We start from the raw sequence: 100,965 nt of genomic DNA, 5'->3' as shown, positions 1-100,965 counted from the left end.
AGAGGGGCCCTCATTAAAGTGTATAAGTATCTATAGGATGGGTGCCAAGGAGATGGAGCTAGGCTCTTCTCAGTGGTGCCAAGAACAAGATGAGAGGCAATGGGCAGAAACTGATGCCCAGGAAGTTCCACCTAAATACGAGGAAGAATTGCTTTACTGTGCGGGTAACTGAGCACTGGTACAGGTTGCCCAGAGTGGTTGTGGAGTCTCCCTTTCTGGAGATATTCAGGAATCCTCTGAATGCAATCCCGTGCAGTGCGCTTTAGGATGGCCCTGCTTGAGCTGGGAGGTCAGACAAGCCGACCCACTGTGATCCCTTCCAACCTTACCCATCCTGTGATTCTGTGAACTGCTGTGAGCACTGTGGCTGTTGTGTCTGTCGAGGCTGAGCTCTGTGCCTATGGACAGCAGGACATAATGCACTGGGTGTCTGACTCCTGTATGTGTGCCGATCACAGAATTCTTTCCAGGGTGTCCCTGTATGCATTGTGATATATGTCTGTGGAATCACAGTACACATAGTTACTCTATAACCTCAGGAATTGCTCAAAAATATAAAGCAGATTTGTGCCATTTCTACAGTGGCTAAAACTTGGCAGCAAATGCCAAGCTTTGGAGTCTCCTGAGGTTTGGAGACACTTGTCCAGCAGAGCTCTTGTTTTCTCTGTCAGTGCTTACAGAAATGGTGGTTAAGCACTGGAACGGACTGCCCAGGGAAGTAGTGGAGTCAACATCCTTGGAGGAGATCAAGAAACAACTGGATGTGGCACTTCATGCCACGGTCCAGTTGACAGGGTGGTGATTGGTCGAAGGTTGGACTTGATGATCTCAGAGGCCTTTACCAGCCTAAATAATTCTGTGATTCTGTACAGCCTCATGTGTCGTTCTGGTCCTTGTGGTCTGAGTATGACCAGTGTAAAGGAGACAGGAAGCCTCTTCCCTTCCTTGCAGCTGCGGAAGAGACCCTAGCCACAATGCAATGAAACCTATTGCTCTTGTAGTGACCAGGAGAGTTGCACACAAAGGAGTTAGTGGACCACATGTGAATGCATACCCAGCCTGGCTTTGGGCCTGGGTTGTGCTGCACAAACCCCTTACCTGCAGGAGAACCTCAGCTCCGTGCAACAGAGCAGGCTGCCAGCAGCTCCCCCTCCATATCAACAATTACACCACCTGCGTGGCCTTGTCCTTATCTAGAAATGCAGCAAGGAGTTGTCATGTGAACATCCTTTCTGTTTGACAGTAGAAATGATGAATGGAATTTTTTTATGCAAGAAAACCCTACCACAGCTCGAAGGACCAAAATGAGATAACCCTTTCTACAGAAAGAGTCTGCATGGTGCAGTGCACTTGCAGTGGAGGCCCATTCAAGGCTTCACAACTCAAGGATACCAACTATCAAAAGGGATGTAAGATTATCTGTACTACTGTATATTTCTTTATTTTTCCATCTCCAATAAGAGATGGTACTGGAATGGCAGCAGTCCAGCACCTCCTGGTGCAAAACAACTCTAAATTGCATTTCCCTAAATACAGTAAGCACCATTTCTCTCAGGCAAGCTGTGAACGGAGCTTCAGAGAAGCAGAAGCTTCTCCGGGAGGGCAGCCACACTGCAGTGTCTTGTCAGGGTGATGTATCTGGCGCATTTCAGTGTAAAGCACCAGAGTATATTCATATTGTTTATGTGTTGCTTGTAACTGCAGTGCCAAGAAATGAACATCATTCCAGTTGAAGATGCTCTACTATTGGCATTGCTTAATCTAGTGTAATATAACTTCAGTGACTTCTCATCCCCTTCGTAAATGCCTGTTTTCATGTTTGGAATCATACACTAATTGTAAAATGTTGAAAGCAGTTTTCACTTTGCAGAAAGAAAAAAAAAGGCAACATCCTGAGAGGTATACCTTCACAAGTTCGCTTTAAATGGGCTCCCAGCCAATGGCATGAACATAGAGGCCTCAGGAGGAATGTGTAAAGCATGAAGCAAAACCATTTTTTTGTGAGTGTTAAGTACTAAATGTGTGAAGCGTAGACTGGCGGTATCTTGCTAGAAAGTGCTTTGCCTTGCAAGGACATCTTGTCCTCAGCTGTCCAGAGTGGCTGCTACAGGGTGTCACTCTGTCCATATGTACAGGTGCCTGCAGTGCCCCCAGGCATGAAAGATCTCCACAAAAGCCCCTTTTGAAGCTGACTTCAAGTTCCCCACTTGTTGACCTTGGCAAAACTACCTGGGCAGAGGCCAGCAGTCCTGCCCCCCCACCTCCCTGGTTGTGGCTTCCCAAATCTACAGGTTGCAGTGACAGCTACCTTGGCCATAGTGCACTTTTGCTTTGATTTGCCAGAAAAAATATGGGAGCTTGATACAAGCCCAGCTGTGAGCATGAGTGGGGCAGATGGCAAAAGGTTAATAGGCACAAAGAGAGGGTGACCTACTGTGCACTAACCTTGATTGTGTACTGACCTGGGAAGCACCAGGAGCATGGGGAGCACTGAGCTTCAGATCTGAGGAATCTGGCTCTGGTCCAGGATTTCAACTTAGGGGAAGAATCTGTTTTATGGTGGCCTTGGATAGTCTGCCACAAGCTTCAACCAGAGCATCTGGAGAGGGGGGCAGGAAAGCAGAAGGCATCTGCTGGATCTCGGCACTCCATCTGGGACAGAAGACATTTACTCAAACTCTCCCTTCTCTGTGCTGTTGCTGACAGCTGTTTGCGCTGTCAGTATCTGCCCTAGGCCAGCCAAGAAAATCTTCACCTTTATTCCTTGTACCTGTGTTATAGTTTGTATCATACCAATGCAGTTCATTTTAGTGGATGTTGCTTGCATGAAGCTTTAAAATTTTGTGTGGTCTGTGACAAACTCCCAGTTTCCCTGTGGAAGAGGGTGTGAAAAAGTTTGGCTGCAAAGAGCCATCAAAAGACTTTTTCATTATTTGCATCACAGCTGCTCCAACTGGAGGTCAGCCCTGCCTGTTCATACCCTGCAAGTTTTGCTCCAACACATTCCAGTTTAAACTGTCGTTTTGTGTGACAATCTGTTAAAAAAGGGAAACATCCTTAGTAACAATCGAATCGCTAAAAATACTTCATCAGAGAAGCCTGGGAGAGTTATATGTGAAATACCTCTTTGAATTTTACATTTTTAGTTTTCCTTTTTACTGATAAGGTAAAGAATGTATGAATTTGTTTTTATTAAAGCAAAGAAAAACTAAATTATCTAGTTTTCATTTAAAATAATTAAGGGAGATACAACCAGTGTATTTTGATGCCAGGGCTCAGAAGTGGTGTCAGGACAAAAGAAGTGATGAAGAATGAATGAAAAGAGCCCATTGGAATCTTAATGCTTTTTAAGATCCCAAAGAGGAAAGCTGATATATTTAGCAGTCAATGCTAAAAAATATCTGAAGGCAAGAATTAGTTTCTTAGAAACGCACAAAACTGAAATAACCCCACAGTCATTAGAGAAATGTAATGAGTTTTTACCTTAAGACATAGAGGATCATTTAAGTAAAAAAAAAAAAAAAAAGAGTTAAAATATACATAAATAATACAATGGAAGTGCTGCAATCTTACCAAAATCTTTCTCATGCCGTGAAGAGGTGACCTAAGTATCACTAAACAACATGGATTTTGAATGCTTTGATTTTTATTATGAAATCTGTTTTCTTAAATGCAAAGATCGATCTCTCTAGTTTTGCGTCTGATAATCTTAATATATTGTTTTAGATATACACACAAGTTTTATATAATGAGGGTGGTAAAACACTGGAACAGGTTGCTCGGAGAGGTGGTGGATGCCCCATCCTTGGAAACATTCAAGATCAGGTTGGATGGGACTCTGAGCAACCTGGTCTAGCTGAAGATGTCACTGCTCATTGCACAGGGGTTGGATTAGATGATCTTTAAAGGTCCCTTCCAACCCAAACTATTCTGATTCTATGAGATTGTATACAATTTTGAAGTCCTATCCACTCATTATCTGCAGCATGCACTTGCTATTCCAACTCAAATATATTAGGAAGCCCAGAAAATAGATTCTAGAGTTATCTGTAAGATGTTACTGACCCATTCAAAGTCAACATTGCTTTATTTGGTTTGAGCAATTAAAAGAGAGTATTAAGAAATAGTAAATAAGATTTAAGAAAGAATTGGTGCAGGGGATTAGAGCACAGGGGAAGCAAATAAATCCTGGTTGGCATAACACTGTCTTCTTTACAAAACTAGAACCCAAGAGTACATCCTGTAACATGAGACAAGGCTGAAAAAAGGCAGAGATCTGCTACACTGAACAAAGGACTGAAGAGGTAAAATTCGAAAAATTAAAATTATCAGAGTTTTAGACTGAGGCTCAAGCAGAATAGGAGGTTAAAAGATGAGGATTGCTTGAACAAAAAAGCCTGATCTTTTGTTTGTTTTTAAAGAGAAGCAAGTTGAGCAGCATTCCAGTATGCTACTACTTTTATAGAATTCCTTGTAAAAACAGCTTTTTTTTTTTTTATGGGTGACACTCCAGTATCTGAAAATATCTTCTCAATTGCCCTTAAATAATTTTCCTTGATGTGCATGTCAGAGAAAAACGGTATCTTTCACTCTTCTTACAGTTTTTCATTCCAAACAGCAGCAAAGTTTATGACAGTTTCTCCAAAATGTCTCCAGTTGTCTAGGAACAGATAACTGAAAGAATGCAAACAAATAACCTTGATTCACAGACCTCTGTTTCTTTTCAGCTTATCTTGACAAGCACCCAAAGTGTCCAGGCAGTTCTTTTAACCCTTAACATTGTAGAATACAGACCCACTCTTCTTGCAGTGAGTTTCATGAATCTTTAGGATGCAAAATAAAATATTAACACAAAATTTGTGTGGCAAAGGTTGGCTGTATATCAATAGCAGAAGCAATAGCACTGGCAGTACTGATGTATTACTAAACCTATTTACAGAGAAGGATCTGCTTCAACTTAATGTAGTGCCTACCTGTGCTGGTTTAAAGGTAAATCGGCAGGGGAAATGAACCCAACTCAAAAGAGAGATTATAAATCAGAATAACAATTTAATAAAATAATATAATAAGTATGATTATACAGACAAACAATTGGTTTTAACCCATAAAACCCAAATGTATAACCCAGCACCCTGGGGCATGAACAGAGTGGTGTTCGTTGGGTCCCCTGAATCCAAAGTAAAAGAAGAGGGGAAAACCTGTTGGTGAGAGTGCTCTTGCAGTCTGGTTGAGAGGTGGTGGTTGCAGTCCAGTCGAGAGTGGTGGTCTGCAGTCTGGTTGAGAGTGGTGGTCTGCAGTCTTCCTCTGGATCCCACGAGTGGTTAGAAAAGTTCCAAGACTCCAAGATTATATATCCTCCAGTTCAGGCAGGAATGCCCAGTACCTCTCTCAGGGCGGGGAGTTCCACAGTGGGTGAGGACAGGGGGCACTCTCCTATCTCACAGGCCTCTTAACACCTAGTTTATAGCCTGAGGAGTCAGGCTGCTCTGGGCAGAGGGTGTAAACAGTCTATTGATAACAGTTTCTGGGAAATGGCATGGAAGGCTATAGAGTACACAGTTTTGGGTTACACCCATACAGTGATGAACTGGTCCCAGCTGTTCTAACTAGGACACTACCTCAAAACCAACATTGCACAAGAAACCCCATCCCAAGACATTAAAAAGCATCAGACTCATATTCCACTGAAATCTAATTATCCCATATATAATTCAAGACAGTAACTGTCACAGAATCACTTGTTTAGCTATAGTAATTTTATTCTGACTTGGTCACTCATGGTCCAGAGCTTGGTAAAAATGTGCTTCTGTGAATAGAAGAGCTGCTCAAGACTACTGTCACATGGCTTTATACATAGCCTCAAGCATCTACATAAGGCAAGAAGAGTTTTTGCTAGATAATATTGCCCCAGTTAAAATTTTTTTTCACCCTAGTTTATAGTTAATTTTTATGAGTTCTGAAGGAAAGCAGGTTCTGGAAGCTCATTATGAGAAAATAACTTTGAAGTCCCTATGTTTTGTATTTATATCCCCTCATCATACCCTGTCAGGTAAACAGTTGATATTATTAAGTCCACTTGCTAGGACCCTGAAGCACCCAGATGAGCAGGATGATTTTTGCAAGGCCCTATAGGACACGCTTAACAGAATTTGGAATCAGAGCTCTTCCTTTTTTTTCATCAATATGTTAACCATAATATCCCTCCTCTACCTAGAATATGGGCAGTTATTTCTACAGACCTTAAAACATCTACAGTTGCACTTCTGAAGTGTAGGGTGATCGACCAATTGAAGGCCATGGTGACGGTTCTGATCGGTTAGGGGAAACACCTCAGCACCCGGAGGGGGCATTCTCAGAAAGCCATTGTCAGATGATAATGGGTTACACAAAAAGGGACGAAGAGACCCCAATGGCTTCATTAAAGTTCTCAACAAAATGGGGAGACTTCACATCAACAGACTGATAGGATTAATGAAGGATGGAGTGTTATGGAAATAGCATGGCCTTTCTTCGCAACATCCTACACCTGAACCGACCCTTAGGCCTATGTCATCTGTCTATCACCCCAAAAGTTAGTACTGACTATAGTCACTCAAACTGCCTAAGGAAAAAAGTATGAAAAGAGTTCGGACAGGAGCAAAAATCAGGGAGAAGTTCCATCATCCCTGCGGAGGTAACTACGAGCTGCCCTGTCTCCTTCCACTCCTTCGGACACTGCAGGGGTGAGCAACCATTTACTCTGCTTTCTTTACCTTGACCTTGCCTTATACCTTATGGATTACCATCTTTCATCTTTACCCATAGATACCTTATTTACTAATTGTACTTTGCTACTTTTCTTTATAGATACTAATTTTACCTTGCCCTACACCTTGTAACTTACCGGGTATATATCTTACTTTATATTCTTTTTTGTTGTTGTTGTCCTATATTGTACTTTATTGCTGACTCATTGTTCAGGATTTGCTTTAAGGTGGGCATTTCCTTATCTTAGTGAGTTAAAATGCGTGTTAGTGGGAAGCAGCTATATTCTTTCTTTTTTGCTTTGTGTTAACGAGTGTGTTTAGATTTTGTTCTAGTCTTTGTAAATTGGCCTGTTGTGGAGGGGGGTTCCTTGAGTTTTGTATTAAGGCTTAGGTAGTTGTGTTGTTTTGTAGAATGTGCTTCTGGTTTTTTGAGATGTTTTTTATTAGTTAAGTGCAATCGTGCAGTTAAACATTATCACCGGCAACGTGAACCCTACAGTAGTTTGTCACATACTTGTATTAATGAAAGTTATTTTGTGAGCTGCTAGAGTTAGTCCAGTTTGTTTCTGGTGCTGGCAGCATCGTAACTTGTAGGAGAACTTTGCTGAGATGGTTCTGCATTGCTATTAAGTGCCATTCCCATATCAGGGTATCAAAAGTCCTGTCCATTGCAGTGAATCTGTCTAGCGAAGGGCCTATTTAAGTGAGGTGCACACAGACTGTTTTGGGTTTTAAAGGGCTTTGATATTCTTCGGACACTGATAGCCAATGAAAAATATATTAATACAGATGGGACAAGAAATCTTTGCATTTCTGCCCCTTTTCACATGACACTAAGGAACAAAAAAATGCTCTGCTGTACCAGCTGAAGATTTGCTACACTCCAAGTCTTACAGGAAAAATGGGACACACTGTATATGTGGAGTTCCCTTAATGCAATCTGCGTATTGGAACTTGGTTCCCAATTGTTCAATTTTCTATTCTTTCTTTTATACCTGAACTGGTTTAACAAGATTATCTTCCTGTACTGACCACTGTGGTTTGTCCTCATAGCCTGGGATGTCTAACATCCCATTTTTGATTCTTGTACCTCCCATTTTGTTCTAGGACAACAGATAACACAGTCAACAAAAATAACTTCATGTTGTCACAATCACTCATAACTATCCTAAACCCAACCTGACCACTGGATAATTGCTATCACTGCTAAAATCAGCCAAAGTCAGCTTATGCCAACATAACCCAGACAAGTGATGAGACCCTGCCCTGTCAAGCTGGTGCAAATCCAGAAATTAGGCTTTCATTTGTAATAGCAAAAATGGTATTTACTTCACTACAGACTAAGTCCTGATTCTTAGGGAGGGCACTGGTGTAGGCAAGGCAGTCTGTATTTGTCCTTTGCAACCACACCAGAACATTACTTGTTATCTCTTCTTTTCACCTGACATTAAAAACTGTCACAAGCAGAATGCTTACACAAATTGTTACTGGGCAGGGTCTGGAAAAATTTTACCACTACTCTTCTCAGGTTATTTAGTTTCTTTTCAATGGACATCAAGAGTAGCAAAAGCACTATGGGTTTCAGTCAGCCAAATTTTCATTTTTGAGTTTCCCTTGAGCAGAGAGACCATGCCTCATTGACAAGAAAGCCTAAAACAAATAGTTACAAGTCCAATCAGAGAAAAATGCCTTGCTGCAATATAGGCTATATTCCATAACTGGAAGAAGACCATGACTGCAGAGTTACATAAAATTTGTGTCAGATTCTGCAGAAATTTCTGGGGATTTTAAAGTAATTCAGAATTTGTTGTCTGCTTGTGCTGTAAGGAAATAGCTTTGTAAACCCTTAGGAGTTAAAAGAGCTGTGGAAACCTTTCTGAGACATTTCAACAAGTAGTATTCAGATGTCAAATTAAAGAGATCCCTGCTACTTTTGAAGATAATCAGAGCTATATTGTCTTCCTTTAGAGTATGACAGTAAATGTGTAAACCAGATGTGCCTTTTTCAGATAAGGCTCTTTTCTTGACAAACTGGAAAGGACACATAAGCAGTGTTTTTCACCACTTCCTATGTGAGTGAGAGGGTTGGGTGTAGTCCTTGGAAAGGAGTAAGTAATTCAGGAAGAGAAAACCTGCCAGCATCTCCAGATGGCAAAAGTCTAGATACAGACCAAGTAAGCACTCCTGCAGCTGGAGGAAACATCCCGCACGGATGGAACAGGCACAGGTGCAGTGGCTGGATGCTCAGCTGTACAGGAATGGCCATGTCAACCATGCTGTACCCCTGAGATGGAGGGGATCACCCTGTCTCCGTTGGAAAGTCCTGAAGGATGGGTGGCAGAAGGTGTCCTTTTTAGTAGTCACTGTCATGATCTGGTTTTGTGAGTTTGAATCACATAAGGGGACGAGTGGAATTTGGAAAAGCTGTTTGCACCCTTGCACCCATCATGGCGGTGCCCACTGCTGTCAGTAAGAATAAATACCTTCTGCTTAAAACCTGGCAAGGACTCATTACAAAAACAAACACAGAAAACCTGCCAATCTCTCCTGGTATTCAGCCAGGAGTGTGCTGGTGCTGAAATCTAGACAGGAACATATTTGAATTAGTTGCCCTAGTAATCCTGCACAGATTCTTGACTGTTTTTCTGATGCATAAACATCTCCTGACCTTTGGACATCTCTTCCTAGGAGCATTCATCTTCCTCTCTGTCACCGAGCGTGTCACCTCCATTTCTCATGAAGTAAGGCTCAATGCCACTCTCTCTTGCTAAAATCCTGTCCAGTCCTTGGTGTTGTTGTTGGATATGTTCTTAGCTGATTAAAATCTGGCCTTCATGCTCCAAGGCACCTGATGGTCCACTGCTACTGTTATTTTCATGATTGGCTTCATGCAGTCTTAGTGATCTCAGGGTTTTTGGCATTCCTATTTCATGCTATACATAGGTGTCTTGCACCCCTATGTATATATCCAATATGTTCTAGTGAACATATTGGGATGTAAGCAACAAGGATATGGATCTAAAGTTATTAACTAAAAATTACCTGAACAAGAACCAGGGAAAATTTATGGATTTACTTCAAAACAAAAGAGTACAAAACCATGTATCTGTTTTATTGTTATTACAGGTTTCTTCCAGGATGACTCATCTCTGACCACAAGCCTGACGTTTTTGTTTGTTCTCTTGCTGCCAGCTGTTGGTTGCCCATTCTCCAGATTCCTTCAGGCACTGCTGATGGGGAGACTCACCAGTCCCAGCCTGCACCAGTGAGCCTCAAAGAGTGCCTTTCCCAAAACCTTCACCATCTTCTCCATTCTCCACCTTTCTCTTTCTTCCTTTGCCCCCCACTCATCCTTGCTCAGCTCTTTTGCCTTCCAAACACGTAGGTTGAGGTGACAGGTGCAGAAGGTGCATGTTTCTTTACCCTGGTCACACCTATTGCTGTCCCTGCCCATTCTTCATTACTCATTTGGCTCAGTTTCTGCCTCTTGTGAGACTATTTGAACTGCTCCCACAGGGGTGACTACACTTCATGTAAGCAGTCTTGAACTGGGTGGGTTATTCCAAATTGTTTAGCAGCCAGAAAAGGAGATAGCAAAGGAAGGTAACTGTGCAGTACTAAGTGAGTTTTATGCTTCTACAGCTTTAATCCTGTCTATCAATAGCTGGGTTAAAGCTTAGCTAAGAGACATCCCTCTTTCCACGCACAACAGACTATATTGCTTTCCTAACAAGATATGCAGTGGTTGCTGTCACAGGACACCAGTCCCCACTTAGGACATACTGTGCCACAACTAAGTGTGTAAAGAATAACACTGGAGAATGGCTGTGCTGGTAGCAGACACGAGAGGAACAAAAAGCTTTGTCTTGGAAAGTGCAGCAGAGACTGTGTGTGGATCACTGACAACTGCTTGTACAATGATACAGACCTCTTTATGGGGGTCAAATAGTCCTTCAGGTGGTTTACAAGTATATTGGCCTACATGATGCTGACACAGGCAAGGTTAAGCAGTCAGGCTTTACGGAAAAGGAGTAACAGGAAAGGATAATGTGCAAGAAACATTAGACAGAAGAGATGTGAAGACATTTTTCATCATGAAGAACAACTAGAAGCAAAATAATAAATTAGGCATGTATTTGCTGCTACCCTTTACTTATTATGTGCTTAATTGAAAGTTCTTTTAAAGCTATTATTCTGAAGCACCTGATTTCTCTGGGACCTGTTTCTTGACCTCAGAAATAAACTAGAGTCGACAGAAGTTCATCCCCAATATTACTACGTCAGTTTGGAGAAATGCTTTTAAAGTCAATTAAACATTCAGAAATAATCATCCTCCACAAAACCACACCTATACCACAAACTTTTGCCTTCATAGCTGTAAAAGCTGGAGATATCATTTATGGCCAGTGTATTTTTGTTAACAGCTGGTCTTGTGTTGGGTGGTTATACCAGGAAATAACATGTAAATAAAATGTACAGTATTAGGGATCAACAAAGGCCAGTTGCTCCCCAAGGGTTGGGGAGAAGTGGAGATCCCCAGGGGACCAGCCAAGCAGAGGTCTCCCCAGATAGGGTGCATCCCACTGATCTCAGTGAGGGAGCCAGGCAAGTTGTGGGGGAAGCAAGCAGAGCCCCCAGCCCAGGACATTGGGCAGCCCCACGGGGATGGGGATGCGCTGAGGCCAGGCTGGGATGTCAGCTTGCTGGCATGGATCAGCATCAGGCCTGATGAGGGGAACTAGGGTCAGACACAGCCCTGTGATTGCCAGGCCCATGGGCTGGAGGGTGTCCCAGGTGACCTTGGTCAGGACTCTTGAGGCTGGCAGATGTCCCCAGGCCCTGATGTGTGGTATAGTTTGTTTGGGTCTTCAGGGGATGTCTGTTAACCAGTTCAGGTTATGTTGGTGTCAGGTGCAAGTTACCACTACAATAGATGCAGTGTCTTTAGTTGAGAGCTGAGTCTGCATTGCACCAGATGCAGGTCTATGGTAAGATGCATGTCTGATCCAGGCTCAGTGCTGCACTCTTAGGAGCCAAGAGATGCTGACTGCTCAGGAAAGCAAGCACTGTTGATTGAGTAGCTGTTTAAAGCTCAACACAACTCAAGACTTGTGATGTGCACTGCAACTCTCTTTCCTGCATGTATTCTTCCTCTCAAAGTGAGGTTTTCCCATCATTGAAAAAGGAGCAGAGATAAAAAGTAAGATTGCTAGCATGATGCCAAGACCCATCCCTTCCATGCAATGTACGTACCTCCATCATGAGCTCTGATATACAGGTTCATGTGTGGAGTGACAAGGAAGTGGAGGGGTCTAATACTCACTCTGTCATGCAAAAGAAATGTCTCTTGGAAATGTACCCACACCAACACCTCTACTCTGTAGTTGCAACAGAAGGGGTGTAGGACCTACTTATAAAGGGCTTTATAATTTTCTGCTGCCTTGCTGGGCTTTATGAGCACCTCCTCCCAGTGTTCTTTCTCATTTATGAGCACCCCATATCAACCAGCGTGCCTAACTCCTTACTGGTCTGAGTGCCTGTGCACTCAGACATATAGTACTGCCTCCCCAAATGTGTCCACCCTTTCTAGTTTCTGTTTCTTCTCCACTCATTTAGATCAGGAAACACAATAAAATTTGCAGACTCGGTAGTTCACTGGCAATGTGTGTGCGTGGCAAGGACAAGTTGCATGAGGAGGAAACACCCCGCTGTGCTCCAGCAAAAGGCTTACAAGCTGCCAAGTTTCATTTCTACAGCTGTTATGAAAAATAGTTTCGTTTTCTGTCTTGTGACTGTTTTGACAAACACACCCATGGCATGCCAATAGATGTAGCAAAGACTGCTGCGATGGTGTTTAGGTCAGAGTCCCTTCCAAGTCAAAAAGCAGCGAGTTCCGCTTTCCATATCATAATTAAGGTGGGTTGGCCCTTGGTTTCTCTGTGCTGCAGTGAACATATCCCTAAATAACAACGGTAGGGAGTTCGGAGGTCACGTGAAATGCCAGATACTAATTAGTATACATCAGCCACTCGTTCCTCTCAACATTTATATCATGTAATTCACTAATTCACTCAAGCACTTTTACCTGAATAAGAACTGCAAAATCCCACCCACGGATTTGGATTTCTTTAAGTCACTTAGGAAAAAAGATTACACTGTACTTTTGCTGCCTCTTGTTGATACAGCTACAAAACGATTGTGGATGTACTTTTGACTGCTTTCTTTAAAAGTGGCTTTGCCCGTTATTTTGATGCACTCCACTAGGAGCCAAGCAGTATAAAACCGCCTGTGCTAAAGTTAGCATTACTTTGTTTCTCCACTCCCTAAATGGGTAGCAGGATAGTTTATGCGAATACTCAGCGCAGAAGATAGATGATTGACAGAAATTCATTTTTCTATAAGAATAGGATGAGTTCACCTTGGTTGGACACCAGGTGCTCACCAAAGCCACTCTATCAGTCATCTTCTCAGCAGGAAGGAAGGAGGGGAATATGACGGCAAAAAAACCTTATGGGTCAAGACAAAGGCACTTTATTAAAACAAAAGCAAAGGCCATGTGCAGAAGCAAAGGAAAACAAAAGATCTGTTCTCTATTCCACATCAGCAGGCAACGTCCAGCCACTTCACAGGAAGTAGGGTTTTAGTATGCATAGTGGTTGCTCTGCCTCCAATAAAGACAATTCCTGTCATACCCCTGTCACTCCAGAGATCCAGATGAACCCCTGTAGCCTTGTGGCACCAGTGTACACTGTACACTAATGTCTACCAAGGCTTTTTACTTCTGTGGGTCTGATGTGCCAGGCAACTGAATCCACACAGTCCAGTACGCCTGGTCATCCCTTTTCTCCTCCTGGTCACACAGAAAGAACCGAGTGTGCCACATGCTTCCTTTCCCTCTGATCAGGGCAGGAGAGGTACCAAGATTATCTCCAAAGTTTTGGAGAAGGCTTGACTCCAAAATTTGAGGTCGATATCTGGGCAATACATCACTGCCAAATTGTTAGAATATGAAGCTGGAGCATTTTCTCCACATTACTTGTGTGCACAGGACATCCTTTGGATCTTTGGGGACCTCATAATTGTTTAGATCACTCTATATGACTTTCATCACCAATAAATCTCTCAGAATGGATGCCTTCATCTGTGGCAGTACACTTTCCCAGTGAGTTCACAAGATCTCCCTTGAATGGATACCTTGCCCTCACACTTGAGAGGAGCTGTTTTCAGAGACTGGAAATTACTGCCTCTTTTCCAATTCCTCTCTCATCTCTCCAGTTTCTAGCAATGGATCCTAGCTGTTTGGCTTTCTTACCTTCCAACTGTTAATGGTTGAACCCATTATCCTAGCATTGGAGCAGCCAGGCAGAAATCCACTCACCTGCCTAGCAGCTGTAATCTTTCATCTTATTTCGAAGTTCAGGTGAAGTCAGGGACCAGATAGTTTCTGCTTCCTGTTTGAATCCTCTCACTCCTATTTTCAGACCTTTACTCCTCCTCCTCCCTTACTAATTGACAATATTAATCCATTCTTTTTTTTGTCCACTGTTTCTTGGTACTGGGAGAATTGCTGTAGTTCTGTTTGGGTGCCTGTTTCAACCACAGTCTTTTGAGAATACTGAACTGTGGCTCGATAGGCACAGGCCAGGCACCAGTACAGTGCTAGAAGCTGCTGGTTTTCACTGGGGTAGGCAAGGCACCTGTGCTGCATCAGTTTGTCAGGGTCACTTGCCTCTTCAGGTATGAAGTCCCAGGGTATGGGAGGTGATAACTGCCCTAGGAACCTGCCCAAATCCTTCCACACACTCTGCCACCATGAGACCAGATGCCTCAGGGCACATTTCAGTATTGGCTCATCCAAAAGTTGTCTTCTCTCACATCAGGATAACACTGGATTTCACAAACCACATATTATGCTAACAGTGTTAATTAGTAGTATTAAACAGCTCATATAAGGATGAACAAGGACCTCGGGAGCCTGCATTATAAAACCACCCACATAATTGCTGAGTATGGAGAGAGATATGTATTCTTTCATGCTCTCCACAAGATACCTCCCCCAGGACAGCAAGGCCATCAATGCCAGGGCAAAGCACAGTGCCATTGTTTTAGTAACATGTTCCCAAGCTCAACAAAATAAAGAGACAAGCAGTGCAGCCAACAACCTCCGTGACCCGCATAGGAACTTGACCCTTAATAACCACTGCTGCTACAGCATGCTTAATACAAAACTGTTGTTATCTCATGCCCCATATTGCAGGTCAAAAGGACTGTGGTGGGCAGACCTTGGCTGGAAATCAAGTGCCCACCAAGCTGCTCTGTCACTCCTGTCCTCAGTAGGATGGAGGGGGAAGGAACTAAGATGTAAAAAACCTCGTGGGTCAAAATAAAGACAGTTTAATAAAGCAAAAGTAAAAAAAAAATAGATTTTATTCTCTACTTCCCATCGGCAAGGATGTCCAGCCATGTCCTGGGAAGCAGGGCTTCAGCATGTGTAGCAGTTGGTCTGGAAGGCAACCACTGTAAATCATGAATGCTCCTGCTTCCTACTCTTTCCTCTTAGATGTTGTATCTAAGTAGGCGTCATATGGTCTGGAATACCCCTTTGGTCAGTTTGGGCCAGCTGTTCTGGCCGTGTCCCCTCCCAAGATCTCGCCCACCCCCAGCTTACTGCTGAAGGGGCAATATGGGAGAGATGAGCGGCCAAAGCAGGGGTGTGTTAACCAGCTCCCAGTGCAAAGCACAGCACGGTGGGGACTGCTTTGGGGGAAATGAACTCCACCCCAGCCAGCCCCGATACAGAGGCAGAAGTGCAGGCAGTAATACTCAATGACAGAGAAAAACTCGATTAGAAAGGTGGTTCACAGAGAAGTGAATTATTGAACGATCTCCTGTGAAGTATTCATCTTTGGCTTATTGATCCTCTCAGTGTGAAAAGACCACAAGAAACGATGAATTAGGAAACAACCGCATTAGAGGAGCAGAAGCCTTCTCTCCCCAGGTGACCTTTACGCTGTGGAAGTCCAAAGCAGCTGCAGCTTCCTCTGGGCGGGGGCTGTCGTGAGAAACCAGGGGGACAGTACGGCGCCTCAGGACGCAGGGGTGCCCGCGGCGGAGGCGAACGCTGATTTTCCAGGTATCCTGAAGACACCGCTACACCATTTTAAAAAATGGCACTTCCTTCACTCCCGCTGCGGTGGGAGCCCGGAACCATCCCGCCGCTCCCCGAACGTGCTGGCAGCAGACGGACGCCTGACACCACACCCCCCCCGCCGGAATCCCGGACACGGGTCGGAGATCGCGGGGGAGGACCTCTCCGGGGGCGGGCCGGTCTCGGTTTCGATTCCCCGAGCAGGCCCCCCACTCCCGCGCTGACGCGGGGGTCGGGGGCGGGACGCGGGGCGGAGTATTAAGGGGCGACGGCTGGAGCGCGCTCCGGGGCTTGTCTGTGCACGGCGGCGGGGAAGGCAGGCAGTTGGGCAGGTAGGTAGGTAGACAGATAGGTGGGTAGATGCGCAGATGGGTAGATGTGCGCCCGCAGCGATCCCTTCTACCTTCCCGGTAAGGGGAGTGGGGGAATCGGCCGCTCTGAGCCCGCCGGCCGCTCCGTGCGGGATGTGGGCGTGCGGCGGGAGCTGCCCGCGCTGCTCGGCCCCGCACGCGTCCGCGCCGCGGTGCTTCGCGCTCCGCAGCGCTCCGCAGCGCTCGGCGTGCGCCGCGGAGGGAGCAGCGGCTCCTTGGGTGTGGCTTCCCACCTCCGTGGAGGTGGTGTGAATTCCTGTATGTTGGACCAGCTCCGGAGGGCGTCATGCTGCTCTGATGGGACGCTCGGGTGCGGGATTTGGCGTGTGGGCAGCGGGGGAGGCTGTGCTGTTTGGGAAACCTGCCAGGGAATGTGTGGGGTGGTTGAAGGAGAGGAGTGCATTCCTGCTCCGGCCAGGGATCTGGGAGTGTGTATTGACCTGGTACCGTTTGCGCGGAGGAGCTGGGGGAGTTGAGCTGCTCTGTCCGTGCTAGAAAAGAAGAGGGAGAACTCGTTTAGCATAGCCCGGAGCGAAGCATTGTCTTCAGTGGTTTTGGATCCTTTCCCTGAAAAGCAAAACTCTTTTACAAGGTCGTGGAGTGGTCACTTAACAAAACAGGCTTTTTCAGTTGGAAAGGGGTTTAGGCACTGTGTGTGCTCCAGAAGAATGAAAGCAAAAAGATCTCTCACTGGTTTCTGTGATTTTTTCCCCTCAGTTTGCAGAAAATGAACTTCAGATTGGTAGAAGTTCATGGGTTTATTGAGAATGGGAAGACGTTTTGATTTCCCATGAAAACATGCAAGAGGGAGTGTTTCCTACCAGTGTTTTTACCAACATGCAATTAAACTTGTCAAGCATTGGCTGTGAGCTACATAAGCTTGAAAACCCTGATGTTAGAGCAATCTTAGTGTGTTTTGTTGTTGTTGATTTTTTCCCTCATTCCAGATTCAGTGCCTTCTATACGAAGGAACTATGCAGGTTGTTTGTTGCTATTGCTTTCTTACCTGGTCACAGAATCATAGAACATGCTGAGTTGGAAGGGACTCATCACGATCACCGAGTCCAATTCCTGGCCCTGCACAGGGCACCCCAAGAATCACACCGTGTGCCTGAGAGTATTGTCCACTCGCTTCTTGAACTCAGACAGGCTTAGTGCTGTGACCACTTCCCTGGGGAACCTGTTCCAGTGCCCAGCCACCCTCTGGGTGAAAAACCTTCTCCTAATATCCAACCTAAACCTTCCCTGATTCAGGTTCATGCTATTTCCTCAACTCCTGTCACTAGTCACAAGAGTGAAGAGATCAGTGTTTGCCCCTCCGCTTCCCCTTGTGAGGATGTTGAAGTTTGCAATGAGGGATCCCCTCAGTCTCTTCTTCTCCAGGCTGAACAAACCAAGTGACCTCAGCCACTCCTCATAAGGCTTCCCCTCCAGACCCTTTAACATCCTCGTGGCCCTCCTTTGGATGCTCTCTAATAGTTTAGTGTCTCTTTTATCTTTTGGTGCCTGAAACTGCACACAGTACTCAAGGCGAGGCCATACCAGTGCTGAGTAGAGCAGGACAGTCATGACAGGAACATGGCTAGGCTGAGCAAACAGCTGCAGCAGTGTAAAGATCTCCCTCTTGGACTGAGTTAGGTCTTGTATGGCTGAGCAAGACTAGGAATTTCAAGATTGTTTTTGTTTCAGAGAGAAACAGGAGGGTTGACGTTTCCCACTGTTGTGAGGTTTTGGGGTTTAATTTGTATTGTAAAACAGTAATGACACTGTGTAAGTAGAGTATTGAACATGCTTCCGCATCAGGTTTTTTGTACATAAAATGGGAGATGCAAGTCCTTTCTGAGTTTACTGGAAATCATAGGTATTTATATGTATAAACAGATGTGTTTCTTGAAAATGCAACTCCTCACAGGGCTCAACCGTATGTTCTCTTAGGTATAATTTGTTACTGGTAGGTTACACAGAGGGGAGAATCATTTGAAGCTGAAAGAAAAGAATCTTGTTTTGTTTCACTTAGCAAAACAGGATGTGCTGGGGAGCAAGGCCAGACCTGTCACTGCTGCAAGCTGTGAAGCAGTCTTCAACGAAAGCTGAGTTCAGCTTGCAAGGAAAGGAGGAAGGATGTTCCAAAAAGCCACCTATCCTGGCCGGGATAGAGTTAATTTTCTTCCTAATAGCTGATATGATGCTGTGCTTTAGATTTAGGATGAGAATAATGATAAAGCACTGCTGCTTTAGTTGTTACTAAGCAGCGCTTACCCTAAGTCAAGCTTTTTTCAGCTTACCCCACCAGCAGGGAGGCTGTGTGAAGGCACAGGAAACTGGAAGAGGACACAGCTGGGACAGCTAACCTGAACTGGTCAAAAGGATATTCCATACTCTTGAACGTTATGGTCAGTATATAAATTAGGGAGAAAGCTGGCCAGTGGCTAGTGATCAGGGACTGGCTGAGCATTGGTTGGTGGATGGTGAGCAATTGCATTGTGCATCACTTGTGTTGTTCTTGTTTTGTTCTTGTTATTATTATTATTATTTCCCCCTACCTTTTTTGTCCTATTAAACTGTCTTTACCTCAGGCCATGAATTTTACTTTTTTTGGTCCGATTTTTCTCCCCCGTCCTGCTTGGGGTGAAAGGAAGGGTGGGGAGTAAGTGAACATCTGTGTAGTGTTTAGCTGCCTGTCAGGTTAAACCATGACACCACCTTAAATCCCATGGCCTTATGTGAAGACCTTTGTCACCAAATTAATCAGCAACGCATTGAGGTCTTGCCTATAAACAGAGAGGCGTCTGAGATTTTTTGTCTTTTGGTAGTATTATTTTTCCTTGTAATTTTTCTAGGGGCCTTGCCGAGATGGATACCATTTCAGTGACGTGAAGGCACCTCAGGGACACGCTGTGACATACGAAGTGGTCTTTAGGGGCCAGTCTATCAGGTTTCTGTTGCCCTGTTCATGGATATAAAACTCTGGTTTCCTAGGGAGCAGTCAGGGTCTAAAGTAGGTACAGAGCTGGTGTCCTGGGGTGTGTGCAGCCACCTCTTGTTGTGGAAGGTGTTGTCTTGTTCCCGATAATGTGCTTCTAATTTTCATTTCCTTGCTGTGTTGCTTCTTGCCTAGTACCTTTCCTGTGTGCAAGTCAACCACAAATCCCTACTCTAAACATTTGTAACATTTCAGTGTCCATGTCTTGGGGTTTTGCATGGGTTACTGCAAGTCAGCAGGGCTGGCCCAACACTTCTGGCCAGGTTTGGGTCCTGTTTCGGTGGTCTTGTTTGTTGGTCATGCATCTGAAGAAAAACTGAGCTACCAAGCAGTGTCAGCTCTGTGAGTTTGGTATGTGACTAGCTGGAGACATCAGGCATCTAGACTTTGTTATTAGTTGTTATTGTTATTACACAAATAGAAAGCAACATTCAGTGGTAATCTGGTAAAGGAGGACCTTGGGAGGTCATTCAGGCGAGTCCTACCCAGAGCAGGGTCCTAGCCCTGAGCTTGGGTTTTCTCTTGTCTGTATTCTGCTTACTCCCCTTGTTTCATTCAGACCTTGCACACGTCTCTTCTTTATCTGGTTTGTAGTAGCATTTTAGGTGTTACCAGGCCTTTGAGATGTCTGTGATAATTGCATCCTGAAGTGCATTTGACAGTTGTTGATAAGGATGTTATGTCTTGCTTCTCACGATGTCTGTGCCCTACAATCATCTACAGTCTACTACAGAGCACGTTTCCAGGGAAAACCTTGGTACAAAATGAAGAGCAGCTTGGGATTTTCTGTTTCACTCAGTGCACCACCAGCCATTTAACATCATTTGAAAGCACAGCCAGAACTGAGAAGTCGCACAGCTGACTTTCAAAATACAGAAATAGCACTTGCATGTTAGACCCAGTTCAGGTGTGAATCCCATCTCAAGAGCGAGACGCGCTTTGTGCTGTCAAGGTGCACTGATCAGTGTGGTACTGCACTGATGGAGCTACAAAAAAGTAGTCTGGATTCCCCTAGTAGTAATTCTGGCTGAAACTTAGGAAGGAAGGGTATCTAGAAAAGCAAAACTCTGTAAGTGGTATTTAGGGTTGCTTGTGTCCAGTTATGGAGATTGTGTTCAGGTCTCCACTTCAGACTGAAACAACCCGATAAAGTTTTCTCTCAATTCACTTATCTCGGAAACCGTGTTCTTTGTCCTTTTAGAGGCAGACAGCTACAGAGATACATGCTGTCTTTGCCTTTGCAGTACTGTGATGCATAGGACACTGACCAGCTGTAGAGCACGGAAGCAATAAGGGAACTTCATTTGGTCCAATTCGTGCTAAACTCAGGGCAACATACCACTCTACTTGCCCTAATCGAAATTTGCTCTTGAATCTCATTCATAATTTTCCGAGCGGTGCTGGCTTTTACCGGGAACAAAGGGTCTTTTGGCAGTTCCAGTTTCTGGTAGAAATCTGGCAAGGTGACTTCTTACAGAATTGGTTTTTTTTGTTTGGGGTTTTTTCGTGTTATTTCATAGGGCAGAGTGAGAATCTAATGATGGCTATATCTATCTGTCTGAATATATCCCTAATGATAGGGATGTCTTACGAGAAGCTGTCTAAATGATAGGCTTTTTATTTGAGTTGACCAGCTTCTCCAGGATGAGCTGACATTTTACAATGGCTGAACACATTCTTTATGAGATAGTGGCTAAACACTCGATTAAAATGTTGTTCAGATAGTCACAAATAGCACTATGACCTTTTCCAGACTAAACAGATCCATGAGGATGTCCATGTCTAAATTTCAGCTTCTTTTTCCTCTTCTGTGAGAGATTTCCAAATGTGCTGCTTGTAGCCTGGTCGGTTATAACCTGTTCATTTTTGTCTCTACTGTTTCTCCAGGGCCTCCTCTGAAAGTACAGGTGATCTCTAGATTTTTCATTTGACTTTTCAGCATTTGATGGAAAAGCAAGACTGAAAGCAGGAAATTTTTTCCTGCTTTTCACTGCCAAGGTTATTCAAAGGTTATGTATTCAAAGGTGGCTGTGTTCTGTAACTATATCTTTGGTAGCTGTTGTTGTCAGGAAAACAGGTAAAACTGGCTAACAGTTATGGCCTGCTAGAGCCTTCCCATCCTGTATTTTTCCTCTCTTTTACTGACTCTGCCCTGGCATTCACATATGCCTTTATAAGGTTATAATGAAAGTCTTAATGAAAATGTCATTTGGAAAACTTGCATGCAGTGTCCTTTTGGTAAGTGACTGTGGGACTGCCTGGACAAGTGGTGCCAGTGGTGGGCATGTGGCTGGAGGGGTCCCTCTGATGAGCAGCAGGGTTATGTGATGGTTCCTTCTCGGTGGCACTATGCTCTTGAGTCAGCATGCTATTGTTGAACAAGAGCTAATGAGAACCCTGTGGTTTCCCGTTGAAAAAACATGAATTGTTTGAATGCTGATGAAATGTATTGGTTGTCACTCAGCCACAGTTTAGATGCATTGTTGGGGTTTTTTTCTCCCTACTTATTGCCAGTTTCTAATGTCTGCCTTTTAGGTTAATGAATAAGGAGTAATTCCTCTGCTTAATGGGATTGAGGAAAGCACCATCTTTAGAACTCATATTTCCTGAAAATATGGGGATTCTCATTTGTAACCACTGTTTTAATTCAGATGCAGAGCTTCTTAGGTTGCTGTACTTCATTTGTTGCTTGCATTGTGGAAATCTACTGTACCTCGAGAATAAAAACATAATTCTACCAGTGAGTAATGCCATAGGGATGAATCCTTAAACTTTAACTTACAGTATCAACAATAATTAAAAGCATGACTGTGTAGACCTTCTACTTTTTGTCTGTAAATTAAGCAGTGTCACACAGTTTCTTATTTAAAAATGTGTAAAGCAAATGCAGACAAAAACTGACTGCTTGCGCTCACTCTCAGATTTATAAAGTTTTTAGTATTGCCAGCTTCAGATATTCAGAAAGCACAAGCTGGCCTCTTGAGACTGATAGCTGGCGTAAGGAACACAACATTTTTCAATAATGACAAGTGGGTCTTCTGGGCAGTCTCTGTCCATGTTTTCAAGCTTATGTTCTGAAGCAAGAAGAATCAAAACTTAGCCTCGTAACTCCTCTAAAGCTGCCCTGCTTCTGACTGCAGTCCAAATGAAGCAGTTCAGTGGGACACTGACCATCACAATAACATAAGAGTTGGCAGTGTGTGAAGTAAACAGAAACTTTGACCACTGGCAGCAGTAGGGCTTGGAGCCTTTAGTTTCTGACTGAACCGTATAATCTTTCATTTTAATTCTTCGAGTAAAAATTAAAGTGCCTCTTGTTGCTGTCATTGGAGTCATAAAAGAAGTAAATGGAGTAGACCGTGTGGTCTGGGGTTTTTTTGTTGTTGTTTTTTGTTTTTGTTTTTGTTTTTTTTTTATTTTATTTTATTTTATTTTTGTTAATTCTGGTTTTATTTCTGTGATCTCAACGATGTACAGGGAAGGATTTCCCAGACCTTAGGGTGTCCCCACACCTTTATTTGTTCATAGCTTAGGAGGAATCCCTGTTTTATGAGGGGAAACTGTGTCTGACTGGGATGGAGTCAACAAGTGGGCAAATGACTCAAACTGACTGGAGGGATAGTCCATGCCATGTAGCATCATGTTCAGCAATGAAAAGGAAGAGGAGAGGGCTTAGGGAGATTAGCCATCCCTAGCTTGGGAACTGGGTGGGCATTGGTCTATGTCGGGGAGATGGTAAATTACTGCCTTTGTATCACTTATTTTGTGGAATTCTCTCTTCTCCCATGTCTCTTGCTTACTAAACAATTTTTATCTTGATCTACAACTTTTCTTGGTTTTACTCTTCCTTTCCTCTTTCCCCATCCCACTGGGGATGGGGGGAAGCAAGCACTTAGCTGCCCACTGGGGTTAACCCACAGCACTCAACCCAACAAACTCTTTCTTTCGTTATATTCAGATACAGCTGTGTAATAGACAAACATTTTTGTTTAATGCTCTCACGCTTGGTAGACTTTATGTAATAGGTCTTCAGTTAGTCATTGGTTTGAGTTAAAATTGTTTATGCTTTCAGGAAGATGTAGGCAATAGCAAGACTTGCTGTGCTAGTCAGCACAGTGATTCTTTTGGATCATTAACTTAGATGTCACATTTGCATGCCCAGTGCATCTCTTGGGTCTGCAACACTTGGGTGTAGTTGCAAAAGCCTCCAGCAGACATCCAGGTATTTAAATGATCTACAGTTTGAAGTTTTGGCTGGGAAACTCCAGTGCTGGAAAGGATGAGAATCAGGAGGAGCTGGAACTCCTGCTGCCTCTGATCTGAAACAGGGAGCTTAGTTCCAAAATTTCTCAGCACAGGGCACATTTGAAAGTCCTTTTTAAATGCATGTTGTGATTGGGGGTCTTTTGCTGTACTGTGGGAAAAATAATACTTTAAATATCTTTTAAATACCCTTTATTTGTACTTTTAGTGGATTCCAAAGAAAAGTAAGATTAAAATGTAATTCTGGGGAAAAAAAAAATCACCCGAAGTAGAAGCGTAGCTTTCTTAAAAAAAACCAAACCAAACCAAAAAAACCCTTGAAATTCAACTATAAATTAGAAAACCATTTTTCACATATACTTGTTCATGAAGAAACTGCTGTGTAGTTGAACTATTTTGGTATTATTCTTGAGGAAAATAATTTCTCAAATATTTTGATGCTAAAAAGTTGAAATCTGAAAGAATTACAAAAAATGTAATGTAGAACCTCTTAGCACTTGTTTTTTATTCTTTGTTCTGTTGGTCTGGTTTTTTCCTTTTCTTCACCTTAATAGTGCTCATACTGTGCAGTGGAAAAAAAGTCCTGCTTATGCTATGAATGCACCTGATTTGCTGTCTGGAAAAATAGCATTTTTAAAGTATATACTTTATTCACAATGCTCAGTGAAGTGATGATTTAATTTGCCTGGGCCGAATGTCAGAATTATTCCTCTTACATGACTGGTTGTCCTACCTCCACCACGTAGATGGGACCTCTTTTTCTTCAATTTAGTTTATAGCCAGGATTTCATCTGTTCTTGGTGCTTTCCTGGAATTACCGAGGTGATGTTTGGATTGTAGGCATCATCACAGAGTGTTTATTTGTTTAATAAGACGTGACTTCTGACAGGGCTTTTCCCGATCAGTCTGAAGCAGTTTGGATCTGAACTCTGTGGTTGCACCTGGTTCTTCTGCTGTTGCCTCTTCAGAGTTGTGGGCTGCTGCTCTGCTGTTTGTGCAGACAACTGCTTAGTGCAGTTGTCAGCCTGCTGAGCACTTTTTGTGCTTGGATAAATGCAGGGGCACAGTGTCAGCCATACCTCATCACACCTCTGTATTCACAATACAGTAGTGGTTCTCAGTGTTTCAGGTTCATCATGAGGAGTACTACAGAGAAAATATGCTGGGAGTGTTTCTCAGTTTGTCTGTTACTTCATATACCTAAAAATATCTAGTTTACTGTGTTGTGAAGAGATATTACAGATGTTCAGTCCTGCTTTCAGCTGGGATAATTTTCTCAATAGCTGGTGCAGTGCTGTGTTTTGAACTTAGTATGAGGATAGTATTGATAACACACTGATGTTTTAGTTGTTGCTGAGCTGTATTTACCCTAAGCCAGACTTTTCAGATTCTTATGCTGCCCTGTCAGCTGCAGTGGGGTGGGGGGTGCAAGAGGCACAGGAGGCTGGGGGGGGACACAGCCAGTACACCTGACCTGAACTGACCAAGTGGGTTTTCCATACCATAGAATGTCATACTGAGTATATAAATTAGGAGGGAAAACTGGCCATGGACCACTCTTCAGGAAATGGCTGGACATTGGTCAGTGGGTGAGCAATTGCATTGTGCATCACTTGTTTTCTATACTGTAGTTTTATTATTAGTAGTAGAATTAATATTTTCCCTTCCTTTTCTCTCTCCTGTTAAACTGTCTTTATCTCAACACACTAATTTACTTTTTTCCCCGATTATCTTCCCTGTCCCACTCGAGGAGGTGGAGAGTGAGCAAAGGTCTGCGTGTTGTGTAGCTGCCTGCCAGATTAAACCACAACATTATGTTAGCAGGTTGTGAAAGGTTACAGATTTTATGGGTTTTGTTCCAGGCCTGCTAATACCTGGATAATAAGTAAATCTGTGCGTTCCTGTAAGGTGAATTTATCTTATTTAACAGCATTGAGATTTGTGAGATTCATACACAGTTTTACAGGTAATGGAAACATCTTTTAGTCATAAAATCAATCTGCAAAGAATGATTCTACACAAGGCTTTAGCATTGGATATTCCTCTCTGTTTTTAATGTGCTGTTGTCTCAACATACCTGTAGCTGTTTCTTCTCTTGTGTTTGTTTCTATTATCTAGCTACTTAACCATGTGATTTAGTTTTATGTAATGAACCTGATTTTTACAATTTTTAATGATGAAATATTTTTCATTAACTGCAGTTGATGCTGGTTTCAACCTTTGTTTTCTTTGGACACTTTCTATATTCATTTATAACGGTTTAAGTCTGATTCAGGGTCCTCATGCACTATTAATATACTACAGTACCATATATCCATGCAGTAATAAGTTTCTAAGCAGTTTTGTATACATTGGATTACTGAATGTCTAGACAGAGGAACTGGACAAAAAGTCATAAGTAAAGAGCAAGTAAATAAATTTTGTGTTTAATAATTGAAATGCCTAGCTTCATGTATTACTTAAGCATATGAATGATGTTTGTTCTCCTGCATTTAGGTGTGTGCACACACTGAAATAATTTTGAATCTTAATTTAAAAGATACAGTTTAAGGCCTGAGGAGAAAAACTGAAAAAATGCATACCAATAGTATATCTGGTTAGCTGAGATGATTAAAAAGATGGGAAGTTGAGGAGGCATGAGGAGCAAAGGTGAGCCTATCACCTGAGCTGTATTTACTATTCCAATTGAAACAAACAAAGATGCGCTCTTTGTCTTTCTTTTCAATATGCAAAACAAAGGTGAAGATTTAGGTCGATTTTAGGGAATAGAAGTGTCTCATAAATCAATGCTTTTGTTTGATTAATTTTTTTTTTTGCTCTTCATTAGCATGAATCCCATGGAACATGCACAGAGTATGAAGCAGGCCGGAAACCAGGCTTTTAAAAATGGAAATTACTCTTTGGCCATCAGAAAGTATGATGAAGCTCTACAAACACTTCATTTTTTGATGCAATGGGTCCCGTAAGATTCTTGAATTATAACACGTAAACCATAAGACAAACCTGAAATGTGTACAGTTGTACAGTTAATTCACAACTCTATTTCTTGGCCTGACACCTGATTTTCTTGTATCTTTTGTCATACTCTTTAGCGAATCAGTTTATAGTTAAAGAGGAATTGCTGGTTCCTTGCATATATGTGGGAAATTAATTAGTGACTTTGAATACTTTTCCATCAGTTATTAGTGTAATTAAAGCTCGAATTAATTTTTTCATAAATTAGGTGACATGTTGTGGATTAATCTTCAAACCATATCAGTGATTTGCCATGTCTTGGTCATGTTTGTGGCCTGTGGTTCTGCGGGTCATCTGATATCTGTAAAATGATTCATGCAAGTTACTTTATTCTTGTTATTTGGTCTTTCTTAGTATTTTCAGGTATGTTAAAAGATAATTTTTCAGCAGAAGATTTCTTTGGGATTTCTTTCCAGATGTTAAGTGTTTTTTTAATCAGTTAACATCAGTTGCTAATATTATTAGTGGTGAAATATTTGAGTATTATGTTAACTGTTAAATATTCATTACTACCATATATTAACATTGTTGTTAACCTAATTTAACACCAGCCTTCATTTATTTTGACTGTTAACCGTTTAGACTAAGCAGTAAAGTAAGTCTGGAGCATATGTAGGGAGTGGGATGGAGCGAGGACACAGCTGAGCAGGCTCCTTCAGTGCCTGCTCCTCACTGTCAGTGTGGCTTCATCATACACAGGGATCTGGTCCTGAATATTTCTGTTACTGTTGCCCGTAACAAAGACACAAACCAACAGAGTGCCGGTTTATGCGGTGCTTTATTCGGGGCCCGGGAACCTGAGGACTAGCGTCCCAAGTCAGGATTCCAAGACCCTCATTTTTCGTACAGCTTTTATACTCTCACACAAACATGTCTACGTGCAATTTCTACATGAAAGCAGTACACTTAGTTACACACAACTCATATTTCATACTGATAACAATTGGTAAACATCTACTCTAATCATAAATCTGCTTAAGTTGTCTTACCCCTAGAAACTGTTTAACAGACCCTTACTACATCTAAGGTAACAAATCATTATATACATGCTTGACTAAATCCTTTGATTATTGTTCCTACCTCTCAGCACATTCCATTCTCACAAACAAGGTTGCTAACCTACTACTTGGAGTGTTGTTTTCTAGGCCTACTCTCCTACTAAGCCTTAGCCATTCTACTGCTAAATTTAAATGCTCTGTAACATGTCCCCCCTTTTGAGCATTCTTCAGGCTTTGCCTGCAAGGATGCTCAAATGTAGCAATCTTCAGGCTGCAGTTTCTTGATAGGCAGGAGGTGGTCCCATCTTGCGGTGAGATTACTTCTTTTCTTGTTATAGCTTTCATGATGCGTCTCGTATGTTGACCTTCTTTTACAATCATTCCTAAAAGACACTTATAAACAGTTATGGCTATGACAATAATTATTATAATCAATATTCCGTACTGGATAACAGAAGATATCCATCCTGACACATGAAGACCTAGGGAGCTGAATAATTCTCCTATCCAATTGTGTTCTGCTTCCTCTTGTAGTTCATGAGCATTCTCGTCAATTTGTTCTAATTGACTAATATCTTTCTCTACTTCCTGAGTGACATTTGGGATGTGCACACAACAATGCTCGTCTTTTGCATGCAGGTATCCACAGACTCCGTGTTCCTTTAATAGGATTAAATCTAAAGCCATTCGATTCTGTACTGTCATTCTAGTGGTGGCTTGTAATTGCAAATTTAAATCTTTAAACCCTTTCTTAGTCACAGCAGCCAATCTTTCGGTTTGGCTCGTTAATTTGAACAACATTTCCCTATTTCGACATGTTGAGATAGGCGCGAACAAAGATTCTAATACCCATCCAAATTTAACTCCTGCTGATGGTTCATGCCAATCTCCCAATCCCAAGTCATCAATATTTTTACTAATTTCTCTTTTTCCTCGTGTTGTATTTCTACTGATGTTAACTTATTCCTGCTTCCAGAATGGACAGAGAGTAGGTATCCCTAGTGTGACAGGTACACCGGACCATCTATTGGCATGTGGGTGGTCCACTGGCCATGCCCATTACCCACACCAAATTTCCTGGACTCCTAACTGTGGTGGTACGGCAATCAATGTTTTCACAGATCCCTTAATAGTATGATTATATCCTCGACATTCACATCCTAACTGCAAGAGTGTTTTGACTGGTATTAAACCTATTTCATCGTCTGGGGTATCACATGTGTATATTCGAGTACAATTCCAATTCTCCTTTGTACGTGTTTCTGTCCTCCAATTATGATTTCCTCTATTTCCTGTAGAATAAATTTGATTCTTTTTCCCTTTCCAGTGAATACACCACTGTACTTTTCCAATATAACTATAAGTCTCTAATAGGCTGGGTCCCCAAATTGTTTGCCACTCTTCCATGGTTGTAGAGCTAGTAATATTTTGACATACTTCTTCTTGTTTTTCTTGTTTTATTTGAGCTGGAACTTTAGAACATGGGTATATTACTGAATCTGTAACTAAACAGGATCCCTTTAATTTGTCAATGTTTTCGCTTGTTACCCATGTTCCAACTACTACCCATCGGAAAAATCCAGGCATCTGTTCACATTGGTTTTTAGTCATTTTGTCCCTTAATAAACATGCATCTGTCACTTCATTCCATGTTTTGGTTACAAATCTGCAATTCCATGTAGTATTCTTAAACACTTTAGGAATTTCTGGCACTGGAATTATTCCCCATGGCATTGGGTCTCCTGCAGCATGAGGCATAGGGAGACATGCAGTGATTTTTGTGACATTCTGTACTCTCCCAAAATCACGAATTAGGCCTACGACTAGGTTTTCTTGTTCTGCTTCTCTGTCTGGAATCTGCAAGTTACTTACTTGCCGGGTTATTCTTTCAGTCCTTATGTAGACGGCAGTAATTCCAGTATCCCACCAGTCATCTCTACTTATCCAGCAAGTATATTGGCCCTCATCTTCTCCTCTTCGTATTTCTTTGATTTTCAAAACTATTGCATCTGCCCTCTTTTCAATCTGATGTCTCTTCCCGACTTTCAAGTTCTGTCCCTTAAACCACCACCCATATTCAGAATACTGACCTTCTGGAATTTTGCAACTTAGAATCAGATCTCTTCCTTCCTGGGCCGGGTAAACACTGTGTTCTGGTCTGACTCTTACTCCTTGATGTGGTATGGCTACTGCTGTCCTTATCCCGTAATCTTTTTCTTCTCCACATGAGACCACACAAAGAAATGTACCTTCTGTCTTTCCTACTCTGGGATTAGAAATATTCAGCCACCCTTTACCTCCCTTACTATTTGACCACCAGCTAACTCCTTGACTTTGTGATTCCCAAGATTGATTTGCCATATTCAATCTCCACCATTTTACTTTAACTGATTTCTGACAATCATCAAATTGGAAGGTACAATTGATTTTTAAGGGAGGACCATCCCACATGTCTAATTGTTTCCTAGTGGGCATAACTCGCACTTTGGTCACTGTTTTCTGAGTCGTGTTTATTGTCCGTATTTCTATATGTCCATAATCAAAACTTTCCCAAATCCAAACTACACACACATACGTTCCTTCCATAGCTTTAGACACTTTGGGTACCTGCAGAACGGTGTAACCTTTTTGTTGTGTTGCATCCCAAACTGTTGTCACTCCTTCTGTCATGATTTGATCTTGATCTCTCCATCTCCACCTGACGTTAACATCTCTTAATTCAGCTCCCTGGTCATCAGAAAATAGACAGGTTAAATTCACATCAGTGTGCTCTGGTACAAATAAATTAGGATCCGGGGTCTCAATTCTCACGGTGGTCTCTGCTAAACTCATCAACCCCAGGAATACTACGATCCTCAATTGTTGGCTCGAAATACTATCCTTGTAGGTGAGAGAGGTTCTACCGACCACGAGACTGGAACCTTCTTAATTCGGGTGTAATGGATCCAATTGTCGATTCCCTCGACCTTCACCGCCGTGTAAGTGGTCATTATCACCTGGCGAGGACTGTCCCATGTTTCCTTTAATGGTTCCACTGACCAGTTTTTCACATAGACTTGGTCTCCTGGAGAAATGTCATGAACCGGATTCTCCAGGGGCAGAGGTCAATTCCACTGCAGTGCTCCTCTGAGGGCTGTGAGAGTTTTGTTTAAAGATAACACATAGTTAAACACTGCTTGATCCCCCACCACATGAGGATCCCCTTGATAGGTAGCTGCATGATAGGGCTTGCCATACAATATTTCGTATGGACTTACTCCTATTCTCTCCCTGGGTTTGATCCTGATTCTCAACAAGGCGAGTGGTAGTGCTTGGGGCCACTGAATTTTTGCTTCTTGACAGATTTTCTGTAATTGACCTTTCAATGTCTGATTCATCCTCTCTACTTGCCCGCTGGATTGTGGTCTCCATGGTGTATGGAGATTCCACGCTATTCCTAATGCAACGGATATTTCTTGCACTATCCCTGCGGTAAAGTGTGGCCCTCGATCAGATGATAACCCTAGAGGCATCCCAAATCTCGGAATAATTTCTCTCAGAAGAGTCTTAAATACTTCCTTTGCTTGATTAGTCCTGCATGGAAAGGCTTCTGGCCATCCTGAAAAGGTACAAACATATACTAACAAATACTTATAGGATTGGGCCTTAGGCAACTCAGAAAAATCTGTTTGCCAATAATCTCCTGGTAACTGTCCTATCTGTAACTTTCCCATTTGTACCTGTTTTCTGACCACTGGGTTATTTTTTATACACATGGGACACATTGCATTTACCCTTTTTGCTAGTGTTAACATCTGGTTTGAGAGAACCTCTTTTTTCAAAAATTTTACCATTGCTTCTGCACCCCAGTGGCACTTATTATGTTCCGTTTCGAGAACTGCTTTCATTATTCTGACAGGTAAGATTACTTGTCCTGCGGGAGAAATGTACCACCCTTTAACATTTTTCTTTGCTTCTGTCATTTGAGCTAATTTCTCATCTTCCCGTGAATAATATGGTTTTTCTTCCATATATGCTATTGCTGGATTATTCCAAACGGGTAAAAGAGCCATCTGAGTCCATACCTCTCTTGCGGCTCCTTTAGCCGCTTGGTCAGCTTGTCGATTACCTTGAAATTCTCGTCCGGGATCAGTCTGATGTCCTCTGACATGCATTATTGCCACTGCCGAGGGCTTGTGTATTGCCTCTAGCAATTGTAAAATTTCTTCTCGATGTTTAATTGATGACCCTTGAGAAGTAAGAAGTCCTCTCTCTTTCCAGAGTGCTCCATGAACATGAACTACTCCAAAAGCATATTTGGAGTCAGTCCATATATTAACTCTCCTTCCTTGACTTAGTATTAAGGCTCTTACTAATGCCCATATTTCGGCTTTTTGTGCAGACGTACCTGGGGGTAATGCTTTTGCTTCTATTATTTGTTGTAGAGTAACTACTGCATACCCAGCATACCTGGTGCCATTTTCCACAAAGCTAGATCCGTCGGTATACAGCTCCCAGTCAGGATCTGTCAATGGCTTGTCCTTCAAGTCTCTTCTACTCGCGTAGACTTGCTCAATGGTCTCTACACAGTCATGTTCCAGGATACCTTCTTCCTGTGTAGACCTAAGGAATTCTGCTGGGTTAAGATGGTTAGTAATTTTCAGTTCAACATCATCTTGCTCTCTTAACAAAGCCTGATACTGTAACATGCGGCTAGATGAGAGCCAATGCCCCCCTTTTTGTTCCAAAACTGTTATGACCGTGTGGGGCACGTACACCACCATGTGTTTCCCCAAAGTCAATTTTCGTGCTTCTTGAATTAGAATAACCGTCGCTGCCACAGCTATGAGGCACCCTGGCCATCCCCCACTTACTGCGTCTAGCCGTTTGGAGAAATACCCAACTGGTCTCTTCCAGGATCCTAACCGCTGAGTGAGTACTCCTAGAGCCATTCGTTGTCTCTCGCAGACATAGAGCTGGAATTCTTTGGTTAGGTCCGGTAGTCCCAGGGCAGGTGCTTCCTGGAGGGCTCTTTTCAGTTCCTGGAACGCTTTCTCTTGCTTCGCCTCCCAGGTCAACTTGGCCTCCTTTACTGCCTCATACAATGGTCTAGCAGTTAGTCCAAAGTTGGGAATCCACAGTCTGCACCACCCGACCATCCCTAAAAAAGATCTTAGTTCTTGATTATTTCGGGGCACAGGGATAGCACATATTGCTTGAACCCTATTTGTTCCTAGGCGTCGAATTCCTTGAGAGATTTCGCACCCCAGATAAATAACTTTCTGTTTTACTAGTTGAACCTTTTCTTTTGAAACCCGGTAGCCTGCTTGCCCCAGCATGTTTAACAGTTCAATGGTTAACTGACGACAGAGTCCCTGTTCGGTAGCCCCCAGGAAGATGTCATCTACATATTGCAGTATTATATATGAAAAAGGAGATTCCTTTACCTGAGTAGTCTTCCATTCTTCAAGTTCTTTTGCTAACTGATTACCGAATATCGTAGGTGAACATTTGAATCCTTGCGGTAATCGAGTCCAAGTAAGCTGTCGCTTTCGTCCAGTCTCTGGGTTTTCCCATTCAAAGGCAAAAATCTTCCAACTTTCTGGTGCCAGTGGTATGCAGAAGAAGGCATCTTTTAGGTCAATCACTGTAAACCACTGAAATCTCTCAGAAACAGATGTTAACAAGGTGTAAGGGTTAGCTACAACCGGGTGGATGTCTTTTGTGATGAGGTTTACTGCTCTCAAGTCTTGCACTAACCTGTACTTACCATTAGGCTTTCTTATTGGAAAAATGGGAGTATTAAACTCTGACTCACATTCTTTTAATATCCCTAAAATTAAAAACTGTGTGATCATTGGGGCTATTCCTTTCCTGGCTTCTAAACTAATTGGGTATTGTCGCACTCTAACGGGTTGTGCTCTTTCTTTTAATTCTATTCTAACTGGAGTAGCAGCTTTAGATTTTCCAGGGACCCCTGTTTCCCATACCCAAGGTACTACAGCCTGTTCTATTTCCTGCGGTATCTCTTCCTTTTCTACCTCTTTCACAATGAAAATTTTTGCTAAGTTCTCTTCCGGAATTTCCATCTTGACCCTCCCTTTTTCAAATATAATTTTAGCTTGCAAGGCTGAAATCAAATCCCTTCCTAGTAAACATTCAGGACTGTTGGGCATGTACAAAAATTGATGATCTAATTCTTTTCCTCTAAATTTGATATCTAGGGGTCGCAGAAACGTCTTTTCCTCTATCTGTCCTGAAACTCCTACCACCCATGCAGTTGAATCACTTAGTGGCCCCATCAATTTATTCATTGCCGAAAAACTAGCTCCAGTGTCTATCCTAAATTCTGTCGGCTCTCCCTCTACTTCTAAAACAACTTTTAAATCCCGGTCTAGTCAGCTTTGATTCTGATAATTCCCTAACATAAATGCTTGGGCGACACCTTGTGGCGTGCCCATATTAACAGGGTTTTGCGAATTTGCAAAGCTCTGAGGGCTCCACGGATTTATTCCATTTCCAGCATTCAGTGGGCATTCATTTTTCCAATGTCCTTGTCCTTTACAAAGAGCACATTGATTTGGTCCTATCCTACCACGTCCTCCCCCATATTGATTTCCGAATCCTGACTGATTGTTAAACCCTCTACTTATTCCTCCTCTTCCTCTATTGCCACGGCCTCTTCCTCTATGGCCACTAGTTCCATTGTTCCCTCCTGAAGCTTGCAGGAGTGCTAACAAGCTTGCCTGTTGTCTCTTAGTAGCTTCCTTTTCTTTATTATTGTACACCTTCCAAGCTACTTCTACATAATTTTTCCAATCTCTTGTCTCCTCACCTTCTAACTTCTGAAGTTTTTTCCTAATGTCTTCTTGTGATTGTCCCATAAAAATCAATGCTAATTGCAATTTTCCTGATTCAGCTTCAACATCTAAATCTGTATATTTCCGAGCTGTCTCTTTTAACCTCTCTAAAAAGGCTGAAGGAGATTCCCCCTTATCCTGTCTTACTGAGTATAACTTTGACCAGTTTAGCATTTTTGGTATCCCACTTCGTACTCCCTCTACCAATAATTCCTGGTAAATTCTTAACTTTTTATAATCTCCAGACACATCGGATCCCACTCGGGATCTTCCCGCGGCACGAAATCATTTACTGTTCCCCGCGCCACCCGGGGCAGGGTTCGAATTCTTTCTTTCGCTCTTTCCACCATCACCCTTAATACCATTTCTTTTTCTGTTGAATCCAGAATTGTATCTAACAATACCTGTAAATCATTCCAGTCCGGATTTTGAGTTTTTATAACCATTTTTATAATACGAGCCACTCGCTCCGGATTTTCTCTATATGTCCCAGCTGACTGTTTCCAAATTAATAAATCATTAGGTGAAAAAGGAACTTTTACCATGACTTTTCCCCCGTCCGCTCCAACTGCTTCCCGCAAAGGGGCCATCAGTCTAGGGGGTGAGAGCGAAACGTCTATCTCCCTTCCCCCTCCCCGTCTCTTTTCTCTACTCCTTCCCCGTTCTTTTCGCCCCTTCCGAGTCCGTTCTGCTAGCGGAGTTCTATCAAGACCACATTCTCGCCCTCTCGTTTCTTCCTCATCCGAGGACGATTCTAACGGGGGCATGGTGGGTGATTGTGCCCTCACACGTGAAGGGAGACTATCTCCCGGGGGCGCACTTGGAGTTATGCTGGGGGAGACTAACAAAGACACATCTGCCTCTGGTTCTGAAAACCGTATTTTCCGCTCTTGACATCCTATGCATTTATCATCCAGTTCTTTCAATATCAACATACCACATTCCTTTTGCCATTCAGTCTTACGTTTTAAATAATAGAACAAATCTAGATACGGTATTTCATCCCACATCTCATTCTCTCGTAAATATTGCATCAAGGGGGTTATAATTTCCGGAGTCAAGGTACCATTCCTAGGCCACTGCATTCCCTCTGTCTCATATTGAGGCCATACATGATTACAATAATCAATCAATTGTTTCTTGCTTAACTCTTGTCCGAAATTTCCTTCCTTCCAATGTTTTAACAAACAACCAAGCGGAGAATCGCTAGGGATATCATTTTCTGCACAAGATAGTGCCCTAAAGGTTTTAAATGGCATCATAGTCATACACACCGTAGTCTAAATCAAAAGTTATATTTTCAATCACACAGTAAACAGTACAATACAAACAGTATAAACCAATACCTTCCTAAACCAACTTGTCAAGTCTCACGATGAGTGACAAGTGCTGGTTCAGCACGGCTTTCGCCCCGTCTTACGACCAGCACCTAGGCTTCCTAATGAAATCTTTGCCCAACCCAGCGGGTAAACTCACGGTCCCGTCTTATAGGCAGGCTCCCAACCAACAAACCTGAAAGAATAAAGCACCTCCGGGCTTACCTGGATGGTTGTCCGTCGGGCGCGGGGTCGGGCACGGGTCGATGTCTCCCCAGAAATCACCTGGTTGCCGGCATGGAGTGGATCAGCTCGTGAGCCGCCCCAGCTACCCCCGGAGTCCCATCTCGGGTCGCCAGAAAACTGTTGCCCGTAACAAAGACACAAACCAACAGAGTGCCGGTTTATGCGGTGCTTTATTCGGGGCCTGGGAACCTGAGGACTAGCGTCCCAAGTCAGGATTCCAAAGACCCTCATTTTTCGTACAGCTTTTATACTCTCACACAAACATGTCTACGTGCAATTTCTACATGAAAGCAGTTACACTTAGTTACACACAAACTCATATTTCATACTGATAACAATTGGTAATCATCTACTCTAATCATAAATCTGCTTAAGTTGTCTTACCCCTAGAAACTGTTTAACAGACCCTTACTACATCTAAGGTAACAAATCATTATATACATGCTTGACTAAATCCTTTGATTATTGTTCCTACCTCTTCAGCACATTCCATTCTCACAAACAAGGTTGCTAACCTACTACTTTGGAGTGTTGTTTTCTAGGCCTACTCTCCTACTAAGCCTTAGCCATTCTACTGCTAAATTTAAATTGCTCTGTAACATTACCATTGGCACAGGATTGCGTCAGGATTTGCTTGCATGCAGGAGTGTGCTCTGAACACATTCAGTGTGTTGAAACAACTTATTTGAGTGTAAATTAGTAGATAGGAAGAACATGAAGGATGTAGCTCTGTGGCACATACTATTTGTTTGAGCACAGGCAAGACAGGCTTTCCAGGTTCACCAGCACCCTGTGGACTCTAGTTGGTGTGCATCTTTTTCCAGAAACTCTCTTGGATTCAGTAGATGCTTTATATACTTCAGTGTATAGAGTTCTCTTAAAATACATTTCTTTATTTCTTGGCTGATGTGGATTTTTCTGTTGACTTCATCAACTGGTGATACAGTAAAATGCACTGAAGTTGTTTTTTTGGTGACCATAATGTGTTTAGCATTCTTTCCGTCTCACATTTCATGTGTTTTCTCCCATTCTTGGCTGCTGGCTTTCACTGAGCCATATGTAGGTGAATTGAGATTGTCTGAACTCTTTCTAAATTGCCTTGTCTGAACTCTTTCTAAATTGCCATACTGCATTATTCCAGTGGGTTTGCTTTCTGCTTCAGGAGAGACCAGGTTATCACTAAGGTATCAGTTAGGATGTCTCTAAGAGACTTTATAGCCAATGTTCCAATGATCTTTATTTTCTACAACTACATTTTTTTTCCTCTAATTTTGTTAGGTGGGTGATATGTATATTTTTTTCATTTTCCCATATGGCTAACTATAAAATATGATCCTTTTTCAAGCGAATAAACAGTAATGCTAAAAACATATTTTTAGGTGTTCTCGGGACATAGCTGTGCTGATGTGCAACAAATCAACTGCCTTGTACTATCTGGGTAAATGGAATGAAGCAGCATTTTTAGCCTACCAGAGCTTACAGTTGGATCCAGAGTATGTTAAGGTATTCAGATGTTTAAACTGATGGTTTTTGCATGCCTTCCTTACTTTTTTCTTTTTTTAAAGTGTCATAGTCTTGTTTTTATTGTGTTTTGGCTTTGAGGTGTGATAGGCAAATATAACATGAAATTCCAGAATCAGCGTTTGATTCTATACATAAGCATCAGATTTACTACTGTAATAGTACTTTTAATAAAACAAAGCAGATCTTTTTGCACCAGGAGTTGCCGGTTCTCTCTGGGTCCCAACAAGTGAAGCACCAGTGCTTTCAAGGAATATAACAATTTTATCAGTATCCCAAACAACATGATAGGAAGTGATAAAAGATAATCTTATGTGGCCTTGTGATGCTTGAAACCTGGGGATGACACAGCACTAGCTGTGTGTCTGGTCAGGCCATGTGCAGACCTTGTCTGTGGTGAAGTTCACCAGCTCTGTGCTCACTTGTTGTCTTACAGAGCCTGGCTTACAGTACAGATGCATCAATCACTGACAGCACTCAGCTCTGGGATGGGGACTTAGCTTTGAAGGCTCCCTTGGGCAGTATGTGCTAATACTCTTTTATGTGTTAATAAGTCTGCAGTTCCTGGGAACAGTACGTGGTGATCAAGGTCATAGTGTATTTCCAGTGGACAGAACAATACACTGCTCTTAGCTTGTGATTAAGTACACATTGACTCAAATAGTCATCTGCTATGAATAAATAGCAGTTGTACAGTATTTATGATATGGAGGCATACTCTTGGATTGGCTTCTGTGTAAAATAAAGTCTTCTGGTCTGACTACTACGGACTCTCAGAGACTTCTGTAGAAGATATTTCATTCAGGTATGGTAAAAGAGCACAAATGCCCATTTAACTTGCACTGTATTGCAGCATGCCAATTAATGTAATTTCAGCAAATTAACTCCACTGTGACTCTGAGCTGGTACAGCGTAATTCAGTGGTGAATATAAACCATTGGCTGAAAAATATATGCATTGTGGCAAATACGGCAAAATGCAGTGATGTGGGGACATAATTATGTGTTCTGGACTTTGTGACAAAAAAAAAAATCTTGTCCAGAGGAGGTTAAAATACAGTTGCTAAAAGTATATCTTTCATCCTATAGTTATTTTCCAAGTTTTGTATTCCAGCCTTTATCGCTCTTAGTATCTGTGATGATATCAGTAGCATATTGTGAACTTCAAGGGATTAGAATAGAATAGTTTATTGCACTTTTTTGTTTGTATATGTCTATAAGAAGCTTTAGAAATAGTACAATATGTCATTTTTATAACAGAGAATTTAGAAAAAAATTGCAACATTTTGTTTTGTAGTAAAGATCTCTGAATATTTTCCCAACAATTGTCTTTTGTTCTCCTTTTTTTTCAGGCTTATTATAGAGCTGGCCAGTCATTCATCATGTTATCAAACTCTTACAAGGCAGTTCTTATGTTTCATAAAGGTTTGGTTCTCCTGAATTCTTCTGGAGATCGAACTCAAATTGCTGATTTTGTAGCAGGAATCTTCATAAGTGTCAACGGTAAGCTCAAATTAAGAGCTTAATTTTTTTAAGAACCTTTCAGTAGTGATGACAACACAAATCCTTGATAGGATGTCCTTCATGAGATCATTCCTTTGGTCTTTCGGTACCTCAGGTCTGTTTGAGGGTTACGAATATGTTGAGGATGTGCTGAACTTGGTCCAGTTTGTATACAGCAGATGCCAACAATTGCAAAACACTGTGCAGGGGGTAGCGTTGTCTCACAGGTGTGAGACTCTTAATCGGCTCTTAAAAGAAACCTCTGAGACACATTTGTGAGTTTTAGAAGCCAGCATTGTTTATTACAATGCACAGCATGCCAGGTGCCCTGGGAATCAGTTTGCTTAAAGTGCACACAGAGCTATCTTTGCTACAGCTGATAACGTTGGCATTATATGATTATTCATTTTTCATTCCCTGCCTTACTGTTATACATTCATGACATTGCCCAACACTTTCTAGCATACATACTGTAAGATCTCCAAGGGGCTTCACTGGGGGTCTCTAGTGGTTGTCTGTGTCTCAAGTCCCTAAAGTTCGAGGTGATTGCCTTATGACCTTCTCTAAGACAATACCCTTGGTTATACATCAACCCGGGGCTGCCTGTTTGGCTGCTTCAGTTCCCTTCTTCATTGTTTCCTCACCTTGCTTGATTGGTCCCTTTAAATCACTTGGCTCAATGATATGTAGTTTTTGTGGTACATTCCACTGCAAAAACTATTAGTTCTTGTTACATCTCATATCTCAGATATCACAGGAACATGTCAATTGTGAGTAGTTAGAAAAGGTCAAAATTCAGGGTCAGGGAAACAAGACAGGAAATTTGGAGCACCAGACCCCTGAGGCGTTTAGTGGGTTTTGTCCAGACCACTCTGCTTTTCTTTTAACTAGATATATTTGAAAATAATTAGAAGATATGCAGTTTAAACTTGAGTTTTCAGTACAGTGTATTCCAGTGTGGGGGACTTTTCTTCAGCTAGTAATGGACAGCAATGAAAAGAGGGAATGTGGCCTTCCTGTGGCACTGTGTGGGTTTTTTTTGAGCTATGTCCACCCTGTGTCTCCTTGCCATCTCCTCAGTCTCTCCTCCTCTGCTTGCTTTTTTGTCTGTTTAACAGGCTTTGTCTAATGGGCCTGCAAGCATGCTAGGAGATTTAGGGTTGTACCCCTACTGCCTTTCCTTGAGCTTGTAGCCATGTGTTTATGAGCTTGATTATTTTTAGCAGCATCCATAGCTCATTGACCCATAAATGGAAGAACTGCCACGAGGTTCACAAAGTCTTGGGGTTTTGAGGTGTTTCTTGAAGGCAGGGATTAATTTTTTTCTCCTTGTTTAATGAAGTCTGGCCACTGATAACATTTGGGTGATCAGGGTTATTTAATCCCCCATTTGGCATTCCCTTGGGTATTAATCAGTGCTAAAATCATCACTGTGCAACGACATAGTTTAGTTGGAGACTCCAACTTTTGAAGTGTTCTGTGTACCAAATAGTTTTCTCAATTGCTTATGCTTGCAGATGAACGAACCTTTCCACCAACTTTTCCCCCTGCATATGAATATGTTTTCAGTGCAAGATTTGATGCACTGGTTTGGCAAGCGGTGATAGAAAGGCTGGCCCAGAAAGGGAAGTGGAGGGTAAGTCTGTCACCGTGTCACCTCCCTCTGTGTGGTGGGTCCTCGTCTTACTTCTTCAACATAAGCTTATGTTACCTTTGAAAGCCAAAACAGTGAGTATATGTTGTTGCTGCCTGGTTCAAATATCTTGATTCTTATGACTTGAAAAATGCTTTTAGTGGTAAATAATTTCTGAAATTCATTTCTGGAAGAGATACAGTGGGCTTGAAATCCTGCTTGTCTGTTGCTGTTGTCTGTCCTATGATGCCATCTAGAGTCATTATTCTTGAAATTTGAGAGGGGAAAAAACCCACAAGAGTATTTGTAGTCCCTTTTACTTTTCCTTTTGGGTCACAAGCAGGATTTTTGAAATTGTCTGTGAAAGACCCATAAACAAGGAGCATCTTGGTGGAAGTACATGGTTGTTAAACAAAACCAGATCATTTAGAAAAGTCTGAAGGTGAATCATCTGAAATTATTTTAATCCTATTTTCTCTAGAGACTATGGAAAAAATTGATCATTGTCACAAATGTACCTGTATTGGATGTTGATGGTGAGGTGCTGGCAGCCCGGGCTGCAGGGCCCCGGTGAGGAGCGGCCAGGGCTGCCCTGCTTCCACCCACTCCAATGGCCCTATTCCAGGGCATGGTTGTGCCCTGCAGCCAAGGTGGAGGTGGTACAGGGAAAGTGTGTTTTAAGAAAGGCAAATACCTACCTGGCAGAGTGAGGGGGAAAGAGTGAGAGAAACAGCCCTGCAAGAACCAGAGGTGGAGAAGGAGGGGGAGGAAAACTTTCATTGGTCATAGCTTCCCACATTCCACTGTGTGTTACATTAATTCAGTTGAAAATTAGAAAGGGAGATTCAGTAGTCTCTTAAAATATTACAAAAAGATCCGAAATGTTTTTAGCCAGTGTTTGCTTCCCTGCAAGATCTGATGAGGCAGAGTTTCTAAGTGTGCTTATAAGATCACTAATGTGGGGGGTTTTTTTCAGTCTTGTCTGTTGTTGCTGTCTGAGAAGGAAAAGTTGCCCCGTAATCTCAGAGTCAACCAGGTATCTCTGAAGAATCTCTTTGAGGTAAAGTAGTATTCTCTCTTTTTTCCTTGTGTCTATATCTTTTCTTTCTATTTAGTTTAGTGAGAGCTTTTCCATCTTGTGTGCAAGAAAAATAAAATGAAAAATATATGGATGTTATATTATCATGCTAAGTATTTTGTTTCTTTTCCTTTGAAAATTTTAAAACCTCTAACTTGGTTAATTTCTGTATGTAATTTACTATTTCCTTTTATTTGATGCAAAGAAGACATTTTTCTCTCAAATACAGCAAGATATCTATGTCACACTTCTAAGCTGACAATTTAATACTGAAAGATGTCTGATATCAGTTAAGTTGGGTATGCTTTCCAATGAGAGGAACTTAGGATATGGGCTAGGATATTTTTGTACTTCGCTAGCCTGTCTCTGGACTGCTTCATGGTATTGAGTATGATCACAGGGAGTTGAGCTGGGGGCAGTGATGGAATTTTTCTTTCCCTCAACACACATTTTTGGTAGGATGCTTTACATCTACGCAGCAACTGCTAAACTTTCTCTCTAAAGGCTTTGACACTTCTCAGATTATTTAAAGGATTTTGACAAGGTGGGAGCATGTAGTCATAGACCAAGTAGCCACAACTCCTGATGCCTTTCACAGAGATGATGGCATCTGCAGACAGCAGAACTTGATCTCTCTGATGCTCTCTGGAAACTTGCTCTTTTCTTTATATTGTGATTCCTCATGTTCTGCAGCATTTGGGAACCTCTAAGCTTTCTGTGCTGGCAGGATAAAATAAAATCTTCAGCTGTCAGAAACTGCCATGCTCACACAGACTTGCTGCTGGATGACTGTGCCTGCCTGGTGTCTGTGCCACTGGTACACCCCAGAGGCTCTGCCCACCTTGCTGTGTGACTAGGTGGCCTTGGAGGGCTTGCTGCTGCTCACCCCTGCCTTTGTGCACAGGTATTCCACCAAAACGCTTTGAGTGCACTAAGGAGTGAGCAGCCATGGCTTTTGGCACCTTGGGAACCAAGGTGTGGCTGGAGGCTGACTGTGAGCCAGGAGCTGCTGGGAGTTCACCAGCTCTGCAACTCAGGAACAGCCAGTGTCCATAGCAGTGACATATCAGCTTTCTAAAGGCATCTCACAAAGCATGTATCTCTTACCACACAGTGGTTGCCCAGCCTATTTCAGTTGCAGTTAAGTAAAATATTTCTTACAGACTACTAAAAAATTCTTCTCTGTATAAGCATTTTTTGGGTTTATTCTTTCATTTCTTTGTGTGTATGTTAATTAAGTATAGTTCTGTTGTAAGTAACCTACTTTTAAAAGATATGGTTGCACATTCATTGAGGAATTCCATTAGGCTTTATCATGGAATCATAGAATGATTTGGGTTGGAAGGGTCATTAAAGATCATCTGGTTCCAACCTGCCATGGTCAGGGTCACCTTCCAGTAGACCAGTTTGCTCAAAGTCGTGTCCAATCTGGCTTTGAACACTACCAGGAATGGGACATCCACAGCTTCTCTGGGCAGCCTGTTCCAGCGCCTCACTGCATCACAGTAAAGAATTTCTAGATTTCTTACAGCACTGTGATTTTCCTGACAGAAACTTTAGGTGTTAGCTGTAGGCTACTCAGTACCTTTGCTTGGCATTTACTGATTGGCAAATTAAGGTTTAAAGCATATTGATGGAATATGCCAGAATTTGCTGTTTGGCTGTTACGGTGCTGGTGGTTCTTTTGTCATAATAATTTCAAATTGGGGCTATTTCAGTTAGGTGCCTGACAGAGTGAGCAGAAGCAATTCTGAAAAATAAGGGCAATGCAAAGGATATAAATCAACATCTCTCATAGGCTTATTTTTAGTGATAGCAGAAGAGTTAGTGGATGGATATATGCAAGTATGTCTTAGGTATCATTAGCCAGAGGTGTGCTGTGTTAGTGCCAACAGAGTAACTCCTCACACTGGCAATAAAGCATGGCAACACAATAGAAGACGCATGTAGAGTGTCTTAGTAAAATATTTTCCTTCCTAGGCAAGCAAAGCAAAATACTTCTTTGAGAGAGGAGGAGAAAGTGGGTTGCCTTTACAAAATAGCATGTCCTTTGTTGTTGAATTGACCCCACAAGTCTTACCTATTCTAGTGGGTTTGTTGTACACATGGAAGACTGAAAGAATTGAGATGAAAAATCCCTAAGCAGTGCTTCTCTTTTGTGAAAATTAGAAAATGTGGCTTTCTGAGAACTCAGACTTCCCCTGCTGCCACTACAATCTCCCTGTGCTTTGTTGTATTTTGATTTTTTTTTAAACTGTTCACAAACAGTAATTCTTGCCAGTGAAAATTTGGCATGAGGTCTGAAAAAAAAAAAAGATTTATTTGTGGATGGTGAAAGCATGTGTGAAGACTACTATTTAAAAAGATGACAGGCACAAATGGAGAAATTATGTCTGAACACTGTTTCCCAACACCTCTTCATGTCCTGATCCTTCTGGCATATTGTCTCAATTTCCATCTGACCCTCCTCTGGACACCTCCAGAGTACCCTATATTGCTGTGCCCCTTGTAGACTATGCTTTATGTTCATTAAGTCCTTGCTAGAACATCTGTTTTCAGTTCAGCTGTCTTCTGCTCAGGCTGTGTGCTTTCACAGAATCGTAGAATCCTCAAGGTTGGAAGAGACCTTCAAGATCAACCCAGCACAACCAGAATCACCCCTAAACCCTTTCCCAAGTGCCTCACCCAGATGCCTCTTGAACACTTCCATCTCCCTGGGCAACTTATTCCAATGCCTGACCACTCTTTCAGTGAAATTTTTTTTTTTCCTAGTATCTAGTCTGAACCTCCCTTGGTGCAACTTAAGGCTATTTTCTCTCCTTCTTTCACTTGGGACATGGCAGAAGAGACCAACCTCCATCTCGCTACGACCTCCCTTCAGATGGTTGTAGAGAGCAATGAGGTCCCTCGTGAGCCTTGTTTTCTCCAGGCTAAACAACCCCAGCTCCTTCAGCTGCTCCTCATCACACTTGTGCTCCAGATGCTGCCCCAGCTCCATTGCCCTTCTCTGGATACACTCCTGCAGCTCAGTGTTCTTCTTGTAGTGAGAGTTCTAAAACTGAACACAGGATTCAAGGTGCAGCCCTCACCAGTGCCAAGTACAGTGGGACAATCACTTCCCTAGTCCTGCTGGCCACACTATTTCTGGCATCAACCTGTTGGAGTGAGTCCAGAAGAGGGCCACCCAAAATGATTAGAGGAATGGAGCACCTCTCCTATGAGGAAAGGCTGAGAGAATTGAGATTGTTCAGCCTGGAAAAGAGAAGACTTTGGGTTGACCTGATTGCAGCCTTCCAATACCTGAAGGGAGCCTACAGGAGAGATGGAGAGAGGCTTTTGCAAGAGCATGTAGTGACAGGACAAGGGGGAATGGCTGCAGACTGAAAAGGAGTAGGTTTACATTAGATACCAGGAAGAAATTCTTTCCTCAGAGGGTGGTCAAGCACTGGAACAGGTTGCCAGGAGGAGTTGTGGATGCCCCATCCCTGGAGGCATTCAAGGCAAGGTTGAATGGAACTGTGAGCAACCTGGTCTAGTGAAAGGTGACCCTTCCTATAGGGGGTTGGAACTAGATGATCTTTATTGTCCCTTCTGACCCAAGCTAGGCTATGAAAGTCTATGAAATAGTTTCATTTTACAATGGATATAGCTTGCTATTGTTCCACTGAATCTTGTCATAAAAACATGGAAATAGGATTAAAAAGGAAATGCCTTTTGTGTATGTAAAAATAACGTGTTGTAATTGTTCTCTTTGTTGTCAGACTTCTGAGTTGTATGGTCATGGCAAGAAGGTGCAAGGACTAGTGGAGTTAGTCAAGTGGCTAATTTCCATTGGGGCAAAAGCTGAATCCATTGGAGTGTATCCACTGCATGCTGTTATCAGACTGTGTATCAAAGCAAGTGAGTGACATCTGCAACTAAAATAAACCATTGGTGGCTTTCCTTAGAGAACTGACACTTAGAGCTTTTTTAAATTAAAAAAAAATTCACAACAACTCAGGTCAGATTATTAAGTATAATCTTGCATGTGCCAGCAAAGCACTATTTTAGAAATGTTTTAAACACTCTCTTTGATCATCTGTGCCTGATAGTGGTGGAAACTTATTGTAGTTGTTCTCTTCTGTGATTTGAAGCAAAAGTGTAGTTTGATATGGGTCTTTTGTAACCAGAATATATCAACTTTGACAAAAGAACAGTATTTCGTCCTGCCATCTCAGTGTGGAGCAGCAGTTTCTATGTCTGTGAAAGGGTCATGAGTCAACCTTAGATTTGCATCTTGCCATTTCATAGGAGAAAAAAACCACTAATCTATTTATGTACGTTTTTCTGTCATTTCAGCAAATAACCATCTCTTCAGGTGGTTACTGACTCAGAGGCCAGACTTGAAGGATGGGATCAACCAGCAAGACAGAGATGGACATACCCTCCTGCATATTGTGGCCTCTTCCAATGAATATTCCCAGAAAAGCAGTAAGTACAATTTTTTTGTTTGTGTGCGTGTGTTGCTTTGTTTTCATATTAAATAATCAATAATGGAAGAAAGTTTCAGACCTTGGTGTTTACTGTTTCTTGCGAAGGAAGAAAATGAGAAAGTATCTGAAGGTAGACTTTGTAATAACAAGTAATATTTAAACATTTCAATAATTCCTTTTCAAAATTGTGTACCTGATGTCTGACAATTTCCTTTGGTTTGACTGATTGGGATTTTCCCACAAGTATGCTGCAGTTTTTAGAATCTTAGAAGTTACCTTTTAAAGTTTGATGCGTCCTTAAAATAGGTGAAAATTTAAGACCGAAGTAGTAGTGTACATTGTCAGAGGAGGAAAACAGGATGCTTTCCTTCACATTTTCTGTGGGATTTCTTTTATGTTAACTTGGCTTTTTTCCGTGTATTTTTTACTCTGCTCACTAGGTGGCAATGGGAAACAAGCATCAATGCCAAGATAACACCAGACTTGTGGGTCATTGCAAGCAGTGACATTCTGGTGGTTTGCTTCAATAGTGTGAATGAAATGTGCACAACCTATATCTAAAGAATTTCATTTTCTGGAAAGATGTAAAACATCTTTTGCAGCAGTTCCATCTGCTGCTAAATGACTTACACATTTGTAGAAGAGACTGTATATGTGTATAAATTTATTTTTCCCTTAAATTAAGGTTTATTTAATAATATTCATATAGTGTTTCTTATAGAGAGATTATATATGTTAATATGTATTTATTAAAGTTTATTTCTTTTTAACTATTCATTCTGAACATTATATATCATAGAATCACTGAGGTCGAAAAAGACCTCCAAGATCTTCATGTCCTGTGGTGCTGTGCCAGGGGTGGCGGTCTAACACTTATTTGCTCACTGTTGCTCAGTTTTCTCCTGCATGATTTGGTGATTTGGTGCTCCTGTGCTCTCCCAGCTGTTCTGAGGGCATGACTACTAGCAAATGTGCCTCTTTGAGGCAAGAGAAGTACAGGCAGCTGTAAAGCTTCCCCTAGTAGTACAGTGTGGCATACTAAGAAGTGAGCATGTAGTCTTCCAGAAAATTAGGTATGATGTCAAGGCTTTAAATCACCATCATATTTATTGTGCTTATGTGTAATCTGTAATACTTACAGTGAAATGCTACAGAGGATAGCAGTTTCTGTTGAAGACAATTATACTTTTAGTCAAAGTAGACATCTTAGTTATAAGGTTTATTTCCAAGAAAATCATGTGGTTTATGTTTCACAGGAAAGAAACTCAGTGCCTACCTGTGTATATTTATGCCTGAATGTGTGAAATATTCTGGTTTATCAAGTCACCTTCCAAACCTTGTGGGAAAATACCTAACAATGCCTCATTCTTACGGCACTGGAAGAATTTAAATCTTTTAAATTAAAAATAGGCTAGAAATTGTGCCAGGAAATTAAAAATAAAAAGGAAAACAGAACAAGACCCCTGAACGATGTGAATTATTCTTCCTCTAATTTTTATTCATGTGTTTTCTTAGGCCAAACAGAAGATGTGATCATGCTCCTGAATTTTGGGGTTGATCCCACTTTTCCAGATGCACGGTCAAGATATGTCATAGATATCTTGAAAAAGAACAAAAACTTTGATGCTGTAAGACAAGTCAGCAAGCACATTGAGAAACACACTTCCTCTGAGAAACAGACAGGTACTACAGGCAGTGTGTGCTTTTCCTGTTTTAAAATTATATCCTTTAGGTACAAAATTGTTTTATTTTGAATTGGTAATAGTGGGTGGGTTTTATGTAACTTCTCCTATGAGTTGTCACCGTGATCTCCTACCAGTCAAAAGTGAATATTTTGTCCTTGCCTGAAGGCAGCTGCTGTCTAACTGTTCAGATCAAACTTGGCATAAAGCAAAGTTTTTAGGTTCCATCTCAGTTTTCATGTGTGTGTTGCACACACACATGTTTTTTACTGGAAAACTGGGTTTCATTGTGCTTGCATCTTAGGGCTCCTGGCAGACAAATTCCTACAGTTTCTTTTTCTTTACTGTGGAGAAGTCTGCTCTGGAGAAGGTTTTAGCGTAGTGGTTCTCGGTTAGGGGTTAACACCAGTACCCATGTGGCAGTAATCACTTTGGTTGGTGTTTCAGGTTGCTCAGCCTGTCTTTTGTGGCCAGATTTTGGGTGGGTTTTTCTTGCAATGCACAACTTGCAGGAGTTTTCCATGCTTACTGCAAATGAGAGGCTGGAGAATAAGCCCCACCTTTATAGCTAATAGTCTGAGGTTAGTCTCTTTTGCTAAAAAGATGACTAACCTTGTCTGTCTCTTTTGTCCTATGGGGTAAAGCTACTGTTTTGTGTGGTCTTTGATGTAGCTAAATTCCTCAAAGCTTTTAGGAAATCCAGGCCAAGTCTTTCAGTGTTTATTTAAGGGCATTTATTGGGACATCATTTAAAATCTGCTATTGCCCATTACATAAGTATCTCTTAATCTTCTAGATATCATTTTGGTCTGATGGATTTTTTTGGTTTTGTTTTTTTCTTCTAAGAGGACAAATTATTTTATGGCTGTATTTTGTAAATGGTGCTGAGGAATCAGACAGGCTCAGGTCATCTGACTAAAACTGTATACTGAAAACATTACTGGGTTTAGTCATCTACTCTAAATTCTGAACAGTGATATAATTGTGAGGCAGCATTTTCCTGCTTTTATACAGATCAACTTTAAAACTTATTACAGTTTCCAGTCTAGGGTATTGTGGTAAAGAGTGTCATAGTTTTACCTCAGCTGGCAACTAAGTACCATTCAGCCGCTTGTTCACTTCCCCCTCTCTCCCATGGTGCATTGAGATAAGACCAGTTCAATAACTGAAAGAAAGTAAATTAGTAGTAGTAGTATTAAAAATGATGACAAGGAGAAAGGAATAAAACCCAAGAAACACAAGTGTTGCACAGTACAATTGCTCACACCCCGCTAACTGATGCCCAGCCTGTCCCCAAGCAGTGATGGGCCCCTCATAGCCAATTCCCCCCAGTTTATGTATTGAACATGACATTATGTGGGGTATGGAATATTCCTGTGGCCAGTTCAGGTCAGCTGTCCTGGCCATGTTCCCTCTCATCTTCTTGTGCACCTGTGCAATGGCAGAGCATGGGACACTGAGAAGGCTTTGTTACAGGGTAAGCACTGCTCACAGCCAAAACATCAGTGTGTTATCAACCTTATCCTCATCCTATATCCAAAGCATGGCACTGTACCAGCTACTAAGAAGAAAAATAACACTGTCCCAGGCAAAGCCAGGACAAGAGTGTATTGGATGAAAGTATCAAATATACTTTGGGATGAGAAATCCATCACAGGACTGGCATTGGCAGTAAGTTTCAGCCGTCTGATTTTAATCTGCCACTACAGGTTCCTTAGAGCCCTGGGATGTAATGCATTGCAGTCTTGCCCTGAAAACGTGCCATCATGGAAATGGGTTTTCAATTTCTGTAATGTTTTGCAGGGGGGAAAGAAAGTGCCATAGCTGCTACAGATTCTCTCCGGGATGTTGTGGAGCAGTTTGTCCAGTTCTACAGGTTTGAAAATGGAGCACATAATAAAAATGTATTGAAGGAAGTTGCTGTTAAGCGACTTCTGAAACTGCTGTCTTCTTTGGAAGGTACAGTGAGTTCACATTTCTCCCTTTCACAAAACTTAATTACTGTGAAAAATGCGTTTGATGCTAACACATGCATTTTGCCCTTTTATCCTTCTCTTCTCTTCTCTTCTCTTCTCTTCTCTTCTCTTCTCTTCTCTTCTCTTCTCTTCTCTTCTCTTCTCTTCTCTTCTCTTCTCTTCTCTTCTCTTCTCTTCTCTTCTCTTCTCTTCTCTTCTCTTCTCTTCTCTTCTCTTCTCTTCTCTTCTCTTCTCTTCTCTTCTCTTCTCTTCTCTTCTCTTCTCTTCTCTTCTCTTCTCTTCTCTTCTCTTCTCTTCTCTTCTCTTCTCTTCGTTTCTGCAACTGTTATTACTGGAATGATGTGCTTTTAATTATATTTACTGTTGGTTTTTGCACTTAGAATAACTGGAATGTGCACAAAAATTCAGCATGGTGCATCAAAATGTTCAAACTTACTTGGTTGAGAGCATAAGGATGGAAAGATGCATTTTGCTGTTCTTTGCTTTGAATTTAATGATTAAATTATTCTTAAACTAGTTTACAGTGAAATGGATGTCATTATATGGCTTTGAGTGAGTTGTGTTGTCTTGACTGTCTTGCAGAAATCCCTGAAGAAATCCCATGCAACATCTCCCATGCCTGTGCTAACAGCTTCATAAAACAGTTGCTGGAGAAGCAAATGTGGCATAAAGTTTTGCTGCTACTAACAGGGAAAGCCAATGGGGAAAAGCCAGCTGGTGGAGGACTCTTCAAAAACTGCAGTCTTTCAGATGTTGACATCGGCAACGTTATCCAACAGTGTGAAAGATCGGATACGCAAGTGCACCTCATAAGATGCTTGCTTGAACTGGGAGGTGAAAACCAGTGCAATATTAATGTACTATAAAAGATCCAGTATGTTATTCGACATGTTGGGAGCAACATTAGGTCTCAGAAATACCAACATATGTTTTTTTTCGTGACTGCATAAGTGCAGCAGTACGTTGGAGTGCTGTGCATCGGCTACATCTGCCGTATGGGAAGCTTGTAAGGCTGCATGGGTAGAAGATGTTAGTCAAATGAAATTGGTTTGTTAGGGTTGGTAAAAGGTCAAAGATTATTGTTGCTCCTTTGCTTGTAGTTTCTTTTGATTTCTTGATTTCTCTGTCTTCAGCCACAATATTGTCCTGATAGAAACTGTTAGCTACAGTCTCTGATTCAGTCTGCTGTTGAAAGTAACTGACTACTTCATTGGTTTCAAAGGCATGACCACGTCTTTCTTTTTTTAACTAGTGTAGACATCATCATTCTTCTTGTTTTGCATGAGGTTATTCCTAGGATTACTCTGTCATTTTTCATTGAATCTTATAGCTTGATGCTAACTTTAAGTTATGGACACACAGTCCTGATGAAGCCTTGTGAATGCCAGAGGTGCAAGGATGCTTCTTATTTCAGTCAGTGACTGACTGGCTTGAAGAAGATATGCTCTGGCCTTTATGTCTTTTTATCACAACAGGAGAACTGGTTGCTCAGCTTAATGGGAAGAGGAGATTATGAAGATTTTTCTTTGTCAAAAAATGTTTAACAGATACATGTTAAAAACTAACAAAAACTCTAAACTGTCACCTGCTTGGTAATCAGCATATGCATGCCTTCATCTGTTCAGAACTTTCTGTAATTAGCAGATCTGACATATCAGATTTAACCCCTGATATTTTCCTGTCCTTCACTCCAGCTTTGCCAGATGGGATTGCAACCAACTCTGAAATTCCACTGAAAATATGCCTCAAAAAGAACTATTTTGAACTGGTGTATTTGCTGCTGACCAAAGGTGCAGATCCTCAGAATCTCTCTGTTACACAAGGAGATACTCCTTTGCATGCTGCAGTTTCCATCTGTTTCAATAATAGAGGTAAGGCTTTTACTGTTGTAAACATCCCCATTTCTTACCTATCCAGCCCACTGCTGCTGTTTACTGATGTGCTAGCAGAGGCAGGAGATCAGGATGTCTGACTGTCTCACTCAGCCCCCAGAGTTTGCAGGCCAGAGGATACACAGCAGTCTTTGTTAAGCTGATGTGTTCTGCTCTCTGGTTCCAGTGTGTGGGACTATGAGGAGAGGTAATGGCAGCTCAGGTGACATGGTGGAATCAAACAACTGCAATGTCTCTGTCAGTTACTATTTTGTGAATATACTTAGGTTTAATCAAGAAAGGAAGGCTCCTCTTTGAAACCCTGTAAAATGTGGACTAGGTGGGAATGAAGTAAACTGGAAGTATCTAGGAAGAAACAAAGGTTTTTGTTCAGTCATAAATCAAGCAAAGTGTTGTTTAGGGACGAACTGAGTGAAAGGACTCTAGGGCTTACATAAAAATACAAGAAAGTAAGATAAACTGTCAAATTAAGCCCCAAAGTCAGGTTTGATTTTAAATTAAGAAAAAAATGCATTTTTTGAGCTGGAGAATGAAAATAATTAAAATTACTGAATTTATTAATTTTTAAACACATTTCATTGAATGGGTTTAGAGAGATTAAAAGCATAGCTACTACCAGGAATAAATTTTAAATCAAAAGATTAAGAAGTCCAGTGAGAGTATCTTAAGTATTTTTCACTGTGTAAAGTTTTTAAGGTGGGATTTCTTTACAATGATTTTCCTTGTCACTATTTTACAGCTAGAAAAGAAATGTTTCATATAAATTGTCTCATTTAAATCACATATATTATTTGGATGAAATCCAGAAAGCTGTAGAATAGATACATATATATATATATATTTTTCCCCCCAGGGAGGTGACTAACCTGATTTTGTAGGAAGTTGCTTTAGGGACCTCAAAATATCAGGAAATAATAGGGATTTCCTGTGGGTTATTTTAGTGAAATAAAGTTATCCTCAGCAGTTACTTCTGGATGCCATATTAAAGTGAACCAAATGACCCCAGAGCAATACCTAGAGCTGCTGCTGCTTGTCCAGATGACCAGTCGCCGGCATTCCTTCAGTAGCAGTCAGGGCTCATGTTGGAAAATGAACAAATCTGTCTGTACCCAGAGGTTAAAAAGGAGTGTAATTGACTAATGCTATGGGAACAGTTACAGCACTAGGGATTTCTAAAGCTTTGCTGCCATTGTATTGTTTTCCCTGAACCTTAGGAGAGCTCAGTTTTGAGCCATTTCAAGTAAGCATGTTTTACAAACATGATTTTGTTTTTCTTTTGACAGTAAATAGATTTTAATTCACTAGCTGCAGGAAAAAAAATATTGTTGGCATACAATACATCCTTGTAAAGCAAGTGATTTCCTTTTATATTTGTTTTCCTGCTTTCAGATGGCACTGGTTTAAACATCCTGAACTATCTACTTGATCTCTTTGCTTCAAGACCTTCTGATTTTCCATATCTTAATCCAAACATACAAGATGAGAATGGAAATACAGTGATGCATATTGTTTTTCAGAGAGGATTTTCAAAGCAGACTAAGAGAATAACAGAGTCATTGGCAAAATTCGACATTAATTTTAATATAAAAAACAAATCTGGAAGAGATGTGAGGCATAGAATTAAAAAAAGTGACCCACTGCTACTTGCCTGGAATAATGCTGCACTGGAGAAAAAGAAGCACCGGCAAGATAGAGCAGGGCAATTGGGTAAAACATCTAAGCCCGTTCTAGCCTCTGAGACTTCACAGTCAAAGAGCACAAGGCATTCTTCATCCGGGTCCTCATTAAAAACACCATCTGGCAATGTAATGCCTAATGATTTAAAACCCCCGTGTTCTATAAAAACAAAAAAAGGTCAGTTGGCAAAGCAGAAAACAGAAGGAATAAATAGCCCTTTAACACTGCAGGAAAGTCTAGTGCAGGCAATCACAACTTTAATTCAGCAACTGGAAGTGGGCGACACGCTGAGAAAGGATCATCCCGTAGTACAAAAGCCACCTGCAGCTCAGACTAGTTTGGAGGAGGGAAGAAGTTCCTTGCAATCTTGTGGAAGCATAGCTTATCCTGAAGGAAAAAGGCATGATTGGGAGAAAAAGAACGGAGCAGGGGAATTTAATATGGTCCTGCCGAATGGAGAGAAGGAAGAAAAGGAGGAGAGTCTGGATATTGAGGCACATGAGCAGGAGTTTGATAACATGACCTGGGAAATAGAGTGCACTCCTGAAATGCTGAAGACTTTGAGCAGCAAAGCTGTGCCTCATGATCTGAAAACTAAAACTATAAGGACAATTAAGCAGCTTGGCAATGGGGAATGGACTAGGGGCCTTCAGAAGCCACTGAAACACCTGAAAGCTAATATCCGGCTGTATGAAGCCAAATTGGACAAAGGTGCAAGAATGCTTTGGGAACTTGCGATTGACTTTTCTCCTCGTTGCAGCGAGAGTCCAGAAAAGATCATGGAGACAGAACAGGCAAAAAGTCTTCCAGAAAAATCAGGTAGAATTTACACAGAAATAATTAGAATTTGGGCCATTGTTCTTGACCACGGCAAGCTGGACCGTGCCTTAGAAAATATATGTATTTCGTACAATCGTGGTTTATCCTGCATCTTGAGGAAAAAGCTGAAGTGTATAAATGAAGGACATCAGAACCACAGTGTGACAACAGAGAAGCGTGTTCCACGTTGTTATGTTGAAGACATAGCGGCAGAAAAATCAAAAGAATATACCATGCCTGAGTATTTCCCTCCAGCCAGTGCAGCGGAATTGGAGTACAATATAATAAAATTTCACAGTTTCAGTACTAACATGGCGCTTAACATTATAAATGATGTGCAGACTTCTGTTGAATACCCTTTCCGAGTTGGGGAGTTGGAGTATGCAGTAATTGATCTCAATCCAAAGCCCATGGAACCAATCATTTTAATTGGGCGAAGTGGGACAGGGAAGACGACTTGCTGCTTGTATAGGCTTTGGAAGAAATTCTATTCATACTGGGAAAAATCCACCTTGGCAAATGGACCTCTGCTGGAGAGGCAGACATGGCAGCAAAGACAGTGCAGTGAGTTTGAAAAAGCCAGTTTAGGGAAGGAAGAGGGTGAAATAAAACAAGACAGTGATGATTCGAGTGAGGAACAGGTGAAGGACGAGCAAGACCAGGACAGTGAAAATGAAAAGGTTCCCTCAGGCACAACTGGTACAGAAATGAATTCATGTGATGACCATGAAGAAGACCAAATGTGTAGCACAGAAGTATCAAACAGGCTGGAGCACCTGCACCAGATCTTTGTAACAAAAAATCCTGTCTTATGCCAAGAAGTTCAGAAGAATTTCATTGAACTTAGCAAGTCTTCCAAGGTAACCAGTCACTTCAAGCCTCTGGAACCAAATATTCACAAACTACAAGACATTAAAGATGAAAATTTTCCACTGTTTGTCACCTCCAAGCAGTTGTTGTTGTTACTAGATGCATCCATGCCTGACCCATTTTTTCCAAGAAATGAAGATGGAAGTCTTAAAAGAATCATTGTTGGCTGGAGTCCTCAGGAAGACTCGGTCATACCAAATTGGCAGGATGAGGATGAAGAAGGTAACCTTGAAGCAGAACATAGTGATGATGGAGGAGCCGCAGATGCGTACTCTAGGGAAAGCGATCACTGGACTTTTGTGACTTATGATGTATTTGCAAAGGAGATATGGCCAAAAATGATAAAAGGTAAAAGCTTGTACAATCCAGCATTGGTTTGGAAAGAAATAAAATCTTTCCTGAAAGGCTCTTTTGAGGCACTGAGTTGCTTTGGAGGCAAGCTTACTGAGGAGAAGTACAAAAAGCTAGGCCGAAAGAGATCACCAAACTTCACGGAAGACAGGAGTGAAATCTATCATCTCTTTTGTCTTTATCAGCAGATATTATCGCAGGGAGGTTACTTTGATGAAGAAGATTTGCTATATAATTTATCTCAACGACTTTCAAAGCTCAGGGAACTGCCATGGTCCATCCATGAGTTTTATGGTGATGAGATACAGGATTTCACGCAAGCTGAGCTAGCACTGTTAATGAAATGCATCAATGACCCTAATGCCATGTTTCTAACTGGTGACACTGCCCAGAGCATAATGAAAGGAGTTGCTTTTCGTTTTAGTGACCTGAGGTCACTGTTTCATTACGCAAGCAAGAGCTCCGCGAACAAGAAGCAGCGTGTTAGAAAACCAAAAAGGATATATCAGTTGTACCAGAACTACAGGTCCCATTCAGGTAGAGTAACAAATTTATTTATGAGCTGAGCCTGTGCTCTTCATATGTCACTAATGATTGAAGTTTTCTACCGGCCAATTCAAAGCATCTCTGTGTGGCCTGTTTTTTTAGCAGATCAGATGGGCAGCTTTTTCTGATATGTCAACTCTGTATTGTGACATCTCCACTGGGGAACCAAGAATGAACGTTTTTAAAAGTGTCTTTTTTTTGAACACCCATGCTTACTGCATGTTTTGGCTCTACTTGTTTGAAGGAAAATTTAACAGATGTTCATACATAGTTCTGTTGTCCCATCCCCAAAGCACTAGACTTTGCAGCATTGGTGTGCTGCTTCTACTTTTCTTACGTGTTTCTCACTTATGGCCTTCATTTTTTGGGAGTTCTGCCAAGCCTTTGTAGCATGCTTTCTGATCTTTAGAGGCCCAAAAATGAGGTCCACTCAAAATGGCAGAAACATAAAGTGGACCTTACAGCTTCTGTCTTTTCTGACTAATGTTTTTGTCATGATATGTCTTGATTTCAAAATTCTTTTAAAAATTGATTTCAGTTTGTGTTTGTGAGAGAATTTGAAACAGGCCGAACCTTAAAATCTGAATTCTGATTTTTTGAAGGTATTCTCCGTTTAGCATCTGGAGTGGTTGATTTGCTCCAGCATTATTTTCCAGAATCTTTTGATCGACTTCCTCAGGATCGTGGTCTCTTTGAAGGACCAAAACCTACGGTCTTGGAGTCCTGCAGTGTTAGTGACCTAGCGATTCTGCTGAGGGGCAACAAAAGGAAAACACAACCGATTGAATTTGGAGCACATCAGGTTTGCTTTTCTTAGGCTTTTTGCAGATTCTTCCACCTCTGTTTCTAAATAATAATTCTATATGGACTGCCCACAACTTTTTTTTAAGCCTTTGTCTCACTGATAAATTATGCTTTTTAAACTTAGAAACCTTTATTGTGTTGGTTTCTGTTTCTTCTTAATATGTCTGGCTCTTTCTGTTCTTTTTTTTTGCATCAGGTATTGTCTGTCCTGTTCCTTTATAACTCCAAATTTTCTTACACCAGATCTAAAACTGTCTGCACATGCCACACATTTGTCAATCTCTAATGGCAGTTTTGTGACCTCTTTTGTGGAGTGTGCTTAAATGTTGTCTGGTTTTGAGAAGGCTCTTGCATTATTGTGACGTTTGCCTGATTTTGCTGTAAAACTGTTACCTTTTTTTTTCTTTTTTTTGCTTCCTAATATGTTTTTTTTTTCCTGTATTTTGTGGCAGGTGGTATTAGTAGCAAATGAAACTGCAAAGGAGAAGATACCTGAGGAACTTAGTTTGGCACTTGTACTGACAATTTATGAAGCAAAGGGCTTGGAATTTGATGATGTACTCCTTTACAACTTTTTCACAGATTCAGAGGTATTTAATTCTTACTCCTTTTTCTTCATTTTTTTCTAAAGTCAGTTTTACATGTGGTCTAATTAGCATTTCAGTTGGGGAAGGATTCCCTGTTTTCTCTGAAGATGTGTGGTTTCATCACAGTAGAAAACAGAGGTTTATGAATTGAGATCTCCTTCTCTTAGTCCTGCATTTTCCTTCAGGTTGACTGTTAAAATATAAGGGAGAGCCTTGGGGTACACACAACATTGCACATGTGCACACACGTGCACACTTCTGCTGCATACCAAGACTACTCCTCTAGCTTACATCCTGTCTCTCCTGGCTGCTCCCAGTTCAGGTCAGAGCAGTTGGTGAAGGACACTCCATCACTCTCCCATATTCTTTACTGGAGTTCCAAGTCCCAAAAAAGCACTTTATACACGCCTGTTTTGTATCATCATAAAATTCTAAACCAATTGTTTAGAAACAAATAGTGTGTGTATGTATTTGGAGGGGTGGGGAGGAGCATGCTCTGTATCCTTCCACAGCTTTGGTCCAAAAAACTCGTTGTGGTCTAGCTCAGGAGTTGTCAGGAAACTTGAAAAGGTCTCAGAGCCTAGAGTGGATGTCATTGCCCATAGAATGGCCTCAGATACAGAATTCCTGTCACGGAGATGTTGTGCTTTGTGTTCTTTTGCCCCATTTGTTGTTCTCTGGGGAGCTCAAAGCCTGTCTCTCTAGGGTTTCTTGTAACTCCAGACCTATCAGGGGAGCAGTCCGTGAGGCTCCTTGCAATGGGCTGTCAACTACAGCAGCCTCGCTGTTGTTGCTGGAGCATTGCAGAACCCTCCTGCCCTGCCCCTAGGCAGCCAAGTAAGCAGCATTACTGAACGTGCCTGCAGACACTTGAGAGTGCCTGTGCCTGAGTTGCTCTACAATTAAACATTCAATGTGAACGACTGTGTTGCAGATGCCCTCTGCCTCTAGCCCTCAAAACAGTGTCTCAGATGTGGTTTTCAACAGATGAAAACCGCAAGAAAACTGAGGGCAGTTTACTGGTGGCTCTTCATAGAGTTTAGTGAATGTTATATGATGCTTCTCATAGGGAAGAGCTTGCGGTAAATGACCTTTACTCTGGCTTACTGAAGTTTGGGGGCAGTACAATACTGGCTGTCATGGTAGATTTCTCAAAGTTGATTTGGTTTTGGTGATGCAAGTCGTACTCAGAAAAACAACAAGCCATTTATCAGAATTTAGCAGAATCAGTTTAACAGAGTTGAGTTGTATAGGGCATTTTAGCTTAGACTAATAATGCGTGTCAGGCCTAGAGGACGGTTTTCATACAATTCTTCCATGTTCCGGTGAGTCATGAGTAATTGAGTTGATTTGAGCAACTAAACAAGCAGGCAGGAAAGCAGCTCACCCTGAGGTTTTCTAATTTAAGAAAGTTGAATCTGTGAACTGTTGTAAACACAACAATGTGGCTGTGTGCATTTTGTAACGTATTGAGTTTTCTTTTTATTTGTCTTGAAAATGAGATTTAAGAACAGCCTTGTTTCAGGAAGCAGATTTGACTGAAGAATCTAGAAGGTAAAAAAGCCAAATCCCCAAAACCTAGCAAGCTGTTGACCAAACCGATACCATTAGCTGGTTGTCATGTTGCAATCTATGTCAGGCATGTCATAGATTTGTTTTGATAGATGATTTATTGCAATCTTAACTTCAAAATGCATCATCATCAAAATATATTTTGAAAGAAAAGTTTCCTACTTCTTTTCCCCATAGGAAGATAGTTAACCTATATTGAGTTACTCAAAGCTCTGAAATATATAGATTGTAAAAACATTATTTCAGCCTTATTGCAAGTGTTGTTTTGATTTTGTGCCAGAAACCTGGCACTATTTAATTGGATTTCAGTTAAATACCAAAAAGGGAAAAAATGAACATAGCTTAGAATATACTTACAGTTTTAAGGTACTGTTTTTTACGATTTTAAGGTTACAGTTTTAAGTTTTGTAGGGGATTGGGAACCTGCAGAATGGTATTATCAGGAGCTGGCATTTGTTACATGGCATGAGAGTGCACAACACTGATCTTCTGCCACACTTAACTTATAGTTAAGCATATCTGTGCATATTTATGTGCATATTTCTCATGTGTCTCTATGTTGGAGTCCAATATTCTCAGACCACGATTTTTTAGATTTTCCGCATGAGTGCTTTTTTTGTTCATCTCTTGAGTATTCTTCCTAGAGGATGTGTTGGCAGGTGCCATTTCAGCCCTGGCTGAGACAAGCATTAGTGATTACTAGTATTACACAGTAAGCTTAATACATTAACCAAATGAATGACCAACTGTCTTGCTCAGGAACCCTGAGGGCAAGAATATATGCCTGCATGGAATAAGTGTGGGTCCACTTCCATGGCTCCAAGCCCTGTATTTTGTTGATGGGGGCTTCACCACATCATGGTTTACCCAAGCACTGATGATGACTCGCATGCCAAAGCTGATTTCCTGAATTTCCCTCTTGTTAATCTACGGCCTTTTCCTGCCAAGACGAATGATCTGGTCCCTGTTCAGAGAACTGACTTATTGGTGCACCAGAAAAAGGACAGCACCAACTTGCCTCTATTTGTCTGGATCCTTCTTGCTCCAGGTGGAGCAAGGTCTCCTTGCTGCTAAGTGATGAGGAGCGGTGAGTTGTGGGCCAGATGGTCTGCAACTCACTGAGCTTGTAGAGTCAAGGAGACCTAGTTGCTGCCCATCCTAACCTGCAGGCCAAGATGTCTCCAACATGTCTTAGCACATTCTAGCATGACAGTTAGCAACTTGTACGTGTTATTCCACCACCATTTACCTTTCCCCCTGCCCCAAGCTGGCAGGGATCTGCCTGGCCCAGAAATCAGCACACCCCCCCTCAGTGACTTTGCCTGTTGTGGTATTGGGTTTTGTAGGAAAATGCCCATCCCTAGGACTAAAACTTGAGCCTCATCCAGGGGGAGGGTACCTGATCTCTTCTACAGGTGGGCCATCCATTGTAGGGGTGTTCAGCTGAAAATGTATAGTCCACCCAAGGAGGTTTTAATGTTTAATTTCAAATTTTACTTATTTGACATATTGAATATTGCATATGAAATCCCAAGGCAGGCATACTGTAACAATGGCAATGTACATCAGAATCACAATAAAAACGTGATTCCACTTAGCAGTCCCTATATACATACATACATACATACCCATATATATATATACATGTATTCTCATTAGCTTTGCCATCATGATGCTGGCCATCCCCAGTCCCTGGGAAGTAATACATAGCTTGAAGCCAGCTCAAGCCAGTTGCACTCTTCCAGGTTTGTTTTGTTTGTTGCTCAGTTTTCACACATTCTGTTGGGCTGAGGCATGTCTTCACTTTTGTCTTGGCAACTCAGGAAGATGTTACTCTCTACTAGCTATTTTAGGGGAAGTTGTGTATATGCCTTGATGATCACCTGGTATAGACAAGTATCTCAAACAAAGCTTATGTTGAGATGAAGTTTGGCTTTCTTGATAAAAGTTGATTATTCTTTACATTCTTCCATGAGAAAATTTTTTCCCCACTCATCTTCTCTGAGCTACCTTCAGTTGTAGAGATGGATTGGTCACAACATACAACCTTATCTTTTGCATATGTAGGCAGTAGTGGGTACTGTATACAAGTAAACATCATTCTCTTGATATTTTAGGCTAGCAAAGAATGGAAGATAATATCTTCTTATAGTCCTGATTCGGATGTGCAAATGGGAAGCAACTTGCTAAACGAAATATCATTAGAGGATGCTGCGGGTGTGCAGAAAAAATCTCCTTTTAATGTAGAAATGTACAAGGTGAGTTTTTCGTAACATTGGGAATAGAAAGGACAAGTTAAATTCTTACATCTTAGAAACAGACAAATTTCTTAAATACTTTCATCCTGTAGTTTCATGTTTATTGAGGTTGCCGTGCCTTTTTGGTAGTTGTTCATATTTGTATAATATAATACTGATTTTAAAAGCTAAGAGGTTTTTTGCAAATGTAGTTTGATAAGAGAAGAAAACCTGTGTCATAGACTTTCAGATATATTTAAAGAGCAACTGTGGTTAAAGCAAATAGCAAATCAGCTTGTCAATATTTATTATTTCTGTAGTCTGTTTTCCGATTGGTGTCACTACTTGGAAATTAAGGAAACTTCTTAGAATCTGATGGGTCAGATATTTTCAGGATTGTATGGTGCAACTGCTAGATTTACGGCAGTGGTTGCTTGCAAGTTAGCTGCATGATGGCTTATGTAATTGTAAAATCCAATATTTAGTATTTAGACTTGCTTACTCAAAGACACTTTCTTATTTATTACACATTCTGTATAAATTCTCTGTTTTCTGATAACTGCAAAGTCTGTTTCATTCTAACAATTTAGCTCATCTGGCATTTCATTTATTTTATTTTGTTTTTTGTTCTGGTTCAGATGCTGAATGGAGAACTCAAGCAATTGTATACTGCCATTACAAGAGCCAGAGTAAATCTGTGGATCTTTGATGAAGACTGTGATAAACGGGCTCCAGCTTTTAAGTATTTCATCAAAAGAAAATTTGTGGAGGTTGTCAAAACAGATGAAAATGAAGGTAAAGTTATCCTAAAACTTTCTTAAAAGACTGTCAAACACGACAGCCTACTTATGCTTTCTTGCTTTTAGGCTGTATAGTAAAGAAGGTTAAATTCCTTGGTCCTTCTAACAGTATGCACTGATAACTGCCCTTGCAAATTTCCACTTATTTCAGTGGGTCTTAATTCTTTTGTCTCTAAAATCGGTTGCATATGTTAAAGCATAACTCATTGCTAATTCATTAGTATAAGTTTCATTGCTGTCACAGGAGAAAAGTCAGAGATCACTCAGACAGAGCTGATCTTGTAGTTAGTTTATTGAGTTCTAACTGGTAAATTCAGATATAAAATATTCATTAAGTACAGATGGATTGGTGGTCAATACTCTGTTTTTTACTACGTTTAAAGTTAGCATGGGATACAACAATTATCACATAAGCTTGCTATACATATCTTTAATGTTACACACATGCAAAAATGTCATTTACCAACCCATTGGTGTCTGGTGTTGGGTAAGGGATCTCTCAGCCTCAGTGGGTGAGAGGCTTTCCTATTCAAAGGGAGATTGCTGCCACTCAGCCAGCTGCTATGGAGGGAGAACTCAATGGACTTGAACGGCTGCAGATATTTACAGCTTTGAGCTGTTTCAGTGTTTAATTTGTAGTCACATTTTCTGCTGCGTTAATGCAGTTTCAGCCCCTTACCAGCCCAGTCTCCAGGCAAACTATGTTTTTTGTTTTGATGCTGTGTTCTCACTGATAGCCTCACACAACAGGATGATAGCCTCACACCTGCACAGTAACAAAAGCTGTTACAGAAAAACCATCCCAGCTGAAAGAGATTTATCAATTAAAATAATTTGTTTTCTATAAAGAGAGTGGGTTTGCTCAAAGATTTGTCCAAAAAACAAGTATAATTTTTAATGGTCTTTCAAAACCAAACCCAACTTGTTGATTTTCAGTGCTGATTGAGAGACATAAAACACATTTAACTCATAATTACTGTTACTGGTGTGAGCATAAATCATAGAACTTGGAATGTTATAAGATGTTAATGCTTAGTTTTGGTACGTGATACGTGGTTTCTGTGGTTTATCTGTTTTAACATAAAAGAATTACTCTTTGCCCTTCTAGACTTAGATGACAGCATGTTTGCTAAAACTTCAACTCCAGAAGAATGGATTGCACAGGGAGACTATTATGCTAAACACCAGTTCTGGGAGGTAGGAACATATGTTTATCTGAAATAAGGATTCTTGTTTATTCTGAAACCTTTTTTTTTCTTTGTATCTATAAAATCATCTGTAAACCTTCAGTTGCTGTGTAGCAGTTTGTCTTAGTTTGAGATTTGTGTAGGTCTCTACAGACTACTTGTCAATGACTTACAAGAACTAAGCAGGGAGGACAAGCCTATTGTTTGTAATCTTAAATTCACTACTCAAAAGTTTGCAGTCCAATGAGGGGAAAACATTTTAATATGCGCAAATGAAAGATAGTTGGAAAAAACCAATTATTAGCAATGACTGGAATTGATTGAAATCTGTGAATCTAAACCATATTCTTGATGTTATCATTCCACATAGTGTAGGAGAAGGAAAGGATTTCTTGGAAGTATATTAATTTGGGCAGTAAAATGATGGGTTCATTCCCTTCCTTTTTAAAGAACATGGAGATTTTACAGGTTTTTTTTTTTCCTAAATTGGTAGTTAATACAAGTCCAGATATGGGATGACAGTTAATTGGATAGAAGCAAAACACAGCTAGGACGACACCACCAATTAATTGTTCTGCAAGGAGATAAGGGATATCTATAGATCAACTACCCTTGTCCTTATGGGTGATTTTAACTTCCCAGATATCAACTGGGAATATCGTACAGTGGACACCAACAGGTCCAGGAAATTTCTGGAGCATGATGAAGAAGATAACCATTGGGTGCAGGTACTAAGGGAGCCAACTAGAAAAGGTGTCCTCCTACATTTACTGTTTGTAAGCAGAGAGGGACTTGTGAGTAATGTGGTGATTTCTGTCTGTCGTGATCTCAGTGGCCACAAAGTAACTGAGTTTCAAATTTTTGGCTATAGAAGAAAGCTGGCCAACAAACATTTGACCATGGATATGGGAGTAGCAGACTTTGGGCTGCTGAAGGATCTAATTAGTAAGATTTCCTGGGAATTTGCTTTTGAAAATCTTGGGGTCTGTGAATGCTAGGCGCTTCTTAGGAGCCATCTCTTAAGAGTGCAGGAGCAAGTGATTCCAAAGCATCAGAAGTCAAGCAAGTGGGGCAGAGTCTGGCTTGGCTGAACAGAATCTTCTAGAACTTACACAGAAAGGGAAAGTTTATGGACACTGGAAGCAAAGGGAAGTGACATGGGAGGATAACAGTGATGCTGTCACTGTAGGGAGAAAATCTGTGTGGCCAAAGCTTGATTAGAGTTCAAGCTGTCCAGCACCTTTTATGATAAGGTCACCCATCTAGTTGACCAAGAGAAGCCAGTAGTTGTGATATATTTTGGTTTCAGCAAAGATTTTGGTACTGTCTCTCACAGTGTCCTTCTTGATGAAATGTTCAGCTCACAGCTAGACAAGTCCATAATACATTAGGTGGGAAATTGACTTATAAGTCAGGCTCAAAGAATTACAGTAAATGGGGTTATATCAAGCAGAATTACAGTAAATGGGGTTATATCAAGCTGGTGGCCAATCACTAGTTGGATTCCCCAAGGCTCAATTTAAGGGCCAGTGCTCTTTAATGTTTTTATAAATGATTTGGACACAGGAATTAAATGTACATTAAGTAAGTTTGCCAGCGATACTAAACTAGAAGGATACTAAATTGAGAGGAGCTGTTGACTCCCTTGATAGAGGGATCCTGCAGAGAGACCTCAGTAAGTTAGAGGGCTGGGCACTCACCAACTGTATCAAGTTTAGGAAGGGCAAGTGCTGTATTCTGCACCTGGGATGTGGCAGCCCTAGTTGTGTGTATAGGCTGGGGAATTAGAGGCTGGAGACAAGTGCTACAGAAAAGGAGCTGGGGGTCCTGGTCAATGGAAAGTAGAATATGAGTTAGCAGTGCCCTGGCAGCCAGGAGGGGCAGCTGTGTCCTGGGGGGCATCAGACAAAGCATCGCCAGCCAGTCGAGAGAGGGAATTTTGGATACTTTCTTTGATCGTGGCAAAAAGAAAGCTTCTGTGTTTTGCTGGTAGCAACACAGAATTTTTTGAAAGGAAAATAGATAATTATAACAAGGCAAAAAATCAAAGCAATCAGCTACCACTATACAGACAGTAGTTATCTCCCCTTGAAAGTAAAAGGCAATTCCCTAAATGGACAGAAAAGAATTTAGATAAAAAAAAACAACATAGCTAAAAAAAAAATTATCTTGGAATCTGAAATGTATTAATTATATTATCTGCTGTTCTGCTTTCTTTATAACCTTCATCTTTGCTTATCATTGCTACCTTAAGAAGAAATTATGTGGTGAATTTGGCATTTCTAAGAGTGGCTTGCAATGGGCAAATTCCAGACGCAAATACAAAATTAGTGGATAGAATAAAGAAATCATGATGTTGCAGAATAAGCAGGGTGATAATGAAACAAACCTTGCTAGGAGCATGGTAATTCCTAGTACCTCTGTTTAGTTTATCACAGAAAGGGCCTGGTATGATCAAAGCATGAAAAATGTTCCATGCTTTTTGATTTCACTTTGCACACATTGATTTTCCTCCTTTATTAATATGTAGTAGATGTCTGGTGACTTACCAGTTAATGGTTTAGCCTATCATTCAAATTGCATATGCTATTTATTCTATCAGCCTACCAGGAATTCTGCTTTCACTACTTCCATGTAAAACATTGTAATTAATACTCTAATTTTGATAGTCACATGTGGACTGACTTTAAAGCTTTTCTTTTTGTCCTAAAAATATACTGCAATGTTTTACCTTTTCCTTCTTCCAGGCACCCTGCCATTCTTTCTGCTTTCCATTACAGTGACTAAAATTAAGTATTGCTTTTATGTGATAAGCCATGGACTGGATGCACATCTGTGAATGCTGTGTATGATTTCACCCCAGGTGGCAGCCAAATGTTACCAAAAGGGTGGAGCAGCTGAGAAGTCAAAACTGGTCCTGACACATGATGCTGTTCTCAAAGTGCATGCAAAGAAAAGCAGCCCTAGGTAAGTGTCAGTGCAGATGAGCAAGTGCCATTTTGTGGTGCCAGACCTCACTGGAGTCTGGAGGGGGAAATTCACACCCCAGTTGTAGGACTGGACTGGAAACATCAGAGAACAATGCAGATGAGGTGTCTTCACATGTTTGTGGGTGGCAAAAGAGATTTAAGAAATGGGAAAGTCTAGCACAACAGGATCTGGGGCACTGCTCCCTTTGGGGAGTAGTGGAGAAGTTATACACCATAGGCTGTCCAAATGAAATGTGGCCCTTGAAAGGACTTGCTGGTCATGTGAAAGAAAAGCAACAGGATTTGCATTACCTCAAGAGGCTTTATATTCTTTGATATAGATAGAAGAACATACTTCATCAGCAGTGCTCAATTTCAGTTAATCCCACTGCATATTCGTTTAACAAAGAGAAAGGAACATTGTTGTACATTGGGGAAGAAAAACTGCTAGCAAAAAGTGAGCTTTGGGGTAAAATTAGAGTCAATTTAAACAAAACAAGCAGAACTAAATCTGAAGGACAGTTTTAAAGAACAGATTTTGAAATTAATCATGGAGTTCATGCTGTCAGCTGAGTAAAATAGCTCAAGGGTTTGATGGGGAGAGAGTTTGCAGTTTCCTGAAGAGGCTGGGAAACTGTTTGGGACTCATCTCATAAGACAAGAAAAAACTTATTGGGGAGAGCTCTAGATCTAAGTTAATAAATTCCTTTTTATGCTGGGGAGGCCAGAAACTAGCAGTGATAGCAGAGTGGGTAAGGAATGACTAGATCAGAGGAAGCTAGCACAGAAGGAAGAAGAGGGAAGGTCTAGAGAAATGCTATTACTGGAGTTAAACAAGGTTTTATCTTTTGTAATTACCTGCTTTATATTAGTGGCCCTGGTTAAAAGTATAAGGATACTCGAGAAATTTATTGATCATAGAGAAATTGTTGATGAGTGATAAAACTTTTTTTCAGTTCACTGTATGCTTAGGTGCCTGTCAACTGAAGCAAATTTGAGGAGAAGGAATTCAGTATATTGGGATGTGGTAAGCTGAGGAATATATGTAATAGTGAAGCTGTTAAAGTGGCTTTTTGTTTTGTAGAGGTATTAATGCCAGTGTAAAAAGCTTAAGTAAGATTCCTGTGTGCTCTATAATATGAAATGCTCTGTACAATTCTGATTCTTCAGGGTTGAGAAACAGGAATTCAATCTAGATCACTTGCATGCAGTGATACCAGAAATGCTGAGGACTGTTGAGTTATACAAAACAACAGCTGATAACACGTTTGATTGTTGTCTTTGATTACTTTGGAGTTAAAACAACAGAAAGGAAGGAACGAGTTAAGCTAGAAAAGTGTTGCAAAACCACAGTACTATACTCTAGTTAAAAAAAAAAAAAAAAACCACAAAAAATATTTTTACTGCCACAGAAGCCAGATTCTGGAACAGACTTCTGGACAGAGCCATGTCAGCCCAAAATATAACTAATTGTAAGATAATAGCTCATCAGGTTGTATAAGGAGAAGAACACATGATGCCAGTGCTGGTTGGATTCAGTGACAGATCACATGACCCTAAACTTAATTTGGATGTAAACGGTAATTTTGTCTTGCTTTCTACAGGGAAAAAAAGATGGAATATATGACATTGGCTAAAACTTACTTGGAATGCGGAGAACCGAAATTATCACTAAAATGTCTGTACCAATCAAAGGAGTTCCGGCTTTGTGCAGAACTGTGTAAAAAGTTAGGACAGGTATTAAATCCTTTAAGCTATCCTCACCTTATCACTTTCCTTTTCCTGCAGCTTTTTTTTCCTCTCATATTACACATAAAGTAATAGTATTTTTCTGTGGCATGGTAGTAGCTGAACTAAATGAGGTCTTTAAGCTGTGCTGTTCAAAAGGAAGCATTTGTCAGAGAATAGGCAGAAGAGGAATGAAGAAGAGAATAACGCAGTTATGCAGGCCAGGTTTATTTCTTTGGCTTTCCTCAAATGTCATCATCAGTCATTTGCAGTCAAAACTTAATGACTGATCTCATGAAACTTAAGCTGTTACTTCATTCAGTACTCTGATGATAGTGAAACTTCACTGATTACAGCCATCTAAATGGAACCTTGTAACTTGCAAGAGTTGAAGTAGTGTGCTAACAGTATGTACTATTTTTTATTTGCAGTGTATTTCCACTACAAGAATGTAAAGTAATTGTTCCCAAATATTTGAAATTTAAGATAAAAAATTAGGGTTCTCATTCTGAATCCATAACTGTTTAAATTTAATCCTGTTGATACTGAGAAATTTGTAAGTCAACACAAGTGTATGGTGTTTTCTAACAGTGGGCAGAGCTTGGTGGGTAAAAAGTAGTTTGAAAATCCTGGATAATACCTTTATTTTTACATTCTAGTTTTTAAGACATAAAGTTTTTTTTTTTTAAATCTGTTCAGTTTTAATGATGGTTACTTTAATATTTATATGATTACATTAAGATACTTTAATTAAATTTTATTTAAGTGTACTTCTTTATGAGACACACGATAGAATTACTAGATTTGTTCTATTCATGTAGCTTTGGCTGTTTAGAACACTTCAGTTTCATTACTGACTTTGCATTGCAGATGAAGGATGCTGCAGTTTACTATCAGAAAAGCCAGTGCTACAAAGAAGCATCTGGATGTTATGAACAAATTGAGGAATTTGATCTGGCCATTAAAATGTATTGTCAGGAAGAACTCTATGAAGAAGCAGCAAAGGCAGTTGAAAGGTATGTCTTCCAAGATGGTACTGGAATATAATTCTCTTTTCCATTTCCAAATTCAACACAATATGACTAGCATGCTGAAAAATTTTCACAGGGGTTTTTGGCTGGTGACTTCGTTTTATATGAAGTTAAATTAACATTGTCAGAATTCTTACTTGGGTAATGATAACGTGGTGAAAGGATTCTATTGCATTCACAGCTGGTGCAGTGACTAGTTTAATTTTCCTGGAAATTTTTTCCAGTCTATAGTATTAGTCATGCAAGTTCTCCTTCAGCCAATCCTCTGAACTATGTTCTTAAGGTAAATATGACAAAATAATTCTATAGAAGTATTAAATACTTCCCTCTTAAGACTGAAATAGTGACCTCATTAGCACATTCTTGCATAAATGATTCATTTATTGGCCACGCTTTTCAGTACACTTAAATCGATTGATTTTTAGAGAATATGTAAACCAATTAAAATTCTAGCAAGGCCTGCAATTACACACCTTCACTGCAATCCTTTATGATGTACCTTTAGTAATGGTAACTGGTTTTTTGAATTATTAAAGCTTGTTAAATATAAAGAGATTGTTCAATCAAAAAGTTCAAGCATTAAGTCACCTTCCCAACTAAGGAGTTTTTAACTCAGCCTTCCCAAATCATTCATGCAAATTTATAAGTATAGGTACAAAAAATCTACACTCCTGCATTTATCATGAGAAAGATGATAATGAAAGGCTAATGATAATTTATTCACACAACAGAAAAAATTGACTCATTCTCAGCTTACAGGAGAGCACACTTTTGCATAACTGGTTCGGGGGTACCTTAATAATTTTATATCACCCAATAATACTTAATAACTGAATATTTTAAAGTGCACGTTATGAAAGATGCAACTGGATACTTTTCTGAGGCATTCACTAAGCAACAAAGATAGGGCGATGATGGGTGCTAAAAGAAATGAGTCTGCCACCACACAGAGTTCGATTTTGGAATTTGTCTGGCATTCCCCTTTTATTAGGGTTCCTTCATAAACAGCACCCGGTATTTTGTCTTTTAGTTAACCTGAATTCCCAGGATCATCCTAAACTGGTGCCTTGATCCCACACATTCTCCTTGCATCATGTGGTGGCTGTGTTCAGCCACGAGAGAAAAACACACGCTATCATGCGGACCATTCAAAGTGGTTTTTGCTTTGAGAACACAGCACTCTCTTTATCAAAAACACCAGTGAAGGCCAAAACACTCATTTTTGATCCTAATTAACTGAACGCAGGTGCTGCTGGCTTAACTGGTTCCCACACAAAGTATATGCAGATACATATGACAGACTTGAAAGAGTTCTCTGAATTGACCAGTTTATGTAAATTTTACAGGATATTATCTATATTGACCTGTGGAGGGTTCATTGAATTCATATCTATTTCATTCTGTTTTCTGTATTGAGGCTTACTTTTCAGAATAGAGGATTAACAGTGATAAAATGTGATTAAAGTAATTTGTACATTGTTTCAACAGTGTGGATAATGCTTCACTGTTGCATCTTGTTTGTACCATAAGTTTTGATGATCTTGCTTCAGACAGCCTTATGTTGTAATTCATTTCTTTTGGTAGATTTTTTTAAGATGTCGTGGTTGTTTATCGCCTGGCAGACATATCACATGAAATAATTGGCCTTTTTGAAGGAAAGGCTTCTAGGGGCAGCTATTTGCGTAATGTTTTAAGGTTTTTTTTAAAAATGCAGTGGTGTTTTTTTTGGTCTAGATTAGTCATCTGTGGTAGTAAATTGATGTATCTATTATTTCAGATATGAAGAGATGTTGAATACGAAAGGACAAATGGTTTCCAAACTCTCATGTACAGCAAATCAGTTGTATTTGGAAGCAGCTGCAAAGTACCTGAGTATGAACAGGACTGAGGAAATGATGCAAGTCCTCTCAAAACTTGACACAGAGGATCAGCTTGAGTTTCTGAAGTCTCGTGGATGCTTGCGCCAAACAGCAGACCTATTGAAAAGGAAAGGTCGAGAGGAGGAAGCTGCAAAGCTAATGAAACAACATGGATTTGCTCTGGAAGCAGCCAACCTCACAGCTATAAAAGAGTTTCGTGCATCGTGTTTGCTCGCTGCAGCACGTGCCAGTGTGGCTCATTGTTCAGAATCAGACCTGGTAGACACGGAGATAATCCTAAAAGAAGCCCTCGAACTTTGTGAGCAAACTGGGCAGAAGTCTGGCATTGCTGAGGCTATGTTTTTGCAGGGAGCTCTGAAGGGAGACTTCACAAAGCTGAGCGACGCGTTCCATCAGTTCCTATCTCTGAATCATTCTGCTGGTGCTGTTGAAGCTCTCTTTGCATTATCTCGTTTCAGCGCTCCTAGCCAGGACATCCTCTTCATGGCAACGCGTGGCTTAGTGGCTCTTCTGAGTCTGGTTAGGGGTTTGAAGAGAGCAGCCACCAATGCAGAGAAAGACATGGTGAAGTTATGCTTTGCCTATTTTGGGATTGTCCCAACAGGTGACAGTTGCCAGGTGTCTCAAAATGAAGCTGAACCCATTCTCAAGTTTTTGTCAGACAAGCCAAATCTAAAAGAGAGGAAGATAAAAGGTGATTTCTCAGTAAGCACAGAGGAGGTAAAATCAGCTTTGAAGCAGCACTTATTAAGCAGGTTTTGCTCTATCACCCGTGAGTTACTGAACAAGAATTACCCTGATATTTGTAAGAAGTTCATTGCCGGCTTGAACTGTGGAGACAGAACCTGTGATTACCATAGGCCCTTGTTGCGCCACGAAGCAAAGACAATATTTCAGTGTAAAATGCATCTGGTGGCAATAAGGGGGCTGTTCTTAGAAGCCACATGCGCTTTCCCTAAAGAGCTACTGAATCAGTGCAAAAGCTTTGATGACAATTTGACTTCTGACGACTATGCATCGTGTAAAGCCCTTCTTGAAATGTTTTTTCCTGATCATTTTCATTTGAGAATACTGTCTGAGAACCCAAAGGCATGTAAAGAAATACTACAATTCAGTAGCATCATTTCCAAACCTTGCAGAGCAGCGTTGAAGGAGTACATCACATTTAAGTTTAATCATGAAGGCACTGCAGCCAGAAGAGAATCAACTGACTTATGGCTAAGTGCCATGAAAGTTTTTATCTTATCTTCAGGATATCCTGAAGAATTTGAGAAACTTCTTTTTAAGGAAGAGGATGATTATAACAAAGAGCTAAACTTTGCTTTGGCAAAGGCAAGAAGTTCCCCAAAGACTAGAGACCAAGGAGGAAAGACCAAAGGAATAGAGGGCAGACATGGTATGTTGCTACCTGACAAAAATGCTGAAAATGCAGGAAGAACACACTTGTGCTTCATTCGACTTCTTCAAAATTCACTTGAGCAATTCTATGTTCATAAGAACCCAGAAAACTGTAAAAGATTTTTTTTCCGTTTTATGAATGTCCTGATCAGGAAGTGCACAGGATACCTGATTCCAAGCATAGGAAATACGGTGATGTTGTTGGAATTGCAGTATATTCTCTGTTGTGCTGTCTTGATGCGTCTTTCCAAGAACATTACTCTCTGCCTTCCAAAGAGTTACATTGCTCTCCTTCATTACTGGGAGTTTTTGTTCAGAAGCAAGGACCATAACAAAGAACTGAAAGACACATTTTCTATTATACAGGAGTACAGACCAAAGGAAACATATGTAGCTGTACAGAATTTCAGATTTCATCTCTATTATCTAGCAGAAGTTTTGTGTGGCGTTCATGGAAGGTTTGATGTCCTTCTGGATGCGTTCAGGGATCCCGACTGCATAACTTCAGGGGAGGCTGAGCGGACTGTAGTGCTGTGCTTAGTGATGTTACTGAATACTGACCAGGTGCAGAGTTCTAAACATAGATCCCTCCTATGCCACCACTTTCCTGAAATCAAGGTGATGCTGAAATCAATGAGAAAAGACACTCTCTCTAAAGTTCCTGAAAGATTGCTGAGGGTTATTGAACAAGTGAGTGATGCTACACATGTAAGAGAAGTAGCTACAAGCCTGCAAGAGCTGCTGATAGAGCGAGATGAAGAGTACTTGGTTGACTGCCGCTGGAAGTGGGACGCTGCATACAGTCAGGGGCATCCAACCATACGGGGCATCCTGTATGAACACATAAACCTTGACAGGTTTATGACCTCTTTGGATAAAACAGAATATGCTGACGAGCTAGAAGAGGAACTTGGAAGAGTTCGTTGCTTAGAGGACCAAAAGGATCAAAAGGATCCCCTGGAAGTCATTGCGCTCAGCAAGCAGAAGAAACAGGAGCAGAAAGCATCTGCTCAACGCCAGCTGTATCGTGTGTTCAATTTTGTTTCCCTTTACATGAAGTGGAAAAGGAAGGCCTGCTCCAGAGCTCATCCTGTTACAATGAAAGATGATGAATTTTTGTCAGAGATATTCAAAAAAGCAGATATTGACCAAACCCAGTGTGACCTCTGTGGAGCCAGATTTATCCAGAGCTCTGAGAACTATTTCAGCAGGTCGGAAAACATGGAGGCGGATACTTCTGAACCTCTGACACCAACAGAGAGCAGTGGGGAAGAGAAGTTGCATGCAGAAGGAAATGCAATTTCTGTGGCCAATGAGGCCTACATAGAGCACAGAAACACAGATGAACACAAAAATAATAATGCTGCCTACAGATCCTATGCTGAGTTTTTCAGAAGAAAGATAGATCCAATAATATATGATGGACTGGAAGTAGTGGAGGCCATTACAGAAAAGTCTTACACCCGAGGCCATTTAGCATATAAAGAAGGTTCCAACTTACGCCAGAGAAAAATCAAAGAGAATATTAAGAAAATTTCAGATGCAGTAGAGGAAATCTATGAAAGAAAAGCCTGGGCTAAAGGTAGGACCTTTACAGTGTTCTTTAAACAATGTAATATGTCATTTTTGGCCAAACCTTTAGACCTGACAAAGCTCCATTTGAAAATCTTAATATGGTCAAGAGAAAGGTATTTCTAGGTTTTTCAGGTAGCTGAGGAAAAGAACTGAGACAGCTGGAAATATTGAAAATTATTTTCTAACCTCTTCCAAACACAACTTAATGCATCAGATAGTACAGGTAAAGTAAATAGCAGTGAATTTTTACAGATAAGCAAGTGAAGTTTAACAGCGTGATCAGATGTGCTGTGTTCCCTAAACTTACACACTTTTACAGCAGCCTGTTGTATCAGACAAGGTCATCTTCATGAATTTTTCTGTTATTTCTACTGTTTCCTACTTCTGCCAGCCATAGTAATTTGGGTATGCAGGGGTAGACTGTTAGGAGTACTTGGAGTCTTTGATTAAGAATATCTCTGACTAGTCTGCTCTGGAACTTGTAATTTTGCAAGGGTTGAACAAAGGGGATACTTAACTACAAATCTGTGGGGTGTCAGGTACTCAGAGACATCGCTGGTGTTATAAAGTTCGTTAAATTATGGTACTTGAGATATATATTTTGATATTAGATTTTTTCCCCCCTCATATGCTTAAAGCATTATTCTATGCTGATTTTTGCAAGTGAAATGAGTGAATGAGTACCGAATGAGTGGCCTAGGAGCAAACTTGTTTGGTGCACTTGCTTTGGGAAAGTGACAACTTAAATCATAACATTTTTACTGACTTCAGTCATAGAAATCCACCAATCCTGTCAAGTTGTCATTTTGCCTGTGATGTCTGACAGTAGCGAAAATACTGTAGTATTGGGTATGTTCAGCAGCTCTGATTAGTGAAATATGTTAAATTTGTAACAAAATCTTAGGTTGTGATCTTCATGTGTAAGCTTTATCTTTACTCCTAATGGAAAGCTTTTACATATGGATTAAGTCCATGAAGTTTTCTTGAGTTTTGTGCTTGGGTTTTAGCTGCTGTAGAGTTCTTACAGAATGTTAATTGTGTTCCATTTCAGCTGAAGAAATAATAACCACACATGCCAACAAATTGGTTGTCACCGTTGATGACGCTCGTAAGTGGCTGAAGAAAATGGACTCTCACAAGATAAAAGAAGAAGGTATGTTTTCAAATTACACAGCTTTCTGTGCCCTGTGAGGACACTATTCAGTAATGATATCTTAGCATCACTGCAGTTTTCCAGTCAGCATCGTTGTGGATATTCACTTACCCTCTAGGCAGCAAGAACTGGGCACTTCCACAGGGGCACTCTGGAAAACATGGGTTAACCAGGCTTTCCTCAGTAGCTCTTTAAAACAGAGCATGAGCCTTGCAGATGGTTACAGAGTTGGCCAGAATGGAGCAAGCCTCCTCCCTAGCCCTGGGTGGATCCCAGCCTGCACAGAGGATGAGTGTGTTTTTGCACACAGACACACACAGCTGCACACCTAACTGTGGTTCAGGTGCAGTCTTCAGAGTAGAAACTTGGGCAGTGGGGACAGAAGAAAAGCCATCTTCATCTTCACCAGTAAGATGGTGCTATTTCTTAACTCTGATGTCGCAGTGCCTTAATGGGCAGTGTGGATCCGAGTTCTTGGAAACCAGCTTCCTAACAAAACTAATCCTTAGCTTGCTTTGAAGAGTTCTTCAAAAATATTACATGCAGTTGGTTTTCTTTTGCTTTTACTTCCATTTCTCTTGGTTTCATACCAAAAGTAACATATGTTGATGCAGTCTATTGCATCACAAACGTCTGAGGGCAAGTTTAAGACTTCATTGTGCCTGCCTAAATGTTCAGGTTTAAACACATATTTAGGTGGTAGGATTGCAACAATTGCATAAATAGGCAGCAATGAAGTGATCAGACTTACAAATAGCACTATATGTAAAGCATTAAAATAGCTCTAATTTAGAAAATTTGGTTGTGATAAAGCCTGGTGTTCCATCTTCCTATTCCAAGAAAGATACAGGTAATAAGACTACCTGGGAGCTCTCTCATTATCTCAAAAGCAACATTAATGTATTGTCTGCTGAAACTGAACCTTGAGAGAGGTGAGACACACTTCTTAAAAAAGTCAAAGGCAGTAACAACAGAAACAGATTTTCATGGTGAAAATAATTACTAGTTCAGCAAGTGACTTAATAGTCCCTACTTCCTTGCAGAGCTCTTAACCACATTGTCATATTGAGCTAAATACTTCTTAAACATGATTCTGCACATATGAAGGTATATTGCTGATGCACCAAATAGCAATGACATAGCTTGTCATCCTGTTAAGAGGAAAAGATGTTTGGGTTTTCCATTCTACATTAATTTATTGTTTTTAATACAGGCTTTGTGCATGATAAAGACTTGGAAAATGAAGTGGAAGATGAAAGCATGGCTTTTGAAGAACTTGCCTATAAAAAAATCTCAAGAAAAAAAGGAAGATGTGGGAAATCATAATTGGAAAAATTATTCTGGATGGCTGTTCTATCCTCTTAACAATCTAATTTTAGAATGAAAAAATGTTAAAAAGAATAGAGAGATGGGATCAGAAATGGAAAGAGTCTGAAGAAAAAGAGGAACTTATTCAATGTTTTGTATTTTTTTTATTACTTGTTGCTTATTGCTTGTATTATGTCAGAATAATTACCTGTGTTGTGATAATGTAATTGTTCAAACCTAAGAAAAGACCAATTTCCTTTCAAACCTATGTGGTAGCTTAAAAGTAACAAAAGCCAAAGAACCAAGCATGTAGAAAAAAAAGTTGTTTCTGACTTATCTCAGGGGTACTTTTCCGCTCAGTCTTCTTTTTCTTCTTTCTTGCTAATTTTCATCGTCATTCTTCTGAGCTGGAATACTCAGAAAAATAGAAGGATAGTTTCTCTGATTTTAAGATCTTGCTATGTTTAGAACTTTGAGTGTTCAGGTGAGATACTTACAGTATCTCTCTTTTCTATTTTTATAGACAAGAACAGTAATCTCTAAACGCATTCATATTTCTGACTGTGTACCTTTTTCTGATTAGATAGGTATGAAAGTTAGGGATTGTCTTTTATTTGATAAAGTTTTGATATAAACTTTTACCTGTACCTATTGAAAAATAGATAATCTTAGTTTAAAAGACTATTACACATTTTAAGTGCTTTGTAAGGTTTAATTGATAAAAGTCTTTTTGTAATGTAATGTTTTTATAAAACTTGTAAGATTTTGTAAAACACTTAGTCTTGTCTTATTTTTTGAATGCTTTCTGAGAGCCATATGTGAATGACTGCATGAGTGGGATTTGTTAAATGGGTCCAGAGTATCAGTTCATGCTGATGCAGTTTTACTTTTGGGATTTCTGTGTGTCCAGCATACTGTAGTGTCCTGGTTTTGGCTGGGATAGAGTTAATTTTCTTCTTAGTAGCTGGTACAGTGCTGAATATTTGAATTTAGGATGAGAATAGTGCTGATAACACAGTGACGTTTTGGTTGTTGCTGAGCAGTGCTTACCCTAAGTCAAGGACTTCTTAGTTTCCCATAGTTTGCCAGAGAGCAGGTGCACAAGAGACTGGGAGGGAGCATGGCCAGGACAACTGACCTGAACTGACCAAAGGAATATTCCATAGCATAAAGCATCTGCTCAGTGGATATAAACTGGGAGAAGTTGGCTGGGAGGGGCCAGTCACTGCTGAGTGCTGGGCTGGGCATTGCTTGTGATGGGTGAGCAATTGAGTTGTGCATCACTATTTTTTCTTGGGTTTTATTCCACTTTTCATTAAAATTATTATTATTGTTACTATATTTTACTTTATTTCAACTATTAAACTGTTCTTATCTCAACCCACAGATTTTACCTTTTTCTCTGATTCTCCTCCCTCTTCCACTGGGAGGATGGACGGGTGGGCGAGATGCTGTGTGGTACTTAGTTGCTGGCTGGGGTTAAACCACAATATGTAGTGTCCTTTAGCAGCATTTTTAATTAATACATTTGCATGTTACACATGATTAGAGTATTACTTAGTTGTTGAAATATTTTGCTTTTAAAAGGGTTCCTCTTTGTATACATAACAAATTGTTTCAATAATGACTTCTTTTCAAAAACGTAATCACTTATTATGCTCAGTGTTGTGGAAGTGAGACATTTTACATGGGTGAAAATGAAAATGTGCTGTAGAATGGAGCAACGTGGGTAGCAGTAATAGTTATCTATTGCATTGTAATTGCTGTTGTCTGCCAGAAGACTCTTCCTAAAGAAACCTTATTGCTTAAGCAAGCATCTAGAAGACGGTTTAGATACATACATTGATGAAATGTAATGCAAGTCATTTGTACTGCATAGAAGTCAAGAGTTAAGAAAGCTGGATCATTAATGTAACTTATTTGGCTTTGTATTCTCTACTGATAGGTATTTTGCAGAAACTTTCCTGATTAGTTTTTCAACTTCACTATTTACATTTGCAGCAGTAAATGCTACCTAAACTTTTTAAGGATAATAACAATTTCAAAATCCTTGCTGACCATATTTTAAAGATCTAGTGATTATACTTTATGCAAAAAAAGAAGCTTAAACATTATCACTAAACACCAAGTACAGAGAAAACAAAGAAGAAGAAAGAAGAAGGGAAGTTACATTACACCAAGAACTTAATCTTGGGTACCTTTCCTTGATGCAGAGACCTATGATCCTTGCTGTAGTTCCATGCAATGCACTGGTTATTCTTTGTCAGCACTCCCAGATGGAACTTACTTCAGTAACATATGAAATACTTGCTACTAGACAAAATTACTGGCAATTCAAATTTCAGAGCTTATGGTTACAGAGATATATTAGGCCAAGATTTCAGTAATGTTCAAGCAGAGATGGGAAATCTAGTTTGATCTTCAGTCCAATATCAGTGCTTTAAGGGTTTTTTGTCTTATGCTGCTGCGCATAAATAAACATGAACATTTCTTTTCTGTGGCAGCATCTTCAGATAATAGTGATCTCAGTGCATGAATCCTATTTGCAAGTTTAATTAGCAAAGTGAATTTGTCCAGATAAACCCTTGGGGTGTGGGGTTTTTTTGTTGTGTCTTTTTCTTTTTTTTTTCTTTTTTTTTTTAATCTTTCTCACCTCTGGTACCAGCTAACACCTATGACTCAAAGGGCTTAAGACCCATGACATGTGCCTTGGTATGTGTGAGATGCATATTGCACTGAAACCTTGGAACTGAGCAGTGGATGCAGGCTGTCGAGCTAATCCACCCACTTCTGCCTGTCTAAGCCATGTTGAAAAGAATTTAGAAAAGGCTTCAAAAGCTCAGAAACTGGTGACTTAAAATCTTTCTCCCTGGTGATACAAAAGTGACACCTAAATGAAAAAGAAGAATGAACTATTTGCTGTGGTTGGAAGACAGCGGTATGGTTTTAAAGATGACAAGTGTCCAAATTCCAAACTCCTCAAGAAACAAATCTCTTGCTTGCTTGAACCTCATATTATTACAAAGGACTGTGTGGTGATTTGTACTTTACAGCTTTTTCCTTTATTTCTCTTAAAAGCATTGTTTCATAATACTGTCCACAGTTTTATTCCAAAACACTTTCCTAACAGTTAACTGTTACAAACTCTAACTCAGCAAATCATTTAAACACTTGCCATTTTTAAGCACTTGCTGTCATTCCTAAAGGGAAGGCTTTTGCCTGCAAGCTCACTGAAAGCATAGGAGAAAAGAAATTTTCTGATCTCTGCAAATAAAAGGCTTTTCTTCTAGCAATCCCTGTGCCAGTGTTTGCTGAAAACCAATTAGGAAGCACCCTTATGTGAAAGGGGACCACAGCCGTTGCTACTGAGCTTCTGCCTTTGTTGTTGGAGTATTTAGAAAGTGAAATACAGAAAAGAAGAGCTAAAAGAAATATAACCAGCAATAACAAAGTGGCAACTAAAATAATTATAGATAGGGACACACTACTATATTTATATTCAGTGAAATGGTCATTGCTGATCAACACAGGAAGGAGGTGGACCTGCTAGAGCAAGTCTTGGGGAGGGTTGGAGCTTCTACCATATACCCTGATATTAGCTCAATTGGCTAGAGCATGGTGCTACCAACACCAGGTTGTGGGTTTGGTCCCTGTATGGGCCATTCCCTTAAGTGTTGGACTTGATGATCCTTGTGGATCACTTCCAACTCAGAATATTCTGTGATAGTCTCTAAGATCTCTCCTATGAAAACAGGCTCAGGGGAGACCTTAGAGCACCTTCCAGTGCCTAAAGGGGGCCTACTGGAGTGTTGCAAAGGGACTTTTTGCAAGGATATGTAGTGGTAGGACATGGGGCAATTGCTTTTAACCACCAGAGGGTAGGTTTAGATTAGATATTAGGAAGAAATTCATTACTGTGAGGGTAGTGGGACACTAGAGCAGGTTGCCCAGAGAAGTTGTGGATGCCCCTTCCCTGCCAGTGCTCAAGGCCAGATTGGATGGGGCTCTGAACAACCTGCTCTAATGAAAAGTATCCCTGTCTATGGTGGGGAGGTCGGAACTAGATGATCTTTGGAATCTCTTCCAACCGAAAATGTTCTGTAATTCAGTTTTCATTAAACCCCTCACACCTGCACTTACACAGCAAGACCCAGAGACACCCTAGTATTAGATTTATGGCACATCTGTCTATTAGCATGTAACTCAGAAATGTACTGGCAAAGTACTACTTTATCTTGATATAGTAGATGGCAGAAATTTTGAGTATCTTCCCTAATGCTCATTCTTTAAGAGCTGCTGTGATGGGGAGTGGAAGAGTTTACATACTTTATTTTGTAGTTTTCATGACTACATTCGTACATGAAGATTTCTGACTGTACATGTACTCAACATCAATGTGAAACACTTAAGAGTCAGATACCTAAATACCAAAGCAGTTGAATTGTCAGATTAATAGCCATAGCAAACAAATACACTGATAATTAGAGCATTTATTTCAGTTTTCTGACATGGATTTCTGCTATTTTCAGAACTCTGTCATCTGAGCATGATACATGCATGTCCATAGGTAGTGTGTATTTATACCATTATCTTTGCTGTGTTCATCCTGCCTAGTTGCAAGAGGATGGGTTGCAGTGTCTTTGAATCCTGTTATGGTCACTCTATGCTTCTTGATCTGTGGAAATAGTTCCAATTTCTTTGGAAAGAAATTAGTAGAAGATTCTTACCTACTTACATCTTCTGCTTAGTCTGCATGCAAAGTTTCATGATTTAAAGGTGCAATTGTAATGACTTAAATAATGTTGATAGTCCAGACATTTACAAATTACTTTCATTGGGCTTCTGATCAAGCAGTTTCTAAACTGTCCTGTGTAAACCAGTACAGAAAATTTAGCAAACAATTGACAGAATTAGGTTACCTCTACAACATTCTGCAGGCAAATAAATAATAGTAATTCCAGAAGGTACTTTAATTACATCTTGTAGAAGTAAATCCTTGGAATTCCCTTTTGTGAAGGGGGGAGTAGGTTTTTACTGAAGCTACATTTCACGGGTTTAATGCTATATGCCTCTCTGTGAGCTATTCATTGTAGCATTTGCTTGTCTTGTGCTAGAAACACTTGTGAAATCACAGAGTGAAGTTTTTATTTTCAAACAATCAGGGGTAGAACACTCAAGCTGTTTAAAAATTGGGTGCTTCCCTAGAAATAGACAAGATAGAGCAAAACACTCCAAGGAGATCTGCTACTGACTTGCCTTGTCATCTTAGGTATGCTGAGCTTTGAGTTACTCCAGTATTAGTGATGTCCCAGTCAGAGTCAGTATCTCATGTAGTTTGGAGCAGTCTGCATGCATTATACAGCCTTTTTCTGAGTAAATTTACATTTCTAGTAGTTTTGGAGAGGGTCCTCAAAAGTAGAAGAGCCTTGAACATAGAGTAGCTTGACAAGACTGAAGCAGAGAAGGTAAGGTGGCTATTTTCTATGGAAAAAGTTGGGTACTTCCTTATGGTTTATGGAGCAAAAGAGCACTGAGCTGGAAGGTGCTGGTTATCTGAAATGATGTTTCAGATGTCAAAAGACACACAGAAAGGAAAACGCTGCACACAGGTGAGTTTCAGACCCTCTGTATCATTGTAGCTTTTACTGGGGAGAGTCTGGGAGTAGGAGAGCAATCTGAAGTGTGGAGCATGGAAACTTTCAGACATATCCCTGTCTAAAAAAGAGATCAGAATTCTTTACTTTCCCCAGGAGACAGAGAGAAAAAAGTTTGCTTGGAGGAAGATGTAAAACTTATGTAACAGCTAAGTGGCTGGAATACTTCTCTAGGCTGCTGAGATGGACAGGTTTCGAATGCAGCCCTCCTAGCAGGATGCTCTGAGCCATCAGATGCCAGCTTGCCTAGAGAAGCATTCACTGCAGCTGATGCTGAAGGTGCCTAATTCAGGATTTTTTGAGGCCAGAGAGAGGGTGGAAGAGGGACCCACTCAGGAAAGGAATATATGCATTGAAATTGCAGGTGTCAACACAGTCATCCTACATGTGAAAAAAATAAATCACCAGACCTTGGAAGGGGACCTGCACCTCCAGTGTTGTTGGTGCCTGGTGTCCAGGTGTCCAAAAGGTTGAGTCTCTTTTCTTTGATAAATGACTGCTGAATTCATTGCACAGTGAAACAGCCTCAGCAGGGGAGATGGAAATGCCAGCAGCCTGGAAGCCAGACTCATCTTCTGCTAAGTGATAATGTGGATGTGGAGTTGAACCTCGATCTCCTGTTCCCTGGGATAACGCTCTGATTCAGAAGTTAGACAATAGTGACCATTTTACAGGGATGCCCATGGTATGCAAGATCCTTGAGGAGTACTTTACTGAACTAAAGTAGATGGTGAGAAAGAGCTGCCTATTTTCTGGATCGTGGTTGGACTTACAGGGATGCAACATGCTGAGCTGCTCAGCCTTGTCAAAATACAGCAGTTCTGGGTGTATAATAGATGTACAGGGTCAGACCACAAGTGTAGTGCAGACTATTATCTTGGGTTTGATATTGGCCAATTGTTAATCCTCCCATTTTCTTCTGAAGCCCTTTCCTTTCCCCCATTCAGTCTTCTGCTTTATAGGGTCAAGTTCATAGTGACATTATCTTCAAGGTAAGGAATGCTGCTTCACAGGCCATGCCCATACTGATGAGGCTACTCCTGCCCTTGAGTCCATTAAATGCAGATATTAATATTGCTTACATAACTATCAATTTTAGAATTGGGAAACTTTAGGACAACTGGTACTTTGCTTTTGCAAAATAATACAAATTGTCTTGTATGATAATTTTTCACTGGAATAAGTTAGCAGTGCTATTGTATTTATTTGAAACATGATATAAAGGCAGATATAAAGCCTTTAAATACTTTAACAAATCATGCAGAACCACATTTTCCACAGTTCCTAGATAAAACATGGTCAAGTTTCCTTAAAAGATGCACTTTGAACAGTTAACAAGGAACTCTCGGCTAGAGACCTGCATAAAGAACAGAAATATCAAACTGGAATGAATAAGTGACAAAAAACTGTCAGCTTTTCAAGTTGCTCTGCTTGTCTCTGTAAACATGCCTGGGCAACTCCCACTTTTTCTTGACGCTATCACTTTGAATGTCTTTGCTGTTCAAGCCGATGTTATTCAGACAACATTAAACACCAGCTAATAGGCAGAAATTTCCTGATGTTACATTCACAGTTTCTCGCCATTCTTCACTTTGGCTGGAGATGTCTGATGTTTAAAAAAGGAATAAACTTGTAGTACAATGAACTGTACCTGTGAGCTGGGGTATTTATAGCTCTATGCTCTGCAACAGTCTGGTTGTAGGGCGAAGAAAAGACTTTGGTTGTTGTGTGGAGTATTTTTTGCTTTGTGAATTAGATTGCTGATTTTTACTGAGCACTGAATATGCATGTGGAGAGGATATTTTTGCCTATTTCTACCACCAACCTGAGTACATAAGTCCTTCTTTATCTGCTCACCTTGCCCATTTTGTGTTGTCTAGTTGCTAAATTGCTAATTCCATTGGTTTTTGCTGGAGGATCTTTTTGAAGCTTTTGTGGCTTGTGAACTGACAAGATAAACATGCTGAACTTTCCCCTTTTGAGGACCTAGGTTAGACAAATGCCCTTTGTCCAGGAGGAGGTATAACTCTCTTGAGCAGCTGTCAGGATTGGCTGAAGCTTGTCCAAGACTGGTCACAATTCCCCAACTGGAAAACATTTCCTTCTAGGTGTAATGAGCTTTTAATAGGAACTGTAACCACTGTAATACAGCCTGGGCCTTTAATTGGCAACAGTGGTGCATCTGCTTTTCTGATTGAAGCCTTTTGATTGGAATTGCTGGAGCACAATCTGAAGAAGTGATGTCCTTATGCAAGAAAGGACACAATCTTTCCAGGTTCAAATTTGTAGTATGGACTTCCATCTCCATGTTCCTTGTAACTAAAACTGGGGTAAAAAAGAAGAGAAAATGCCACTTCTTGTCTGATGCTCATCTTCCAAGTGTTGTCCCAAAATAGGGTACTTTCACCTGGTGTGCACAAGGCCAATCTCCACAGAGAGTCGAAGTATTTGATTTATTTATAGTTCTGTACAGAAAGGGGTGCTGGATGGCAAACCCACAAAGCCAGCATGATGACAATCAAACTCTTCACTATTGATACATTTCAGCAAACAAAGGCATTAATGTTCATTGGCTACAAGTTACACAGTTCTCTTATGAATTAGTATTCTACTTTCTATTGCTTAAATGACTCCCTCGATTCTTACACTGATTAGTCCACATACTCAGTTTTTCCCTTCTTTTCAGTCACTGGGTTTCTTGGGTCAGTGGTCCATGGGTCAGTAGTCGCAGACTCCCTCTGTTGGAATTACCTTTTACCCCATTGGAGCTGATCTCAGCAAAGCTGCTGAATTGGCTTTGTTAGTTTCTTCCTTATCTTGGGAGTTCTGCCAAATATCCCGTGGCCTGTAAATTCTTCATTCTTTGTGCCCACTATCAGTAGTACATCCTTGTCTCCAAGCTTTGTTAAGCTCCCCCTAGGTCGGAGATCATTAAAACATGTCAAGCTCTAAACCTTAACATGACAATTTTCCATCAAAAAGTAATTCACCTTTCTAACACCTGGACATCACAACCACCCCTATTTTGTAACTCATTCTGCAAAGATTACTAAAAAATTACCTGAAAATGTACCTAAAATTATTTGTCTGCCTAGTTTGATTGATGGATAGGCCATTAGAGATACTTGGGAAAAATACTTCCTTTAACCATTCAAACTGAAAAAAGTCCCACACTATAAAAACCTTTCTCTTTATGAAAGCTGCAATATTCAAAGTAAAAATTAAGCTGAGGTTTTTTTGAAGTTGGGAGGTTTCACCTCAGTGATAAATGAGAAAGTATCTCCCTTTTTCATCTAATTACTCTTATGCTTTCTGTTTCAGCAGCATCTCAAGACTAGACCTTGGGATCTGGACTAGAATACTAACTGAATGCAGGTTTTGACATTCTGTTTAGTTACACGTGGTGGACAATTTTGTATTCGTAACCACAAACTTTCCCCCACTCCTCATAGTGCCAGATCCATCAATTTAGAATTGTTGCACATAGGCTTAAAACCATAGGATTGCATTGTGTGTTTAATGAAGTTTGATGCTTTCTTATATACCTTTTTTTCCTGAATCTTTTAAAGTGTCTTCAGACAAATTTAATTTTCCTCCCCAGCCAGAGGTGCTTGACTCACTGCTTTCTTTCAAAGAAACAGAAAATCTGAAGTGAGCACTTCCTTCCAGGAGCCAAGTATTAAAGAGAAATACCAACTGGTCATGAGACTCAGAATTAAACCTCAGAATTTGTCAGTAATGAAGCATATGACTGAATTGGACTGTTTGTGACAGGGAAAAGAGAAAGAAACATAGTCTGTAGTTGGATATCCTCTGTTTCTTTCTGTTCCTAATAGGTAGGGTGGAGATGATCAGCAGTGAACACCATGTGGGCTTTTACAGCAGCTTTTTAGTCATCACCTAATAAAATGTACTGTAGATGCCTCTTTTTACACAGAGGATTAGCTAAGACGCAATGTCATATTTCAAAATGAAGCACTTGGGCAGTGGGTGTGTGTGGAGGAGAGAGTGGGATCATGCTGTAAAAAGTGCTCACATTTTTAGCCAGACAGCATTTCTGCAGCAAATAAAATCTCTCTCTCCAACAGATGGAGGAGAGGTGAGTGGGAGGGAAGTTTGGAAGTGCACTTTGTCATTTCTGTTCGCTCACTGCTTCGTCTGCAAGGGAGAGTGCATGAAATACCATTTGATAAAGGAGTGTATTAAAAAGTGTAGCAGCATGAAGGAGATAGAGGCAGTTCTCCCTGGAGCAGCTTCCACCTGAGACTGTCAAAATGCTTTACAAACATTAGACAGCTGAGCTTTATGATATTCCGGTGGACATGTATTGATCATTCCTATTTTGAGATGAAGAAATTCAGGAATAGAGAGTGCATGACAGCATTTAGGTGCACAAGAATATTGATTTGCATGCAACTGTCATCTGCTCCCATTACAGGACCTCACTCCCTATATGTTGTTCAGACTTTGACTAGCTGCCTGGCATTAACATGGACAATTCTGCCTGACCCAGCCTCCCCCTGGAATACACTGTCATTTGCTTTCCTTGATCAGGATTAATTTACCTGTCATTTTCATTAGCACTGATGACTTTAAAGCTCTCCTGGAAAGCAAATGTTCTTATCTGAAAATGGCAAGGAGAGAATCTCTAAGTGAGAGTACCTGTACTGTTTCCACCTGCAGAATCTTACTTATTCCCCCTCAACAATTGTTTTAAATGGGGGTAGGTGGATAAAAAAAAAACACCTCTGTTGCAATATAAATTAATTAGCTTTCCACAGTACCTCAAAAAAGCACTGCTGTCTTAAAGAAAGGTTAAAACCACAGTTACGTGAAGATATATGTATTTTGGGTGAAATGTATAAACATGGGCTCAGAGGGCTGTAAGATCTGCTGTCCCTGCACTGGAAGTAACTATGTGGGTATATTTGCACCCAGCATAAATGCTTCCAGACACATCTTAATCTTATTCATACTTAAGGGAAAATTGAGTAAATCTGGTAAAAATCAGGTTACCTTCATTGTTGTAAAGGGAAAACAAGCAAAACCAGAGTCAGATTTTTCACGTCTTACTGCAGGGCAGTCAGGTCTCAATGTACGAACTGAAGTGTACCTTCTGAAGTACTCTGACCTATTCATCTAGTCTGAAATCAAAACAGGGATGTTCTCTTGCCAGTTGGGCTGGACGTCGATAGTATTGAACTGAAGGCTGCAGGGCAATGAACCTCTTGTTTGCTCTCTCAGGTTCTTAGGTGTTGTCGAAAGTGTTTATTCCTGTGGCTGGGAGAGAGTGTCTCTGAGGATTTCCTAAGCTAACCCTCTGAAATATTAGACTGCTTGGCTGTTTTTCTTTGTGAGGTGATTCTGCCTGTGTCGCACAAGGGCCTGGTGTTCTGACTGCTTGATTAGGTAACCAAAACATAGATTCACCTCCTGGGTTTTTGCTTTTTAACTGTGATATCTCAAACCAATCAGTCCTGTTTGTTCCTGCCTTACTAAACTGAGGTAGCAAAATATGTTCTGCAAATGTCTGGCATTCAAAATTTTACTATATTTATAATTGCAAACTATTTATATAATTGCAAACTATTTATGTCTTCAGTGCTGACTCATAAAACAAGGTATTTCACTGAAGCTGAAAGGGAAATGACCCTGCATCTTTTTCAGCTTGTCATTTCATTTTTTTGTCCCTCTTTGGGGATCTCTGTCCTACTTTCTGTCACACATATTAGTGTTGGCTGATTGATATGAAGAGATAAAGAGCCTTGAGCAAAACCAGCTTTGTAAACAATGATAGAAAATTATTTTGCTTCATGTACTTCACTCTGCTTAAGAAAAATATCTTAAGCAGAGTGAAAGAGCATGAACTGACCCATTCCCAGACTAAGTTAGAAGTCGGTTAACAAAGCAACTAAAATGTATATTTGGTGATTTATTTTTCTGCCCTAGCTTGAAATAACAGAATAAAATAATGGTGGCTTCAAAAAAGACATGCAAATGGGCCCACTGTCAAGAATATTTTCTACTAGAATGTGTTTACTGCTTATGACCTGCATATTGCTATGAAAATGTATATTGCAGATTAAAGTTAATTATTAAATCCTTGTGAATTGCCTAGGAAAAAGTCTGTATTTGTTGTCAGTCACAGAAGTCCAGTCAATGTAATAGGTGAAATCACGTCTAGTGATTTGGTGCTTAGGATTTGCTGAAGCAGTAAATTATATGCCTTTTGCTGCATTAAAAGCTAAATTCAATACAAGGACCATTAGAACTTGACAAGTTGATTAGGTGTTGAAACCTGGGTGAAGAAAATTTACAATCTAATGGCAACCTTGAAGAGGAGGAGTTAACCTCCTCTGCTTCTAGATTATCTTGAAGGATGTATGACCACAAAGAATTCCTTATTCAAAATATAATTCAATAAATGTTTTGTTTTTATTCATAGTATCCCATGTAATTATATTTACTTGCCTGAAGTAGTGAAGTTTTTGCCTATTATATGTTATTGAAATTTCCATCCAAATTAGCTTAACTCAAATCGTGAATAGGAAGGAATCCCCTTAGAAACAAGAAGCATTATCTGCCTTTTTCTAATAGAATACAGTCTAACAATTAAGTTACCTAATATACATTCTTCTACTTACCAAAGAAAAGATACCAAATTTAGTAAAAACGCCTTACTTACTTGCCAAACAGCATGCCTTAATAATTGCTAAAAGTGAGAATCAATCTTCAGAAAAATAACTAAGTATAACCAATGTGAGATAAGAATAAAGCCACATTTTGAATCAGGATGTGTTCTTTGCTGAACTAAATCATGTTAAAATTAGCTTTTTCAGCCTTACCCATATGTTACCTTTCTCTTTGGGCTCTTGTAGGCTTTGTGTGCATTTGATGATAGCTGCATTTGTGAGTTTATTTTATTTAGGTTTTCTTTCTGGTATCAGTTGAGTAATGAACAGTTAATAGATGACCTAAAATGATGTGGGGATCTCGAATGTACATCTTTCGTTCTCTCTCTCTTCTCTTCAGTGAAAGCACATTAAAGCAAATGTATTCAGTGAATGTGTTAGGTACTCAAATGCTTGGTGCGTGGCTCCACAATGAAATCCAAAATCTTCTGTTCAGAAATATATGCAGTTCATGTAGAGAATAAAACTCCTCAGGATGTGATCCAGTGCAACCATTACACTTATTTATGAGTTCAGCTAAAATGTAGAGCTGCCTCAAGCTAGGCATGTGGAAATAATGGAAAGAATCAATCTCTGCTTGAGGTGTCTACATGGGATCCATCTCCCTAAGACATCTCCTAGAGCTCCATCTTGAAGACAACAGTGAAATGGTGGGAGCATTTGTACACAAAATGTTAGCACAAACAGCCTTTTCTCACCCAGAATGTTCAGACCACCAATATCTGCCACTTTGAGACCATAACACAGACAAACTGAAGGCAAGGTTCCATCTTAGACCTAGTCCTTTCATTAAGAGACTTACTGGGTGAGAAAGGAAGGAGATACAAGGACCAAGATCTTGCAGCCTAGTGCTGGGGCCATTTGGTGATGAAGCCTGCTCACCTCTCTGTGGCTATGCATTGTATGCTAAACAGCTTCTGGATAAAACAGAGATGCTGAGAGAACTTAGACATGGCTAAGGGGAAGGGGAGATGCTTAAGAATGTGGTTTTGGTTTGGTGAACTTAAGTCGTCTTGTATGACTTTCATCTCTTTCTTAAATCTAGTCCTTGGTCACTCCTCTGAGAATTTAGAAGTAAAAGAACCATCACTGCTTTGTTTCTCAACACATGAATACTAATTGTTTCCCTTTGGATTTATACCACGTCATCTAAGAAAATATGCAGTGAATAAACAAAGCTGTAAGTCATGTGCAATCATTCCCAACCTACTGGAGTTATTAACAGCACCCACTCATGGACTTCATAACAGAGATATTCAGGTTTCCTTAAAATTCTGGCTTAGAAAAGTGGCCATAAAAAAATCCCAGGCTCAGATAGACTCCATTCTGAAAGAATTCTTATTGAAAACTTTCCTTATTTACCACAGTGCGATTCTCTCTAAATTGTCCTCCTTTGAAGTGCTCATTGAACATTCAAAACTGATATTGCCTCCAGATATTTTCTATGCCCTGGCAATATAGGTGCTTGTATTACTGTAACACAGAAATTTGATTGAAACATTTACTTTTTTACATGTCTAAAATAAATGAATTTCCATTACTGCCTTAAAAAAAATAAGTCTAAAGTATGAAGCAAGCATTTGTTCACATGGTGATGCTCCTTCCCTTATCAGCTTGCTATGGTGGTAAATTTTTTTACAATCTTGATTTTCAAGTGCAGTTCAAACTCACCACAGGGTATGAAGCACTGAATAGAGTGAAATAAGGGGTGTAGCTTCCTTCAATCTTCCAGTGGAAAGGGCAGGGGAACAGCTAGCCTGCACTCTTTTCAAAACACAGTGTTAAAAGTGGTTCTGCACAGACTGGATTCAGTTCCTCCTCTCTGATTCTTAGGAATTTGTCACACACTGGACCATACTGATTATGACAATGTGTGCATTGGCACATGTATGATCTATGTATTTAATACACTCTGTACTTATATTCTCAACCAGTCACTTGAAGTAGGTAAAATTTATACATGGAATGCTCATTTTTTCTTTAAAGAGTAGTGTCTCTGTGTTTGTCCCTAAAATGAGAAAAGTTGTCCATAAAAGCTTCTCATCTGCTTGGCTTCAGCAGACAGATTAGGACTTTTTACATCTCTAGTTACTTGACTTGCTATTTTATTCATATTTGATGGCAAAACTCAGCAGATAATTCTAATTACTCTCAGATAAAATGAGGATAAGTTGATCCACATCTGCATCTGCAGTTTCACACAAATGTCTAACACGTTTCAGCACCAGCTTCTTGTAAGGGAAATGCATCCTAGGAGTGTGTTTCACAGTCTTTCAGTGATCTTCAGCACAGGCACAGGAGGATAAAGCACTGGCTAACAACTCTGATCAAGTTTTCATAGCAAATGTCACTCCTTCTCTACAAAAACTGTAAGACAGATGCTGTATTTGTATCTTGTTAAGTAAATAAAAGACATAACTGGTGAGATGTAGGACTTTTCATTCAGATTAGCTGGCAGATACTATCTACAGGGCTTTCCTGCTGATGTGAATAAGTTGCCTGGGTAGCAGAATATTTTCCCCAAGCTCCCAAGCTGAGAGCAAGTGCAACACCACAGAACAGTTTCTAATATATAGAGAGGGATTAGAAAGCGTTTGCTTACTTTAGACTGCTTCACTTCTGCTTCCTTACTTGAGAGAAATTTATGGATCATTCAGGAGAGGGATAACTGCTGTTTGCAGAGAACATTTTTGAGGTGAACTTAAATTTTTGGGTGACTTTGCTTGTTTTTAAGACAAATTACTGTTTAACTAGATGAAGTGATACAGGCAACTGGCTCTCACTGCATTGTGGTGCCTTTGTTTGAAGTGAGGTGCCACATGGGATTTTGTGAAGTGATCTGCAGTAGACCTAAGATGGCTTTAGAGAGACTGAATTTTCTCAGAGGGATGGAAATTGCAACCTGTTTTTCTTTTCTCACCTTTTCACCATTGAAATGTCAAGTCTAATTTTCCTTGGTTTAGACAGAGACTGTCAGAAACACTGGCAAATGAGAAAAGTATAAATTAAAGGTTGTAGCCATCTGCAACCACAACAATAAATATCAGTTAATACTTCATCCATGTCTTCTGCCTGAGGAGGCTGAAAAAGCATTCATGTCAATACACTATTTCTCATTATTCTGCAGGTACAGAAAAATTTCATTCCTTTCAGCAGGAGGAAAATTTGTCTAGTCTCAGGTCTTTTAGTTCAAAGCAGTTTAAAATCTTAGTATAGCTGTTTAGGAATGAAATTTGAGTGGAGGTGGAGGTCTGATAGAAAGGTGATGTTCACATCTTGCAGAATGTCTAATTTAACCAGGTAACAACATCATTTCTACAGTGGTGCACCTGCATTAACTGTTTCAGTTTGAATATCCCGTCAAAGCAAGATGTTACAAATAGCATTGAATTGAGCAGTAGAGAATGAGCTGGAATCACAAATCTGTGCCAGGGAAGAAAAGCAGAAAACTTTTTAAACAGAGCATCTTATGCCAAATTCTGTTCCAACAAAATGTCTCAGAGACAGGGGCAGCTCTGATCTGACTGAGCTGGGAGGTGGAATGACTGATTGTGCCCACACCATTTTATGTGTCCCCTCTCCCTCTAAGTGAGCTTATTACTGTGTCTGAAGGACACATGGCAGAGGAAAGGCTATACCAGGCAGTATTCTTGGCTGAGGAGCCATGGTTTGGGATGCCTCTCAAATTTTTCTCCACTTTCTTTCACTGCACCATGAGGAGAAGAACAAAACCAGAAAAAAAAAACTGTCTTGTTGCCATGTGGCTGTGTGCTAAAGCACCACATCCACCAAAAATCCTAATAAAGCACTTAGCTGCCTGCTCTTGCCTTTTACATCTTTCTCCTTTACTTGAGTATGAGTACATTGGCAGCTATATGGAAGTACTTTTAGTACTTCAGCTTCCCCTGTGTTCTCTGGGGTCAAGCAAGTTCATTAGGGCTGGTAGAAAACCACACACTATCTCATGATTTTTCACCTTGTCCAGTCACGTGCATCTCTTGCACTCTTGTTTTGCAAGACTAAATCAGGAAAGCAATGAAATTAATGCATAAAGAGCTCGAAAGCTTATAAATAATGTATTGCTGCATATTGGCATAGAAAGCAAAGAAAAGTGCTATCAAAAAGGTGACAAGGCTTTTAAAGTGCTTTTCTGAGAAATCGAAGCGAATGCTGTGTTGCTCATTTTACTGTATTGTCTTCAAATGGACAGTATGTCTGCTGTGGTCCCTATCAGAAAACCAGTGAGATTCAAGGAAGTTTTTCTGGGAGCAGTGGGTTTTCATAGCAATCCTGGTTTACTATGAATTGTTCGTTTGCCTCCAGTCTTTTATCTTCCTCCTTATGCTTTCCTCTAATTTGAGCAATGTCAGCTCTCCATCATGTGCTGTTGATGCACCAGCTATCAACACTAGCCCTGAAAAGCAGGGCCAGGGCTAATGTGAAGCTGCCCATGGATGATTACACATGTTTGACTGCCAGTGGGTTGTCAGCAGTTTCATGTGTGAAGAGCAGCTACATCCTGGTTGCTTTGCTCTCTGGAGGGAAAATAATTTGGCTTGCAGTGTACTAGCCAGCTTTAAGTTTTCCCAAAATGTATACAAGACAGTTATATTTCAAATGTCTACTCTCTTGTCAATTTTGGTAGAAATTAGTCACTGCTGTCAAAATTATTGTACAAGAAGAGGGAAAAAGTAAAATGAGAAATTGGGGAGAAAATCAGTCTCAAAAGGCTTTCTTCCTTGGCAATTCAGTCTGGAAACAGTTAATGCCAGTATTGCATATTTTTCTGCTGCTTCTTCAACCTGTAATGCTGATATTTTCAAGATATTCTTTCTCAATCGGGAGGGCTGAGCATTTTTTTATGATAGTGCAAATTCTCATACAACTGTAGCTAAGACTTCAAAAAATAGTTGTTAGATTGTGAGATTAATTAAATATAAAATGTTGCTAGAACAGCTTCTCCTGTTTTAGTTCTTTTGCTGGCTTGGTATCTTGTACATCAAAGTCAAGAATAAATAGCTAATTCTAGTTGGGGCTCCCAGAAGTTATGGAATGGCACCAGTCATCCTAAGCATGCAGAAAAGGAACAGCTGGTGACTGTTTTTACACATAATCTTTCCCTAAATATTAGGGGGTGCTCTGCAATGCAATATTATTATTTATACCTCAGTAATACCAAGAGGTCTTAGCTGAAAGTGGAGCCTGAAGGTACTATTTTTTGTATCTACAACGCTGTAGGAGACAGTCCTGTCTCCTCTATCCCTTTCCACCAAAATATCATAGCTAATTAGGCAAAGGGTGGAAGAGGAAACACAGGCACCATGAAATGAGGTGACTTGTACCAGGCTCCAGAGCAGATCCGTGTTGTCTGTGCTGAGAAAAGAGCTCAGTCCCCTGCCTCCCAATGGGAATCTTTTGTTCCAAATAAAATGTTGCATTTCTAATATATTGTTACAAACCCCAAAGTTTTAAGGAAACATTATAAAAACTTAATAAACTTAGAAAACTCTTCAAAACACTTGAAATACTCTGTCTTTGGATACAGCTGAGCAGTGTTCATTTACTCTTATGCGAGGTTGCTAAAATCATTATTGAGACAAGAGAAAAAAGTGGGGGAAAAAGTAATTTTACAGAATCGCAGAATATTCTGAGTTAGAAGGATCATTGAGTCTACCTCTTAAGTGAATGGCCCATACAGGGATCGAATCCACAACCTTGGTGTTATTTGATTTTAAGAATTCTGCTTCATCACATGCTTCTCAGACACTCATGAATTGTCATTCGGCTGTGATTTCTCATGAGAATTGCATTCCTATTAGGTATATTTGTGTTTACCTTGTCATTGGCATAAAAGTGTGAACACTCCATGCATTTACCATGCACAAGCTTGTCTTGTGTCTTGGCCTTGTCAAAGTGATACAGTTTTTTCACCCACCACATTCTGTTCTTTAATATACTTTTCTCTTTTGTAGATCGTTTCTTTCTTTGTTACTGACTTGGATCACAAATGGTCTTTATTTCACTGTTTTTCTGAACTAAATAGCTAAATTCAGGATTCTGTGGATATGAAAGGGGTTATGAGTCATACAAACAAAAACATTCCATGTGGCTTAACCTTGTCCTTTCTTCCTGTTATAATTGACAATCAGTGATTAATTGAAGTGTAAATTTGGACCCAGGTCATCAGACTGTTGGACTTGTATAATTCCAGGTGCAATGACAGGCCACTTTACATTGTCACCTCTTAGTATTACTGTACTATGACAATAATGGATTGATTAACTGGGATGGCAAGACAATTTTTTGAGGGTTAGTGTACTAAAAGTGAAGGTAAGTTACACACTCTAATTTCTCCTCCCTACTGGATACAAAACCCTGTTGCAGGGGCTTTGTAGTTCTGTACAGAGAGAGGTCTGGCTCTCTTCAACTATCAGTAAGAGCAAGCTGGTCCTGTCTTTCCAGATGGTTTGACCTGCCTCATGTGATGGCTGAGTCGTCCTGCTGAGGAGTGCCAATGATGTCTGTGTCTGTGACATCACCTCCTGTGTAGGCTTTCCTTGTGAATTCTCCTTGGGGAGAAGGGGCAAGATACTGAATCTCTGTGTGCTGGAGTTCCTCCCTTTTCTAAGAATCATAAGCATTATTAATCAGACTGAACCTTGCACAAAAGACAGTTTTCAAGTATTCTTAATGAAAGCACAGAAGTTGGGATGTTTCTTATGACAGTGCTAAACCTCACATTTTATATTATTTGTGAGGTTTCTCAGATCAAATCTTCAGTTTTCAAATTCTTGCTTTTCCCAGCAATAATAGACATTGTTTGTGTGACAAGTCCTTATTTCAAAAGGTAAGTGAGAATGAATTTAAGAGAGATCTACAACTATATTACACAGAACACTGACTGCAGTATCTCAGTGAGTCCCTCCTTTTTGCATGTATGAACATGACAGGCTGTACCCACATTTCCCAAAGATGCAGCAGAGGCGGGGCAATTTGAGTCCTGTTCATCCACCTCTGGAAACAGAAACACTTTCTTTGTTCCAGGCTTTTCATTTAGTGCAGAAGTGAGGAATTCAATGTACTCGTTAAGCCCAGCTGCTGAACATGGGGAGAGAAACATATATTGCCCTTCAAGTTACCTGAGAAGGTGCCCAGAAAATCAGTGATGCCTCTCTTGCCTTCCCAGTAGTAGCTGCTTTGCTCTGGCATCACTCAGAAGTCAGGCATGTTCATCAATACTGACCTGTGTTAGATTAAATGACCTTGGGGTAAAAGAGGGTGTCAGACTGGCATTGTTATTTCTGGTTTACTGGTCTGTTTTTCCCATCCATCTTTATTTTTCTGGTAGTGATCCGTTTCTACAGTAAGAACATAGACATGATTAGTAAGTATAAACTGCCTGTTTCCAAACACTATGAATTGTGTCATTTAAAAATGTATCTGTACAAACATTGTCTCACACTCTTTGCAGTTAAATTCTCTGTTGCCTGAGCCATTAGTGGCAGTGAAAATCAGTATCTCCAAGAAGCTAAGGTTCCTCTTCATTTTACATGAGGCATGAAAAAAGCTGATATGTACCAAATAGAAGTATTCACAGCAGGGAGAATGTTAAAAACTTCTAAGCAAGGAAGGGAGTGTAACTTCTAAGCAAGGAAAGGAGTGTGTTTTTGAAGCTATACTGTCAACCAGGGGATTTGGCTTCTTAAAAATCCACAAAGACCTTATGTAGGTGTGTTACCTAGGATACTTTCAGAAAAACACACCCAGAGTCAAATATTGTAAGAAAAATGGTAAATATTGAGGCACACAAAGTCAGACAGTTTGGGTCTGCATTCTATTTCTGTGTCTTGCTATGTGACCCTCATTGAGTCTCTCTGTGTTTCAATCTTCTTACTTCTAATATTCATTTAAGATACTAAAGTTTATGTATCTTAATTGCTTTTTTCCAGCTCTAGGTTTTGATCAGGTCGTCTGTTAATGAAGTTCCTATGTGCCTCGCATCGTTGTGTGAGATTTCACTCAATGTTGATGACCTTTGCAACACTTGAATAAAAGACATTATTAAATGTAACATATAATAAATATAAATAAAATATAAAATGTCTCCTTTGAGAAGTCTCTTAATGATAAACATGCCATTCTGTGAATCTTGCTAGAAGGCAAAGGTCATAATCCTATATTATTAGTTTAGCACAGATAAAGCAGAAACCTGGAGTGTCAGAGGGTGTCAGGCGATCACAATATCTACTCACTGGATACCCATGAGTGTATCTTTAATACATAAACACTTTCTAAAACAAGTCATTGAGAATTATCCCACATCATCAAAACATTGGCGTTTATAATACATCTATTATCAATGCCCTTTTCCACTGCAGTTTCTAATTATCTGAATTTGACACTGATTAAGTATATTCATGACTCAGAAACTGAAATAAGGCAGTATGTTAGAGGAAGATAACAAAACCTACTTTGTTGAAACTACAATGCCCTCTTCTAAATATGCCCTTTAAACAAAAAGTTAATTCTGGAAAGAAGTAGAGAATTATATTCTTTATAATTTTCTTGATTAGGGAATAAGTTGCCAAAATCTGTTTTTTGCTTTGAATATCTGATGGCCTGCTGACTGAGGCTGAGGGAGCTTTGGATTCTGATCTTTTGTTTTTAATCTTGTGAGTTTGCTCAGTGCAGTTGTTGTGTTAATGCCTGTAACATCATTGTTCAGGCAAAATTATACAATGTCTTGGTTCCACTCTGGTATTAGGACTTGGTTTCTATTGGGAACTGTTTTCTTCATTATATTTAGCATACACCTAAGGACTAGCATGGATATAAATTCTTTGATTCTTTTTTTAAATTTATTTTTGAGTTGGAGGATACAGCCTGTGTTGTTCACATATAGGTTGGCATTTGGTTTTTGTGATTTGAATAATGCCTGTAATTTTTGATATTTTACTGATGACGTTTGATTTATTATTGAAGAGATCTGAAATATTTGCTTCTTTTGCCCCTTGTATTTCATATATTCAAGACACAGAACATAAGATAGATATGTGGTTTAAAGAGGACTCGGTCTTATTTTTTGTCCTCTGTAAAGGTCAGGGTTATTTTTTCTTTATTTCTATATTAAAACCATATATTGGGCTTTTTCTTCTTTTTTCTTTTTTAGTTTGGTTCTTTTTCTAAGGGAGCCATGTCACTGCTGTCTTATTTACAGTATAGATATTTTTTGCAAGTATGAAATCATCCCTGTTAGTTCTGCCAGTAGCATTGGTGTCAGAGTGACTGTCACACGTCTGCATTTCAGGCTCTGCATCAGTGAAAGTTACTCTACACCACATGTTGTGACAAAGTTTAATGTGCCCACAGCAACCGTTTGCTCCTGGGTGTTTGGAATATCCCAACGACATGGGATAATCAGATTCATCTGAAAATAATACAAACACTTTTCCTTATAGACTAAGAATGAATTACATTATAACACTGGGCTCTGAGACTTCAAGCCTTATTTGCCTCCTCAAGGACTATTAGCAAGGTGGAAAACCACTGTGTATGAACAACTTTCACATACAAATGACAAACTAACGTTTTTATTATTGAAACCACATTATGAAAATGCTACTTTTATGCTGATTGATTCAATATCCTAGATTAGATTTCTGGACATTAGGAAGACAGCTCTTATCAGATGTTGTGAATAAACTGATTAAGTTTAAAGTAGCTGGTTTTTTCTTGTCAAAAAGCAATTGTAGTTTCTTTTAACTTATGTAAAACGGAGGCAAATATATATAACTCTTGCCACTTCTTCCTCACTTGATATGATAAATGTGTACAGCGGATTTATCATTTTCAAAACAGTGTGTTGTGATAGCAGAAGGGATAATCATATCTGGGATACAACTTAATAGGTTCACCATGAAAATATGTGGATTTTACTTTAATTATGGTTTCTTAAGAATGTGACAAGAAACACATAAAATGCAATCTCTGAGCATGACCATCTAGAGAGGATAATTCCTTAAGAGGATCAGTAGAATATTTTGTTTTATGTACCTCCTTTAAGTACAACCCTTGAAACAGAATAGGTGCCAGCAGAATCCTGGATCTCAAGGGAGGGGAAAAGGGAGAGAAGAAATGATTTCAAAGACAGAAGGAAATTGTTGCTTTTAGGACAAGGTCAAAAATATTAGGATTCCTACTAAAGGAGACTGAACATCCATTTCCAAGGCTGTATCAACATACCTATTGTCAGTCATCGCCATATGTCAATACTATGTATGAGCTGGGTGTGCAACACAAGGAGACACGTATTTGACAACTTTCTGCTAATTAGTCATTGGCCTGTAATTTCAGTCTGTGAAATTAAGCACTGAGGTTAAAAGGCTATTATTGAGAATCAAATATCATGGTTCTTGTGTATGCTTATTAAGAAATAGTAAGGAAGCTGTAGATGGTTTAGTAGGTGAATGGGGTGGTTAAGATCAGACTGGTTAAAAAGTGGATTAAAGGAAAATCAGCTTCACTGACTGACAGAGGTGACAAATTTCAAGAGGCAAGTAGGAATGAGGTGTTTTCAGAAGTCTGTATTCACTCCTCATCTGTTTTTCATTCTACAATAAAAAATGTGAGTACTACAAATTTAGTGTTGATTTTTAGGTCATGTTACAGTCTTATTTTGGAAACCAACTGCAGGGATTAATACCAGGTAATTAGGAGCGATACTTAGCTCTTCTAAGGATTTTGCAAATCCCTTTAACTGGTGTCATTATTGCATTTTACAGATGGAAAAAGTCAGACACAGAAGTGTGGAATAACCTGATGGAGGAGTTCCAGAGACAGGAACTGAACTGTCCCTGATTTCTTAAAGACAGGGTTAAATCATTGAGATGCCAAGAACTGCAGAAATTAATGGTAGTATTGTTTAAAGAACCACGTGAAAGATGGGGAATAGCAGAAGACACCTCCCATCCACTTTAGTGAAGCCAAGATCTCACATGGGCGTTGAGTGTAGGTAGCCAACTGCACATGTAAAAATGACTGAAAGACAACCCTTTAGTTATGCTCTTCCAGGCAGTTCTAATTTCGAAGACTTACTATTTGAAAATAACTTTGATACATAGGGCAAACAGGTAATGATGACTTCAGGATTAACAAGCTCTAGACAAAGAAGTAAGGCAAACATGAGAAAATAAATATAGAATTTGAGAGTTTTTGAGATTTTAAACAAATATGAAGATTTCAAATGAAAGTGAAATTATGATACATTTTCAGACAGAAATTTGATATTATAATGTAATGCGGGTTTTGACAACCTGAGTTTTGACTAGTTTACAAGATAGTTTTTGTTTATGCTTTTATTTTATATGGTTTCATTCACCATATAGTCTAGCAAAATATAAATGCTCTATGTAAAAGAGTGAGAAAAGATATTTCAGCTTTATACCTACGTCTTTACACTCAGCTCTTAAAGAGCACAGTGAACTACATTTCAGTATAAATATTGATCAAGATCTTTTTTTCAAAGGTGTTTGTGTCAGACTGTGTTGCCTCAAAAATGATGAAATACTCCAGAAGTAAAATCACAGAAGACAAGCCATTAAACAAGGCAGCTGGACAAAATCTTCAGTAAATTACAGAAATCAGAGTATGAAGATATATGTTTAGCATGTTCTGCTTTGTCCTGTTCATACAGTTTGAGGCCAGAATGATGGAACACTAAGCCTGACCTACTGGATATCCCTGGACACTAAATTTTACCTGTGGTAAAATTATTGGGACACTGTGTATTTTCCAGAGACATCTTGTTTTAGTGGGAGATTTTTGGAGAATAAAACACAGCTTCCTTCCACAATTTGTGCCAATGATTACTCTCTCCCATCGATAACATTTTTTATTTGAATTTGTCCAGCTTCAGCTTCCAGACACTGACTCTGTTATTCTTTTCCACTACAAGATTAAAGAGCCTTTTAGCTCCTAGTATTTTCCCCTATGAAGGTATGTATACGGTCTCATCAGGTTGCATTTCCTTTTGTAGTATGGCAAGTGGTCAGACATCTATTTATACGACCCTTAAATCAGCTTTGTGGCTCATCAGTTCATTCTCATATTTTTCAGATGTGCCTGCCGTGTAGCCAGCCAGCATCCTACGGGGCAGCCTGGATGAAATAAAATCCCTTCTCATAGTTCACGAAGATGCTGGGCAACCAGTTGTTCACGCGTCCAACACACGCTTTATTCGCATCGCGTGAACGCTTGTCTTTTTTAATCCAAGCCAAATCGAGCGATTTACCAAGTCCTACTTGGCACGCAAGGGGCGACAACTGAGGCTTTCTCACTCACGAGCGGGCTGGCAGCAGCGCCTCACGCCTCGCCACACAACAAACCCTCGTGCCGGGCGGGTGGGCGGCCGTGAGGGGGTAAACGGGGACGCCTCGCTGGCTGGGGCC

At 40.3% G+C, this 100,965-nt stretch overlaps 1 protein-coding gene across 2 annotated transcripts; it reads left to right on the top strand.

Annotated features, from left to right (window-relative positions):
* The first annotated feature begins 16,185 nt into the window (after window positions 1-16,185).
* On the top strand, window positions 16,186-77,465 carry TRANK1 (tetratricopeptide repeat and ankyrin repeat containing 1). Of its 2 annotated transcripts, none has more exons than XM_032697526.1 (24): window positions 16,186-16,226; window positions 26,339-26,473; window positions 37,305-37,428; window positions 38,798-38,948; window positions 40,466-40,584; window positions 41,558-41,641; window positions 45,421-45,559; window positions 45,998-46,129; window positions 47,647-47,814; window positions 49,617-49,772; window positions 50,372-50,623; window positions 51,484-51,660; window positions 53,071-55,935; window positions 56,547-56,746; window positions 57,201-57,338; window positions 61,025-61,165; window positions 61,783-61,939; window positions 63,053-63,141; window positions 65,995-66,098; window positions 67,705-67,837; window positions 68,699-68,844; window positions 70,637-73,719; window positions 74,764-74,865; window positions 76,079-77,465. In XM_032697526.1, the coding sequence occupies exons 2-24, from the start codon at window positions 26,340-26,342 to the stop codon at window positions 76,189-76,191; spliced, it is 8,907 nt and encodes a 2,968-aa protein (XP_032553417.1). In that variant the 5' UTR covers window positions 16,186-16,226; window position 26,339; the 3' UTR covers window positions 76,192-77,465. The 2 variants fall into 2 exon arrangements, with proteins under 2 accessions (XP_032553417.1, XP_032553407.1); XM_032697516.1 differs by having other exon boundaries at window positions 16,203-16,234.
* The last annotated feature ends 23,500 nt before the right edge of the window (window positions 77,466-100,965 follow it).

The sequence above is a fragment of the Chiroxiphia lanceolata genome, chromosome 1 (genome assembly GCF_009829145.1).
Source record: "Chiroxiphia lanceolata isolate bChiLan1 chromosome 1, bChiLan1.pri, whole genome shotgun sequence".
Lineage (NCBI taxonomy): Eukaryota > Metazoa > Chordata > Aves > Passeriformes > Pipridae > Chiroxiphia > Chiroxiphia lanceolata.
Note: the sequence above shows the minus strand (reverse complement) of the source record. Positions and strands in the feature narration are given on the sequence as shown.

What these genes read in the sequence shown, in the direction of transcription:
- TRANK1 (XM_032697526.1), top strand. Translation starts at nt 26,340, where the DNA reads ATGAATCCCATGGAACATGCACAGAGTATGAAGCAGGCCGGAAACCAG. An exon ending in TGGATCCAGAGTATGTTAAG is followed by an intron (nt 37,429 to 38,797) that starts GTATTCAGATGT and finishes CTTTTTTTTCAG; the next exon opens with GCTTATTATAGAGCTGGCCA. An exon ending in CAGACTGTGTATCAAAGCAA is followed by an intron (nt 45,560 to 45,997) that starts GTGAGTGACATC and finishes CTGTCATTTCAG; the next exon opens with CAAATAACCATCTCTTCAGG.